The sequence below is a fragment of the Rhinoderma darwinii genome, chromosome 1 (assembly GCF_050947455.1).
Source record: "Rhinoderma darwinii isolate aRhiDar2 chromosome 1, aRhiDar2.hap1, whole genome shotgun sequence".
Classification (NCBI taxonomy): domain Eukaryota; kingdom Metazoa; phylum Chordata; class Amphibia; order Anura; family Rhinodermatidae; genus Rhinoderma; species Rhinoderma darwinii.
In genome coordinates this window covers 119,595,101-119,739,279 of record NC_134687.1, presented here as the reverse complement: position 1 = coordinate 119,739,279, position 144,179 = coordinate 119,595,101, and the positions used below count along the sequence as shown (strand labels likewise).

Sequence of the window (144,179 nt, the reverse complement as noted above, 5' to 3'; positions counted from 1 at the left end):
TGCAGACTGCCTAGAGAGCATCTGTATCACACAGAGTAAAGTGCAATGGCTAACGGCGAATGTGTTAAATTAAAAAAGCACTAGCCCCCCCGACATGTTTCGCTGCTATTGTTTCTGACAGAGGGGTACAATTTGTTTCATTGTTTTGGAGAGCCTTCTGTAAGAAGTTGGAGATTGATCTGTCCTTCTCCTCGGCCTTCCATCCTGAAACTAATGGCCAAACTGAGAGGACTAATCAGTTTCTAGAACAATATTTAAGGTGTTTTATATCTGACTGTCAAGATGATTGGGTCTCCTTTATTCCCCTCGCCGAATTTTCCCTTAATAACCGGGTCAGTAACTCATCGGGGGTCTCCCCCTTTTTCTGTAATTTTGGGTTTAATCCACGGTTCTCCTCCGTTTCACCTGGTGGTTCCAACAATCCCGAGGTAGATGTCGTTCATCGGGAACTGTGCACAGTCTGAGCCCAGGTTCAGAAGAACCTTGAGGCGTCCCAGATCATCCAAAAGACTCAGGCAGATAAGAGACGTTCTACTAACCCCTTGTTTGTGGTCGGGGATCTGGTGTGGCTGTCCTCAAAAAATTTGTGCCTTAAAGTCCCGTTCAAAAAATTAGCTCCCCGGTATATAGGGCCGTACAAGATCATTGAGGTCCTTAACCCTGTCTCCTTTGGGCTGGAGTTACCCCGTCCTTTCAGATACACAACGTGCTCCATGCCTCCCTCCTGAAAAGATGCTCCCCGTCCTTGGCTACCTCGAGGAAACCTCCGGTCCCTGTTCTCACTCCTGAAGGGGTAGAATTCGAGGTGGCCAAGATTGTGGACAGCAGGATGGTCCAGGACTCCCTCCAGTACCTGGTCCATTGGAGAGGTTACGGGCCTGAGGAGAGGACTTGGGTACCCGCCCGGCATGTTCACGCCGGGTTATTGCTCAGGAAGTTCCATCTTCGGTTCCCCAACAAGCCAGGTTCACCTAGGAAGGGTCCAGCGGCCCCTCATAAAAGGGGGGGGGGGTACTGTAATGGATTTGCCTGACACAGCTTCTTTGTCGACGCCCATGGTTAATCAGCCTGCATCTGTGCCTAGGTCTGTTAGAGTGACTCGATCTGCTACCACTCAGGCTGGGAGGCTGAGGAGTAGGAGAACCTATCACAGCCTGGCCAGACAGAGCTAGCTCCCGCCCTCTGTCTATTTATACCTTCATTTCCTGCTCCTCCTTTGCCTGTGATTCTGTCTGGTTTCCTGGCTCTGCTGCTCCTGCTTGTACTATTGTCCTCTGCTTCATATTGACCCTGGCTTTACTGACTACTCTCCTGCTCTGCGTTTGGTACCTCGTACACTCCTGGTTTGACTCGGCTCGTTCACTATTCGTTGCTCACGGTGTTGCCATGGGCAACTTCCCCATTTCCCTTAGCTTCTGTGTACCCATGTCTGTTGGTCTGTCGTGCACTTATTGAGCGTAGGGACCGTCGCCCAGTTGTACGACGCCGCCTAGGATGGGCTGTGCAAGTAGGCAGGGACTGAGTGGCGGGTAGATTAGGGCTCACCTGTCTGTCTCCCTACCCCGTCATTACAGACGCTCTTCATGCCTGTGTCTTTATTGCGGCCTTAAAGTCCATTTTGTGCGCCAATGTCCACAAAAGCTGGGAAACTCCAGCACCTAGGGTTGGTTGGGTAGACAATCCTAGGTGAGACGGAGCCAAATGTAAAAGCCTCTCCCAAGTTATCTATTCCTGTGACCATCGTCTCTGGAGAGACATCACAATCCTCCTCTGCCTATCTGGATTCTGGAGCAGCTGCAAATTTTATCCAGCAGGATCTTGTGGATTGTCTACATCTACCCACAGTTCTTCTGGAGAGACCCCTGGCTGTTGCCTCTGTGAATGGACTACCATTGCTCGACCCTATTGTGTCCGTCACTAAACCACTGACGTTACAAATCGGAGTTCTTCACTCGGGACAGATCACCTTCCTCGTCCTGCCTAAAGCTATCAATCCTGTTCTGCTGGGCCTGCCTTGGCTTTGTCTACATGCTCCGGTTCTCGACTATAATTCTGGGGAGGTCCTCCAATGGGGGCCCAGATGCCTTAGATGAAATCCATTTTAGAGTGGCCACATCCACAACGCCTTCGGTCCATACAAAGATTTCTGGGATTCGCAAACTTCTATCGGCAATTTAACCCAAACTTCTCATCTCTGACTGCTCCAATCTCGGCCCTCACCAAGAAGGGGTGAACGCCAAGGTTTGGTCTCCCGGAGGCAGTATCAGCATTTACTAAGCTCAAGAGCGCTTTCACCTCAGCATCTATTCTCTATCACCCTGAAGCTTCTTGGCAGTACTTTCTGGAAGTGGACGCATCTTCCGTTGGTGCTGGAGCACTACTATGTAAAAAAAAACTCTAAGGGCAAGATGGTGGCCTGTGGCTTCTTCTCGAAATTATTCTCTCCGGCAGAACGCAAATATTCCACCGAGGACCGGGTGTTGCTGGCCATCAAGTTATCATTAGAGGAATGGAGACACTTGCTGGAGGGCGTGGTTCACAATATTATCATTTATACGGACCATAAGAACCTTATGTACTTACAGTCAGCACTAGAATAAATCATCGCCAAGCCATGTCGTCATTGTTCTTCGCTAGATTTCAATTCTTGCTCCACTTCCGTCCTGCTGATAAGATTGTGAAGGCTGACGCCCTGTCTTATTTGAGACTAATGACTCAGGAAATTCCTTAATATATTATATTCATCTAGGATTTTTGTCACTAGCTCGTTGCAAATTACAGACATTCTTCCTGGAAAAACTTTTGTCCGCCATGCAGACAGGTAAAGAATTCTACACTGGGGACATAGCTCCAAACTGGCGGGGTACTCAGGTGTTCAAAAGACTCAGGACTTCATAGCCCATCAGTACTGGTGGCCCACGCTGCCTATGGATGTTGCGGACTATGTCTCTTCATGTACGAATTGTGGCTCAAACAAGTCTACCTGCTCCAAACCTACTGGTCTGCTCCTACCCCTGCCTGTCCCTGATGCTCCTTGGTAGCATATCACTATGGACTTTATTACAGACCTTCCCCCCTCAGCTGGATGTACTACGGTCTGGGTAGTAGTGGATCGTTTCCCTAAAATGGCACACTTTATTCCGTTGACGGGTCTTCCATTTGCTCCTTGTCTGGCAAATCTGTTCATTATACACATCTTCCATCTGCACAGACTTCCTCTGCATATTGTCGTGGATCAGGGTGTACAGTTTACGTCCAAGTTCTGGAGAGCCCTGTGCAACCTGCTAGATATTAAGCTGGACTTCTCTTCCGCCTATCACCTGCAATGGTCAAGTGGAGAGGACAAATCTAATTTTGGAGAATTATCTACGTCATTTAGTTTCCACCCAACATGACAATTGAGTACAATTTCTGCCTTGGGCGGAATTCTTATACAACACACAAGTGAACCCACTGTCTCGTCGCCTTTATACATTGTTTACAGCCAGCATCCTCGAGTTCCTCTCCCTGTGCCCGCCATAACTCAAGTACCAGCAACAAATTCCTCATTTGGGACTTTTATTCATATCTGTCAGCAACCTATGTCTGCGATCCGCCAGGCAGTGGACCGCATGAAAAATCTTGCCGATAAAAGAAGAAAAGTTCCTCCTCAGTTTTCTCCTGGAGTCAAGGTCTCGCTATCCTCAAGGAACATTCATTTGAAGGTGCCCCCATACCAAATTTGCTCCCAGGTTCTTCGGACCCCTTGAGATCCTACAACAGATAAACCCTGTCTCCTATAAGCTTCGTCTGCCCCCTACCCTCAGAATCCCCAACTCCTTTCATGTATCCCTCCTGAAACCTGTGGTCCTGAACCGCTAAAGTAAAACTCCTAGTCCTGTAGTTAAGCGGTTCACCTGATTTGATTGAGGTAAAGGAGATCCTGAACTGTAAGAGGGTAGGTTGAAGGACTTTCTATTTGGTGGACTAGGGTTTGGCCCTGAGAGGTTCTGGGAACCAGAAGAGAACCTTAATCTCAACCTTCGTTAAAAAAATCCTCTCTTGCTCTGGATCCAAGAAGAGGGGGCGTAAGGGGGGGTAATGTAATGGCCGGGGTCGAAGACCAACGCCTCTCCTTATCTATTGACGGCCGCAGATCTTCCTCCCCTGGCCGACGTGTCCTTCGCCGGATACGTCAGCGCATCCAGCCGCTCTGTCCTGCAATGTCCGTGAGGGGGCACGTGCGCGTTGGTTTCCGGCCTTAAAGGGCCAGCACACGCATATGTAGTTAATTATTTCCCAGATCACTCTGGACTATAAAAAGGGACCTGCCCTTTCACTCCTTGCCAGAGCGTTATTGTAGTCTTCCCATGTTCGTATTGCAAATGGTCCCTTAGTGTTATCCTGCTCCCAGTGTTCCCGTGCCCTGCTACCTGTATCCCATGCTGTGTTTTGCTCTTGAACCTGTGTAGTGTTGGAGTCGTGTTGTGCTGCCTGCTGGTATACACCACGTTTGGTGTTATCTACCATCCCTGGTATCATCCGCCACATCTGGCGCAACCTGCCACACATGCTGGTATACACCACGTTTGGTATCATCTGCCATCCCTGGTATCATCTGCCACGCCTGCTGGTATACACCACGTCTGGTGTCATCTGCCATCCGCCCCGTCTGACGCAACCTGCCATGCCTGCTGGTATACACCACGTCTGGTGTCATCAGCCACTCCTGGTACCATCTGCCATGTCTGGCGCCACCTGCCACATCTAGCCCCATCAATGCCAGAGCCTCTGCCACCGTCTGAACTATCTCAGGTACCCCTGTCCTATGAGCTTCTTGTATAGATTTTGCATAGACTGTGACTTGGCCAGCTGCCTCTCTGCTACGGCAGAGCGACCTCGTGGGTACACATACCCCTATATCGTGACAGCTGTAACATAGGGTGCTTGTTGCTGACCCTGGTGTGAGACACCCTGGATGCCATTGTTTAGGCACTTTGGCTGTAACTGTTATAGAGTCCCTCCTACGCTGGATTCAGGGATGCAGTTTTTGTGTCAGATTTTTAGCCAAACACAGTAGATACAAAAGAGACAATTATCAGTCTTTCCTTTATACTGCTCCCTCTTTTTTGGTCCACTCCTGGCTTTGGCTACAAAAACTACCACATGCATGCTGCGCTATTGTTTCCGGTAAAACCACGGACACCTCGATGGAAAACCGACAGAACCAATTCAATTCAATGGTGGTGTACAAGGTGCAACGGAACCTCTGAACCGAGCGCCTCTGACGGAGCAGAACAACAGGATAACAAACGCAGCCTAAAACTAGGAAAGAATTGGTAAAACCCCCTAACACTATTATTATAATAATTATTAATGATAACAAATCACTGTTTACTGTTATAGTTTGTTTTGCCCTTTTACACCCTTTTCATTTTTCAGTAGAAAGTAGAGTAAGCAGCAAAGTAAACTTGTATTTATGTTACAATTGTAGTGGAAATCACTTCTGTGTGGGTACTTGTGTGCCTGAGAGAATGCTGAATCCGCACACTATTGTATAAATTACTGTTTGCAGGATTATAACTGTAACCTGAGCAGCAGTTTAAGATATTTTTATATTAAGCCAACCTTGCATATTTTCTCCTTACGGTTTGCTTACATAGATAGAATATAGTGAGGCACATTTACATTAGAAGAAAAAAATAAAACCGATTTCATTATTCTCATATTAAGATATTTATTCACCTTCTGCATAAACAGCATATCCACTGAAATAACTTTAAAATGTAAACAATGACAAACAAAATTCATCATGATGTGACCACATGCAGAAAAGGAAGGGAGAGGGAATTCATGCTCTCTCATCCATGAATATCAACTTCGTAGTAACCAGTGAATTAGCATCAACACCAAAGCTGCCCATTGGCACATTTACTTGGCCGACATACAAAAATCCAGATCCTGAGGTTTAAAGAGGCTCTGTCACCAGATTATAAGTGTCCTATCTCCTACATAATGTGATCGGCGCTGTAATGTAGATAACAGCAGTGGTTTTTATTTTGAAAGACGATCATTTTTGAGCAAATTATGAGCTAGTTTAGATTTATGCTAATGAGTTTCTCAATGGACAACTGGGCGTGTTTTTACTTTTTACCAGCTGGGCGTTGTACAGAGGAGTGTATGACGCTGACCAATCAGTGACCAATCAGCGTCCTACACTTCTCATTGTTCCAGCCCAGCATGATCCACAGCACAGTGTGATTGTGCAGTGAAAGAAGCTGGGCTGGAACAATGAGAAGTGCAGGACACTGATTGGTCACTGATTGGTCAGCCTCATACACTTCTCTGTACAACACCCAGTTGGTAAAAAGTAAAAACACACCCAGTAGTCCATTGAGAAACTCATTAGCATAAATCTAAACTAGCTCATAACTTGCTAAAAAATGATCGTTTTTCTAAATAAAAACCACTGTTATTATCTACATTACAGTGCCAATCAGATTATGTAGGAGATAGGGCACTTATAATCTGGTGACAGAGCCTCTTTAAAGTGTCATTGTTATTAGTGGCCTGTTTCTGGAGGCCCCCATGGGTTAGCCTATGGCCGTGATAACCTAGCGCCTATTACTTGTATAGTAAAATGTCTTCATGTTCTCTGCTATTAGAAATCAGTGTGGGAAAAGAATCCTGAGTGCAGTTAGCTTTCACAGTCTGCGGTTTCTAGGATTGCAGTAAATAACCGGATGTTCAGATATATTTAGGGCTTACAGTGCAGTCCAATTGGAACATATGTCAGTATACTGTGAGTATACAGTATGTCACACATCACTTTATGGGTAAATATATAAAATATATGATAACTGTTCATTTGATCATGATAGGATATTGCTTTCTAGTAAATAAAGTGTATCTCCACTTTTAGGGTTATATGGACAGTAGCTGTGAAGCGTACACAGTCCTATGCTGACTGCAGAAAAACCGATATCAGGTATACTATATAGACACTAACTTGTAGGGATAACATTTTTTTTCTGTATTGATTATACTAAAGAAAAAATAGGGTGTTTTCCTGTAAATCTCAAATCTAGTGAATCACCTCAGCCATCTCTAGTCAATCATGTGCAACACTGCTCAAACAGATGCGTCGAGATGTTCGAGACATAACATATTACACTTGCCAGTAGGACTTTCTTTTCAACCATATGTCTTACACAATAATTGCAGGTTGTAAAACACTTCTCGTTGCTTGAAATGATTACTTAATATTTCTGCATGTAAGTTCATTACTGTTTCCACATCACAAATTACTTTAATCATATATTACCAAATTTTCTCCACGGCCACGGGACCAGATAATGACCTCACTGGAATAGTGATGCATTCACCACAGCGCCCCAGATTAATGTGCATATAGTACAAAGAAACTCAAATAAATCAAATAGCGTTTTGCTATAGGCAAGTGCCAAATGACTTTCAAAAGATAAATTCCCCTCTCCTCAGTGGCTAGAGGCTCAGATCACACAGAAGTACAGAAATACAGAGTAAACCCATGAGGTATTGCAGAAATACAGGAAGCCACAAAACAGTACTGGAAAATTATAATAATCTATTAATCATTGTACCTGATACTGATGATTTCAATGTAATTATTCTTTGGGAATACTAAGCCAAAATGATCAGACACTATCCCTAATATTCTGCCTTCAGAGATAACCTGATATATCTAGGGAAAGCTGTGGAGTCTGCAAGAGAAGGACCTGCCTTTCATAGTAAGGCCTCATGCACACGACCGTAGCCATGTGCACGGCCGTGATTTTCGGGTCGGCCGGGGGCGGAGTGTCACCCGCAAGCCTCCCGCAAATCGCGGGCCGTGCACATGGCCGCGGCCATTATTTGCTATGAGCCTGGACCGCAGAACACGGCCATAATAAGGCTTGCCCGTTCTTTCTGCGGTCCGGGCTCCTGGGCCATGCACGGACCGTGGAAACCATTGTCGTGTGCATGGCCCTATAGGAATGAATGGGGCCGCAATTCTCCTGTGGATTTTCGGGGGAATTGCGGCCGCAAACGCACGTTCGTGTGCATGGGGCCTAACTCTACAATCTTGCAAACAAGAAAAATCCCAAGTGGGTGCACGCCTCAATAGGACCAGGTCCACGGTCCTCAATACTGGGCAAAAATAGACAGGGAGGAAGCACATCTGTGTTGTGGCTTTAGTTTATAATGAAAGTCAAGGTGCAGTGTTGTATTCGTCGTACGATGGATACTACTGCCCTCCCACGTACTCCATTGACATGAAGTCTGTCGGGGTTCCATCCTGGTTTTTATCACCTTGAAGATAAGAAAAGTGCCGTTACTTCCGCCACATCTGACAGAATTGGAGATGGAGGCTTCCGAAGGGAGCCTCAGATGCAGATCTGAACAGAATCCATCAAAACACCACAACGGAACCCTTACTGACCATTCATTATGTAAATGCGTCATATATGGACAGTGAAATCAGAAGCTTCTCCAGGGCCAGAATCCCCGGCCAGAGCGTTGCCGACACTATGGGCGGGAACTCCGACATTGTATCTCCTGACATCACTGCCTATATATGGACAGTGGCGTCAGGAGCTTCCCTGGGCACAGTGCTTCAGGTAGGGCTCTGCCTGGGGAATTAGGATGATGTATCCCACTGTATGCCTATACAGTGGGATACATTGCAGCCTTCCATCGGAGGTTCACGGAAAGCAAAAACGTGATGTAAAGGAGGCCTTACCTGTTTTGCTGTGTAGCTGAACTCCAAACATTTCTTCCCAGTAAAAAGCCATGTCATCCTGGACAAACATAGTGTTCTTCAATGGAATTAGGGAGAGGAAGTCCAGCGGAATGTCTGGCCCCATTATTTCTACTTTATCTCACAGCCAGTATCTTCAGTTCTGAGAACGTTCAGGCACTTTTTCATGCACTAATTACATGAGAAATTATTTTTTAAGTTGTGGTCTTTTGTTTGAATGACTTAGTGTCTTAGATTTTAGTTTCGCATGTAGCCAGCCAATAAACCTTTCAGCAAGAATTGGCTTTTGAAGTTAATAAAATTGACAAACCAAGAGAGCATGTATTATTATCGCCTGACTATAGTACACATATCTAGTAATGATTTAACTGATTTTCATTGGCTTTTTATGGATTTTGTGGCTTTCTTATAATTGCTTTCTAGGAAATCCACAATTGAAAATGATGCACTGCACATACAGCTTGCAAACTGTTTCTTAAAGGCAACCTGTCATATTGAACCTGCTATTTTATCTGCAGGTAGCATGTCATAGAGCACTGGGAGCTGAGCAGATTGATATATAGTTTTATGGGATAAAGATTCAGTACAACTACTAAGTTATTGATTTAAATCCCTTCTCACTGTGGGCTTAGGAGTCTAGCAGGCGGTCTCACTCAGTGAGTGACAGCCTTCCATGTATGAAAGTGCATACAGAAATAACTACTGTTAATTATTAAAAAGGACCACTAACTTGAAACCTAAACCCAGAGTGAGCAGGGATTTAAATAAAATTATTTATACATGAAGCAAGATATATCATATCTAGAAAAAATGTGGAGTTATTTATATTAATATAAAAAAAATACTAAATATATCATGGAGAATCATGGGGAGGATAACAAGTAAAAAAAGAAATAAAGTAATGTTAAATAAAAACACACACACACACACACACACACACACACACACACACACATTACAATAAACATTAAAATAAGTCTCGATACATAAAATATACACATATTCGGTATTGTCGCGATCGTAACAACACATTTATAGAGTCATTCATGTTTACGCTGTTATAAAAAGAAATAAAAACGGTTTTCTTTCACTTATTAATGTGAGGCACAAGGTATTATGAATTATGAACCTCCATGTGCCTCACATTAATAGTAATTAACCCCATCATGTACCTCACACATTAACCCAATGTTGTCCAATATGAGGAACATGATGAGGTTAATTACTATTAATGTCAGGAATATGGAGGTTCAAAATTGATCACACCACATGCCTCACATCAGAAAATGGAAGAACTTTTATTTAAAATTATTATTGTTGGCAAAAGTATCGTTTTGGTATCGAAATCGCAATACTACACGAAGTATCGGTATCGAAGTTCAAATTCTGGTATCTTGACATCCCTACTATAGATAGTTCCACACACAGAGGCCCCAGTATAGTGCCAAATCCACTGCCCCCACTAGATAGTGCCACACACAGAGCCCCCAGTAAATAATGCCATACACAGAGCCCCCAGTAGATAGTGCCACACACATTGCCCTTTGTAGATAGTGCCACACAGTGCCCCCTGTAGGTGCCACACACAGTGCCCTCTTTAGATTAGGATTGTCACGATACCAGAATTTGGACTTCGATACCGATATCATGTGTAGTATTGCATTTCTCGATACCAAATAGATACTTTGCTTGGCTCGAAAGCCAATAATCATCCTTTTTTCCAACTCTGATAAATTTCCCATTTTACCCATGGCAACAATGAGTGATATATGTTCAGACATCCTATCGCACACCTTATATACCCACTAAGAAAGCACACGACACATCAATTCCTTCATGGGCTACGTGCTGCCAATGTCGAAAGTAAGAGGTGGTCACAATAATGTAACTCGACTGTATATATATATATATATATATATATATATATATATATATATACAGTGAAGGAAATACGTATTTGATCCCTTGCTGATTTTGTAAGTTTGCCCACTGTCAAAGTCATGAACAGTCTAGAATTTTTAGGCTAGGTTAATTTTACCGGTGAGAGATAGATTGTATAAAAAAAACAACTGAAAATCACATTGTCAAAATTATATATATTTATTTGCATTGTGCACAGAGAAATAAGTATTTGATCCCCTACCAACCATTAAGAGTTCAGCCTCCTCCAGACCAGTTACACGCTCCAAATCAACTTGGTGCCTGCATTAAAGACAGCTGTCTTAAATGGTCACCTGTATAAAAGACTCCTGTCCACAGACTCAATTAATCAGTCTGACTCTAACCTCTACAACATGGGCAAGACCAAAGAGCTTTCTAAGGATGTCAGGGACAAGATCATAGACCTGCACAAGGCTGGAATGGGCTACAAAACCATAAGTAAGAAGCTGGGTGAGAAGGAGACAACTGTTGGTGCAATAGTAAGAAAATGGAAGACATACAAAATGACTGTCAATCGACATCGATCTGGGGCTCCATGCAAAATCTCACCTCGTGGGGTATCCTTGATCCTGAGGAAGGTGAGAGCTCAGCCGAAAACTACACGGGGGGAACTTGTTAATGATCTCAAGGCAGCTGGGACCACAGTCACCAAGAAAACCATTGGTAACACATTACGCCGTAATGGATTAAAATCCTGCAGTGCCCGCAAGGTCCCCCTGCTCAAGAAGGCACATGTACAGGCCCATCTGAAGTTTGCAAATGAACATCTGGATGATTCTCAGAGTGATTGGGAGAAGGTGCTGTGGTCAGATGAGACTAAAATTGAGCTCTTTGGCATTAACTCAACTCGCCGTGTTTGGAGGAACAGAAATGCTGCCTACGACCCAAAGAACACTGTCCCCACTGTCAAGCATGGAGGTGGAAACATTATGTTTTGGGGGTGTTTCTCTGCTAAGGGCACAGGACTACTTCACCGCATCAATGGGAGAATGGATGGAGCCATGTACCGTCAAATCCTGAGTGACAACCTCCTTCCCTCCACCAGGACATTAAAAATGGCTCGTGGCTGGGTCTTCCAGCACGACAATGACCCGAAACATACAGCCAAGGCAACAAAGGAGTGGCTCAAAAAGAAGCACATTAAGGTCATGGAGTGGCCTAGCCAGTTTCCAGACCTTAATTCCATCAAAAACTTATGGAAGGAGCTGAAGATCCGAGTTGCCAAGCGACAGCCTCGAAATCTTAATGATTTACAGATGATCTGCAAAGAGGAGTGGGCCAAAATTCCATCTAACATGTGTGCAAACCTCATCATCAACTACAAAAAACATCTGACTGCTGTGCTTGCCAACAAGGGTTTTGCCACCAAGTATTAAGTCTTGTTTGGCAAAGGGATCAAATACTTATTTCTCTGTGCACAATGCAAATAAATATATATAATTTTGACTGTGATTTTCTTTTTTTTTTTTTTTTTTTTTTTTATATAATCTATCTCTCACTGGTAAAATTAACCTAGCCTAAAAATTCTAGACTGTTCATGTCTTTGACAGTGGGCAAACTTACAAAATCAGCAAGGGATCAAATACTTATTTCCTTCACTGTATATATATGTATCTTCCTCTCTCTCTCTCTCTCTCTGAAACTCTGCTGATTAAACATATGTCACAAATACAGAGTTGTTATAATACTTTTTAAAAATAATGTTTTTGGTTGTTTAGAGCATATAGCTAGAATGTTTTATTCACTGATGGCAAACTCAAGTAAAGTTGATAACATATACCTTTATACTCTGCTTAAAACCTTTGCAAAGCACAACCTTTATACGTTTTTTATTTTTCTTTCCTCTTTTCCATTTTCCTTTCACTTCTCTGTAATACAGATTTACAGCAGCATAAAAAAAGCTAAGAGCCATTGAGTCAAAGAGAAACAGAGAATGTAATCTGTCCTAATGTAGGGTTACCATTAATCAAGTAGAATACCTGAATTTATTGTTTGGCATTTTGGAAACTTGAAATCTTGCTTTCATAAATAAGGGTTAAGAAACTGGGGAGGGAACCTCCAGCTCACCTAACACACTCCAGTGTGTTTGTAGAGTAGCACTCGGATCCACGTGTCGGCACACGGTGAAGTAGCAGAGGAAGGAAGGATGGGATCCAGCGCTGGGTCAAGTTTTAAAATGGATTTTCTGTTCCAAGTTTAATAGCATCCGTTTAAAAGGAAGTCCAGTTGTATATGTCCTGGGTGTGTAAGAAAGTGGAGGTATAGTCCTCGGGACCTACGCGTTTCGGACGACTGCCGCGTCCTTAAACTTGGCTGTAGTGATTTTGAAAAGCGCGCGCTGTCAGATTTTGTACTGAGTCAGTGAGATCAGCTGATTACTCGTTGCGTGTCAATGTTGTGTTGATTTGGAACGCAAGCCGGAAGTGGATGTCGGGTCCCGTGTTGTGATCCCAACTATCTGGTAAGTATTAAGGTTGTTCAAAGGACTCGCTTGATCTAAATTTCAATGGTTTGTATGTTGCATGTGTCCATATTTGAAACATGTATTGAAATATATTTATATTTTAATTTGTTTTGACGTTTCAGATTTCTGTTGGGAATGTCAGACAACAACCGTGGCCGGCTTGGTTGGTTACTCGAGCCTGGTGTGACTCCCGAGAACCATCATGAACGTCCTAATCGAGGGTAAGACTTACCCTCGATTAGGACGTTCATGATGGTTCTCGGGAGTCACACCAGGCTCGAGTAACCAACCAAGCCGGCCACGGTTGTTGTCTGACATTCCCAACAGAAATCTGAAACGTCAAAACAAATTAAAATATAAATATATTTCAATACATGTTTCAAATATGGACACATGCAACATACAAACCATTGAAATTTAGATCAAGCGAGTCCTTTGAACAACCTTAATACTTACCAGATAGTTGGGATCACAACACGGGACCCGACATCCACTTCCGGCTTGCGTTCCAAATCAACACAACATTGACACGCAACGAGTAATCAGCTGATCTCACTGACTCAGTACAAAATCTGACAGCGCGCGCTTTTCAAAATCACTACAGCCAAGTTTAAGGACGCGGCAGTCGTCCGAAACGCGTAGGCCCCGAGGACTATACCTCCACTTTCTTACACACCCAGGACATATACAACTGGACTTCCTTTTAAACGGATGCTATTAAACTTGGAACAGAAAATCCATTTTAAAACTTGACCCAGCGCTGGATCCCATCCTTCCTTCCTCTGCTAAGGGTTAAGAACTAAGACAAAGTGCTTGCCTCCTCCGTGCTATTTAGAAGACAAAAGCCAAATGCATTAATCCTCTTTCCTGATCAGTATGGACTAGAACACATCACATGCGAACTATTGCACTCTGTCATCCAACATAAAATAGTAATAATTCAGTTTTTTTTGAAGCTGCAATGAGAAAAAAAATAAATGAAGGAAATAAACAGTAACTGTATTTTAAACACTGGTTAGGCTCTGTTCACATCTGCGTTGGGGTCCCGTTCTGACGTTCCGTCTGAGGTTTCCATCAGAACGGGACCCTGAGCAGACACAAACTGACACCGGCGGAAACCAGAGGTTTCCATTTCCATCACCATTGATTTCAATGGTGACGGAGCCGGTGCCCGTAGTTTTCGTTTGTCTCTTTTGTGCACTGGACCCGTCGTTTTGCCGGAAGCAATAGCGTAGTCGACTACGCTATTGCTTCCGGCAAAACGACGCGTCCAATGCACAACAGACACAAACGGAAACCACGGGCACCGGCTCTGTCACCATTGAAATCAATGGTGATGGAAACGGAAACCACTGCTTTCCGTCGGTGTCAGTTTGTGTCTGCTCAGGGTCCTGTTCTGATGGAAATCTCAGATGGAAATCTCAGATGGAACGGGACCCCAACGCAGATGTGAACGAAGCCTGTCCGTTTTCTTAATTTGCTACTCTTCACTTTCAAAAAACTTTATTGCTTTGCACTACCTAGCATCTCAAATGCCATATTTTCAATTCACTGGATTTTTTTATAGGTATATGGATGTTTTTTTTCTGCTCTTAATAGAGGTAAATTGTACAAAAAGTAAAAAAAAAAGTTTTCAATTTATAGTACTTTATATTTAAATTTGCAAATTCACACTACAATAAAGTGTTAGAATGGGTTTCCTATTTTGTTTCAGTCATTTTGATATTTCATATGTATAGTCTTAGGTAAAAAACAAAAAAAACAAATCATCGATATAGTCGATAACCTATTTTTGTATAAAATTTTTTATTACCTACTATGTTCTAAAATAGGTCATAGAAGACTTCTGGAGGACATTTACACTTCATTTTATATATATTTTTTATTTTCTAGATTTTCCAGTTACTGGAACATTCATAGGAGCCCTAGTTACAGAGTAAAACAGCCCTCTGTGGTGACTTCAGTCGCTGGCAGAGCTGTTCTGAGTCTGCAAAAACAGAGTCAGAGACAGACCAGCTCCTGTTAGATTGCAGGAGCTGTAGACCCGCATTATACATCTAGTAGGCCGCAGGTTTAAAGCCTATAACCATCCGCCTTTAATTTATGGCATGTAGTCCTAAAAAGATTAACATCATGTCATTTTAGGTCCAACATTCTGTGTTGATTAATTTCTAAATATATTTCTAGAGTGGTAGGAGCTCATTTTCTCCAAATGCCTTGCATAGACGCAGAGGTAAAAGATAAAGTTCTTGCTGCCTGAGTCACCATCAGCGGGATCTAGGGAACTTACTGGATACTGTTTTATACTGAGTTCAATATAAGTACACTATGCAGGTAGAACATAAGCTCTCCCTAGCGGTGGCTCCAGGTAGCCAGAATTTTATCATTTAACTCCATGAAGAATTAAATTTTATTGTTTAACACTACGAAGGGTATTTGGAACTCTGTATTAGGAAAGCAGAGCTTTAACAGCTATATATGTAATAAAAGATTATTCAGCAATGAATTTTGGATATATTTAGAGTGAAATAGATGGAGATTCATTTTACGGTTCATGTTAGAAACCCAGCAAAATGCACTATATGTGATGTTCAGCTTTTCCTTATATAGAAATTTCTGAACATATTGTAGTTCTCTCATATTATTGTGGATGAGACTTGTGTAGAGTTAAGAATCCCACATGTGTCCATCATTGAAGCACAAACAACAGCATGTACAGCTCGGAGGTCCAACAGTGAGGAAAACAAGAACATTTTTGAAACAGACGGCTAGAAAAACAGTAAACTTGCAGATATAAAGCATGAGCCTTCATATTCTTATTTTTATACCAGAATTATATAAAATTATTTCTATAGCTAATTGTTGCCAGATGATGTCTGCAATGTGTTGTTAAAATGTTTTGCAATTATGTTAATTGATTTCTGTAGGAGTTGAAATGCCAAGAGCATCTTAACTAATATTAATCTAGAACAACTATCAGCATATGTATAACTCAAAGGGAAATATTGAACCATATGTCAAATATATCTCATCTTTACAGCCACGCAGTGATAATCATTGTTAAAATCTGTTTTTGCTTGTAAATTATTAAGGCTTCTTTCACACTACCGTTACTATCAGTTTACCTCACTTCAGTCAGAAGAAGAGAGGATCGAAAGATTAAATGGAAAGAAACGGTTCCGTTAGAATTAGCATTGATTTCAATGGTAATTCTTTTGTTTTAGTTGCTTTCCATTTGTCTCCATTCGCTAGGTTTCTGTTTTTTTGAGGGAAGCAAAAGTGCAGTCTGCAGAATTCAAATAAATTTAGCAAAAAAAACTGTGGGTTCAAAATGCTAACTATACCCCTAGATAAATTCCTTGAGGGGTGTAATTTCCAAAATGGCGTCACTTTTGGGGGGTTTCCACTGTTTGGGCACCACAAGAGCTCTTCAAACCTGACATGGTGCCTAAAATATATTCTAAAAAAAGGAGGCCCCAAAATCCACTGGGTGCTCCTTTGCTTCTGAGGCATGTGTTTCAGTCCATTAGCACACTAGGGCCACATAAATATTGAGTTGCATTTCTCGGGTAAAACTTTCTGTGGTACAGAAAAAAAATTACAAATTAATTTTGGCAAAAAAAAATGAAATTTGTAAATTTCACCTCTACATTGCTTTAATTCCTGTGAAACGCCTGAAGGGTTAAAACACTTTCTGAATGATGTTTTGAATACCTTGAAGGGTGCAGTTTTCAAAATCGGGTGATTTATGGGGACTTTCTAATATATAAGGCCCTCAAAGCCACTTCAGAACTGAACTGGTCCCTGAAAAAATAGCCTTTTAAAATTTTCTTATAAATATGAGAAATAGCTGCTAAAGTTCTAAGCCTTGTAACGTCCTAGAAAAATAAAAGAATGTTCAAAAAACGATGCAAACATAAAGTAGACATATGGGATATATGAGCTAGTTACTGTTTTGTGTGGTATTACTATCCTTTTTATGAGTAAAATATAAGTTTATTTAGATAACTCTCTAAAAACAGGGGTACAATCACCACCGTGACAAAAGCCCCACCGTGTGAATTTAAAAACAAATTAAACAGTAACTACTGAGTCCTGATCCCATTGCGAACCCTCTATGACTCAGTATGTTTATAACAGATATCAAAACGGAATCAGCATATAACCATGGGCAAAACAGTAGTATAAACCTTGAAACACACTAGAGCCCGCGATAACCGCACCTGGAACTCCCAGTGTTAAAGGATACAACAATTCACACTGTCCCCAATGCTACAATTCCTCATTAACATGACCCTACGCGTTTCTTGTACTTATCATCAGGGGTCTGTACTTGGTCACTCTGGCCGGGATGCCAGCGATATTACTTCAACAGCAGGTATTCTGCTGTACACCACGGAAGCGTGCTCTCATTGATATCAGCGGCATGCCTCACTCCGGGACTCTGAGTCATAATAAACAGTAAACTCCTTCCCCCGTCCTCGGCAGCGGTCTGCAAATCAGCCAATCCCACTCACTCCCCCGGAATTCGTGACGCCTGTCCATGTGACCCCTGGCCATCAGCTGACAGCCAGGAATCAACATCGACCGCATCAGACCGAACGCGCAGGCGCAGTGGAGATCGCAGTCGCGTCACCCATGCTGCATAAGACCCTAGGTAAAGGAAGGAATCCAACGATATTTGATAAAATGGATAATTATTACGGATCAGCTCCTGCCCGCAACTAGACAGCCATAGACCACCAGATATTTTCACAATTTTTTCACAAATTGTAAAGCGTGGTAGACATATACTATTATTCAACCTGTGGGGATTGGGATTGGCTGATTTGCAGACCGCTGCCGAGGACGGGGGGAGGAGTTTACTGCTTATTATGACTCAGAGTCCCGGAGTGAGGCATGCCGCTGATATCAATGCGAGCATGCTTCCGTGGTGTACAGCAGAATACCTGCTGTTGAAGTAATATCGCTGGCATCCCGGCCAGAGTGACCAAGTACAGACCCCTGATGATAAGTACAAGAAACGCGTAGGGTCGTGTTAATGAGGAATTGTAGCATTGGGGACAGTGTGAATTGTTGTATCCTTTAACACTGGGAGTTCCAGGTGCGGTTATCGTGGGCTCTAGTGTGTTTCAAGGTTTATACTACTGTTTTGCCCATGGTTATATGCTGATTCCGTTTTGATATCTGTTATAAACATACTGAGTCATAGAGGGTTCGCAATGGTACCAGGACTCAGTAGTTACTGTTTAATTCGTTTTTAAATTCACACGGTGGGGCTTTTGTCACGGTGGTGATTGTACCCCTGTTTTTAGAGAGTTATCTAAATAAACTTATATTTTACTCATATATCACTTCAGTGAATCCATAAAAATTTCCTATATTGTGGGAGCACAATTTTGTTGTATCAGTTATACAGTGAATCATTACTATCCTTTTTACAAGCAGATTTAAATTTAGAAAAATGCTAATTTTTGCAAATTTTCTCCAAATCTTGGTGTTTTTTTTACAAATAAATATTGAATTTATCGACCAAATTTTTTCACTAACATAAAGTACAATATGTCATGAGAAAACAATCTCAGAATCACCTGGATAGGTAAAAGCATTCCCAAGTTATTACCACATAAAGTGACACATGTCAGATTTGAAAAATCGGCTTTGTCATGAAGGCCAAAAGAGGCTCAGTCCTGAAGGGGTTAATCAAAATATTATAAATAATGTAAAACAACTTTTATGGTTGAACTATGTCTCGTTTTGGTAAAACATTCCATTAGGCCTCATGCACATGTCTGTAAGGCAAAGTTTCCCAACCTTTTCAGGCTCGAGGCACCACAGAAAAAAAAAAATAATTCTCAGGGCACCCCTACCAAAAATTGCTTAAAGAACAACAAAAAATGGCTAAAAACAAGCACTACACTCTTAGGGTATGTTCACACAACGTTTTTTTGTAAGGCAGAAACTAAAAATCTGCCTCCAAATTCATTTAGGAATTTTGAGGCAGATTTTGAATTGACAGCGTTGTTCGACTTTTTTTTTTTTTTTACTGTGGTTTTTGCCCACATTTTTTTTAAGCTGTTGAAGCGAATGCAAAAACCGCAGACAAAAAAAGCACCAAACGAGCGCCGCAGGTTTTTTCTGCCTCCTTCAATGGGAGGTCAGAGGCGGAAACCACTCGAAGACCATCAGCCCCCCATTCACAGCAAAATGACCATCAGCCCCCAACTCACAGTAAAATGACCATCAGCCCCCAACTCACAGTAATGACCATCAGCCGCCCACTCACAGTAATGACCATCAGCCCCCCACTCACACTAATGACCATCAGCCCCCCACTCACAGTAAAATTACCATCAGCCCCCCACTCACAGTAAAATTACCATCAGCCCCCCACTCACAGTATAATGACCCCTCAGTAAAGAGACCATAAGCCCCCTCCAGTAAAGTGACCATCAGCCTAAGCCCCCCCAGTAAAGTCACCATCAGACTCCGTCCCCCCAGTAAAATGACCATCAGCCCCCTCCAGTAAAGCCACCATCAGCCTCAGTTCCCCCTCCCCCGATAAAATGACCATCTGCCCCTCTAGTAAAGTGACCATCACAGAGAGAAAGTGTGCTTACTCCTAGGGAAGGAATAAATAAGGAGGTATAAGAACAACAACTCCCAGCATGTCCAGGCTATTATTATGTGATATCAATGGACATTACAGGGAGGAGATATAAGAGAGAACTACAACTCCCAGCATGTCCAGGATGTTATGTGATATCAGAGAAAGTTTACAGGAGGAGGAGGTAAAAGAGGAGAGGACTACAACTCCCAGCATGTCCAGACTGTTATTATGGGATATCAGAGGACATTACAGGGAGGAGGTATAAGAGGAGAGAACTACAACTCCCAGCATGTCCAGACTGTTATTATGGGATATATGGGGACATTACAGAGAGGAGGTATAATAGGAGAGAACTACAACTCCCAGCATGCCCAGACTGTTATTATGTGATATCAGAGGACATTACAGAGAGGAGGTATAAGAGGAGAGAACTACAACTACCAGCATGGGATATCAGAGGACATTACATGAGGAGGTATAAGAGGAGAGAACTACAACTCCCAGCATGTCCAGACTGTTATTATGGGATATCAGAGGACATTACAGGGAGGAGGTATAAGAGGAGAGAACTACAACTCCCAGCATGTGCAGACTGTTATTATGTGATATCAGAGGACATTACAGGGAGGAGGTATAAGAGAGAACTACAACTCCCAGCATGTGCAGACTGTTATTATGTGATATCAGAGGACATTAGAGGGAGGAGGTATAAGAGGAGAGAACTACAACTCCCAGCATGTCCAGACTGTTATTATGGGATATCAGAGGACATTACAGGAGGAGGTATAAGAGGAGAGGACTACAACTACCAGCATGTCCAGGATGTTATTATGGGATATCAGGGGACATTACAGGGAGGAGGTATAAGAGGAGAGGACTACAGCTATCAGCATGTCCAGGACGTTATTATGGGATATCAGAGGACATTACAGAGAGGTGGTATAAGAGGAGAGAACTACAACTACCAGAATGTCCAGGACGTTATTATGGGATATCAGAGGACATTACAGAGAGGAGGTATAAGAGGAGAGAACTACAACTACCAGCATGTCCAGGACGCTATTATGGGATATCAGAGGACATTACAGGGAGGAGGTATAAGAGGAGAGAACTACAACTTCCAGCATGTCCAGGACGTTATTATGAGATATCAGAGGACATTAGAGAGGAGGTATAAGGGGAGCGGACTACAACTTCCAGCATTCCCCTGGCTCCATTTCTCACACAACTGCTAACAAAGTAAAGAAAAAAAAAAACACTTACCCTGCCCAGCGTTAATGGCTCCTCTCCCTCCGTCAGGCTTCTAGTGGGAAGCGGTGGGCGGTACTCGTAACAGACGTCTGCGCATCACATCTGCTACAACGTTGGGGGAGCAACTTGTAGCAAAAAAAATAATATCTTTTTATTTTTTTTACAGTGGATGAGCGGAGTGCTGCGGCACCCCTGAACGGCTCTCATGAACCCCGGTTGGGAACCACTGCAGTAAGGCCTCATGCACCCGACCGTAGCCATGTGCACGGCCATGTTTTTCGGCCGTAATAAGACTTGCCCGTTCTTTCTGCGGTCCGGGCTCCTAGGCCATGCACGGTCCGTGGAAACCACGGTTGTGTGCACGGCCCCATAGGAATGAATGGGGCCCCAATTCTCCCGTGGATTTTCGGGGGAATTGCGGCCCAAAAGCACGTTCGTGTGCATGGGGCCTAAGGGTTTTTACTGTCCGCAAATACGTATCTGCAAATACAGATGCACTTACGTAGATGTTCGCAATTGCGGAAGCGCACATAGACTTCTATGGGCGAGTCCATGCCGAAATTGCAGACAGGGATAGGACATGTTCTATATTTTATGGATCATTTCTACAGGCCGTAGAAATACACCTTCTGTACATCTGTAAATATACAGAAAGGTGTCCTTGGCCTATAGAAATGAATGGGTCTGCAATTTCAGCCGTAATTATCTGATCCAAAATTACGGATGAAAACTACGGTCGTGTGCATGGGGCCTAAATTAGCAAATCAGTTAATATCGGTTTAATTATGTAATATCATAAGAGTAATAACGGCCCATTATGAGTATATCAACAATGAATAACACAAATACGTCTATGTCACTGCTTGAGTAATATTTTGTAAAATGTAGGTGGAGTGATAATACCCTATGCAAAGTAAGACTGTTTTTATGGTTTCAGCAAAGAAAGGTAATTTACTGTGTAATGAAACATTATACAATGTTCCAATATATTTTCTAAATCAGTATGTTTTCAAGAGCTTTGCTTGCTGTCATTCAATAGGAATGTTCATTGTTTACTCCCAGATGAAAATCTGCCCTGTTGCTGAATCATTATTGCACAGAAAAGTGTATGTGTTTTAATGCGAATTACAGGGGTTTTGTATGAGGTTTATGATCACATTACTTCCACAGGTAAAACTATTTTAAAGCACTTGTTTCACCTGGCCTTGCTGTCAAAAATCGCCTAGCCAAGCCTCCAAGAACTGAGTTGCGAAACCGTGGCACTTTGCATTAAGTAACATGGCTTTTACCACATGGCACTCTACCGTTGCCATTCGGCACATGAGAATGTACACTTATTAAAATCTTTTTGATGCAATGTCAGCTCATTTGGCACACTTTCTAAATCAGCCAAATTGCGTATTGTCAGTAAATGCTGCATCTTTTATGCAAGGTTTCTGATTTTTATTATTGCATCCTTTTTACTTCTATCCAACCAGTTCTTCAGTTTACATGTTAAAATAACTTTCTGCTAAAAAAATAGCTATTTAAAGGCCGAGAAAAAATAAAAATTAATAAATGAAAAATGATATGTTGCGGAACATAATATAAGATTTTAGTTCTGTAGTCACATTTGTTTAGACATTCTAAATTTGTTGAAAGAACATTTTAAAAATTACATTTACATAATTGGCAGAATCTAAAAACATTGAGGCAGCTTGTTTTTAATCATCACCAGCACATGCCAGGATGCATAAAGATACAAATTAGATTTAAAAAAATAAAAAAAATAGCGAAGATAAGAAACTTTGTAATATATCTTATGACAGAAAAATGCCTCTTTCACCACGTATCACCTACCTCTTTTTCCCTCCCCTGCCTCATGCACTCATTCACTTTCAATTCACTGCTAAAATCCGTCTTGAGAGGCAGAGACGTGACATTTCAGCTTCACTGAGGGATCAGGTTACAGCTCTGCCCATAGAAGTCTATGGAGAAGGGAAAGGAAGAGGAAGCAGGTCTTCACGCCCACTAGAGCGGAGTACAGAGAAAACTGAATCTGAGTCTGCAGAGGGGAAAACTGCTAAAAAAGCAGGAACTAGGGATGTCACGATACCAGAATTTGGACTTCGATACCGATACTTCGTTTAGTATTGCGATTTCGATACCAATTTCGATACTTTTGGCAACAGTAATAAAAAAAAAAATTCTTCCGTTTTCTGATGTGAGGCGCGACGTGTGATGAATTTTGAACGCGCCTCACATTAATAGTAATTAATCCCATCATGTTTCTCAGTCATAATGGGTTAATGTGCGAGGTACATGATGGGGTTAATTACTATTAATGTGAGGAACATGGAGGTTAAATTCATCATCGCACCTCGAGCCTCACATTAATAAGTGATAGAAAGCAGTGTTTATTTCATTTTTTTTACAGCGTACACATCATAAATGATGCAAAAAAATTGTTGTGCGCGCCATTACTGAATGTGTATATTTTATGTATTGAGACTTATTTTAATGTTTATTGTAAAAAAGGTGAATCTGTATTTTTTTGTAATTTTAACAATACTTTGTTTTTACTTTATTTTTAAACTTTAATGTACTGACCTATATCAGATATGTGCCAGTACATTAGCCTGTGTATGTATAGCACACAGGCAGTTGTTAGGACATACTTGGGTTTGCCCTAACAACATGAAATATGGTAAGACAGCCCTGGGGTCCGTCAATAGACCCTGGGCTGTCTGCCCATATATGGTATGGCCCTCGATCGCGTCACAGGAATTCCCTGTGACGCGATCCAGGGGCATCCCCCCTGCTCATTTTCTCCTGAATGCTGCAGTCAGCTGTGATCGCAGAATTCAGGGGAATAACGGCGGAGATGAGAGGTTTCTCTGATCTCCGCCGTTATAGGGCGGGGCTGCGGCTGTGTAATACAGCCATTGCCCGCTCCTGACAGGAAGTGCGATCAGCATGAGGTGATGCGGCCGGCACTGCACTAATGAGCAGCAGTTCAGGCACTGAAGACAGAACATGGGGGTGTTTTGTAGTGGGCCCGCCATGTTCTGTCTCCAGTGCCGCCGCTCATTAGTGCAGCGCTGGCCGCATCGCATCATCCTGACCCCGCAAACTTATCATGACTCAGGAGCGGGGCTGTGGCTGAATTACACAGCCGCGCTCCCATACATTCATGTATTACTATACTGAGCTGTGCGGCTGCGCAGCTCAGTATCGAAATACAGGAAATAGCGGTATCGAACCGTTTAGGGATGCACAGTATCGACACAGTATCGAAGTTTCGATGCACCGTGCATCCCTAGCAGGAACAAGTCATATAATGGTCAAAAATAGTGTCATTAATCATGTACACGCACATGATTGCTGATTCAGAAAAGTCGTCTAAAACAACAGGTACGCTTAAAGAACTTAACATTTTTTGAACAGCTTTATTTCTTTTGATATTTTTCCTAGGAATAAAGAAACTATTATTAGTCTAATAGAACTGTTAGATGAAAATTTGGTAGCGAGTGCGCACGACAAAGTATATATAAATATGCAAAACATATATTTATTCTAAGATGAACAGCAGCTTATTACAGCAACTAGAGAAAACTATAAAAGACTTAACATTTCAATGCAGCAGAGGCACAGATTTTCCTAAGCCCCAATGTACGAGGGCTCCTCAACTTGTAGTAGCACGGTCCTCTTCTTGTGGCAGAAGTGTCCCTCTTATGCTCCAGGGCCCAAGTGTAACCCACTGATCTGACTGATTAAGCCTCATTAAGGACTGGTTCAGATCACGCTATAGTCATACAGTGGAATGTGTCGCCCGATCTCCCCGGGCATAGCGCTACTTGAATCGATGTGCTCGTGGAAGCCCCTGACATTACTGTCCATATATGGACAGTGATGTCCGGGGCTTTAAACTATAAAGTCGGCAACCCTCTGGGCAGGGATTGGGCTCCTAGAGGGAGACCCTGATGTCCATATGTGGACAGTGGTGTCAGGGGCTTTCAACTACAAAGTCCCCAGCCAGAGCATCGGATTCACTTTGGCCGGGGATTCCGTAACTGGAGGAGCCCCTGACATCACTGTCCATATATGGACAGTAAAGTCAGGGGCTTCTCAGGGCCTGAATCCCTGGGTCAAGCGCTACCTCAAGTGCTCTTCCTGGGGACATCAGCTCTGGGGAAGCTACCCAAGTTATACATTTAATGTTTAACGTGTACGTCGAAAGATTTCCTGCTGCACAAGCTAAATGTAGGGATAAAACGCAATGTGAACCAGGCCTAAGTATATTCTGGGAAACCCTAAACAGCAGGACATCATCCAAGCTATGTAAAATAAACATTACTAGAACAGATGCTTGTGAGACCAAAGATGAGAAAAATGTAATTATCAATTAATAAGACCAACATATAAACCCACATAGGGGGTCTAAAAAAATTTTCAAGAGTAAATAGCAACTTTACAAATGGTTCTGATTAGAAATATCCTACCGTTTTGTGTCTACAGCTCCTATGCAAACCTGTAGGTTTTAAAAAAAAAAAATCTTGGGATTTTAATTTATTTATTATAAACTTTATTAAACTTTTTTTTTAGTCCCACTAGGGGACTTCACTTTGCGATTGCTTTTATAATACACTGCAATACTTCTGTATTGAAGTGTACTACTAACTGACCTCTGGCATGGCCTAACAGGCATTTACTAAAGGCAGACCTGGGAGCCCTTTTTAGGCCCTTGGCTGCCTTAGAAACCATCAGCACCCCGCAATTGCATCAAGGGTGTGCCGGTGGGATGAGAGAGGGAGCCCCCCTCCCTCTAAAACCACTCAGATGCGGTGGTCGCTATTGTCCGTCGCGTCTGAGGGGGTTAAAAATGATTGGAGACCACTGCTATTGTTCTCCAATCGTTGCCCTGAAGCCCAAGCCCGATTTGGGTGCTACATCTTCTGAAGTGCCAAGAAAAGGCGGCGCTTCAGAACGGCCGCCGTAAAAACACTATACGACGGTCATTAAGGTGTTTAAATGATCTGACAAATGAAAATCTGATCTATTGTTTGTAACACTTCTTGTTTATAATTCAACTTTTTTTTTTCTTAGCGCTAGGCATCAATTATCACATCTGTTCCTTATGAATAGAGGGTATTAGTCCAGCTTTATGCAATAGTTATGGAGTCTGAATAGTGAATAAATGTACAAGATGCGATGGGGATTCAGCTCATTAACCTCATATATTTCATGTATAATTGTCTGCGTCTTTGCAGATATTGTATGGACATCATGCAGTCGACAAATTAGAATTTAGGTGTAATATCTCATAACCTGTTCTCTGGGTAATGTTGATGTTCACACTGATGTCCTCTGTTAATTAGCTACAGTATACTGAGAATTTTATATCAAGCTTGTAAGCTTATTGTATCCCACAGGTATCCCACAGGACTTGTATGGTGGAATTGTTTAATATAATGAATACAATTATCCAGTTGAAAACAGTATTTACCTGAATAGAGGCGCAATGCTGAAATATTAAGGGGCTTGTCCACTTTTTATTTTTTCTATTAATTTATAGAATAGGAAATCATACAGATTTCTAATGTACATGTATTTAAAATTCTGCTCACATATCTTTCTTATATCGGTGCAATTGTCTCTGTCTAAAAAAATAAATAATGGTATAGCCAATAGATATGTCCATAAAAAAGCACCCATAGGATAATTGAATGGACAGTCATGTGACCACTGGCATTCAGGTAACACTGTCCAGGTATATAACAGGTAAGTAATAGATTATTCAGGAGCAGAAGTTATAAAGTATTTTTACCTACAGCAACATCTCGTCATGTCTGTTAGTCTCTTCTTCTCACGGTCTCCTCTGTGTGTGTGTTTTAATTTTTTTTTAACCCTCCAGCCTCAGTCTCTCACACTGTGTGACGCAGCTTCATGCCGATAGGACAGTGTCAGAGGCTGTGAGGTAGCTCCACCTCAGGAGAATCGCTGCTGTTGACACCCACTTGGCTAGTATAGCCTCATTTGCATATTTAGAAAAAACTCATAACTCAAAGTTCATAACTTTTAAAATAATAAAATTTTGGGACACAATTTTCACTAGCATTATCAGTGTGACAGCGCCTATTATATTAGCTTGGAGATTGGGCATTACTAAACTAGTGACAGGTCCTCTTTAAGTACAATGTTATCATATTTAATCATGTAACTGGAGATTTTTCTTTAAAGTTTTTAATATTGAGAGTGTGTGAGAACATATTCTTCTTGTTACAGATGTTCTATAAAATAGGTTTCAAGCTGTAAATTTTTTTTTCTTTCTATTAACTATCTAAATGCCTTCCAAACCGATTACTTAGTATTTAGCAACACAGACAGCAAGCATCAAACTCCAATTCTTGTAGTAAAGGTTCTTATATATTAAAGAGCCCACGACACATACAGTAAAATATCTTTCTGAAATGTCAGATCCTGTTACAAAATCATTTCCATTATGCTGCATATGTTCCTTGAGTATTTTTTGTAATTTTTTTTTTTACTTTCCTAAAAATTATTCTCTTTCTTTTCCTTTAACATCGCTGGTTACCAGACATAATTTAACCCCAAGGTCCAGGCCATTTTTAGTTTTTTCATTTCTGTTTTTACCACCTCGCCTTCCAAGAGCCATAACTTTTGTGACGACATTGTCATGTGCAGACCAGGTGTTTTTTTCAGGACAAGCTGTAGTTTTTAATGGTACTATATAACATACTGAGGAACCGTAAAAAAAATCTTTGTGGGGTGGAATAGGAAAAACAGCGATTACTCCATTTTTTTTGTTTCGTTTTTATGGCGTTCATTGTGCAGTAAAAACAATAAAGTTAACTTCATTCTGTAAGTGAATATGATTACAGCGATACCAAATGTATATAGTTTTTTTATGTTTTACCACTTTTACAGACTATTTGTTTAAAAAAAAAATTTGTATCGCCATAACTTTTTTATTTTTCTGTCGATGGAATGGTGTGGTGGCTTATTTTTTTGGGGGGGCAAGCTGTAGTTTTATTAGTACCATTTAAGGACCAAAAGACTGGAATTCTGGTGTTAATTTTTTACGGTGTTCACCATGTGGGATAAATATGATTATGCTGTTATATTTCTGACTTTTTTACAGACGCAGCAATGACAATTATATTTATATATTTTTATTGTTTACATTATTTTACCAGAAAAAGTTGTCTAAAAAGGTGTCTAAGTGGTGAGATGGTCGGGATTGGAGTTGGAGAGATGTGTCAGCTGTAATACACAGCTGACACCTGCAGCGTATGGAGCGGGTATGAGTCCGCTCCGTACTCTGCCCCTTCTGCTATGACATACCGGTACATCATGATGCGGGAAGGGATTAAAGAGACATTAAACTAAATTAGAAAAGCCCTCTAGTATAAAAAAAGTTCTCCATTATCTTAGATTGTTGGATTTGAACATGAAAACCAGGTCAAAAAGTGGTTTTGGTTGTAGGGATTACATAAAATATAAGATCTGTCGATTTTTGATAACTGCTATAATTATAATCTTAGGACATTTTTATTTAATTATTTTTGTCTGACAAATAATCCAAAATCATTTATAACCTGAAGGTCTATTCAGTTGGTAACGAATTCAACAAATGTTATTGTAGTAAAAAATTTTTTTTTAAATAAATTAGAAATAGAAACAAATCTATAATTTAAAATCATACTGCAAATGGCATGTCCAGTTAATATTTATACACTACATGGCCAATAGTATGTGTGAACCCCTTTATATAAGTGAGTTCAGCTATTTCGGCCACACATTTCAGTGACACTGGAGAACTCTGTGTGTCAGTTGCCATAGGATGTCACTTTTCCAACACCAGTTTGTAAAATTTCAATAATTTGCTCAAATCATCTGGAGGGTTGTAAAGCACCCTATCATTTATGGCACCTATTCATCATAAACACCATATGTAAATGATCTCAGACCCTATTCTTGTAAGACAAGTGGTGAACAATGGCAGGTTTGAACTGGCAGAGGGTGGGCTGTGTCCTCCAACAGTCGTACACTCGGTTGGTAGGCCAGTGTTCATACATGACCTCCACTGTTTAAGTGAATGCATGAAGATCCCCACAAACAAGTTAAAAAACCATTGTAATAGATCTGTCTGCTAAAATAAATACAATAAAGATGGATATATTGTATGTTGTATTACTATCTGTCTTTATTGTATGTATTTTCATGCCAGATCAATTACAACATGCATTGTTTCTTTCTCTTGTTAGCGAGAGGGACAGATTTTGGCTGCTATTTGAAGACAGTAAAGCGCATCCTGGTCTTGTCTTTTTCTTAGTTCAAAAACCTTTAAAGTGGAAGTCATCACTTTAAAAGGGAAACCCCCTCCATATTAATACCCATGAATTTGCAATGTTCAACAAGAAAATATGAATGAGATGTTCACAGACTTTCAGTCATGTAGCTTATGTCAAAGCCATATATATATATATATATATATATATATATTTATATATAATTTTTACAACTCAAGTACATCTTTTCTCCAAAACATATTGTGTGGGAGAGTATTGTACATCCATTTCTCGAACATTAAAGGGGTTTTCCCATGAGAGATATTTATGACATATCCACAGGATATGTCATAATTGTCAGATAGATGCGGGTCCCACCTATCTCTAGAACGGGGCCCCCTAAACCCCATTCTACCGCTGTTGTGGCTGAAGCGTGTGATTTTTAAGACCATTAAGAAAACAACGTAGCTCGTTGAGCTCCGCTGTTTTCGTAAGTCCAATAGTAGTGAATGGCAGTTACGGAAGCAACGTAGAATGCGAGCTATGCTGTTTCCTTAACTACTAATCAGTTCTATGGGACCTACGGAAACAGCATAGCTCAGCGGGCTATGCTGTTTTTTTCTTCATGGTCGGAAATCACACGCTCCTGCCACAATACAAAGCAGTAGAACGGGGTTTAGGTGGCCCCGTTCTAGAGATAGGTGCGGGTCCCAGAGGTAGGATCCGCAACTATCTGACAATTATGACATATCCTGTGGATATGTCATAAATGTCTCCAAAGGGAAAACCCCTTTAAATTTCAGCTTTTTATGTAACAATACCTGATCAGTATTACCCTTATATGCAAATGCTGTGAGCAAATATAAAAAAATAAAACTCTGTTGAGAGATGATGAGAAATATTTATATCAGCTTGTAGAAATAGGATTGCAATCATCTCCCTGCTGGGATAGTTTTTCCTGGAGGACTCCATGGAGGAGAAGGTTCGTCATCTAAAATAACCTGGATCTTTTTATGCTTCTTTTCAATCATTTCATGTCTTTCTTTTCTCTCCTGTGAATGACAGGACAAACTATTGTTTAACAATAGAATATCTGCATTACTGAAAGGACAAAAATGTATTCCAAAATAACCACAATAAACTACCAATCTGGCTTAAAAGCGGTGGTTGAAAATGCAGCTTTTGGTCAGACTTATGGAGCTGTACTTGTCCCCAAAGTTTCATTCACCTGAACAGCACCATTTTGGAGATCCTCTGCTGTCCTCTCCCAGACCACATGATAATGAAGCAGTGCTATCACGAACAGCTTAGGTGCCAGCGCTACAACTGTCAACTGCATGACACAATGACAATATGATAACCGAGCAGAGATGTCATGAGCCACCCAAGGGTTTATACTGGAAACACTTTGACTGCCACTACCAGTGATAACAGTTGGGCCTCATTTATCAAAACTGTCAAACCAAAAAAATAAATGTCCGCGTTGCCCATAGCAACCAATCAGAGCTCAGCTTGCAGTATTTAATCTGGTCTGTCAAACTGCTCTTTTAAAAATATTGTTGTTTTTTTTAGTTCAATGTATAACTGTATTCAAAGAGCTCCTAAGCGCCCTCTAGTGGTGGCTGCAGGTGGCAGCATATTAACTTTTCAATCTATGTCTATTCAGTTTGTAGCTCTTTATCAGAAACGGTGCTCTAACCTCTATAACAATATATTAAGACATTAATCACCATAGTCTTTTGGACCTAAAAATGACATGTTAACAAAAAGTGGAGATTTACTTTAAACCATTAACCCATCATGAAGTTAGTGTACCTCACGATGGGTGAGGAGATGTATAGAGGGGGTCCACGGGCTGAGCCGCTCTGTACGCTATAGGTGTCAGCTGTATATCACAGCTGACACACTGCTCAACCGGCTAGGATCGGAGATAACTCCGATCATGGCCATTCAACCACTTAAATGCTGCGGCCATATTTGTAAAAGTAGTAAAACATAAAAAAAACCGATACATTTGGTGTCGCTGTAATCATATTGACCTGCAGAATAAAGTTAACATGTCATTTTTAGCGCCCAGTGAATGACGTAAAACTAAAAAAAAAAAAACAATGGAGGAATTGCTGTATTTTTTTTCATTCCACCTCACAAAATAATTTTGAAACATTTCGCAATACATTATATGTTTAGAAAATATAACTCGTCCCAAAATAAACGTTATAATTATTAGCATAAAAAAAGTTTAACTTAACGTTGAGAAAGTGATTGAAAGAGTATGTCTGTTTTACAACAAACATGTCAGATGCTGATATTACTGTAAGCCAAAAAGCTTTGGCTGTAATATTACAGATATGTCCCAAAGTTGCTTTTAGAACTGGTCAACAAACTAAGGCGTACAGACAATAGATTGTTGAGAAATAATCTGTAGGACGTTTACAGTGCACATGAATGCTGTGGGGAATTTGATATCTTGCTGGCAGTCGTTTTCTAACTTTGGATCACTTCTGCTTGATTCTGTTAATACGAGTATATTAGGGAGTAGCAGACAATTCAATTTCCTAACAGATTAGCTTGTGCACAAGAGAAACGGAGGAGCAACACTTACATCTACTGCCATGTATTTTCCGTCTCTCTCCAATGTATGCACATTCAGGAATTGAAATCTCATTTGTAGCTGTTTTTTTCCAGTAAATGAGGCATATACACAGTCGAGTCACACCAGCTAATATCCAGAGTTAGGCCCCATGCACACGACAGCAAAAAACCTCCGTTTTTGCGGACCGCAATTGCGGTCCGCAAAAACGGAGCCATTCACTTTCATTGAACACTGACACCTTTCCGTAGCACTACGGAAGGGTGTCAGTGCCGTGGAAATGTTCCGGGAATTATGGAACATGTCCGTTCTTTCGCATTTTGCGGGCCGTGCTCCCATACTTTGTATGGGAGCACGGCCCGAAAATGCGGCTGTCAGTCAGCGGCCGGCCGTGCCCGCAATCGCGAGCCGTGATTGCGGGCACGGTCGTGTGCATGGGGCCTTAGGGTATGTTCACACGCTGAGTCAAAAAAGTCTGAAAACTCTGAGCTGTTTTCAAGGGAAAACAGCTCCTGATTTTCAGACGTTTTTTAAGCCACTCGCGATTTTTCGCTGCGTTTTTCATGGCAGTTTATTGAGCTTTTTTCAATAGAATCTATGAAAAACGGCTCTAAAAAGTCCCAAGAAGTGACCTGCACTTCTTTTTCGCGGCCGTTTTTTTAACGCGGCCGTTTTTTAAAACGGGCGCGTAAAAAAACGGCCCTTGGGAACAGAACGCCTTTTTTCTCATTGAAATCAATAGGCAGATGTTTGGAGGCGTTCTGCTTCCGATTTTCCGGCCGTTTGTCGGGGCGTTTACGGCTCGAAAAACGGCTGAAAATAGGCCGTGTGAACATACCTGAAGTGTATGTTCACACGATTAACAAAAAATGTCCGAAAATACGGAGCTGTTTTCAGAGAAAACAGCCTCTTATTTTCAGGCGTTTTTGAAGCTTCTTTTAATTTGGAGCTTCTTTTCAGGCTTCTTTTGAGCCGTTTTTCATAGAGTTCAATTGAAAATCAGCTCCAAAAAACACCTCATTAATTAATTAAACTAATCTAGAAAATGAAAGCCTCATAAGTCTTGTAATAAAACAAAGTAAAAATAGTTGTGATATTCAAAGCGGTTGCAAAGATATTATCGTTTAAAGAAGTTCATATCAGATATGGAAAATTTGACCTGGACACAGGGGCATCAATGACCCTTGATCATGAAAGGGTTAATCAATAAGTTATTTGAACTACTATAACAATACTACATTACTAGAACAATACTACATTACTATAATAATACTGCTAGGTTTAAACTTAATGGAAATTTGTGAGTTTACTCCACGTGCTTATTTTGACAATCCAGTTTTCCATGCAATCTGGCTGCTCAGTTGGCAGACACATGAATGTCAAGATTGGGCAGCCCATTTTTAGATAGTGCCACCGTGCCCTCTGTAGATACTGCCGTCCCATAGATAATGCCACAGTGCTCTCTGTAGATAGAGCCACACCCTCGGGAGATAATTCCTCAGTGCTCTCTGTAGGTAATGCCACAGTGCCCTCTGTAGGTAATGCCAGTGCCCTCTGTAGGTAATGCCACACCCCTGCAGATAATTCCCCAGTGCCCGCTGTAGATACTGCCACACCCCTGCAGATAATTCCCCAGTGCCCTCTGTAGATAATGCCACAGTGCCCTTTGTAGATAGTGCCACACCCTTTTGTGGATAGTGTCACACCCATTTGTAGATAGTGCCACACACACACACACACACACACACACACACACACACACACACCCTTTGTAGATAGTGCTACACATATCCCCCTACAGATAGCTCCATTGGGGCTCCCTCTAGGAGTGGAATCCCCAGCCAAAGCATTGCTGCACTTTGGCCAGGGATTCCTCTCCTAGAGGAGCCCCTGACATCACTGTCCATATATGAACAGTTACATGAGAGGCCTCTTCTATCAGCTCAATCCCCGACCAGTGCATCGGCAATGCACTGGCCGGGCATTCAGGTCCAGGGGGAGCCACTGACGTCACTGTCCACATATGGACAGCGACGTCAGGGGCCAGTTCTATCAGTGGAATCCCCGGCCAGAGCGCTCTGGCTGGGGATTCCACTCCTAGAGGGAGCCCCAATGAAGCTATCTAAAGAGAGGGGAGTGTATTGCTGTCCACAGGGTGGGGTGTGTGGCGTGGCACTATCAACAGGGGGGGTGTGTGCGGCGCTCCTCCGGCCTGCTTCATGCACGCTCTTGTTGTCTGCTGCCCGCAGATGACAGCTTCAGGGGCCGCATGCGGCCCGCGTGTTTGAGATCTCTGGGGTAGAGCCTAACGGCTATCATGTCTTCTATACACAGCACACATAGAAGAGAAAAATCTTGTTCTTCTATCTCTATCTATCACATACTGTATATAGAAGCATGGACATTGTACGGCAGTAATCAGTAGTGTAGCTGTGAAGTGTAGCTGTGAATCCAGCACTGGGGTGAGATATAACACTTACTAGAAGCTGCAGCAGCAGCATCTTTGTGTGTCTCTGCCTATTTCTCACTTTATTTATACTATATTACAAAGTCTCTTATATTCGCTTGAACTATTAATTTATGCAAAGTTTGGTAAAACGTTAGTGACCATGTAAGGAATTTTACCTCCTAAATATATTTTAAATTGGAAAAGTCTAAAGTTGGTTCCTATTTCTTCCACTGAGATAAATTCCTCAGTCAGCCTTCTCCATTTCCTATACAACTTCTTTATGCCTTTCTTTGTTCTTTTCTCATGTATTTATTCAATCAATTATTACTGTCCTTAAAACATTTACCAAGTAGGCTTATGTGAGGAATATTGATGAAATTCAATTGGTCATAATTACGTTCTTGGATTATTATAAAGACAGACCAGTTACTTATTGATTTGTACATTTCCAAATACAGTGGAGTCAGCCTTAAATAGATCACATTTTGGACACTTGGCTGTGTATCTTACTAAATATAATTTGTAGAGGTACATAAAAAGGATATGTCGTTTGATGAATAGTTTTCCATCCGAACTCCCTCCAGTTTTGAAAAATAATTGTCCATCGACCTTTTCGGTAACCTTATTTTTTCTATCATTTATCTCTCCAGACAATTCTACTTTAAAGCGTTCCCACATTTTTTATAAAACATTTCAACACCAGTCTTTAATGATTCTTGGAGAAGATGTGGATATATAGTGGAGATTTTTCTCTTACTATGGCTCATTTCCATAATATTGTTACCATTAAATTGTCACAGCTCATTATTCTTTCATTTTTTTCTGGGTTAATTCTTTAAATAATTTTCTTATCCTCACATACTGCAGAAAGTATGAGGATGGAAGACCATATCAACTCTGTGCTTCAATAAAATATATGTTTTCCCCTGCTATCAGTTATGTCCTTCAATGTTTTAATACCCCTATCAAACCATTGTTTTTGAGTCTAAGTGTCTATGTTTAAACCCTGAGTAAATATTTTTGCCTAAATAAATTGATAGTTTATATAGCTTACTGACTATTTTCCATGTTATATTAATGTTTCTAAAGCTCACCATCACCTCTTGCCCATTCAGGTCTTTAGCCTTTTTCTCCTAGGGGTAAGCCTTCTAATAGTATAGGCCAGGCTAATGCTTGTTCTAATGACAAATCGGTAAGATTGGGTAATGTCGTTCTCCACTGCTTAATGTATAAGTTCATACATGAATGTTATAATATCTAATATGACGCAGGCCAATACCTTCTCTGTGTTTAGATTCATATAATATTTTATTTTAAAATATTATGCAATGTTAAATACTTTTTTGTTAAAAAAGACAAAAGTATAGTAGGTATGATATCTTTTTTTTTTTTTAATTCGTTTATTCAAAATATCACATATAAAGTATCACAGCAATTGGACAGTGTATAACAGTAACAAACATGATATGGCATATACAATGTACCTTTTAACAGTAATTATAGTCATATATATAACATATACATAGCAGCCAATTGCCGGTTACACAGTAAGGTGCAGAATTCCTTATACATTTATTCCATTTATATTAAAGTGAACAAGTAACCAAATATATAACCAAACAGAACAAATCACCTATGTCGCACTATAAGGTCATGGGTATTAGCATCATACCTCCTGCCCGTACGCTCGGAAATGGAATCACCCTACCATGGGATGAGGGTCAGCAGCAGAAACTACCCTTGTATCTAACCACTGGCCCCACACTCCCTGAAATTTGTCTGGGCAGCCCCTGTGGGAGTATACCAGCTGTTCGTAATTAATTACATTATCGACCAACAGTTTCCATGAGGCTATCGACGGAGCTGTGTCTGCCATCCAGTGCATGGCTACTGTTTTTCTTGCTAGAAATAAAGATTCTTTTATAAAAATACCAGTGTGATGTGTCCAGTGTTCTTCATCTATAAGTCCCAGTAGGGCTATTTTCGGGGAGAACAACAAAGGATTGGGTAGTAATGGAACAATAACATCATACACCTTTGTCCAAAATGTCAATATGAATGAACATTCCCACATAAGGTGCCAAAAATCTGCCTCTAGTTGACCACATCTATGACATGCTGAAGTGGGTAATCTGCCCATACGGTGTAGTCTGATTGGGGTAAGATAAGCTTGGTGTATAATGTATAGCTGAATAAGCTTATTGTTTATAGCCGGAGATACTGATAAGTGTGAGCTTAAGATGTTAGCCAGATCTTCCGATGAAAGGTCTGGCATTTGTGATTTCCACTTATTCAGGACCGGGAGCGGAGTAGAGCTAATTTTAGCCAAGATTAGATGGGTATATAAAGCTGTAATAAGACCCTTGGGGCCTTGGGATTTCAGTATGCCAATAAGAGGGTATGCTGATATAATTGAGGAATGAGGTGGAAACTGAGCCTGTATAGCATGGCGTAATTGCAGATATTTAAACCATTGTAAGTCTGGAGTCTGGTGCGTCTCTTTAACCTGTAGGAATGTGAGGATCAGGCCATTATCATATACATCCCCCAATCGGGTAATACCCAAATCCTGCCACATCTGTGCATTAGTCAATGACTGGATATGTGGTAACGTAGGGTTATGCCACAAAGGAAGTTCTGGAATCGTATCGTTGTATGTAAGTAATTTTTTGGACGCGCGCCAAATCGCCAGTGCCAGGTAATGTATAGGAAGTAGTTCATTAGAGGGAGTAAATTTAGGATATTCCAGGAAGCTAATTAGGTTATTCCCTGCCACCAGAGAGGCCAAGTAATAATCTGTGTCAGATAGGGGCGGGTCCCGCACCTAATCCCGGATATTGCGGAGCTGTCCCGCCAGGTAGTACAAGTAAAAATCTGTCAGGGCCATTCCCCCCTCGACTTTTGGTCGTTGCAATGTGGCCAGATTAAGTTTAGACCTAGAGGAGCCCCATATAAATTGTATTATTAAGGTATTAAGGGATTTAAAGAACGATATGGGGACTACAACAGGCATATGTTGCAAAATATAATTACATTGAGGTTGGACTACCATTTTGATCAAATTGATACGCCCAGCCACAGATAACGGTAGTTTTGACCACGCCTTAAACTTTTCTCCCACGCCTTAAACTTTTCTCCCACCTTCGTCAATAATGGGGTCAAGGACGTATCTCGAGTCTGTCCATGATCCTGAACTATAGTTACCCACAAATATTTAAATTTAGAGACGGTTTCCAGGCCATATTGCGACACTGACGGGTCTGGAGTCGGGTGTCTGGCTGTATATAAAATGGCCGATTTCTGCCAATTAACTTTTAGTCCTGAGTATTGTGAAAATGTATCTAATATCTTCGCTGCCACATGAAATGAGGAGTTTGGGTTATCTAAAAAAAGGACCATGTCATCTGCGTACAGGCCTACCACAGAGGTTCTACCTTTCCAATCTATACCAGTAAGATCCGGGGAGGCTCTAAGCCTAATCGCCAGTGCTTCTATGGCTATAGCAAACAAGGCGGGCGATAACGGACACCCCTGTCGGGTGCCTCTAAACAGTGAGAAAGGGAGAGAAGGAACATTATTAACCACCACGTTAGCTTGGGGGGATTTATATATTAACCTGATCCATTGACAGAATTGAGGACCAAAGCCAAAACGTTCCAGACAGGCCCACAAAAACGTCCATTCTACCGAGTCGAAAGCCTTCATGGTGTCCAGAGAGGCTATTGCCCACTGCATGTCATGTGCCCTACCTAGTTGTGTTATAGCCTGTACTTTCCTGATATTGATACTAGTAGATTTCCCTGGCATAAATCCAGTTTGATCTGCGTGTATGATGGAAAGGATAACACCATTCAGTCTCTTAGCCAGCAATTTTGTCAGTATTTTATAGTCTACATTGACCAACGATATAGGTCGATATGAACCACAATCAAGAGGTTCTTTACCAGGTTTCAAAAGAACTATTATGGTAGCGTCATAAAACGTGGGAGGGAGAGTGTTTAATTGGGATGCCTGGTTAAGAGTTTCTAGGAGAAATGGAGCTATGTTATCTATGTATCTGTGGTAAATTTCAATTGGGAGGCCATCCGGGCCTGGGGATTTATTAAGAGCCATATCACGGATAGCCTCCTGTATTTCTTCAAGTGTAAAGGGGGCCTCTAACATAGATTGCTGGTCTGCCGATAATGTTGGAAACGTAAGGTCATTTAAATATTCTAAGCTATCAGTCATTGAGTGTGAAGTTGAGGAACTGTATAACTCAGTGTAGTATTCCTTAAATCGTGATGTGATACGCCCCGCTTCTGTGATGACTGACCCATCAGAGTCCCAAATCCCCAATACTGAGTTAGTACCATTAGTTTGTTTTATAAGATGGGCAAGTAATTGACTAGATTGGTTCCCCATTTCAAAATAGTATTGTCTGGTGAAAAATAATTTGCGTTTAGACTTGAAATGAAGCTGCCTCTTGTATAACTGAGTCAGGCTTAACCAAGCTGTCCGGTGGGTATCAGTGGGGTCCGCGATATACTGTGTCTCTGCCGCTGAGACCTGTTCCTCCAACTCCCTCTCCACCCGTGCTGAGGTTTTCTTAACATATGATACAGATGATCTTAAACAGCCCCTAAGGTATGCTTTGAATGAATCCCAGCGCAACGTGTGTGATATTGATGAGTCATTAATTTGTAAAAATTGATCAATCTGATCTGGTATGCGATCAGACAATCCGATTAATTTTAACCAAAAGGGATGACATTTCCAGTTGGTCAACACACATCTACCTGGAAATGTTAATTGGAGTAATATTGGCCTATGATCAGATATACCCCTAAGATCATGTGTAATCTGGGAGACATAAACAGATACATTTGGGGACCCAAAACAGTAATCTATGCTGGACAGTGTGTGTCGTCCTGTCGAATGACAGGTGTATTCTACTTCTCCTGGGTGGTGGGTTCTCCAGAGGTCAATCCACCCCACACTATCCATCAGGCGATATAAGGGAGTAGGATTAGAGGTGGTCTGGGATGAGGAGGTTCCAAATCTATCTAGAGAGGGGTGCATAACCTGATTGAAATCCCGCATACACACTATAAAGGAGGTCGGGAATTGATGTGCAAAGGAAATAGCTGCCTGAATTACATACAGATTAGCCTGCGGAGGGTTATAAAGAAAAATAAGTACGTATCTATTTCCGCATATACAAAAACAAATCGTCCCTCTGGGTCTCTACGGGTTTGAATGGGGTTCCAACGTATGGATCTATGAATAAGAATAGACACTCCCCTAGAGTAAGAGGTATGATATGAATGGCAGCACCATTGAATCCAGGGTTTCCGTAGATATTCTGATTTATCAGAAGTGAGGTGGGTCTCCTGCAAACCAATAATATGGGGACTGGAGCGTCTCAGATGAGAGAACACAGATGCACGTTTATGGGGGGTGCCCAAACCACGCACATTCCATGATATACATTTTAACGTTTGAGCCATGACCAGCGAAAGGAACAGTAAGTGCATATACAGTAGGCATGAAACTGATCATAAGACTTATTGAGTTGACTTGCGACATAGGCTATTAACATGTTAATTAGAACATAATACCATATCAGGGTATCACTGAATAACAAAAACAAAATGACCTTAAGAAGATGTAACATGAGGGTTGAATTGAGATAAATGGGGAATGCCTGACCATGATTTATCAGGCATGTGACAAGCATGCTCGGTGAGAGCGACCAGGGACCTTAATATCAATGTGTTGAGTATCTACTCATTTGTTATATATCCGGTATAATATATGTTGTAGAACTAGGAGGGTGTGGGTATGCTACGGTAATGTCGAAAGAGGTAATGTCCCTCTATCTATGTGAAGACATTTCCCTTATACCTTCTCACCCCTAATATGACAGAGGAATCAATGCAAAATGGATAACTGAAATTACATTCCCGCTATATTCCCATATATGTAGTACATCACCCAGCGTCCAAATCAAGGTTGAGGAGGATGCATCTGGAGCCATTCAGTCGCCTCTCCCGGAGTATACAGAAAGACCACCTTCCCATCTGCCACAATTCGGAGGCGAGCTGGATAGGACATCGAGTAAGGAATGCCGCGGTCTCGAAATTTCTTCTTTACTTCAATAAAGGTGGCACGTTGTTTCTGCAATTCAGCGGAAAAATCAGGAAATATGGAGACGATTGAATTATTGTGTTTCAGCGGCCCTTTCAGTCGAGCAAGGCGAAGAACTGTATCCCGGTCTCTATAATTCAGCAATCGAGCCAAAAACGGTCGAGGACTTGCACCCGGAGGAGGAGGTTTAGCTGGGACTCTGTGTGCTCTTTCAACAATAAAGCATGACGAGAAGGAAGTGTCTCCCAGCATGGTTTTAAGCCATGTTTCGGTGAAGGTTTCAGGAGCCTGACCCTCGGCCTTTTCAGGGAGGCCAATAATGCGTCGATTATTACGCCGCATGCGATTTTCCAGATCATCCATCTCGGAGTGGTTAGCCTCCAGTTTACAAGAGGTGGAGGAGAGTGTGGATAGCAATGGACGGAGTTTATCTTCTGTCCGGGATACTCTGTCCTCTATTTCTCCAATGCGTCCCCGCAGGTTTTGCACATCTTGGCGCAATAAGGTGACGTCAATCTTTATTTCGTCGATTTTACCTGTTAATGAGGTCTTACAGGTGTTTATGGCCGCCAGCAATTGAGTAGAGACTTGGCGTAAAGTAGGCTCGGGATCCATCTCAGGTTCAGTGTTGTCCTTTTGGGAATCACCATCTTGTGTCTTGCCTTGTGTGGACCGTGTAGCACGAGGAGTAGAGATAGTGTCATCGCTGTCTGTATGAGCGTATTCTTTCAGCCTATCCATTGTGGGTTGAAGTTTAGATCTGTGCATGTCGTCTATATGAAGAAGTAGGCAACTGGCAAGTCACTATAATGAATTATCAAGGCGATCTTGAGTGTTGTAAGGTATAGAATAAAGCTCCAAAGTGCAGGGGAAGCATACAGTTGAGGATAAGTATGAGATGAGACAGACAGGGGAGGCTCAGTGTGTCGTCCTCTGTAATACAGGATGGTCCTGATAATAATGGCGGGAGCTTGGGTTTCTTGGTGCAATTTTCCCTGCACCACCACTGAGGGCCTCCACTAGGTGTATATGGCTGAGGAGGATAAATGCTGGGTCAGATCCCCGTGTTTCCCGGGAGTCAGGAGGCGTCTCTCACTCCCTTGTGTCTCACTGCCGTGTCTGTGTCTCACTGCCGTCCCCTCCTCTCACAGTGTCCCCTGCGTTATGCCTGTTCCAGACACCCGACGGTGTTCTCAGGTATGGTGTTGCTGTGCGATGTGTAGCGTGCTGCAGGAGTTTCCTGTGGCAGTCAGCTCTCAGGGAAAGCAGCTAGGCCGCAGTCACACGTGGTCTACACTGCACTCGGTGCTTACTTGGTGGTGGTAGGAGGTAGAAGCTGCTGAGTCGGTCCGGGTATAGTCAGGGTTATGCAGGTCCGGTTCCAGTCACTGCAATCACTCGAACATGCCGTCAGCACAGGATTTTAGTCAGGATGCGTAGCGTTCCCCTGGAGAGCAGCTCAGATGCGACCAGCCATGTTGCCCGCTAGCCACGCCCCCAGGTATGATATCTTTATTGGCTAACCATAAAAGTTCTATATGCAATCTTTCAGACCACAAAGGCCCCTTCTTCAGGCAGGTTTACAAATGAATGACTTATAATCTGGTGACAGAGCCTCTTTAAATGTTGTGCTTTTTTCTAAGTGCCCTATCTCCTACATAATCTGATCTGCGCTGTAATTTAAATAACAACTGTGGTTTTTATTTTGAAAAACTATAAATTTTGAGCAAGTTATGCACAATTTTAGATTTATGCTAATTCGTTTCTTAATAGACAACTGGGCGTGTTTTTACTTTTTTACCAACCGGGCGTTGTAAAGAGAAGTGTATGACGCTCACCAATCAGCGTCATACACTTCTCTCCATTCATTTTTAGCAGAACTCGAAACACAGCGTGATCTCGTGAGATCCCGCTGTGCTGTCACATACTACCACATTAACTTTACCGAAGTATATTGAGAGTGAATAGACATCGCTTTCAGCCATAATGCAATGTCTATTCACACTCCCGACACTTCGATAAAGTTTCTGTGAATTACGCTGTGCTATGTGAGTAAGTCCCACAGAAACTTTACCGAAGTGTCGGGAGTGTGAATAGACATTGCATTATGGCTGAAAGCGATGTATAGTTTTTCAAAATAAAAACCACTGCTGTTATCTACATTACAGTGCCGATCAGATTATGTAGGAGATGGGGCACTTATAATCTGGTGACAGAGCCTCTTTAAGATGTTACACAAAGAGAATTAGTACATGAGGTGATACATCATTAAGATAAGCCGGATCCATAAAACTGAGGTTATAGGGGTGATGATTTAGGAGATAAGGGATCTGGAGTCAGTCTGATGGGGGATGTGACCTGTGGCTCATAAATCCAGGTGATAGATTGAGGCCTTGTGTCAATGACTGAAATTTTATCATCAGCTTGAATTCCCAAATTTTTCTCTCTCTGCTGTTTTTAAAATGACCCATTTAGTATTAGGACCTTTAAATCTGCCCAACTGTGATCAGGTCCATAGAAGTGTTTTCCCACGGGTTTATCCAGCTGCTTTTTTATTGTCTGTCTGTGAAGATTCTTCCTGGATTGTAATTTTTATATGGTTTCTCCAATGAAGATTCTTTTATCTATACACCTTGTACACAGGATCATGTACACTACATTGGAGGATGTACAGGAGAAAGTGCCAGTGATTTTATAGTCCTGCTGCGTGTTTGGTATGTGGATGGTGTTTGATGACAAGATGTTGGTACAGGTCTTTTCTCTTTGATACAAAATTATTTAACATTACATATCGTTTCTGGCTAACACTACACTATTTTTTTTTACTGTACTTCATTTAAAAATATTAACATAACATCTGTGTTTAATCAAAAACCCACTTATTAAAGATGATAAGTTCTGCACATTATACATGCGAAACTTAGCATTTCTAATACGTGGGTTCTATCTGAGATGGTTAAAGGGAGTTCATTCCTCCCCACTTACTTATTATAGCATTATAGTTAGACCTGTATATTTTATGTGGGTCCCTATTTATTTTATCTTTTCGTAAGCTGTATGCATGCGTATGATTTTATTCCCTCTCTACCCAACATCAGTACTTCTGACTTTGATTTATTAACTTTAGAACTAGGTATTTCACTAGAGGATAAAATGGTCATAATATTATCTTTACTATCCTCAATATAAGGCCTCATGCACACTTCAGTTTTTTCCTTCAGGGTGCTATCCGTTTTTGTCACTGATAGCACCCTGAACCCATTCATTTCAATGGCCCCATGCACACTTCCGTTATTTAAACGGATCCGTTGTTCCGTTCCGTGCAAAGTAGAGCATGTCCTACTTTGCTCAGTGATTCAGTGACCGTGTGGCCCATAGAAGTCAATGGGTCAGTGAAAAAAACGGATGGCACACGGAAGGCTTTGTGCCGTCCGTTTTTGACGGATCCGTTGCCATAGCAATGGCTGGGTGAGCAAAAGTTCACAGACTCACAGACTACAGTAAACATTCATTCCTGAAGATAGGCCCAAAAAACCAAAGCAAGCCAAGCAGAGTAATCTCAAACTGTTCTCTATGCTCTGAAAGCTGCAGAAAACAGCACCAAAAACTTCTTGTAAACTTTCTATGGGTGTTTCCTGGGACATGTGACAAGTTCAAATGAAGTTCACATCCGTTTTTTAAACGGAAGCCAAACGGAAGCAAAACGTCCGTGTAAAACGGAAACACGGAACGGAAACGGAGTGCACACGGAAACAAAAACGGACACACGGATCCGTCAAAAACGGCAGAGAAAACGGTGATGGAAGTGTGCATGAGGCCAAGTTATCTGCAAAAAGTGATATTTTGACTCCCTGACTGCCTATTTTGATTCCATTCATTTTTGGATTATTCCTGAGTCAGTACCAGTGGTTCCATGGCCATATAAGGCTGAGTTCACACAGAGTTCTTTGCAGGCGGAAATTCTGCCTCAAAATTCAGTTTGGAAGTTTGAGGCAGATTTTCCTCTCCCTGCACGCCGATTTTCGCAGCGTTTTTCGCCTGCGGCCATTGAGCGCCGCGGTCATAAAACTCAGCGAAATACGCTTTCTCTGCCTCCCATTGATGTCAATGGGCGGTCAGAGGCGTAAACGCCCGAGGATAGGGCATGTCCCTTCTTTCTCCCGCGAGACGGTTTTACCACTCGCAGGAAAAAAACGCCTCCGCCTCCCATTGAAATCAATGGGAGGCATTTTTGGGTGGTTTTTGACGAGTTTTGCGGTGCGGTTTCCTCGTCAAAAAATTCAGTGTGAACCCAGCCTAAAACAGGAAGTGGGGAAGAGTTTTTTTCTTATGAGCCAGCTATGCTGATCAATTTTACACGTGCTGTTCCAGGATATTCCTGATGTTGTATACTGATTTTCTCCCCACCCTCTAATTCTTGGTTATAGAAACTCACATAAAACATTTTTGATTAAGAAAAATGATTTCAACAGAAATTACAGTCTTAACCACAAGACATAATATGGAGATAGCAGAAACAATTGGACAAAGTTAAAACAGAATGAATAGATATACAGGGTGTTATTTTTGCCTTTATGGGAGACATATAATGCTAGAATAGACTTTTTATGGGGTTTTCTGGGTTGTTTTTTTTTATATTGGTGGCCTCTCTTTAGGATAGGTCATCAACATCACATTGGTGGGGGACAGACTCCTGCACCCCCACTGATCAGCTAGCTCTCACTTCCACTTAAATGGGAACTGCAAGCCCAGGGACCACCGCCAGGGCCCCTTCAGTCAGCTGATCGGTGGGGGTCAGTCTCCCAACACCCCGACTGATTTGATATTGAGGACCTATCCTAAGGATAGGTTATCAATTTCAAAGTACCGGAAAACCCCTTAACCCCTTCCCGACATTTGTTGTAAGTATACGTCATGGAAATACAGTGCTTCCCGCAAAATGTCGTATACTTACAACAAATGCATGGCACCGGCTCAGAAGCTGAGTCGGTGCCATCATCCCCGGATGTCAGCTGTATCTTACAGCTGACATCCGGCTGTAATGGCGGGGACTGAAGTTAGCTTCGATCCCCGCTATTAACCCCTTAAATGCAGAGCTCAAAAGCAATGAAATCGCCGGGGTGCCGGTGGCTGCAATGGCAACCGGAGGCCTAATACTGGCCTCCCGGTCTGCCTAGCACCGAAAACTTTCAGCCCCTGTCTGGAGGCGGCGCCTGAAAGGCTTCTGTAGCCGCTGGCAAGATGGCGCCGGCTCAGGAGCTGACATCCACCTGTAATGGCAGGAGCTAGCTCCGATCCCTGCCATTAACCCCTTAGATGCAGCGATCGAAAGCGATCGCTGCATCTTAGTGGTGGTCAGCAGATCGGCAGCCCTGATTGTACAATCAGGGCTGCGTATTGCTACTAAGGCAACAGGAGACCCAACAATGGCCTCCTGCTTTGCCATTACGGAAGCCGATTAGGCCCCACCGGGATGCGAAGCCTAATTGGCTTGCTGTCAGTGAATGACTGACAGATCTAATACATTGCACTACATTGGTAGTGCAATGTATTAGAAAAAAAATCTGACAGTTGGACCTTCAAGTCCCCTAGTGGACTAAAAAAAAAGTGTAAAAAAAGTTGTAAAAAAAAGTTGTAAAAAATATAATCACAGTTTCAAGTAATAAAATAAAACACAATCACCCTTTTTCCCTTATCAAGTCCTTGATTATTGAAAAGAAATAAATAAACGCGGGGATACCATATACATATACGGTATCCCCGCGTCCGTAACCACCTGAGCTATAAAAATATTAAGTTATTTATTCCACGGGGTGAACGGCGGACAAAAAACGTAAAAAACAATGCCAGTATTTCTGTTTTTTGGTCACTTTGCCCTACAAAAATTGAAATAAAAAGTGATCAAAAAGTCGCAAGTATCCAAAAATGGTATCTATAAAAACTATAGCCCGTCCCGCAAAAAAACAAACCCTCATACAGCTCCGTCGACAAAAAAAATTAAAAAGTTATGGTTCTCACAACATGGCGATAGAAAAAATACATTCTTTTTACAAAAGTAATTTTATTGTGCAAAACGTTGTAAAACATAAAAAAGTTCTATAAATTAGGTATCGCCGGAATCGTACTGACCCGCAGAATAAAGTTAACATGTAATTAATAACGCATGGTGAACGCTGTATAAAAAAAAACTAAAAACCATGCCAGAATTGCAGTTTTTTGGTCACCTGGCCTCCCAAAAAATAGGATAAATAGTGATCAAAAGGTCGCATGTACCCCAAAATAGTACCAATAATAACTACAGCTCGTCCCACAAAAAAAACAGCCCTCCTACTACGTCTATGAAAAAAATAATAATTAAGGCTTCAATAAGCCAGGAAATAAAAATATGCAGCTGTGCAGCTCCAAGGGAAACATTTCTTCTGTTTCAAGAGACGATTTATCAAGGCCCTAAAATTAGGGAACCAGGAAGGGGAGGGCCCAAAAATATCTGCTGGAAGCGAGGGCGCCCGTATTATACCAGGCCAACACTTTCCCAGCAAAATTCCCCAGACTGCAAAGGTGCGGAGTGTGAACTAGAAGGGGGATAAGAAAGGACGCCATTTATCAGTGTGACACCGGCCTGTGCATAAATGATTGATTCACAGCGTACACATAGATGGATTATTTTATTTGTTTTTTACCCCATTATTATACCAGTTGCCTATGCCCCTGATGTACTCTGCCCAGCTTACATATGCCCCCACATTGTAAACGGTAACACCAGCAATACTCAAACAAAACTACTGCCAAGCAAATTCAGCCCCCCAAAAGCCAAATGGCGCTCCCTCCCCTCTGAACCCTACAGCGTGCCCAAACAGCAGTTTACTTTAACATACATGGCATCGCCATACCGGGGAGAACCCTTTTAACAATTTTTGGAGTGGGTGTCTCCAGTGGCACAAGCTAGGCACAACATATTTGCCACTGAAATGGCATATTTGGGGAAAAATTCATTTTTTTAATTTGCACCATCCGCAGCTCATTCATTTATGGAAAAAATGCTCACTACACCCCTTAATAAAAGCCTTGAGGGGGTGTAGTTTCCAAAATGGGGTCACTTCTCAGGGATTTATTTTATTATTTCACATCAGAGCCTCTGCAATTGTGAACCAATACTTTGTAAATCGCCAAATTAGGCCTCAATTTTACATGGTGCTCTTTCACTCCTGAGCCCTGTCAAATGTCCAGGCAAAAGATTAGAGTCACATTTAGGGTGTTTCTAAAACCGGGAAACACAGCATAATAATTAGAGAGCTGTTTTGTTATGGTGGCACAAGCTGGGCACCACATATTGGCATATCTATGGAAAAAAAATCCCATTTTCACTCTGCAACATCGAGTGCACACAAATTTCTACAAAACACCTGCGCGGTTAACATGCTCACTACACCCCTAGGTGAATGCATTGAGGGGTGTAGCTTCCAAAATGGGGTCACTTCTAGGGGGTTTCCACTGTTTTGGTCCCACGGGCGCCCAGAAACCAATCCAGCAAAATCTGCACTCCAAAACCTAAATGCCGCTCCTTCCCTTCTGGGCCTTGCCGTGTGCCCAAACAGCAGTTTATGACCACATATGGGGTATTGCCGTACTCGGGAGAAATTGCTTTACAAATGTTGGGGTTCTCTTTTTCCTTTATTTGTTGAGAAAATGATAAATTTTGAGCTAAAGCAACGTCTTATTGAAGAAAATGGATTGTTTTTATTTTCACTGCCCAATTCTAATAAATTCTATGAAAAACATGTGGGGTCAAAATACTCACTACACCCCTAGATGAATTCCTCAAGGGGTGTAGTTTCCTAAATGGAGTCACTTTTTGGGCGTTTTCATTGTTTTGGTCCCTCAGGGGTTTTGCAAATGCGACATCGCCTCCGCAAACCATTCCTCCTAAATTTGAGCTCCAAAAGCCAAATGGCGCTCTTTCCCTTCTAAGCCCTTCCGTGTGTCCAAACAGCCGTTTATGACCACGTGGGGTATTGTTTTACTCGGGAGAAATTGCTTTACAAATTTTGCTGTGCTTTTTCTCCTTTAGTCCTTGTGGAAATGAGAAAAAAAAAAAATCGCTAAACCTACATTTTCTTTGAAAAAATGTAGATTTGAATTTTCACTTCCAATAATTTCTGCAAAAAACCTGTGCAGTCAAAATGCTCACTATACCTCTAGATAATTTCCTTGAGGTGTGTACTTTCCAAAATGGGGTCACTTTTGGGGAATTTCCACTGTTTTAGCACTGCAAGAGCCCTTCAAACCTGACATAAAATATATTCTAATAAAAAGAAGGCCCCAAAATCCTCTAGGTGCTCCTTCGCGTCTGAGGCCGGTGCTTCAGTCTACAAGCACGCTAGGGCCACATGTGGGATATTTCCTAAAACTGCAGAACCTGGGCAATAAATATTGAGTTTATTTCTTTAAAAAAACAACTTTCTGTGTTACAAAAAAAATGGATTAAAAATGAATTTCTGCAACAAAAAAAAAATGACATTTGTAAATTTCACCTCTACTACTCCAGTGAAACATCTAAAGGGTTGAGAAACTTTCTAAATATTGTTTTGAATACTTTGAGGGGTGAAGTTTTTAAAATGGGGTGACTTATTGGGGGTTTCTAATATATAAGGCCCTCAAAGCCGCTTCACAACTAAACTGGCCCCTGTAAAAATAAAAAAGTAGAAATAGCCTTTTGACATTTTCTTGAAAATGTGAGAAATTGCTGCTAAAGTTCAAAGCCTTGTAACGTCCTAGAAAAATAAAAGGATGTTCAAAAAACGATGCTAATCTAAAGTAGACATATGGGGGATGTTAATTAGCAGCAATTTTGTGTGGTATTACTGCCTGTCTTACAAGCAGATACATTTAAATTTAGAAAAATGCTAATTTTTGCAATGTTTCGCTAAATTTGGGTGTTTTTCAAAATTACATATTGAACGTATCGTTCTAATTTTGCCAGTAACAATGTGGTCCAATGTGTCATGAGAAAAGAATCTCAGAATCGCTTGGATAGGTAAAAGCATTCCGAAGTTAGTACCACATAAATAGAAACATGTCAGATTTGAAAAATGAGGCATGGTCAGGAAGGTCAAAAGTGGCCAAAAGAGGGAAGGGGTAAAATAGAAAGGAAAGAGAATATGTTAAGATGAAATATGCAGAAAAGTTACAGGATAACAAAAATATAAACAAAACTAGACATGGACATTGTACATAACGTTGACAATAACTTACTAGCCATTGTTCATATATTTCCATAGCTCTTTTCTCCTGCTCCTCCCTTTCAGCTTGCTGGGCCTTCAGTTTCTGTTTGTCATGCACTCCTTGTTTTTTCTTTTCATTTAATTCATGTTCCTTCCGTTCATTCCTACATTTTGGTAAAACTAGTCATTTCATAGCATTGTAAATTGACAAAATAGAGGTTAGTTCCAGAAAAATGTAACAATATATCCAAAACCTCCCTAGAAAACAGTCCTCTACCATTACGGTTCTGTCAGTGCATTTCATCTCAATTCTTATAAAGTACTGTACAAACTTTCCATCAAGTCTGGAGTGAACAATGTTCTACAACAGTGAAAATTCTGAAAGAAAATCGGAGATCTTTCAAAGGCTATAATAAAGTGAAAAAGCTATGGCCTGAAACGCAAAAGCATTTTGTTGGTGTTGTTACTTCTCTAAGTTGTTCTGACAAAAATGACTGGATTTTATCTTTGTGTACTGGATAATGATTTTACTTCTAAAAGGATACCTTTTCTGTGAAAAAGGAGCTTGACTTTCCATTTGGACAATGTGTGATCACCAGCAGTTATTATGTGGACCACCCATAATACAGATTGAAAGTAGCGAAGATGGTGTCACTGCATATGCATAAAGGCAAGTCTTAAAGACAGGGTTAGAGGGAATGAAATAAAGCAGGAGTATGGAAGAGCTAGGGGCTTTAGGCTGGAATCACACATGCAGTTTTTCTGGCAGTGATTGATACAGTTTTTTTAGTCAAACACAGGAGTGGATAAAAAAAAGAGATGAGACATATTAGTATTTCCTGTATACTTTTCTTTTGAAATGTTTTGGATGCGTGTTTGGCTCAAAAATCGGCATTAAAAAAATGTGATTCCCGTCTTATACTATTGACAAAATTCTAATTTGTTTTGTTTGTATTATGTATAAAAACTTACCATTTTTCACATGCAGACATGCTGTTACTTTTCTTCTCCAGGATAGCTTTCTGCTCTTTTCTCTTCTTCTCCTTTTCAGTGTGCTTTTCTTTCAGGGTCTTCTCCTTTAAACAGTCTTCCTTAGCCTCTTTCCACTTGTCAAAAGCCTAAAAATAGATGACTGATTAACCTTTATATCTGTGTTGTTACATGTGTGCTGTTGTGATTTATACATGTAGAGACATGTACATCATGTCTATAATGTGCACCTTTACTTTTAGCATGTGTACACTTAAAGGGGCTCCCACAGAATATATATATATATATATATATATATATATATATATATATTGTGAGCCGGCATCCCACTTGGGCTGCTGTATTGGGCAGTCACGCACACGGAAATGGGGTAAACATAAGCAGCGGGTACTTTTTATTTGCACTAAATAAACAGGTCCTTCTGCACAGGGCTTGTCTCCACCGGGTAAAGCAACAAACGAAACAATATAATTTATGGAACAACAATGTGTAAAGTCCTCACCCTGTAGCAGCCACCACCTGACCGTGACAGGGTCCTTTGTTAGGTGTTTGTTTGTAGCAGAGTCTCCCTGGAGGAAAACCACTCTCCTTTCTCCTTACTCTCTGCCATACTTCACCCACATCACACTGTCAGCTTCCCTTTTAATTAGGGCCAGCTGAGACTCAGAACCTCTAGAACTAAAACCTGGAGTGAGGTATGGGAATGGCCATCCCATCCAGAATCTCTACAGCCATTCCTAAATCCCGGACCCTGAAATCCAGCTTACAAACTCCTGCTCACCAACTAACCTTGCTGAGCAACAAACTTCTCAGAGATTTACACCACTGAGATAAAAAATCTCAGTGGCACATACCTACCCTCTACCAGTCTTCCTACTGACTGTTTACATATCCCCCCCTCTACCCAAGGCCAGGGGACTGGGCACTTGTAGCCGATAAGCAATGGAGACTTGAAAGAGCAACGGCATTGACATGTAGTTTCCCCTGTCTGTGTTACACACTATAATTACAATTTTGCAATGCTAGAAACCAATGCTAGAAACCATCTAGTTACCCTTGCATTATTTCCTTTGTTGTGGCACATCCACCTCAAGGGGGCATGATCCGAAACTAGCTGGAATTTTCTGCCTAGTAGATAGTATCTCAGTGTCTCTAGTGCCCACTTTATGGCCAAACATTCCTTTTCCACTATTGAATAATTGAGTTTCCTACTTAGGTACACTATGGGATGCTCCTCCCCATTCACGTCTTGCGATAGGACTGCCCCTAAACTAACATTGGAGGCATCGGTTTGTACAACAAACAACTTTCGAAAAGTCTGGTGCTATCAACACCAGCTGACTGCAGAAGGCTTTCTTAGAGGCTATTGTGAGTAGAATATACTCAGTAGATAACAACATCAAAATATATAGAGGGTAACTCGGGAAGGCATATACAAGCTTGCAGTGTGGTGTTCATATCTAGGCTCAACATGACATATACTGGTTGGTATAGTTTTTTGGGATTAGGCTTCATTATGGCTACTCTTTGTTGATATCTTTACACTCACAAGTTTACCAGCGTGTGGTGTGCCTTCCCCTGTCTATACTTATCCTGGCTTAATTGATTTCTTGTGAAGGCTTGGGTGTAAGTAACACACTTGTGGTATTTGAATCCTTTCATTTGTATATGCCTTCCCGAGTTACCCTCTATATATTTTGATGTTGTTATCTACTGAGTATATTTTACTCACAATAGCCTCTATGTGCTCCACATCTATGCATTTTAAATTGTGTGTCTTATTTTAGGTCATGATGGCCAATATGTTTTTATGTGCATTTGAATAAAGTATTGTCATTATTACAAGGTACAAATGTGTACTTGTTGTATTTATTCCTGTTTGGATGTGTGATTTGTCCACACGTACAGTTATGGGTATTCAGAGGTTCTTATTTGTTTGATCTTCATGATCCTACATAACTCTTTCATGATTTTAGACATAAAATGGGTTCCCTGATCTGTCAGTATTTCCTTTGGCAGGCCAGTTCTCGAAAATATGTGAACCAACTCCTGAGCAATACATATAGAGGAGGTGTTTCGCAGGGGGATAGCCTCGGGGTATCTGGTGGCATAGTCCACAACCACCAGAATATACTGGTGGCCTCGGGCAGACTTAACCAACGGTCCCACTAGGTCCATCGCGATTCGTTCAAACGGGACCTCAATTATAGGTAGGGGAACTAACGGGCTCCTTAAGTGGGCTACATGAGTAGTTAACTGACAGGTTGGGCATGATTTACAATAGTTAGCAACCTCTTTATAACACCCTGGCCAGTAGAATCTTTGTAGGATCTTTTCCTGGGTCTTATCTGTACCTAAATGACCACCTAACACATGGGTGTGAGCCATGTACAGTACCATACGACTATACGGGGCAGATACCAGCAACTGTTCAACTAGGGTCTCCCTTATTTGCGTGACCCGATACAGTAGATTCCCATTAAGAGCAAAATGGGGAAAACATTTATCAGCATTACGACCCTGCGGAACACCATTAATGACTGTCACATTCTCGAAGGCATTTTTTAGGGAGGGGTCTCTCAGTTGAGCTGTTCCAAAGTTGTCCCGGGATACCTCGAGATCAGGGGGATTTACCTCAGGACCTGCAGGCTCACCCTCTTCTCTTGCTAAAACAGCCAGAGGAAAATTGTTGGCCCCCTTTTCGGTTACCGCTACCGCCTCAGTGGGCCCATTCTCATTTAAAGGAACAGGGTGCAAAGACAAAGTATCAACATTATTCCTGCCTACCCTAGCAGACCTGTGGTCCCACAGCTCCCAGAATAAGGGAAAGTCACGGCCAATGATAAAGGCATGAATCAAATTATTTACAACCACGACCTCATGGGCCTGAGTCCCACAGTCAGTCACTATCATGACGTTGGCCACCGGGTAGTCCTTGGTGTCCCCATGTACACATATCACCCCCACCCGCCTTTCAGGGTTAACCAGTACATGTGGTAGGGTGGCCCGCAAGAGTGTGACCAGAATCCCTGAGTCCAGGAGGGCTGTGACAACGGCCCCATTCACAAGGACTTGTCGCTCCTGTAGTCCCTCACCCTGTCGGGTACCAGCACTGGAGGCCAAATGGGCAAACAGGGAACATCGTCAAGTGGCACTGCAATCCATCGGCTCCGCGTTTTGGGGACAGTGGGCCGCAACAGAGAAAGTCAGGTCTACTCCGGATTGGAGACTGGAACTGTTGGTTGCCTGATGCCAGGGGTTTAAACTTTAGCTTCCCTCCTTGTGGCAACTCCACCATTCGGGTCCTGGGGACAGGATTCACTCCTATCGCAGCAGGGTGGACCTCGTAGCCTCGCTCAGGAGGTCGCGCTTTTGGTTCAGGGGCAAGAAAATCTTGAGTAGAGGTATACCTCTCAACAGCCGAAAGCATTTGATCTAGAGTCTGGGGGTCTCCCTGGGCAACCCAGCGATACAAATCACGTGCTAGACTACTCATGTAGCGGTCCATCACCACTCTCTCCACCATCTCCCTAGGATTTAGGACTTTGGGCTGAAGCCACTTGCGTGCCAGATGTAGGAGATCGAAAAGCTGCGATCGCGGCAGTTTAGTCCTCTTGTACCGCTAAGCATGAACCCGACAAGCCCGCACAGAATGGGTAACCCCCAACCGAGTCAGGATCTCTGCTTTTAATAGGTGATAGTCACTGGCTTGCTCCTGTGTCAGGTCGAAGTATGCCTTTTGTGGTTCTCCCACTAAGAATGGTGCCAGGACCTCTGCCCACTCTTTCAGAGGGAGTTTCTCTTGCTCCGCCAACCTTTCAAATATGGTTATATATGCCTCCACATCATCTGCAGCAGTCATTTTCTGCAGGGTGCTTTGCACCGTTTTGCACACATTTATCAGGGTGGTGGCTGTTTCCTGTGGTAACTGTGATTGAGCCACGACCGTCTCTCTTAGGGCGGAAACTTGCTCACCCAGCAGACGGTTTGTCTCCTGTTGAACTTGTATAGCCTCCGCATGAGCCCTCTGCTGCTGTGCGATCGCTTGCTGCTGTTGCAGGTTTTCTTGCACCATCTGTTTTACAAGCTCTTCCATAACAGTCTCTTTTTGCAATCCTGTTGCTGCTTTCACCCAGGACATACGGGAAGTCCAATCAGAATAAGGAACTGTGTGTTTGCCCTTAGCGCGATGCCCGAATTCTCCACCATATGTGAGCCGGCATCCCACTTGGGCTGCTGTATTGGGCAGTCACGCACACAGAAATGGGGTAAACATAAGCAGCGGGTACTTTTTATTTGCACTAAATAAACAGATCCTTCTGCTTGTCTCTACCTGGTAAAGCAACAAACGAAACAATATAACTTATGGAACAACAATGTGTAAAGTCCTCACCCTGTAGCAGCCACCACCTGACCGTGCCAGGGTCCTTTCTTAGGTGTTGGTTTGTAACAGTCTCCCTTCTCCTTACTCTCTGCCATACTTCACCCACATCACACTGTCAGCTTCCCTTTTAATCAGGGCCAGCTGAGACTCAGAACCTCTAGAACCAAAACCTGGAGTGAGGTATGGGAATGGCCATCCCACCCAGAATCTCCACAGCCATTCCTAATTCCCGGACCCCGAAATCCAGCTTGCAAACCCCTGCTCACCAACTAACTTTGCTGAGCAACAAACTTCTCAGAGATTTACACCACTGAGATAAGAAATCTCAGTGGCACATACCTACCCTCTACCAGTCTTCCTACTGACTGTTTACTATATATATATATATATAAAACCTCTCGTTCTTGAAGAATGAGGGCTTTGCAACCGGATAGTTCTAAAAAAACAGCCCTCCATGCATCGGCGCTAACATTGATACATGCCCACCCATTCTGTGCATAGTTTAAGGCAGCATACACTGCACAGAGAGGCTTTCCCCACAGCAGCTAGTCACATATTTGACACGGCTGCATCAGGGAAAGCCTTGGCTGCAGCAAATAGCTTCTCTGGACAATGTACAGGTACCCCGTCTGTTGCACAGACTGAGACGGGGCCATGTATGGGGATGAGCACTGCTGCAATGTCTACATGCAGCGGTTCTCCGTTCAGTGGGTGCCAGAGGAAGGGAGGACATTTATTTAGTTTTTTTTGGCCAGTGTCTATAATAACAATCCGAAAATACATATATGTTTGTTTTTTTTTAAGCTGGAGGAGCTTGTGTAAGATATTGTGATTGTAATTATCGCATTTTAGACAGTAAATGCTGATAATGTGTTCATATTCATATTCTAAACTATCTTTGTGATGTATTTTGTTTTTCTCAGGTAGTCTGTAAAATGTTTTGCCTGTCCGTGAAGTTCACCAGAAAATAAAAACGAGTTTGGTAAGCTCCACGACTGCCTTAAAATGTGTGAAGAAACCAACACAAACACAGGAAGAATATACACTCAATGAAAATGGCGCGATTGGTTGTATTTGAACACATGACAACATGGCAACAGTGCCAACCACAGAGCCACCGTGCTCAGCGGTTTAGAACTCATGCATATTGAAGTATTCAGTTTTTATCGGCATATTAATTCTCAATACAATCAACAGTTATGTACCTTCCTGCAGTCCTCCTTTCTACGAGAAATATCTTGAAATTCCTCCATCTTTTTCTTTTCTTCCATTTTTTGCTTTTTCTGACTGTCTTTTATGTCTTTCTTTTTCTCTGTTTTCCAGGCCATAAAAGCAGCCATTGATTCTTCGTTTTTCATAGTGCTTGCCTGCAGACATAAACATAAAATTAAAGCACACGTTATTATGTATCAGCTATATGTCAAGTATACATTTTTGCAATTTGTGTAGTGTAAAGTCATGGGAGTCATCAGATGGGGCCACTGACTATATCAAAATGCCACATACACTATATGGTCAAAAGTATTGGGACACACCTCTAAATCATTGAATTCATGGGTTTCATTCAATCCCATTGCCACAGGTGTATAAAATCCGGCACCTAACCATGCAGTCTGCCTTTACAGATATTTGTGAAAGAATGGGTCATTCTAAAGACCTAACTGAATTCCAGCGTGATACTGTAATTGGATGCCACTGTTGTAATAAGTCAGTTCATGAAATTTCTTCCCTCCTAGATATTTCACGATCAACTGTGAGTGGTATTAGCAACGCTCTGCTGACTCAATAACTGCAGAGTTCCAAACCTCCTCTGGCATTAACATCCGCACAAAAACTGTGTGCCGGGAGCTTTATGGCATGGGTTTCCATTGAATAGCTGCATGCAAGCCTTACATCACCAAGCACAATGAATGCCAAGCGTTTGATAGAGTAGTGTAAAGCACGCCGCCACTGGACTCTGGAGCAGTGGAAACGTGTTCTGTGGAGCGATGAATCACGCTTCTCTATATGGCAGTCTGATGGACAGTCTGGCTTTGGCGAATGCCTGACTGCATTGTGCCAGCTGTAAAGTTTGGTAGAGGAGGGTTAATGCTACCCGGTTTGCCTAGGCCCCTTAGTTCCAGTGAAGGTATATCTTAATCCTTTAGCATGCCAAGACATTTTGGACAATTATATGCGTCCAACTCTGTTTGGGGAAGGCACTTTTCTATTCCAACATGACTGTGCCCCAGTGCACAAAACAAGGTCCATAAAGACATGGTTGGGTGAGTTTGTTGTGGAAGAACTTGACTGGCCCGCACAGAACCCTGACCTTAACCCTAACTAACATCTTTGGGATGAACTAGAACAGAGATTGCGAGCCAGGCCCTCTAGCCCAACATCAGTGTCTGACCTCACATATGCTCTTCTGGGTGAATGGGCAAATATTCCCACAAACTCCAAAAGAGTGTAAGCTGGTTTGCTGCAAAGGGAGAAACCAAATCCATATTAATACCTATGAATTTGGAATGGGACGTCATAAAAGGTCCTGTAGGTGTACCAATACTTTTGTCCATATAGTGTATATTTAATGTCCAGTTTTCAGTAGAGTGGTACTACATTATAGTCTATAACAGATACTGACCTGAGTATGCCTGGCTGGTTTTATATATCCTTTTAACTACCTTAGGCTCTGTTGCACTGTATACATACACAGATCAATGTCACAAAGAGCAGTATATGTATAGTACACAGTTGAAAAAATGCAGAAAGGAGGCCATAGGGTGAGTGTGGACTCAAGTTGGGTAATATCACTATAAATGCAATAAAGCTTTCAAGGAAATCTGTCGCCAGGACAGAGCACTTTAAGTAAGAGCATTCTAAATGCGCTAAAGGAATGCACTTCTTTGGGGCGGCTGTTTTAAATGCATGCTCTATTACTGCAAGAAATGTAGACATTGTGTTGCAAGTAAAAGACATTGTGTTGCAAGGAAAAATATATACATTTTAAAGTCTCAAACATAGTTTATTAGAGTCATAATACACAGTCGAGTCACATTATTATAACCAACTCCTACTTTCTACGTCGGCAGCGCGTAGCCCATGAAGGAAGTGATGTGTCGTGGGCTGGCTTGGGGGGTATATAAGGTGTGCGATAGGCTGTCTGAAAACATATCACTCGTTGTTGCCATGGGCAATAGGGGCGATCTATCAGAGTTGCAAAGAGGGATGATTATTGGCTTTCGGGCAAAGAATGGCAGTATGTCCCAAACAGAGCAGTTTGTGAACTGTTCGCATGCTGCTGTGGTGAAAGTGTATCATGAGTGGAAACTGCGGAGCACCACGTGCCATTGATGCGAGAGGTGAATGTCAGCTACAAAGGTGCGCAGGCCGAATGACACGCTACAGTGGAGCAGCTCACTGTGAAAATCAACCAGGGGGCTACCAGACGTGTGCCTAAAACAACAGTTCAGCGAACCCTACTGTGTATTAATAATAATATTCTTTATTTATATAGCGCCAACATATTCCGCAGCACTTTACAATTTAGAGGGAACATGAAACAGACAATATCAGACATTACATTGTGACAAAGTTAATTTACAATTCAAACAAGAAAAGTGAGGACCCTGCTCGCAAGAGCTTACAATCTATGAGGAAATAAGGGAGACACAAAGTGTAACAGTGTTTGTTCAGTACAATGCTCCAGACATTTTTTATTCACATGGGGTGGTACAGATAAAGCTGCATGAGCCAGTCACCAGCCAGTATCCGTGTATGACTGACATGAAGAGAAGGAGTGTGAGGGAATCTTATTCTGATGACTAATCTAAAAGGGGGGGGGGCATGGAAAGGATTAGGGAATGTTATAGGCCTGTCTAAAAAAATGTGTTTTCAGGGCACATTTGAAACTGCGGATATTGGGAATTAATCTGATTGTCTGGGGTAGAACATTCCAGAGGACGGGTGCAGCACGAGAGAAATCTTGGAGACGGGAGTGGGAGGTTCGGATTATGGAGGATTTTAATCTACGGTCGTTGGCAGAACGTAGAGCCCGAGTAGGGTGGTAGACGGAGATGAGGGAGAAGATGTAAGGAGGTGCAGCACTGTCGAGAGCTTTGTGGGTGAGAGTAATACGTTTGAATTTTATTCTGAAGGGGATGGGCAACCAGTGCAGTGACTGGCACAGATTAGAGGCGTTGGTGTAGCGGTTGGTCATAAAGATGAGCCTGGCTGCTGCATTGAGGATAGATTGGAGAGGGGAGAGTTTAGTGAGGGGAAGACCGACTAGTAATGAGTTACAGCAGTCAAGACGAGAGTGAAGCAGAGAGAGACAATGAGAGTTTTGGCTGTTTCTTCAGTAAGATAAGGGAGGATTCTGGAGATGTTTTTGAGGTGCAAATGATAGGAGCGTGAAAGTGATTGTATGTGAGGAGTAAAGGAAAGATCTGAGTCAAAAATAACCCTGAGACAGCGGGCGTGCTGCTTAGGAGTTATGATAGTGCCACACACAGAGATGGAGACATCAGGTTTAGGGAGGTTAGTAGATGGTGGGAACACAAGGAGCTCATTTTCAGACAGCGGACAGACAATCACTGGCGTTTTGTATTAGAACAGAGGTGATGTCATCAGAAGAGGCATATAATTGGGTGTCATCAGCGTAAAGATGGTACTGGAAGCCAAATCTGCTGATAGTTTGTCCAATAGGGGCTGTGTAGAGAGAAAAGAGGAGTGGACCTAGGACTGATCCCTGAGGAACCCCGACAGCAAGTGGATAAGGAGAAGAAGTTGGGCTCTGAAGCAGACGGATGGTCACTGCTCCTATAATAACAAAGTTGCATCGGGAAAAAAAGGCTTAAATTTGCACGGCAGTATCGGAATTGGACCAGCGATAATTGGCAAAGGGTTGCCATCTCCGATGAGTCATGTTTTCTGCTTCATCTAATAAATGGACGTTGGCGTGTCAGGCGAGAAACATCAGAGAACAAACACCCTGCAACATTTGCTGGAAGAACACAAGCTGCTGGCGGCAGCATTATGGTCTGAGGAATTTTTTCTTGGCATTCTCTGGGCCCCCCCATCCATGTAGAAGGCACCCTGAACCGATTTGGGTGTGAATCCATCATTGCAGATCACATCCACCCATACATGCTGTTTATCTTCTCTGGGGCAGATGGAATCTTCCACCAAGACAATGCAACATGTCACACGGCTAGACATAATAATAGTTTTTATTTATATAGCGCCAACATATTCCGCAGCCCTTTACAGTTCAGGGGGTACATTGTACAGACAATATCAGACATTACATATTGACAAAACTAACTTACAATTCAAACAAGAGGAGTGATGGCCCTGCAAGAACTTACAATCTATGTGGAAATAAGGGAGACACAAAGTGTAAAAAATGTTTAAGTACAATGTTCCAGCCATCTTTTATACATATAGGGACAGACACATAAAGCTGCATGAGCCGGTCAACAGCCAGTGTGTGTATGACAGACATGAAGTGTATTAGTGTGCAAGGAGTGTGGGGGATACAGCTGAATGAAGGGGCCTCATGACTAATGTAAAGGGGGCCCAGGGAAAATCTTGTAGACGGGAGTGGGAGGTTCGGATTATGGCGGATGTTAATCTGAGATCGTTGGCAGAACGTAGAGCGCGAGTAGGGTGGTTGACAGAAATGAGGGGGGAGATGTAAGGTGGTACAGCACTGTGGAGAGCTTTGTGGGTGAGAGTAATACATTTGAATTTAATTCTGAAGAGTATGGGCAACCAGTGCAGTGACTGGCAGAGGGTAGAGGTGTTGGTTTAGCGGTTAGTCAGAAAGATGAGTCTGACAGTGGTTGGTAGAGCATGACCAAGACTTCCTAGTACTTTCCTGGCCCCCTAATTTGCCAGACTTTAACCCAATTGAGCATCTGTGGGACCATCTCCATCGTCTTGTTCACTCTATGGATCCTCCCCCACGCACCCTCCAGCAAATGTAGGATGCACTGCTGTCAGCATGGCTCCAGATACCTGAGATAACCTACCAGCACCTTATTGAGTCACTCCCAGCCCGTCTAGCTGCTGTCTGTGCTACACATGGCGGTTACTCTGGATATTAGCTGGTGGTCGCAATAATGTGACTCGACTGTATATGTCAAACTGTCCCAAGAATGCAAATCCTGTAGCATAGCCTATGTATATATCAGACTTTTATGACATAATTCCAGTAGAGTATCCTTCTGAAAATAATGTACTTGTTAAAACATAGAACCTGACTTTTGGGTACAGCATGTGAAAAATTATTTGTCCCCTTTCAGATATCTTCATTATTGCATAACTGTTACACTGAAATGCTTCTGATATATTAGAGTATATTCACACCTGCATGGCTTATTTCAGAGCTTCCATCATAGCTGTGAGCACAGTCTTACAGTACATGGAATACATAAAAATTTTTTTTTTAGCTAGGTGTAATGGCAGGAAGGAGGTGAAGGGAAAGTGAGCCCTAATCTACCCACCGCCCTGTCCCTGCCTACTTGCAACGACCCGCCCTAGGCGACGAGGTACAACTGGGCGGCGGTCCCTACGCTGTCTAAGTGCACAGGAAAACAAACAGGGAACACGCAAGGGAAGGGGCAGTAGCCACGGAACGCCACGAGGAAACGGAGCGGCGAACGAACAGTCAGGACCAGGACGAAGTGAGTACACCCGAGCGGGCACGGAGACAGAAGCAAGCCAGGGGCAAAGCAAAGCAGGTCAAGCAGAACTGCAGCAAGGCAGAAGCACGGCAGAAGCAGGCTGGAGCAAGCAGCAGTGGGGCCAGGAATCCAAAAGAATTACAAGCACTGAGGGAGAGAACAGGGCAGGTAATAAAGGACAGGGGGCGGAGCTAACTCCGACAGACCAGGCCGCGATAGGCTCTCCCACTCCTGAGCCTGCCACCCTGGTTGGTGGGAGATGGTGTCAGTCGAACAGGTCTGGCCTCAGGTGTGGATTGATTAATCCCAGGAGTATACCTAGATGAAGTACCTGGCAGATCCCTAACAGTACTCCCCCTTTTATGAGGGGCCACCGGACCCTTACTAAGGGGACCCGGTTTAGTGGGGAAGAGAAGGTGGAACCTCCTGATCAATACCCCGGCGTGAACATCACGGGCAGGTACCCAAGTCCTCTCCTCCGGCCCGTATCCTCTCCAATGGACCAGGTACTGGAGGGAGCCCTGGACCATCCTACTGTCCATAATCTTGGCCACCTCGAATTCCACCCCCTCAGGGGTGAGAACGGGAACAGGAGGTATCCTCGAGGGGGACCAGGACGGGGAGCAGCGTTTAAGGAGGGAGGCATGGAAGACGTCATGTATGCGAAAGGATGGGGGGAGCTCCAGACGGAAGGATACAGGGTTGAGGACTTCAATGATCTTATAAGGTCCAATAAATCGGGGAGCAAACTTCCTGGACGGGACCTTAAGGCGCAAGTTCCTGGACGACAACCAGACCAAATCCCCGACGACAAACCGGGGGTTAGCAGAACGTCTACTATCCGCCTGAATCTTTTGTGCGCTCTGGGACGCCTCTAGGTTCTTCTGAACCTGGGCCCAGACAGTGCACAGTTCCCGATGAACATCCTCTACCTCAGGATTATTGGAACAACCAGGGGAGACGGAGGAGAACCTTGGGTTAAACCCGAAATTACAGAAAAACGGGGAGACCCCTGACGAGTTACTGACCCGGTTATTCAGGGAAAATTCAGCAAGGGGAAGGAATGAGACCCAATCGAATTGACAGTCAGAGATGAAACACCTTAAATATTGTTCCAGGGATTGGTTGGTCCTTTCCGTTTGGCCATTAGTTTCAGTACACCCGAGCGGGCACGGAGACAGAAGCAAGCCAGGGGCAAAGCAAAGCAGGTTAAGCGGAACTGCAGCAAGGCAGAAGCACGGCAGAAGCAGGCTGGAGCAAGCAGCAGTGGGGCCAGGAATCCAAAAGAATTACAAGCACTGAGGGAGAGAACAGGGCAGGTAATAAAGGACAGGGGGCGGAGCTAACTCCGACAGACCAGACCGCGATAGGCTCTCCCACTCCTGAGCCTGCCACCCTGGTTGGTGGGAGATGGTGTCAGTCTAACAGGTCTGGCCTCAGGTGTGGATTGATTAATCCCAGGAGTATACCTAGATGAAGTACCTGGCAGATCCCTAACACTAGGGATTAAGTTTAAAAAGAGTATTGCACAGAATATTGGTTGTATGCAGGACAAGCTCTTCTCCAGTCGCACAACTGTATCCAAAATAAAATGGCTATTCACAAGAGAAAGACGTTATTACCATGAAGATTCCCACTGAAACACCAACTCTGTTTAATTTAGAAATCCAGGGCACCAGGCTGAAGTTAAAATGCCACCTATACTGATCCACCATGAAATAGAAGCAATAAAAGGCAACACTTTGGCCCCATAGAGCCTTGGTTTTACTTTATTTTATTTAGGTGTAAAAAGGCTTTAGGGGAAAAATATATTACCTGCATTGCTTTTTCTTTCTCAAGTTGCTCTTCAGCCTTTTTTATTTTATGCAGTTCACGAATAAATATTTTCTTCTTTTCCAGCCAGTTCTGCAGTGAAAATATTATTTAGAATACTAGAAATAAATGTTACTAAATGTGTTGTTACCTTGTAGTAGAACATGTTAAACAATATAAAATACACATAGCTTATTTATTATATAGCTTCATTTTTATTTGGAATAAGTTGCATCTAAGGCCCTGTTCACACAGTTTTTTGACACGTTTTTTGAAGCGGAAAGCGCATCGGAAAACGCGCCAAGAAACGGTCGAAAATGCCTCCCATTGATTTCAATGGGAGGCGGACATGTTTTTTACCGCGAGCAGAAAAACCACTTCGCGGTAAAAAGAAGCGTCATGCCCTATCTTCAGCCGTTTAAGCCTTTGACCGCCCATTGACATCAATGGGAGGCAGAGAAAGAGTATTTTGCGGCGTTTTTGCCTGCAGCACTCAATGGGCGCGAGCGAAAAACGCGGCAAATCGATTGCAGGCAGAGGAAAATCTGCTTCAAAATTCCAAACAGAATTTTGAGGCAGAATTTTCCTCCTGCAAAAAAGTCAGTGTGAACTCAGCCTAACCATTCCTCTTGTAAAATTATCTTACAAACAAAAAGAAGAAAGAAAAAACTGCAATATTTAAAGTACAGTAGTTTGCTGAAATGGCACCCTGTATAATTAGGGAAAATCTGCTGAGAATTCAAAACATTTATTTGGCTCATTTCATTTTAATTAAAATTCGACTTTCTATGTATATAATACAAAATATTCTGCTTTCCCTAGCATTTCATTTTATAATGTAGTTAAATGTTTTGGAGAAAAAGTAGAGCACAGAATTGTGCATGCATGAGAGCGATATTTATGGGCATTTCTATAGCGCTTAAGGTCAGGATCACACACACCGTTTTGATGCAGTTTTTTTTAGCCTAAACCATAAAGAAAAGAGTGATTCATCTCCTTTCTTTTGCATCCACTTCTGTGTTTGGCTCAAAAACCTGAGCCAAAAACTGCCACAAAAAATGCATTAAAACTGTGTGTGTGATCCTGCCCTTAGAACTCTTTCATTGTATACATTGCTGGTGGTTTAACCCTTTAATGACCAGCCTATTTTAAACCTTATTGACCAAGATATCTTTTCCGTTTTTCCATCGTCGCATTCAAAGATCTATAACTTTTTCATTTTTGCGTCGACATAGCTGTATAAGGTCTTGTTTTTTTTGGGACAAGTTCTATTTTTTTTTAATAGCACCATTTTGGGGTACATAGAATTTATTGATTAACTTTTATTAACTTTTTTGGGGGGTAATAGAAAAAAATCAAACAGGAATTTCGCCACTCTTTTTTTGCCTCCCTTAATTTACGCCGTTTACCGTGTGGTCTAAATACCATAATGACTTTATTCAGCGGGTCGTTACGATTGCGACGATAGCAAATTTCTATCATTTTCTTGTGTTTTACTACTTTTATACAGTAAAAACAGTTTTTCAAAATTATTTGTTTTTGTGTCTCCATATTTGAAGAGCCGTAACTTTTTTCTTTTGCCTCCGATGCAGCTGTATGACGGCTTTTCTTGAGAGACGACTTGTAGTTTTTATCAGTACCATTTTGGAGTACATACGACTTTTTGATCACTTTCGATCTTTTTTTTTAAGGCAGGATGAACAGAAAACAGCAATTCTGGCATTGTTGTTTGTTTTATATTTTACGGCGTTCGTTGAGCAGGTTTTATAACAAAACAGCTTTATAGTTGAGGTCGTTACGGACGCGGCGATACAAAATATGTGTAACTTTTTTTCCATAATAAAGCATTTTGTAAGGGGAAAAAAGTGGGTTTTTCATTTTTTTTTTCCTTTGGGGTTTTTATTTATTTAACTTTATTACTAATCCAACTAGGGGACTTCCCTATGCAATCATCCAATCGCTTTTATAATACACTGCAATACTTCTGTATTGCAGTCTATTATTGCCTGTCAATGTAAAACTGACAGGCATCTGCTAGGCCATGCCTCTAACTAGTTTTGACGGAATCAATAGCGCAGTCGACTGCGCTATTGGTTCCGTCAAGAACAACGGAACCCTGTCACAACGGTGACAGACAGAAACTATTAGCTAGGTTTCCGTCACCATTGATACAATGGTGAGGGAAACGGAAGCTTAGGTTTCCGTTTGCCTTTCCATTGAGGGGTTAACCCAACGGAAACCTCAGATGGAACCCCTCAACGGAAGGGCAACCGTGATGTGAACAGGCCCTAATTGGTTTATATCTGTAACCTTAAGAAAATCAATATTTGTACGTCTGATGTTCTGAATTATTCTCCGCAATTAAAATGGGATTCTTAACATTGTAAAATTCAACATTATCAATGATACAAAAATGGTTGTGATAATATCAGATATATGAGTTTCGCCTCTTATGTTTCTTAAGATGAAACACCATATATCATACAGAAAATATAATGAATATTTTCTTTTATGTTCAATTTTCATGAACAGCACTTTTTCATTTAAATATATTCTCCTGCCACACTGCCTTATCGGTGTGATATGCTTCATAAGCCCTACAGCCAGCAATTTATTCTACAGACATTGCTAGAGATTCCCATGCACAAAATAAAGGATTTAGTTAACGCACTTGAAATGTATGTATTAGACCAACCAGCGTCTTTAACATTAATAAAAGGGAATAAAATATGTATACTCTATTACAGCAATACACAAACACAGAAATAATAAAGAAGAGTTTTAATTCATTAAATAAAGAAATCTGCACAATATTGTCTTTTTTTTAATTTAAATAAAGCCTAAAATTAAAGGAGTTGTCCAGGTTGGAGGCTATTTTTTATACTGATGACCTATCCACATGACAAGTCATCAGTATATGATCGTTGGGGGTCTGACACCCGAACCCCGCACCGATTAGCTGTTCCGACTGCCTCCGGGCGCCAGAAGCTATGTGTAACTTCCGTGGTCGCTGACCACGAACTCCTTCCATCCAGTCGACGCCCTTCTCTCAAGAGGTGTCTGCACATATGGCCGTCTTGCTCCACAGTGACCACCAGGGCGCGCTCATGAGCTCAGTCCAGACTTGATAAGCCGGAGCAGAAGCATGTTGGTGATTGAGCTAATTGCTCCAGAGCACCCTTGGCTAGAAGAAGGTCCCAGCCCCATCCTCCCACGCCTGACCTTTGTTGTTGTATTCCAAGTCTGTCTTGCAAATGGTCCCCTAGTGTTTCCTGCTCCCAGTGTTTCCTGTTCCTATAACCTGTATCCTGATCTAGTGCCGTGCTTAGCTGTAGCCGTGCTGTGCACCACGCCTGTCCTGCTACTCCACGCCTGACGTCTATCTGCTGCCTAGTTCCTGCCAAGCCTGCCTTGCTACTGTCCGAGCTGCCACAGGTACTTTATATAAACTATAGACTCTGACCTGCGCCCTGTTGGCCAGCTGCCATACCGCCAAGGCGGTACGGCCCAGTGGGTCCACGAACCCTACGTGACCTATGCAGGTATCGGTGCCAGAGGCAGAAGGCTCCAACCACTGTATAGCGGACGTGCTGGGTTACTGCAGCTCTGCTCCTATTCACTTAATTAGGAGCAGAGCTGTAGTACTGCAGCACGGCCGCTATACAGAGGTTGGAGCCTATACAGCACATACAGAAGATTTAAGGCATGCTTATAATTAAGTCCCCACAAGTAATATTTCTTGAGGTGGTTTCACACGGCCTGATACTGGCCTGAAAACTAGCGCCAATCAACGATACATCACGTCGATTGGTGCGCTTTAGCTCCATTCGCAAGGAGCAATTGTCAGTAATGTATGGAGACAAAAGATCATCAATACGATAGTTAACCCCTATGCATTTGCATCTTGCCGGCAGGTTGTCCAGGGTTAACACTGGAAAATCTGCTGCCGACTAGTGACCATCTTTTTGGCAGCATATAAGCTCAGATCAGTCGATGAATGATCGTTCATCAGTTGATTGTTTCCCTGTTTACACAGGGCAATGATCGGGAACACTCATTTGCCCGATCATTTGCCCGTGTAAAATGGCATTTATTCACATTACATTTGAAGTTTACCCAATGTAAAAAAAACTTGGTGGAAAATATGCAGAAAAACCCAAAGTATGAACGTGGCTCTAGAAATTTGAAATTAGCCTTAGAGGTTTTCAATTAGATTCACAATCATAACAGTACCAGCCAGTGCCCTATTGCACCTGCCACACAATGCAACTACAGGTCCCTCAACAGGGAAATCCACAAAGTCTACATACAGTGCCAGAGACAAGGGTAGACCACAGTCATCTACAGAACGCCCATAATATTAGCCAAAGAACCCCTATATATTGCTGCCCACAAAGCCTCATTATATAGTCAGTCACAGAGTGCCATAAAGTGTCGGCTACAGAGCCTTCATATAGTGTCAAGCCACAGAGTCCCCCAAAATACCCAAGGTCTAAAGGTAATACAGCCCGTTATTGCTACAGTTAAATACTCTAGTACACAGACATTTTGAAGGGGTTATCTAGGATTTTAATTAATGGCCTATCCTTAGGATACTCTCGGCACTCTCAGCTGTTTGTACGGGCCACAGCATTTAAGCGAGCACAGCACCATCTTCATTATTTACCTCGGGTTTAAGGCTGTTCATACAGTACTTGCACATGCTATTACTTTTGTAGCAGCTGGGTAAGGTATTGCAGCACTGTCCCATTCAAGTGAGTGGGGCAGCGCTGCAATACCTTGCATAGCCACTACGAAAGTAATAGCATGTGCAAGTACAAACAGGAAATAAAACCATGTAAACAATGAAGAGGCTGCAGCGCTTGAACGGATAGGCCATCAATTTTGAAATCCTGGATAACCCCTTTAAGAGTACAACATGCTAAGTTATTTATATATATATATATATATATATATATATACATACATATATACAGTGAAGGAAATAAGTATTTGATCCCTTGCTAATTTTGTAAGTTTGCCCACTGTCAAAGACATGAACAGTCTAGAATTTTTAGGCTAGGTTAATTTTACCAGTGAGAGATAGATTATATAAAAAAAAAAAACAGAAAATCACATAGTCAAAATTATATATATTTATTTGCATTGTGCACAGAGAAATAAGTATTTGATCCCCTACCAACCATTAAGAGTTCAGCCTCCTCCAAACCAGTCAAACGCTCCAAATCAACTTGGTGCCTGCATTAAAGACAGCTGTCTTAAATGGTCACCTGTATAAAAGACTCCTGTCCACAGACTGAATTAATCAGTCGGACTCTAACCTCTACAACATGGGCAAGACCAAAGATCTTTCTAAGGATGTCAGGGACAAGATCATAGACCTGCACAAGGCTGGGAATGGGCTACAAAACCATAAGTAAGACGCTGGGTGAGAAGGAGACAACTGTTGGTGCAATAGTAAGAAAATGGAAGACCGAGTTGCCAAGCGGCAGCCTCGAAATCTTAATGATTTACAGATGATCTGCAAAGAGGAGTGGGCCAAAATTCCATCTAACATGTGTGCAAACCTCATCATCAACTACAAAAAACGTCTAACTGCTGTGCTTGCCAACAAGGGTTTTGCCACCAAGTATTAAGTCTTGTTTGCCAAAGGGATCAAATAATTATTTCTCTGTGCACAATGCAAATAAATATATATAATTTTGACAATGTGATTTTTTTTTTTTTATATATAATCTATCTCTCACTGGTAAAATTAACCTAGCCTAAAAATTCTAGACTGTTCATGTCTTTGACAGTGGGCAAACTTACAAAATCAGCAAGGGCTCAAATACTTATTTCCTTCACTGTATATATATATATATATATATATATATATATATACACACACACACTACCGTTCAAAAGTTTGGGGTCACCCAGACAATTTTGTGTTTTGGATTGGCTTCTTGCGTACCATACGGTCAAGCTGCTCCCACAACAGCTCTATGGGGTTGAGATCTGGTGACTGCGCTGGCCACTCCATTACAGATAGAATACCAGCTGCCTGCTTCTTCCCTAAATAGTTCTTGCATAATTTGGAGGTGTGCTTTGGGTCATTGTCCTGTTGTAGGATGAAATTGGCTCCAATCAAGCGCTGTCCACAGGATATGGCATGGCGTTGCAAAAAGGAGTGATAGCCTTCCTTATTCAAAATCCCTTTTGCCTTGTACAAATCTCCCACTTTACCAGCACCAAAGCAACCCCAGACCATCACATTACCTCCACCATGCTTGACAGATGGCGTCAGGCACTCTTCCAGCATCTTTTCAGTTGTTCTGCGTCTCACAAATGTTCTTCTGTGTGATCCAAACACCTCAAACTTCGATTCGTCTGTCCATAACACTTTTTTCCAATCTTCCTCTGTCCAATGTCTGTGTGCTTTTGCCCATATTAATCTTTTCCTTTTATTAGCCAGTCTCAGATATGGCTTTTTCTTTGCCACTCTGCCCTGAAGGCCAGCATCCCGGAGTCGCCTCTTCACTGTAGAAGTTGACACTGGCGTTTTGCGGTTACTATTTAATGAAGCTGCCAGTTGAGGACCTGTGAGGCGTCTATTTCTCAAACTAGAGACTCTAATGTACTTGTCCTGTTGCTCAGTTGTGCAGCGGGGTCCTCCCACTTCTCTTTCTACCCTGGTTAGAGCCTGTTTGTGCTGTCCTCTAAAGGGAGTAGTACACACCGTTGTAGGAAATCTTCAGTTTCTTGCCAATTTCTCACATGGAACAGCCTTCATTTCTAAGAACAAGAATAGACTGTCGAGTTTCACATGAAAGCTCTCTTTTTCTAGCCATTTTGAGAGTTTAATCGAACCCACAAATGTAATTCTCTAGATTCTCAACTAGCTCAAAGGAAGGTCAGTTTTATAGCTCCTCTAAACACCAAAACTGTTTACAGCGGTGCTAACATAATTGCACAAGGGTTTTCAAGTGTTTTCTAATCATCCATTAGCCTTCTAACACAGTTAGCAAACACAATGTACCATTAGAACACTGGAGTGATGGTTGCTGGAAATGGGCCTCTATACACCTATGTAGATATTGCATTAAAAACCAGACGTTTGCAGCTAGAATAGTCATTTAGCACATTAACAATGTATAGAGTGTATTTCTGATTAATTTAATGTTATCTTCATTGAAAAAAACTGTGCTTTTCTTTCAAAAATAAGGAAATTTCTAAGTGACCCTAAACTTTTGAACGGTAGTGTATATATACTTCCCTAACTAAAAGCTATAGGCTGCTGCCTGAACTACCCCCAAAAAATGTTGTGCTTTTAATTTTTTTATTTTATAGAATTATAACCAGGCATCAGCTTTATAAACCTATACTAATATGGGTATGTTCACACGGCCTATTTTCAGACGTAATTTGGGCGTTTTATGCCTCGAATTACGCCTGAAAAAATGGCTCCAATACGTCTGCAAACATCTGGCCATTGATTTCAATAGGTTTTACGATGTACTGTGCAGACGAGGTGTCATTTTACGCGCCGCTGTCAAAAGACGGCGCGTAAAAAGACGCACACGCACGTCAAAGAAGTGGATGTCACTTCTTGGTACGTAATTGGAGCCGTTTTTCATTGACTCCATTGAAAAAGAGCTCCAATTACGTCCATAATGGACGCCGCGGAAAAAGCGCGCACTTGAAAAACGTCTGAAATTCAGGAGCTGTTTTCGCCTGAAAACAGCTCCATAATTTCAGACGTATTTTGCGTTGCCGTGTGAACATACCCTATAGGCTATACATGTGAAAAGGGGGTAAACAAGAATCATTCAGACCATGTGGTTTAACACTTCAATCTGAAGATCCACTAGGCTTCCTTACGCACCATGGTGTTCCCTCACATGTTTTGACAAGGCTCTTCCATGTTCATGTTAACTATGTGGTCCAGAATTTGCCGTCTCAATTCTTTGATTGTTTTGCCCACAGTTTTTGGGACAAGGTCATGTTGCCTGATAGACCATGCCCATTGTCTTACAATTGATAAATTCTCGAATGGTATACACCATCCCTGTGGTCGCACTCTCGATAGACCTACCACCAATACATGCTGACAAGCCTTGCACGAACCGCATCTAAATGTACCACATATTCTGGTGCGGTTTAGCCATGTACCTGCCACATTAGAGGAAAGATGACTCTGAACCAATCGATCTTTCAGTTTGCGACCTCTGCGATATCGCTGGTTTGGGTGTCACCAGTTCCTACAGATCACGGTCCAGTTTCAAAATACCACAAAATGTATTGAGAACCTCTACCACCTGACTGGATCTGTGGTCAAAGGTGCCAATCATGCATATGTTAGGGCCCTTTTCACAGACCCCTATTGACAGCAACTAAGTTATATTAGCCGCCACTGCATGATGTCGAGCATCATCCAAAATATGGTGTGGGTAACCTTGTCTCCTAAAACGCCCCTCCAAATCATCCGCTTTCACATGAAAATCCGCTAGAGAGGAAAAATGTCTTCGTATATGAAGGCACTGTCCTTTTGGTATTCCTCTTTTTGAGGGAACAGAATGATGACTGACTGTTAGTAGACATTGTTTTTCTATGGGTAATCTGTTGCTACACGACAGATTACAAATTTCATCAAAAGAAATCCACAGATCCAATAAAGATATCCTGTTAGGTTCAATTTCTGCAGTAACTTAGGCCAAATTGATTATGGTTCAGGGCCACCCCGAATTCTGAAAGACTATCTCTTGTGCCAGTCCAAAGGATTAGGACGTCGTATATATATCTCAGCCATGTCATCCACAAAGATGGTACACTCTTCCCACCAGCCCAGGAGCAAATTGCAAATGAAGGGACTGCGGGACACCCCATCGCAGTGCTCCTGAGCAGGTGGTAGTAGCAGTCGTCAAAGAGGAAATAGTTCCTTTGCAGAACTATTTTTGATGGTTTTCTGACACTAACTAACCCTAATACTAAACTAACTAGCTGATAACTAAACTCATTTTTCTTTTTTTTAGACTTTTTATATTTTTTGTTTTTTTATAGTTTAAAAAAAAAAAAAGGAACCCCAGGGACCAAAAAATGTGGCCCTGAAAACTGGGAAGTGGTCAGTGATCTCCTATCACTAACCAAAAACATACGGGGTGACAAGGGGAACACAAGGAGGAGGAGAGGAGTGGAAAGTGAATGGAGAACGGAAAGAAAGAAACAAAAATGCTCTTAGCACAGCACTTGAATATACACAGCACTTATATTACACAGCAACTCTCCTAAAACTCGCTCCGAGCGACTCACTAACACCAACAGAGAAGTTCATGGCGGGTGCAGCAGGATCTGATGTCAACGGCAGGATCTGATGTCAGCAATAGCCGCTATTGGTCAGTAGTCACTGACTAACCAATAGCGGCAATCACCCAGGCGGGACCACAACGATTGATCCCGCCTTGGCGATCGCTGACATCAGATCCTGTTGCAGGCTATTGCAGATCATACATGTGGCAGGAAAAACGGCGCTTCATTAAATCCCCTATGTACTATTACTGAGTTGAGCGCGAATGATGCGCTTAGCTCGATGTAATCGTACTACACAGAGCAGGAAGGGTTTAAAGTCTACAATCTAGCAGCAGTCGAGTGGTACCACTGCAATGGTTTTCAACATTTGTTGCAGGGTTCCCCCACAGATTACACCCTGGGGGTCCCAACAGCAAAAATCCCTGTGATCTTATCGTGGACCTTTTTAACAAAAAAAGGGATTGCCCAAAGTGGAAATGTGGGGGTGGTTTATGTTAAAGGTAAAGCTTATTTACTCTTATATGAAATTTGTGCAATTTTCCAATATACAGTGAAAATCCTTTAGTCCGGCATCTTATAATACAAAACGTCTGACTTCCAGGCACTTTTACCCAGCACAGAACTGCTATATCAAGGGGATTTTAACAAAACCTCTCAAAATGTTTCTACCAATACAAGTGAATTTTATATATTTTCCACATCTATCAATATGCTTAATGCTATGCTAAAGAATTTTGACTGTAGTTAATTTTTTAAATCCTCAACATTATAAAGATCTCTGCTTGCTGTCAGTGAGTCGAAAGATTTTTATTCAGAGGCTGAATGCCTGTCCATTAACATACTTATTAAGAGGAAGGACACACTTAACGGCCACCTTTCGGCTGTGATGCGATCGAAAACCACGCTGACATGTCTGCGTGTTTTTTTGCAGGATAAAATGTTGTTCACCTGCAGAAACCACGTGAATATATACAAGCATTTGAGACTCAGATCGATCTGCAGTAAAACCACATGTTGGCGTGGTTTTCAGCCTCAAAGCGTCCTCTTTGTGTGTCCTTGACCTTTTGTAACGAGCCGTTCACCTGTGTCAGATAGACATGATCGGGACAGGTTTTCAGCCTATGGCTGTAAGCAACAGTGTTTTCATTCACTGGCAACAAGCAAATGGTGAAGAACTGAAAAATAAAGTATCTTAGAAAATCACAAAGCATTTAATTATACAATGAAAATCCTTGATTTACATAAAACTTAAAAAAAACTTTTTGATGGGTTTTCTCATTTTGACAACCCCTCTAAATCATATGGATATCATAAAGGGGCCCTCTTCTCAAAACCCACATTTATGTACACAGTTTTATGAGCTAGAGATGCTGACAAAGAGCGTCTCTCGCTTTGGCAGACTTAAACTAATGGCTGACAATGTGATACATGGACGTGGTTGGTATGTAATACTAAATTTGTAACAAATCATCGATGGGCCGGCATTATTTATAAAAATAAAAAAAAAGGTTGCCAAGATGAGACCCATTTAAGTAGTGAGCAACATAGAGGAAAAATACAATTTAAGTTATGTATCATCTGTGAGACATTTGAAGGGTTTTCTGGAACTTGATGTCAGTCATATTTCACTGTATACAATTTGACATCAAACCCTGTTTTTGGCTTAGTATAGTAATTTAGAATATAGGGATTTTATGATACATTAATACCCACATGTTATGTTGGTCTGCATTTCTGAAGTGATGATCTGATTATTATGTATTGCAGCACCACTTTTTTTGCTTCCTAGAATCAAATCTCTGGCTTTTGATGGGAATACTGAGTATTAAGCTTAGGGATAACCCTGAAATAGTGCTATGAAATGTTAGTACCTGTTGTGAATGGAGGATACATACAGAAAGACATGTAACGCACACGAGTAGATATCTATCCACATATTAAAGACATATTCAATTATTGTGTCAAGAACAGACAAAATCTATATATCACTTTCATCAATATTTTGCCTTTTATTCCAAGTACAAAAACATTAGGCCCAGTTTACACAGTCCTTTGACGCTGATTTTGAAGCTGGAACCGCATCAGATTCGGCACCAAAAAATGTCCGAAACCGTCTCCCGTTGATCTCAATGGGAGGCAGAGGTGTTTTTTTCCACGGCGGCTTTTAGCCGCTCACAGTGAAAGAAAGCAGCATGCTCTTTCTTGCCCCGGTTACTCCTCTGACCGCCCATTGTAATCAATGGGAGGCAGAGAAAACGTTGCTATCACTGCGTTTTTTGACCTCAGCGCTCAATGGCTGCAGGCGAATAAAGCTGCAAAAATTGTGGCAAGAAATTGCAGGCAGGTCAAAATCCTTCAGGAATTCTGAGCAAGATTTTTCTGCCTGCAAAAAGCTGTGTGAACAGGGCCTTAAATTTAGGTTAATGTTTGCTTCTCTATTGTAACAAAAAATAACAAGGCTGTAAATGGCTGGAGACACTTCTGTGCATTACTAGAGATTCATACATGTAGGACCTCTCTGGAAAGTGAGTGGTGATCTCAGTCTCATCACAGTCACTTAGGCTCTGTTCACATGTGATTCGAGGCTTTTGTTCCCAATGGAAGCCATGACAATGTGCCAGATTTGACGTAAAACAGATCGAACTGCAGACGCCGACCCCATTGACTTGAAATAGGGTCTGTCAGGTTTCCGTTGTTTTGACTGCGAGAATAAGACTGCACGCAGGACTATTCTTGCAGTCAAATTGACAGAAATTGCAAATAGAGGCTCAGAACGGACCTACCCATACATGATTATCAAAGTAATAATGGAATTGTTATTGGTTCTAGACATGCCAGCTAATTGACATGTATCAGTAAGGATTGGCACCTGGCGTTTATAGTTGGCACTTGACTTAGTTTAGGGATAAAAAAAAATAAAGCCACCAGTATGAAAAGTGCTGTGGATGTGATCACAGTGCGCCCCAAATGGGCATAAATTACTTAGCCTAAGTTGAAGGAGTCTATCCTGGTGACAGACCGCTTTTGGAGCGCAGATTTTGATTGGTAGTAGTTTTGTCTGGAGTTTTACTGGTATTTCGGTTTATAATGTGGGGGTACATGTAAGCTGTGCAGAGTAGATCAGGGCATAATCAGGTAATATAATAATGGGGTAGAAAAAACAATAAAATAATCCATAGATATGTGGTACGCTGTAAGCAATCCTTTCTGCACAGGCCAGTGTCACACTGATATTTGGCGTCCTTATTTACCACATTTTGGTGCACACTCTGCACCTTTGCAGTTTGGGGAATGCTGGGAAAGTGTTGTCCTGGTATAATACGGACACCGTCGCTTCCAGCAGATATGTTTGGGCCCTCCCCTTCCTGGTTCTTTAATTTTAGGGCCTTGATAAATGGCCTCTTGAAACAGAAGAAATGTTCCCCTCGGGCCGGCACAACTGCATATTTTTTCTTTCCTGACTTATTGGAGCCTTAACCTATTCTATTTTTTCATAGAAGTAGTGGTATGCGGGCTGTTTTTTTTGCGTGATGAGCTGTAGTTTATATTGCTAAAATTTTGGGGTACATGTGACTTTTTGATCACTTTTTATCCTATTTTTTGACCTATAAGTGACCACAAAACAGCAATTCTGGCATACGTTATTTAGTACATTTATTTACCATACGTTATAAATTACATGTTAACTTTATTCTGCAGGTCAGTACGATTTACAACTTTTGAAATTACTTTTGTGGAAATTTTTTTTTTTCTGTTGCCATGTTGTGAGAACCATAACGGTTTCATTTTTTCTTCGACAGAACCGTATGACTTTTTGATCACTTTTTATTCCAATTTTTGATAGGCACTCCACACCATTCTATCTCGCCCTTCAGTTTCTATGGAATTTCGTAGTTGACCTACCTCCTTCCAAAAAAATAAACATCATTGTGGTTGTTGTAGACAAGGCCCATTGTATTACAATTAGGCCTTACTCACACGAGTGTGTCCGTTTTGCGCACGCAAAAAACGCTGCGTTTTGCACGCGCAAATGCTCAGTGTGGCATCTGTATATGGTGCGTGGCTGCGTGATTTTTGCGCAGCCGGCATCATTATGACACTCTGTTTTTAGGTTCAGGGTATGTGCACACGGTAGCAGGCTTTTACGTCTGAAATGACAGACTGTTTTCAGGAGAAAACAGCTGCCTCGTTTCAGACGTAAATGCTCCTCCTCGCATTTTGCGAGGCTTCTCTGACAGCCGTAAATCTTGAGCTGTGCTTCATTGAGTTCAATGAAGAACGGCTCAAATTACGTCTGAAAGAAGTGTCCTGCACTTCTTTTGACGAGGCTGTATTTTTACGCGTCGTCGTTTGACAGCTGTCAAACGACGACGCGTAAATGACAGGTTGTCTGCACAGTACGTCGGCAAACCCATTCAAATGAATGGGTAGATGTTTGCCGACGTATTGTAGCCCTATTTTCAGACGTAAAATGAGGCATAATACGCCTCGCTTACGTCTTAAAATAGGTCGTGTGAACCCAGCCTCACAAACATAAAAGCCGAAGGTGCTTTTCTGGTTTCATTCATTCTTTTTACTACTGTTGCGCGAATCACGCGCGGCACCTGGAAGTGCTTCCGTGTACTGTGCGCGATTTGCACGCACCCATTGACTTCAATGGGTGCGTGCTGCGCGAAACACGGGCAAGTATAGGACATGTCGTGAGTTTTACGCAGTGCACATATGCTGTGTGAAAATCACTGACAGTCTGAACGGCCCCATTCACTTACATAGGTCCGTGCGACGCGCGTATAACACGTTCGTGTGAATAAGTCCTTAAACTAATACCCACCATGGAACAAACTGATGATCTAATGATCCGCTAAGTATTAAAATTACATGGAATTCTAGATAATGCGGTTTCTGATCAAGTGGTACAGTTCACTTCCAAATTCAGGTAAACGTTCTTGCTTGGATTGTTTTTTTTATCACGTCTCTGTTGCCGCTTATCTGTGTACCGAAATTGGATTTTTTTCCTGACTTCTTTCTCACACTACAAACTGTTGCCGCTTACCTGTGTACCGAACTTGGATAGATTCCTGATCACGTGTCTGCTTCACTCTACAACCTATTTCCATTTATCTGTGTACCGAACCTGGACTGTTACTTGACTACTCTTGCAATTATCACCGCCTTGCCAGATCATTTCAGTCACTGGACTTTGAATCTGCTACAGACCTTTGTAGACAGTCTTAACCCCTTCCCGACATTTGTCATGGAAAGCTAGTGCTTCCCGCAATATGTTGTATACTTACGACAAATGGATGGCACGGGTTCAGAAGCTGAGCCCATTCCTTTAGCCGCAAGTGTCAGCTTTATGTTACAGCTGACACCCTGCTGTAATGACGGGGACCTTAGTTAGCTCCGATGCCCCCCATTAACCACTTAAATGCAGCGGTCAAAAGCGACCACTACATTTAAGTGCCAATCAGCACCCCTGTGATGCGATCGCCGTGTGCCGGTGGCAGCAATGGCAACCAGAGGCATAACACTGGCCTCCTGGTCTACCGAGTAGGGAAGAATCCTAGGCCGGATGTAGGGCCTAAAACACTTCCGGTAGCGATGTGAATATGTCATGGGCTCAGAAGCCGAGCCTGTTTCATCAGCGGCGGGTGTCAGCTATATGTTACAGCTGACAGCATGCAGTAAAGGCAGGGACCGGAGCTTAGCTCAGATTCCCGCCAATAACCCCTTAGGTGCACCGATCAAAAGTGGTTTGAAAATTGGCACCCCTGTGACGAGATTGCAGGGATGCCGATGGCAGCTATGGCAACAGGAGGCCTAATGATTGCCTCCTGGTCTGTCAATTACGTAAGCCAATCAGGCCCCGCCAGGAGGTGAAGCCTAATCTGCTTGCTGTCAGTGAATGACTGACAGTTCTAATGCATTGCACTACATAGGTAGTTCATTGTATTAGAACAGCAATCAAACTTTTGGACCTTCAAGTCCCCTAGTGGGACTAAAAAAAAAGTGAAAAAAAAAAGTTTGAAGTAATAAAATAAAACAATCAAACTTTTTCCCTTATCAAGTCTTTTATTATTGAAAAAAAATAACAGCCTGAACTATAAAAATATTATGTTATTTATCCCGCACTGTGAATGGCGTAAAAAAAAATATTTCAGAATTGCTGTTATTTGGTCACCTTGCCTTCAGCTCTGTCGACTTAAAAATGTAAATGTTATGGTTCTCACGACATGGATACAGAAAAAATACATTCTTTTTACAAAAGTAATTTGATTGTGCAAAAAGTTGTAAAACATAAAAAAGTGCTATAAATTTGGTATCACCCGAATCGTGCTGATGAAGTTAACATGTCATTTAGGCTGGGTTCACACGACCATGTTACGTCCGTAATGGACGGAACGTATTTCGGCCGCAAGTCCCGGACCGAACACAGTGCAGGGAGCCGGGCTCCTAGCATCATAGTTATGTAAGATGCTAGGAGTCCCTGCCTCGCTGCAGGACAACTGTCCCATACTGTAATCATCTTTTCAGTACGGGACAGTAGTTCCACGGAGAGGCAGGGACTCCTAGCGTCGTACATAACTATGATGCTAGGAGCCCAGCTCCCTGCACTGTGTTCGGTCCGGGACTTGCGGCCGAAATACGTTCCGTCCATTACGGACATAACATGGTCGTGTGAACCCAGCCTTATAATGCATTGTAAACGCTGTATAAAAATAAACTGTGCCAGAATTGCTAATTTTTGGTCACCTTGCCTGCCAAAATATAGGCTAAAAAGTGATCAAAATGTCCCATGTACCCCAAAATGGTACCAATAAAAGCTATAGCTTGTCATGCAAAAAAACAGCCCTCATACCACTACATCTATGAAAAAAATAAAATAACTTAAGGCTCCAATAAGTCAGGAAAGAAAAAATATGCAGTTGTACAGGCCCGAGGGGAACATTTCTTCTGTTTCAAGAGGCGATTTATCAAGGCCCTAAAATTAGGAAACCAGGAAGGGGGAGGGCTCAAACATATCTGCTGGAAGCGAGGGTGCCCGTATTATACCAGGACAACACTTTCTCAGCAAAATTCCCCAAACTGCAAAGGTGCGGAGTGTGGACCAAAATGGGGATAATAAAGGACACCATTTATCAGTATGACACGGGCCTGTGCAGAAAGGATTGCTTCACAGCATAACAAACTTCTATGGATTATTTATTATTTTTTTATCCCATTATTATATCCTCTTATTATACCCTGATGTACTACGCACAGCTTATATATGTGCCGCATTATAAACTGAAATACCAGTAATACTCAAACAAAACTACCAAGCAAAATCCACGCTCCAAATTCAATTTCTGGAAAACACCTGTGGAGTTTGATGCTCACTACACCTCTAGGTGAATATATTGAGGGGTATAGTTTCCAAAATGAGGTCATTTCTGGGGGGGTTTCCACTTTTTTAGTCCCACATGGGCTTTACAAATACGACATGGTGGCCAGAAAGAAATTCCGCAAAATCTGCACTCCAAAAGCCAAATGGCGCCCTTCCCTTCTGAGCCCTGCCATGTGTCCAAACAGAAGTTTATGTCCACATATGGGGTATTGCCGTACTCTGGAGAAGTTGATTTACAAATGATGTTTTTTTTCTGTTGAGAAAATTAAAAATTTTGAGAAAATCTACGAAAAATTGAAAAAAAGAATTAATTTTTTTATTTTGATTACAAGATTCTAATAAAATCTACAAAACACCTATGGGGACAAAATGCTCACTACACCCCTAGATGAATTCCTCGAGGGGTGTAGTTTCAAAAAAAGGGGTCACTTTTGCGAAGTTTCCACTATACTGGTACCTTAGGGGCTTGGCAAACGCGACATGGTGCCGAGAAACCAATCCAGCAGAATCTGCGCTCCAAAAGTAAAATAGCGCTCCTTCCCCTCTAAGCCCTGCCATGTGCCCAAACAGCAGGTTATGACCACATATGGGGTATTTCCGTACTCTGGAGAAGCTGCTTTACAAATGTTGGGGGGGGGGGCCTTCTTTCCTTTACTCCTTGTGGATTATTTTTTTTTAGATAAAATAAAATCTTTACAATTTTTCATTTTCTCATCAAAATTCTAATAAAATCTATGAAACGCCTATGGGGTCAAAATGCTCACTACAACCCTAGATGAATTCCTTGTGGGGTGTAGTTTCCAAAATGGGGTATGTTTTAGGGTGTTTACTTTTTTTTAGCACCACAAGAGCTCTTTAAACCTAACATGGTGCCTAAAATATAATCTAATAAAAAGAAGGCCCCAAAATCCATTAAGTGCTCTTTTGTTTCTGAGGCCCTGGCATCAGTCCTGTAGCACACTAGGGCCACATGTGGCATATTTCTAAAAACTGCAGAATCTGGGCAATAAATATTGATCTGTGTTTCTCTGGTAAAACCTTTTTTGTTACAAGAAAAAAAAAAAAAGGATTAATGTAATTTCTGTCAAAAAAATTACATTTGTAAATTTTATCTCCACTTTGCTTTAATTCCTGTGAAATGCCTAAAGGGTTAAGAAACTTTCTAAATCTGTCTTAAATACTTTGAGGGGGTGCAGTTTTTAAAATGGGGTGATTTATGGGTTTTCTAATATATATCCCTCAAAGTCACTTCAGAACTGAACTGTCCCCTAAAAAATAGGCTTTTGAAATTTTCTTGAAAATGTGAGAAATTTCTGCTAAACTTATAACCCTGGTAATGTCCTAGAAAAATAAAGGATGTTCAAAAAACGATGCCAATCTAAAGTAGACATATGGGAAATGTTAATTAGTAATTATTTTGTGTGCTATTGCTATCTGTCTTACAAGCAGATACATTTACATTTAGAAAAATGCTTATTTTTGCAAATTTTCTCAAAATGTTGGTGTTTTTTATAAATAAATGCTGAATGTATCAACCAAATTTTACCACTTACATAAAGTACACTATGTCACGAGAAAAAAAAAAATCTCAGAATCGCTCGGATAGGTAAAAGCATTCCAAAGTTATTACCACATAAACTGACATGTCAGATTTGAAAAATTAGGCTCTGTCAGGAAGCTCAAAAGTGCCTGCGACGGGAAGGTGTTAAGATAGAACCAATCTTAATCTTGAAAAATATCCATAGGTAAATCACTGGTTGATATATACAGGTCACCCATGAACGAGGGATATATGTACACAGTTTACCTGCTTATTCACGGACTATATTTAAGTATACAAACAAAAAAGTAGAGCATGTCATACACTCTTTTAACCCCTTTGCGACATCTGACGTGTATATATACACGACGCACGTTGGGTGGGGGTGTATGGAGCGGGCTCACGCCCTGTACCTGCTCCATAGAACGAGCGTATTGGCTGTGTGTTACAGCCGACACTTCTGGGTCAATAGCCACCACGGCATATAAATGACTAAAAAAATGGGGGGCGACCCCCTGTATCATTCCAACGGCCCCCCAGTGGTGCGGTCGGGGGGTACCGTTTGTTGGCATGGGAGCCTGATGAAGGCCCTCAGATCCGCCCTCTTTATACTCCTGTGAAGGGACTGCAATACATTAGTATTGGTTCAAGTCCCCTAGGCGCTGGTTCAAGTCCCCTAGGGGGACAAGTAAAAAACAGTAAAATAAAGTTTTTTTTTATAAATTTTAAAAAAAAAATATGAAAAGTTAAAAAAAAACTTTTGACATTTTTCCTCAAGCACAATGGCAAAAAATGTCAAAATCAACATAACTGGTATCAACGCATCTGTAAAAGTCTGAACTATTACAATATACCATTATTTAGTCCATACGGTGGACGCCATAAAAAAAACAAACATTTAAACCGTCAGAATTGCTGTTTTGTGGACACTTCATCTCCCACAAAAATTTTAAAAAAAGGGAACAAAAAGCCTCATGTACAACGAAATCGAACCAATAGAAACTACAGCTCGCCCTGCAAAAAATAAGCACTCATACCGCTAAATCGACTGAAAAATAAAAAAGTTATGGGGCTCAGAATATGGTGAGAAAACGCACATTTTATTTTTAACAATCAGTTTTTTCCTTGTAAAAGTAGTAAAACATAAAGAAAATTATAGAAGTTTGGTATCGCCAAAGTTAACATGCCGATTTTACCGCATGGCGAATGCCGTAAAAACAAAACCACACAAAAGTTTGAGGAATCGCTTTTTTTTCCCTATTCCACCCCACAAATATTTTTTGCCCAGTTTCCCACTACATTATATGGTAAAATAAATGGTGCTGTGAAAATCTACATCTCGTCCCGCAAAAAACAAGCCCCCATATGTCAGTACTGATGGAAAAATAAAAAAATTACGGCTTTTGGAAAGTGGGGAGGTGAAAATCCGAAAAATGGCTGCGGTGGGAAGGGGTTAGTTAATTGAACTTATTTAGGTTTTCTTATTGAACAAATGGCTAAACAAAGCACCTGATATAACATGAAAGAACAGACTTGAGATGTTTCAGCCACAATAAAAACCAAAGAATATCCTGCTGAGGAAGATCTAAGAAAATGATTGAAATTGTACTTGTTGAAACCATGCAGAACAGTTATTGAGTGGCCTCATTGTAGCTTTTCTCTGATTATTCCAGTTATATAAATACATTATAAACATGGTTACCTGATAAACAGTAGCACGCAGTTTATCTGCAGATTCTACATCACCACCGTGTTCATTAATAGATGTGTCCAGTACTGTCAATGTCCCCAAATAGCGTGATTTAGCAGAGACTTGAGTGCTGGCTTTAGGAGCCTTCTTGGTTTGTGGTGCAGAAAAAGATCTGTAATGAGAATAACAAATTTAACAACTAAATCTTATTAACAACTAGGTGCTAATGCAAAAGCTCAAAACCACTGTGATGGCTTTGAATGAAAGAAAACAAAGCGTTTACTCCCCCAGAAAATTCTTATGGCACACTTTCAAATAATCTTTCCGCCAGTGACAGAGCTCTACATGATTCCAAAGTTTCACTTACCTGGCAAGCAGCATTCAGGGTCGGACTAGCCCATCGGAGTACCAGAGGATCTGCTGGTGGGACCGGTATCTGACACAATAATGGACCCCAAATGTCCAGCCGAAGACAACGCTATTTGAAGCTGATTAAAAGTAGATGTGAAATTGTGCTGTGTAGATGGAGGGTTGGCCCTATGTATAATTCGCTCTGGTGGACCCAATAAACCACAGTCTGACACAGCAGGATTCCCCACTGTCCTCCAGTAGACTGTAGCTTGGTGGCTCAGTGGTTGCGCTGAAGTTCTGGGTTCAAGGGCTACAGCTGCTGTATGCTAAATGCTCACCCCAAAAATATACAGATAGGGACACCATGACAATTCAGCTGCATGAGTAGCTTGGGAGTCAACATAGGATATAATTCAATTGTGAACTGCAGACAGTGCTACTGGGTTGCCTGTAACAGTGCTGTTGAGGGCATGTAGAGTTCTGCAGTGATGGTTTAAAGTTGGATTTTCTGTTCTTATCCAGATTCACAGTTGAAAGGTTTTGTCGAACTTGGACAATTTTGTCAACTCCATCTCATGTAACCTATCAGATCATCTAATAGCTCCAGGTGAGGTTTTACTGATCTGAGAAACCGACCTCTGGAGCTTGGTGCCCACTGAAAACAACGGATGCCCATTCATTTTAATAGGGGCCCTGTAACGATTTCTTTGGAAAAACAAGCATTTACCTTGAGGATCCTTCATGGATATTAGCTAACTGAAGGCGCTCCTCTGTGTCCTGTTCCGACTGGGCGTAAAAAAAGCGCATGTCACTTCTTGAGTCGTTTTACATTGACTCTATAGAAAAACAGCTCCAAAAATGGCCGAAAAAAAACGCCCCGAAAAACGAGAGTTGCTAAAAAAAAAACGTGTGAAAATCAGGAGCTGTTTTCCCTCCGTATTTTCAGATGTTTTTAATTTTGTCTGTGCACATACCCTTAAAGTGTAAAATACTGTGGCTTGCATAGAATAGAAGCCAAGAGAAGAATAACACAGCAAATTGTGATGTTCACGATTTATATGACCACTTACATAAAGCACATATATAATCGGTTCACTTAAATGCAGCTGATAAAAACCTTCAGCACACAAAACAGCAACTAATGAATATTTGATGGTGTGAGTGCTAGGAGACCGCGTTCATTTATATTTCATTGCATTCACATCTTATAGGAATTGAGGTTGGCATGTACATTTATTTTACATTTTGTTAAGTTATTGTAACCATTTCAGTACGTGAAAATCTACGACAGGAATGATTTTGTAAGAATCTTCAAGGAGAACTTTATCCCAAAGTAAAAATGAAGGAAACCCACATATGAATGTCTAAATCCAACATTATTGAGTCTGACTGGCGGAGTATAAAGGGCAAAAAACCGAATCCAATTGTCATGATGCAGCAGCAGCAGAAGATGGCATAACAGTTGGCATATGTAGCCAATCAGGTACCAGGTTTGTTTTGACAACACGGCGAGAAGTGAAAGACCATGTTCACACGGCTTATTTTCAGGCGTACTTCGGAGAATAAAATGCTTGTATTATGTTCTGAAATACGCCTGCAAACAGCTTCCCATTGATTCTGTGAAGTTCATACAAGGCGTATCTGTACACTGCTGAAATAAAAAAGCCTCGTAAAAATACACTTCTTGAAGTGGTTTACAGGCTGATTTCTACCATTTCCTATTCATTTAAAAAAAGCTTTGAAAATACGCCTCAAAATACGCTTTAGAAACGCTTGCAAAAATGAGGGTATGTTTACACGTTTATTTCAATTAGAAATATACTGTGTTGTTCATATTTGGCGTATTTTTGGACCTGATTTTCCATTGACACTAGAAAAAATGGCTCAAAATACAATACAAAATACGCTTGCAAAAACCAAAAACGCTTTGGAAATCAGCTCTAAAAATGCCTGGATTCAGAGGCTGTTTTCTCTTTAAAGAGACTCTGTCACCAGATTATAAGTGTCCTATCTACTACATAATCTGATCGGCGCTGTCATGTAGATAACAACAGTGGTTTTTATTTTGAAAAACTATCATTTTTGAGCAAGTTATGAGCAATTTTAGATTTATGCTAATTAGTTTCTTAATAGGCAACTGGGCGTGTTTTTACTTTTTACCAACTGGGCGTTGTACAGAGGAGTGTGTGATGCTGACCAATCAGTGACTAATCAGCGTCATACACTTCTCATTGTTCCAGCCCAGCATGATCCACAGCACAGTGTGATAGTGCAGTGAAAGAGGCCGGGCTGGAACAATTTACAGCCGTGTGAACATACCCTTACAGTGCCAAAATAATTAAGAATTGAATTGATATAGAAAAGTTCCATCTATGATGGAATAAGATGGGTGTTTATAGGAAGAGAGACTCTTTGGGTATATATTGTATTTCTTTAATAGCCTAACATCCACAGAAAGCAACTGTTTGGGTATAACCATGTACATGTAACCACAACTGTACATATTCTACACTTATCCCAAGATTTACCAATTGTGTATCTCGTCTTTGAATGAATAAGGATGTACAGTAAAAAATAGTGCAGTACCGTGTTAGCCAGAAACAATATGCAATGTCAAATACTTTTTTGTCAAAAATTACAAAAGTATAGTAGGTATGACTATGATTCATTTGTAAATCGCCTGACGAAGGGGCCTCTGTGCTCTGAAAACTGCATATAGAACTTTTATGGTTAGCCAATGAAGGTATCATACCTACTATACTTTTGTCTTTTTTGACACAAAAGCATGTAACATTGCATAATGAATAAGGATAACAGCCCATTCCACTTGCCAGTAAGGTAGCCCTGCTGTTTAGGGCACTGTCTTCTGGAATTTCTAACTCTAAGGGCATGGCCAGACGTGGCGGAATTGATCTGGAATTCCGCTGTGGACACTCCGCTGCGGAAATCCGCAGCAGACCCGTTTCTCCATTGCCTTCCACAGCTTTTTAGTAGGGTTCGTTTGCACGTTGCGGACAATTCCGCTGCGGAGCATAGGCTGCGGTGCGGAATTTGGTGTCCACAGCATACAATTGTTGTTGCGGACGTGTGGCGGACTGGTTGCGGACTCATTGCAGAATTTCTCCATTGACTTCAATGGAGATTCAAAATTCCGCAATGAAGTCCGCAGATGTAATGTACATGTTATGTGTGCTGCGGAGCGTATTGGTTTTACTAACATGACATTTCTTCATTCTGGCTGGACCTATGTATTTCTAGGTCTACAGCCAGACTGAGGAAGTCAATGGGGCTCCCATAATTACGGATGACTACGTGTGTGCACCCATAATTACGGGTGACTACGTGTGTGTGCACCCATAATTATGGGTGACTACGTGTGTGCACCCGTAATTACGGGAGCATTGCTAGGCGACGTCAGTAAATAGTCACTGTCCGGGGTGCTGAAAGAGTTAAGCGATCGGCAGTAACTGTTTCTGCACCCGGGACAGTGACTACCGATCACAATATACAGCAACCTGTAAAAAAAAATAGAAGTTCATACTTACCGAGAACTCCCTACTTCTGTCTCCAGTCCGGCTTCCCAGGATGACGTTTCAGTCTAAGTGACGGCTGCAGCCAATCACAGGCTGCAGCGGTCACATGGACTGCCGCGTCATCCAGGGAGGTCGGGCTGGATGCCGAAAGAGGGACGCGTCACCAAGACAACGGCGGGTAAGTATGAAATTCTTTTACTTTCACTAGGGAAAGTGCTGTCCCTTCTCTCTATCCTGCACTGATAGAGAGAAGGGAAGTACTTTCACCTCAATACGCAGCGGCTAGTCTGCATCAATTTAATGCCCATTTTGGGCAGATCCGCAACAGAATCTGCAACGCAGATTCTGTGCGGCATTGATGCGGACAGTTGCGGAAGAAATCCGCCACGTCTGGGCATGCCCTAAGGCCTTATTCACATGAGTGTATTTCCTGTCCGTGTTACGAGCTTTAAAACAACCGACATCACACGGAGCTATGCAATTTGAAATCCACTGCATGTCCTATACTTGTACGTTTTTTGCGCATCACTCACCCATTGAAGTCAATGGGTGCGTGAAAATCACGGACAGCACACGGACGCACATCTGTGTGCCATGTGTTTTTCACGCAACAGTTGCTAAAGAAATGATGAGAACAAACCACCAAAGTTTTTGCAGACGTAGAAAACGTGTGACATACGGATAACATACGCGCAAAAAAAAAAGCAGACATGCACCGTACACGGATGTCACATGGAACTGCAACGCAAGAAAAATGCTGCCTTTTTTACGCGCGCAAAACAGACACGTTCGTGTGAATAAGGTATAGGGCCCCATGCACACGAACGTGTTTTTGCGTCCGCAATTCATCCGCAAAAATGCGCATGAATTGCGGACCCATTCATTTGAATGGGCCCATGCACACGACCGTGGTTTCAAAGGTCCGTGCATTGGCTGGGAGCCCGGACTGCAAAAAAATAGGCCAAGTCATATTGAAATCAATGTATGCACAGTCCGTGAATTGCGGACACCCCGCGAATGACACTCTGCGGCTGTCCGCGTCATAATCATGGGATTTGCACACGGCTACGGTCGTATGCATGAGGCCTAAGGGTATGTTCACACACAGAGTTTTCAGCCATATTTCGGGGCAAAAACGCCACGAAATACGCCTGAAAAAATGGTAGCTAAATGCCTACAAACCTTTTCCCATTGAATTCAATGGGAAAAACAATGTTTCTTTCAGATGGGGCGTTTTTTTTTACGCGGCCGTTTTAAAAAATGGCGTGTAAAAAGACCCTGTAAAAAGAAGCCGTTTTTTTTAGCTGTTTTTCATTGTGTCAATGGAAAAACGGCTCCAAAAACATCGAGAAAAAAACGCGTCAAAAATCTTCTCTGAAAATAGCTCCGTAATTTTCAGCTGTTTTTGACTTTGATTGTGAACATAGCCTAAGGGCACGTTCAGACGTGGCAGAATTTTTCCGCTGCAAATGTTGGTGCAGATTTGGGGCAATTACGCAACAAATCTGCGCCAAAATTTGCATATTTGACAGGTCATTCAGACGTTGCAGAAAACACAGCCGACTTGCCACAGATTTCAGTTTTTGCATTGCAAAGGCTGAAATCCGCAGTAAAATTCCGCTTCTTCTACGTAACAGACAGTGCATGCTGCGGTGGGGAAATTCTGCACCGACTCCGATTCTGCAGCAATTCCGTTACGTGTGGACAAGCCCTAACAGCTAATGGGTAAAGGCTTTGGAGCGATATTGGCACACCGTGCATCTGTTGCACAATATTGAAATGAATATTATCATCGCTTTCCCACTGGGGACAGGGATGGAATAAAAATGTGAAAAACAACCGCAGTATAGTTTTTTTTTACGGCGGCCATTCAGGGAACTTGATATGTTGTTACTTGGTAAACACCAAGAAAGACAACCTTCAAAAAAACAATGTTGAAATTGCTGCTTTTTTTGCATTCTCCCCTGAATTTTTTTTTAAATTTTTTTTAATAAATCATATGTACCCCAAAAAGGTGCCATTTAAAAATAACATTCATCCTGCAAAACAAAAAAAAAAAACAAAAAAAAAAACAAGCCCCCATGGCTACATCAACTGGAAAATAAAAGTTATGACTTGAGATCTGATAATAAAAAATAAAAAAAATATTGCTTGGCCTCAAAACATGTGTGGTATTAAGGGGTTAAGAGGACTAAAGACAAACTCCTGCAATGTCAAGAATGCAGCAAAGCAAACCAAAGACTGACAGAAAATGACTCTGCAGGTCAAGTTGAATTTGTCAAGAAAATTATAAGATCAAACCACAAATATTCTTTCCAAATATTTACTGCAAAAAATAATAATAAATATTGAATCATGCTGTGATAGATCTATTATCTCCTGGAAAACCTCTGCTGCTGGCTCAGTGTGTATAGTATGCAGGGAGAGACGCAGATTAACCCTTTACAAGCAGCTGTGTCCCCCTCCTCAAGCAGATTAACCCTTTACAAGCAGCTGTGTCCCCCTCCTCAAGCAGATTAACCCTTTACAAGCACCTGTCTCCTCCTCTAGCTGGGCTGCATAATACACAGGGAAATCGTATTAAATGGTTGACAAATAACAATACTCTATATACAGTAAGGTTCAGGCTACTGGTTAAAGGTGAGAAAAATCGTTGCCCGATTTACATTTCGCTGATTTGTTAGCCATTAGGGTTTGGGTTTGTTCACACTGCTTATTTTCATCCGTTTTTCGGGCCGTAAACGGACGAAAAATCGGAAGCAGAACGCCTCCAAACATCTGCCCATTGATTTCAATGTGAAATACGGCGTTCTGTTCCGACGGGCCGTTTTTTTACACGGCCTTTTGGAAACCGGCTGCGTAAAAAAAAAAACAGCGAAAAAGAAGTGCATGTCACTTCTTGAGACGTCTTTGGAGCCGTTTTTTCATTGACTCTATAGAAAAACAGCTCCGGCCATGAAAATCGCGAGTGGCTTAAAAAACGTCTGAAAATCAGGAGACGTTTTCCCTTGAAAACAGCTCCGTATTTTCAGACGTTTTTGATTTTGTGTGTGCACATACCCTGAGTTTACACGTAGCATAAACACTGCAGAATTGTCATTTTGTGCTTACACTACATGTGAACTCAACCTAAGGCTACATGCACACCTTGCGAATTTTGCTGCGAAAAATACACAGCAAAACCACAGGAAACCGCAAGAAATTCGCAAGTAAATAACTGCGTTTTCATGCTGCAGGTTTTGCTGCATATTTCTTTAGAACTAGCGGGACAGAACTCGCAAGCTGAATCGCTAAATAAATTGACATGCTTGGAATCTCATAGACTTTGCTGGTACCGTATTACACTGCGGTTTAGCCGCACACGAATATGCGCGGAAAAACGGCACGTAATGCACAATGTGTGCATTCGGCCTTATGGTGCACTAGGGAATTTATACAGCAGGCTTAAATTCTCTTTTGGTGAAGTTATCAGTCTAGATTCTCCCATTGCATGCTATATACCAGCAAATATATAACAGCAAAACATGCTAATGGATTCACTAACCCGGAATCCTGACCGGATCTGAGCACAAGGCTCCACTTTGCCATTAAAATGCTGTATAGAATCTTCTCCTCCCCTCAAATGTTGGTACATCCCAGAGAAGAACTAAAATCTCGTGAGATTTGCCCCTCACTTTGATGAAATGAAAGTCAACCTGTGTCTAGTAATACTGAGGGAAATCCACTGTTCTGGTAATGATGTATTTGAGAAAAATTTGTATAATTTAATCTACTGTCACTTCTTGTGTTTTTCTCACAACCAATAGGTCCTTTTAACCCCTCTAAGATCTAGCCTATTTTTGCCTTCATTAACGCAGGATTTTTTTGTTTGTTTGTCGCGACTGCATTCATAGTGCCATAACATTTTTGTTTTTCCGTAACATAGTTGTATGAGAGCTTGTTTTTTTTGCGGGATAAGTCGTATTTTTCAATGGCACCATTTTAGGGTACATATATTCTTTCTTTGTAGAATGGAAAAGATAGCAATTCTGTACCGTTCACCGTGCGGGGTAAATAAAATGTTACCTTTATTCTTTGGGTCGGTACGATTATGGTGATACCAAATATACATGCTGTCATGAAAAAAAAAAAAGGTTTTTATGTCGCCGCTTTCCAAGATCCATAACTTTTTTTCTTTCTTCCCGTCAATGTAGCCGTTTTAGGGCTTGTTTCTTGTAAGATAAGTCATATTTTTTTAAAAGAACCATTTTGAATAGAATGAAAAAAAAGAAAGCATTGTGATTACATATTGAAAGAATAAAACTGTAAGGGTATGTGCACATGAGAACTGGCTTTTACGTCTGAAAAGACAGACTGTTTTCAGGAGAAAACAGCTCCGTCGTTTCAGACGTAAAAGCTCCTCCTCGCATTTTGCCAGGCGTCTTTGACGGCCGAACATTTGAGCTGTTCTTCATTGAATTCAATGAAAAACGGCTCAAATTACGTTTCAAAGAAGTGTCCTGCACTTCTTTGCCGAGGCAGTCATTTTACGCGTCGTCGTTTGACAGCTGTCAAACGACAACGCGTAAATGACAGGTCGTCGGCACAGTACGTCGGCAAACCCATTCAAAAGAATGGGCAGATGTTTGCCGACGTATTGGAGCCGTATTTTTTTAGGCGTAAATTGAGGCATAATACGCCTCGTTTACGCCTGAAAATAGGTCGTGTGAACCCAGCCTAAAGGATGATGACAAGTATGGATGATGGGTGTGGATGAGCACCATTACTTTTAGCAAACGTTTTGTCCTTCTTTAACCCCTTCCCGACGTATGACATATACTTAGAAAGAGGGGTGCGACCCCCTCTGACAACCCACCCCCCACCCCCACAATGCGAACGTGGGGTGCTGATGCTTTGCATGGCAGTTTAAGTGCCTAATTAAGATCCCCAGGTCTGCCATCTTTGTACTCCTATTAAGCTCTGCCTCTGGCGGGGCTTGATAGGTGCCTGTCAGAAACATGATATAATGCAATACATTAGTATTGCAGTATATAGTGCAAGCGATCGCTGGTTTAAGTCCCATAGGGGGACTAATAATAAAAGTAGAAATCAGTTAAATAAAGTTATTTTTAATGTACAAAAAATTTTTTTATTAAAAGTTCAATAAAAAAAACATTTTCCCCCTAAAGCATTGATCATTTTTTTTTTAAAGAATTGGTATCGCTGCATCCATAAAAGTCTGGACTATTACAGTATAACATTATTTAACACGCACGGTGAGTGCGGTAAACAAAAAAAGTAAAATCGCTGTTTTTTGGTCACCTCATCTCCCACAACAAAAATCTAATAAACAGTGATTAATACTTGCATGTACCCCAAAATGGTACCGTTAAGAACTACAGCTCGTCCCACAAAAAATAACCCCTCTCCGCTCAAATCGACAGAGAAATAAAAAAGTTATGGCTCTCAGATTTTAGCAACACAAAATAAAAAATTTTTTCTACATTTGTTCTTGTAAAAGTAGTAAAATATAAAAAAACTATAGAAATTTGGTGTCACCATAATTGTATTGACCCGCAGAATAAAGTTAACATGTTGTTTTAATTGGACGGTAAATGCCGTAAAAACAAAGCGCAAAAAAACCATAGAGGAATCCCTGTTTTTTTTTCATTTTCCACCACACAAAGAATTTTTTTCCATCTCCTAGTACATTAAATGGTACTCATAGGGCTATATTGATGGAAAAAGAAAAAAAATTAAGGCTTTTGGAAGGTGGGGAGGAAAAAATTAAAATGAAAATCCAAAAAATGGCTGCGGCGGGAAGGGCTTAAGTATGGGAGGGGAGTCAGAACAAAAGCAGTTAGATAACCTTAGGGTATGTTCACACTGGCTATTTTCAGCTGTTTTTTCGGGCCGTAAACGCCCCAAAAAATGGGTAAAAATGCAGTGGCTGAACGCCTCCAAACTTCTGCCCATTGATTTCAATGGGAAAAAGGGCATTCCTTTCCCACGGGGCGTTTTTTACACGGCCATTTTTAAAAACGTGGTTTTTGTTAAGCGTGTGAACATAGCCTTAAGATTTCAGTAAAGAGAAACAGATTAGGAAGAAAGTAGATTCATCACTTTGATATGCTGTGACCTACACATTCTAATTGCAATTTTTAGAAATGTAAATTACCTGTTTGACTGAGATCGACCTAGTTCCAATAATGCTTTTAAGTTCATTTGATGATCAAGCTGAACAAATAAAAACAAATTTAGCAGTTAGACTGTCATTAAATAACACATGGACTGAATAGCATTAAAATTGTATTTACATGACTAATAACTAATATCATATTTCTAAGGCCACTTTCTTTAGCTTTTTTAAATACTTTAGGGAAGATCTATTAATATTGGCCCACTCTCCACAGTGCAGCCTGCACCAGATTCAATACCAGGACGCATGCTAAGAGTATGGTTGTTGGGTAATGTGTCCCTAACAATCAGACTATAGTCAACCACTGAAGGGGTTCTTTCTAAAAAAAAAAAATGTAGGTGGAGAACCTGTTTCACAAGTCTTTTTGCAGAACATACACAATAGAATGACAAATGAATGTTGACTACATCTGTAATTGTTTAATATACTGTATAAATGGGCAAAATGCAAGGGCACAGCAGGTATGCCATGTATTTCTGTTTTTGTTCTTACTATTTGGGGTTCTTGTACTTTCTAAGCTAGAATTCAGCTATGTCAACAACAGTGCCATATTCACATTCAACAACTGTATAATATAAAGTATTTTTAAATGCCCCCTTATTACCCTCACAACAACATATTAAATACTACCCACATTACAGTGCCAGTCCAGTGACCCTAGCACAAAGCTAGCCACAAAGGCCGAAGAGTTAAAGAGGCTCTGTCACCAGATTATAAGTGCTCTATCTCCCACCTAATCTGCGCTGTAATGTAGATAACAGCAATGGTTTTTATTTTGAAAACCGATAATTTTTGAGCAAGTTATGAGCTAGTTTAGATTTATGCTAATGAGTTTCTTAATAGACAACTGGGCGTGTTTTTACTTTTGACCAACTGGGTGTTGTAAAGAAGTGTATGACGCTGACCAATCAGTGACCAATCAGTGTCAGGCACTTCTCATTCTTTCAGCCCAGCTTCTTTCACTGCACAATCACACTGGGCTGGAACAATGAGAAGTGTATGACACTGATTGGTCACTGATTGGTCACTGATTGGTCAGCATCATATACTTCTTTACAACACCCAGTTGGTCAAAAGTAAAAACACGCCCAGTTGTCTATTAAGAAACTAATTAGCATAAATCTAAAATTGTTCATAACTTGCTCAAAAATGATCAGTTTTCAAAATAAAAACCACTGCTGTTATCTACATTACAGTGCCGATCAGATTACGTAGGAGACAGGGCATTTATAATCTGGTGACAGAGCCTCTTTAAGCAGCTAGATTATCCCAGAACAGAGCCTATCTCCTCCCTGCACTGCTCTTCTCTAGCAGATGCTCAATGTGTAGGCATACAAGGATCAGCCATCACTATTAAAAGGGGGAGAATATATGAAAAATGTTACACAGACAGCATCTTTCTATGTATGTGTACAGGTGGAAACAGACAACAGTGCTGGCTAGAAATACATGGGTTTTTATTCCTTCACGAAGAAAGATACAAACAAAATACATTCAAAAAACCCTACAACTGGGCTCTACAAAATCCTGACTGGAAGCAACGACGTTATAAACCTCACCTGTCCACGCTTCCGTTTGATCATCTCTTTGTCATCATTTTTTTCACCACCAGACTGATCTTCATGACTCCTCACTACAAATGCATCTTTGGGTTCTTGCTGCAGAGACTTTTCTTTTACATTTGATATCATCATTTCAAAAAGTGATGGAGATTTTCTTCCATTGCCACTTGACTCTTTGTTTCCATTACCAACTAATTCTGCAATTTGTAGATCTAGATTGAGAAAATGTATTATACATGCTGCCATCGGTTACAATATATTTAGTTACTGTCTGGGGTGTTATTAGGGCTATTAGAAAACTAATGTTAAATGTCTTGTTATTTCCACATAGATACGTCTGGTGATCAGCATAGATTGAGCAATGTGCAGGGATAACAGATCCTCAATAACACAGATGGAGTAAGCTTAAGACAACATAATTGCTGACTAAAAGGCCTTTTGGAAGAGATGAAGGAATGCAAATTACTTCCGGAAGCAATAAAAGTTTAACCAGGAAAAAGCCACCAGTCTTAATTTTTCCTCTACATCATTCAAGTATATGGCAACCCCAACGGATATTATATTGTCACCTGACTAATGTCTATGAACAGCTTAATGAACGTGTTGACCCACATCGATTTAATGACGAACACATAAAAGTGACATAAAAAGTAGTATGTAGAACAGTATGTGCTTCTTTCTTTACTCATCAGAAATTTTAATTATCAACGGTGTTACTAACATCATAAACGTACTTTATGAATAACGAACAAAATGATGTAGCTGGGTACTAACTAGTCACAAAGGGGCGGATTTATTAAGACTGGCATTTCATATGCCAGTCTTAATAACCAATTAGCTGGAGTAAGATGCAAAACTTTTCTTAAGAGACAAAAGTCTCTTAATAAATGTGCCACATTTTTCGACTGGCCGTGCGCCCCCATCACATAAAGTAAAAAAAAACGACATAATCACCTCACTGCTCCTCTTCTCTTCTCCCTGTATGCGACATCGCACCCGGCATGGGCCTCTACCGTCCTACTTCCCACAGACTGAAATCTACGCCAGCTCAGAGATACATTACCAATACCTTGCACAGCCGCTACAAATGCAATGGCGCGTGCAAGTCCGAACGAGGAGAACCATGTAAACAAAGAAGAGGCTGCGGTGCTTGTACGAGCATCGAGGCCCTTCAAATAGCTGATCGGCGGGATTGCCTACAGTCGGACCCCCACGATCTAATATTGATGGCCTATCCTAATGATAGGCCATCAATTTTAAAAACACGCATACCTGTTTAAATAGGATCTTTTATTGTCACTAATTAATGTTCCACCGAGAGCGCAGGAAATATTAAAAAATATATAAATTGAATATTCTACTGTAGTGGCTGTCGGTATAACACCTCCACACTGTTTCAATGATCGTAGGTAGAGATATTTTGAAAGTAATTTTGGCCACATAAATATTTGCCCATGATGTGAGGTTTCTTTGTCTGGAAAAATTTCTAAGAAGCAAATTTGATATGGAAAATTGCTCGCATTCCGGTAAATATCATGCATTTGCATTGCTCCAAGTGTTCTTTTTGAGAGTATAAAAAAAGATGCTATGGTTGCAGCATCTACCACTAATGACTAAGAAAAAATGTCATTTAAGATACGTTTCAACAAATATAAGATTTCCAAGCATCAACTATAGAGATAATGATTATTATCGATTGTAAAAATGGTAATTACTAATGCTAAGGCCTCATGCACACTTCCGTTGCCCGTCGTACGGCCGCTAATGACGGATCCGTGAAACACGGACTGCACACGAAAGGCTTCAGTGTGCAGTTAGTTTTTTTTAACGCACCCAATGAATGAAATGGCAGAGACTGTTCTGTCAAAACCGGGCAGGAGTAGGACCTGTCCTATTTTTGTTGGAACGGCCACACGGTTCCGTTAAAACAACGGAAGTGTGCATGACCCCATAACAATGAATGTGTCAGTGTGCTATTCATTAAAAACATGGATAGAACACTGAAGAAAATAACTGAAGTGGGCATGAGGTCTAATTGTTACGTCTATGGCAAGCTTAATGCCTTTTCACACAGTGCAGATTTGCTGCAGATTTTAAGTGCACTTTTTAAGACGAAACCAGAATTGGATCTGGGAATAGCAGACCTATAAGTTCATCCTTTATGTATTTCCTCTGTTAGGTTTGGTACCTGGTTTTGGCTTAAAAAATATCTGCAAACTCTGCACTGTGTGAACAAGGCTTAAGGCCTTATTCACACGAACGTGTATTACGAACGTGTATTACGCACGGACCTATGCTAGTCTATGGGGCCGTTCAGACTGTCCGTGATTTTTACTCAGCATGTGTCCGCTGCTTAAAACTCACAACATGCCCTATACTAGGCCGTTTTTCGCGCATGACGCACCCATTGACGTCAGCGGGTGCGTGAAAATCGTGCACGGCACACGGAAACACTTCCGTGTGACGAGCCTGATTCGCGCAACAGTAGATAAAGAAATGAATGAAGAAATAAAAGCACTTCCTTAATTTCTTTTTCTAAACTTCAAAACCACATGTCATAAGGATGGCATATGTGTGAAAATCACGCAGCCACGCAGCACATACTGATGACACACGCAACGCGCAAAAAAACACCGCGTTTTTTGCGCGCGCAAAGCGCACACGTTTGTGTGAATAAGGCCTAAAGGGGTTGTCTGGTTTCGGCAAATTAATGTTATTTTTTTTTGTATAATTAAAAGTTATACCATCTTTCAATATACATTCTGTATGAAATCCTCACGGTTTTCAAGATCTCTGCTTGTTGTTATTCAGTAGGAAAATTCATTGTTTACTTCTAGTGGATAAAATTACTGGAAGTAATAGTAAGATGACTTTGAAAGCAGAACTTCAATCTAACCGAAATTCCTTGAAAGCCAGAAAAATTAAACTTCCCCAGGACCTTATAATTAAAAGAATAAATCTGTATTTCTCACTTGCTATTGAATGTTCTAGATATAAGTTTTGTCATACATACCTTTTAGTATCCCTGCTGCTTCTTCCTTAGACATTGTCCTGTTATTTTTGTCAGCTGCTATTGACAGAGACTTAGATCTAGAGGTTGGTGAAGGTGGGCTTGACAGCCAATGTCCCTGTTAGATGACAGATTGGAAATGATTATTTAACAATGTACATAAAACTGATATCACAGATAGCTGACATATAAAACCTGCTAAAATTCCCTTAGGCCGTATTACCACGTAGCGTTTTAAAAAAAAAAAAAAAAAAAAAAATCTTAGTTCCACAGCATATCAATTTATGCTACGTTTTTGGTGATTTTCCGTTGCGGGTTTTCCCCCTTTGAATTGAATGGTGATGCAAAACCTGCAAAGAAAGCTAAGTGCTAAGACTTTTGCAGCATATTCGCAGCGATAACGCCCCAAAAATCGCAACGAAGGAGAAAAGAAAAAAACATACTTACCCAGAACGTCCTCCTTTCTGCAGTCCGGCCCCTTGGGATGACGTTGCTTGCCATGTGCCAATAACAGGCTGCAGCGGTCACATCGGCTGCAAGCGCCATCCAGGGAGGCTGGACCGGACTGCAAAGCAGGGATGGGTCGCCATAACAACGACCAACGTAAGTATGAGTGGTTTTTACCACTGTTTTCCACAGCAGAAATTCTGTCCGAAAAAACGCACCACAATTTGGTGCGGTTTTCGGACGGAATGTACTGCGGGTTCCAGGTCGGATATGCTGCATGGTGCTATGGGACTTACGGAAACAGCATTAACTCAGCAAGCTCAACTGTTTCGGGAATTCCACCACCTCTGCACTGTTTATCTGCCTAGATGCAGAGGCCAGACGGGACAGGATCAGGGGAACTCTGTTAGAAAGAATAGTGCAGGTCCCAGAGGTGGGACACGCATCTATCAGGCATTTATGGCATATTCTGCAGATATGCCATAAATGTCTAAGATGGGAATACCCCCTTATTGACGCTGTATAACCTTTGATTCCGCCCTGTCCTATAGACCACACATCCAAATCCTCATCACCTTTCTCGATATTTCTCAAATCCGCTCTTTGCTCAACCTTGAGTCAACGGGCTTGTGCATGGCCTCATAATATCCCGCATAGACTACTGCAATATCGGACTCTGTGGCCTCCCCTTTAACACTCTTGCACTTCTCCAAACCATTCTCAAATCTGCTTCCCAGTAAATCCACCACTCCACTCGTTCCTCTAATGCCACCGCTCTATGAAAGTCCCTACACTGGCTACGTATTGGCCAGATAATTTATTTTTAAGATACTAACTATGACATACAAGTTCTCAACCTGGCCCCTTCATACATCTCTGCCCTAATCTCATGATACCTTTTCAAAAGTAATCTCTGGTCCACACTAGACCTCCTTCTCTGTTTTCCTCTTATCTGCTCATTTAATCATCTCCAAGACTTTTTCCTTGCATCGCCCATACTCTGGAACTTGTTTCCCCAACACATGAGATTCTTTCCCACCCTCCAAACTTTTAAAAGCAACCTTAAAGAGGCTCTGTCACCACATTATAAGTGCCCTATCTCCTATACAGTGAAGGAAATAAGTATTTGATCCCTTGCTGATTTTGTAAGTTTGCCCACTGTCAAAGACATGAACAGTCTAGAATTTTTAGGCTAGGTTAATTTTACCAGTGAGAGATAGAATAAAAAAAAAAAGAGAAAATCACATTTTCAAAATTATATATAATTATTTGCATTGTGCACAGAGAAATAAGTATTTGATCCCCTACCAACCATTAAGAGTTCAGCCTCCTCCAGACCAGTTACACGCTCCAAATCAACTTGGTGCCTGCATTAAAGACAGCTGTCTTACATGGTCACCTGTATAAAAAACTCCTGTCCACAGACTCAATTAATCAGTCTGACTCTAACCTCTACAACATGGGCAAGACCAAAGAGCTTTCTAAGTATGTCAGGGACAAGATCATAGACCTGCACAAGGCTGGAATGGGATACAAAACCATAAGTAAGACGCTGGGTGAGAAGGAGACAACTGTTGGTGCAATAGTAAGAAAATGGAAGACATACAAAATGACTGTCAATCGACATCGATCTGGGGCTCCATGCAAAATCTCACCTCGTGGGGTATCCTTGATCCCGAGGAAGGTGAGAGCTCAGCCGAAAACTACATGGGGGGAACTTGTTAATGATCTCAAGGCAGCTGGGACCACAGTCACCAAGAAAACCATTGGTAACACATTACGCCGTAATGGATTAAAATCCTGCAGTTCCCGCAAGGTCCCCCTGCTCAAGAAGGCACATGTACAGGCCCGTCTGAAGTTTGCAAATGAACATCTGGATGATTCTGAGAGTGATTGGGAGAAGGTGCTGTGGTCAGATGAGACTAAAATTGAGCTCTTTGGCATTAACTCTACTCGCCGTGTTTGGAGGAAGAGAAATGCTGCCTATGACCCAAAGAACACCGTCCCCACTGTCAAGCATGGAGGTGGAAACATTATGTTTTGGGGGTGTTTCTCTGCTAAGGGCACAGGACTACTTCACCGCATCAATGGGAGAATGGATGGAGCCATGTACCGTCAAATCCTGAGTGACAACCTCCTTCCCTCCACCAGGACATTAAAAATGGCTCGTGGCTGGGTCTTCCAGCACGACAATGACCCGAAACATACAGCCAAGGCAAAAAAAAGAGTGTCTCAAAAAGAAGCACATTAAGGTCATGGAGTGGCCTAGCCAGTCTCCAGACCTTAATCCCATCGAAAACTTATGGAGGGAGCTGAAGATCCGAGTTGCCAAGCGACAGCCTCGAAATCTTAATGATTTACAGATGATCTGCAAAGAGGAGTGGGCCAAAATTCCATCTAACATGTGTGCCAACCTCATCATGAACTACAAAAAACGTCTGACTGCTGTGCTTGCCAACAAGGGTTTTGCCACCAAGTATTAAGTCTTGTTTGCCAAAGGGATCAAATACTTATTTCTCTGTGTACAATGCAAATAAATATATATAATTTTGACAATGTGATTTTCTTTTTTTTTTTATATATAATCTATCTCTCACTGGTAAAATTAACCTAGCCTAAAAATTCTAGACTGTTCATGTCTTTGACAGTGGCCAAACTTACAAAATCAGCAAGGGATCAAATACTTATTTCCTTCACTGTATAAGATGGGCGCTATAATGTAGGTGACAGCAGTGCTTTTTATTTAAAAAAAAAAACGATCTATTTTCACCACGTTATTAGCGATTTTAGCTTTATGCTAATGAGTTTCTCAATGGACAACTGGGCGTGTTTTACTATTGACCAAGTGGGCGTTGTACAGAGGAGCGTATGACGCTGACCAATCAGTGACCAATCAGCATCATACACTTCTCTCCATTCATTTCCTCAGAACATAGGGATCCTTTTAGATCAGTATGTGCTGTCTTATACGAACACGTTAACGATACTGAAGTGGTTAGACAGTGAATAGACATTCCACGGGATGTCTATTCACAATCCCGGCACTTCATTAACGTTTCTGTGGTAGTTGCAGCAGAGCAAGCGTAATCTCGCGAGATTACGCTGTAGATGACAGGTTACGAGATTACGCTTGCTCTGCTGTAACTAATTCTGGATATACATATCGGTGAGCTGGAGGAATCCTCCTATATTAGCTTTATGTGTGCCACCCCATATGTATAAAATATGGATGGACTATTGTACTGAACAAACGCTTTTACATTTTGTGTCTCCCTTATTTCCTCATAGATTGTAAGCTCTTGTGAGCAGGGTCCTCACTCTTGTTTGAATTGTATATTAGTTTTGTCACTATGTAATGTCTGATATTGTCTGTACATGAACCCTCTAAATTCTAAAGTGCTGCGGAATATGTTGGCGCTATATCAATAAAGATTATTATTATTATTTAGAAACTAGCAAATACAATGATTGTAAGGCTTCGTTCACTTCTGCGTCAGGGCTCCGTTCTGGCGTTCCGTCAGAGCTTCCCGTCAGAAAGAAACCCTGAATGAAACAAACAGAAACCATAGGTTTCCGTTTGCATCACCATTCATTTCAATAGTGACGGAACCGGTGCAAATGGTTTCCGTTTGTCTCAGTTGTGCAAGGATTCGGTCGTTTTGACAGAATGAATACCGTAGTCGGCTAAGTTACTGATTCCGTCGAAACAAACGAAGCCTAAGGGATATATCGTCATAAAACTATAAAAATTGCTATGATTTACAGAAAATCTCTATAATTATTTTATTCTTAAGATATCTGGCGTGCATACAGCGCTCAGAGACATCTCAAGGGATTATGACACTTGACATTAATACTTCATGCCTCTACTGAAGTTCATCACAATATATTTTAATGAACATGTGAAATTTGCTTTTTAATGTTTATAATTAAGTTTAAATCCTAGTATTAATAGGATGACATCAAAGTAATATTTTGTACTAGTTTGAAGGACATGTGCAGAGGTGGCAGGTCAATCTGAGTCACTATAGTAAGAACTATGTATGGGATGGACTTTCTAAGTATTAGGGTATGTTCACACGGCTTATTTTCGGGCCGTAAACGTCCCGAAAAACGGCTGAAAAATCGGAAGCTGAACACCTCCAAACATCTGGCCATTGATTTCAATGGGAAAAACTGCGTTCCGTTGGGCCATTTTTTTCGAGCCCGTTTTGCAAAACGGCCGCAAAAAATAAGTACGTGTCACTTCTTCAGCCGTCTTTGGAGCCGTTTTTCCATAGACTCTATAGAAAAACAGCTCAAAAAACGGGCGTAAAAAACGCCGCGAAAAACGCGAGTGGCTTAAAAAACTTCTGAAAATCAGGACCTGTTTTCCCTTGAAAACAGCTCCGTATTTTCAGACCTTTTTAATTTTGTATGTGCACATAGCCTCATAGAAAACAATTACAGACATATTGTAAAGAGTTATAAACCCTGTCTGCAGAATTCTCTATGCCCACAAAGTTGGATACTATTTTTTAATCGGTAACTAAACTTTAAAAACCTTTGACATATCAGAAGTTTTGATTGTGGGGATCTGAGCATTGAGACCCCCACCGATCGCTAAAACTAAGTGGTAGCAGTGCTTGGAAAGCCGAGCCAGAAGTACACGAGCTAATAGGCTTTTTGTTGAACTCATACACCGCTCCGAGGAAAGTCGATCAGAACCGAAGCGGCATAGCGCTCAAAACTTCTGTCACTGTAAGGGTATGTGCACACACACTAATTACGTCCGTAATTGACGGACGTAATTCGGCCGCAAGTCCCGGGCCGAACACAGTGCAGGGAGCCGGGCTCCTAGCAGCATACTTATGTACGATGCTAGGAGTCCCTGCCTCGCTGCAGGACAACTGTCCCGTACTGAAAACATGATTACAGTACGGGACAGTTGTCCTGCAGCGAGGCAGGGACTCCTAGCATCGTACATAACTATGATGCTAGAAGCCCGGCTCCCTGCACTGTGTTCGGTCCGGGACTTGCGGCCGAATTACGTCCGTCAATTACGGACGTAATTAGTGTGTGTGCACATACCCTAACAAGTACATTTTTTTTTTCAAGTTTAGTTACCCTTTAAGTAGTCCCTTTTATACTACCATTCATATGTCAATTCAATCCTATCTTACTATATCTTCTATTGAGCCAAATATTGTATGTAAAGTAAGGGCAGAACAGCTAATGACGGGCTGGTATTGCCAATATTTACCCTACTTCATTCATTCAGGGCAACTTATGTTAAAATAAATAATGTGGTCTAGATGGGCATGAATAAGTCTGGGTCTATGCTGCTTTTGGAACCCTCTCCCAGCATTGTTTAAAAGACAACGTAAGATTGTTACTGTAAGTGAGTAGCGGCTGGAGGACTTGGCAGCAGATTCCACACTTCTAAAAGGTACAATTATGACATTTATCAAACATCTATCCCAGTACAAGCTGGCAGTGCCCCTTAATTTGCACACATATGGAATGTCACCTTAAATGCCCTTCCCTCTGTACGGTACTTGAGAATTATTTTAGAATGCAAAGTCTATATTGCATGGAAAAAGTTCATTCTTTAAATTCATTCATTCATGCAAGACTGCAATTGTCATCATGTACCTACAATCATAATCATCACATTAAGGGCAAAGACCATTTACTGTGGCTGCCGGCTTTCAAACATGATGTGCAAAACGCAAATAATCCTTATTAAAGCAATGAGTTCTACCATTTTCTTCGGAGGTATAGAGTTGTGAACATTGTAATTACCTCTGGGCTACATCTCTCAGAGAAAGACGGCGTCTGAGAAGCAGAAACGTTATCATTAAGTCTCATTAGAGAAGAAGGAGCAGAGAGCGAAGTCGGTTTGTCACTAGATTGTTTCTCTTCTGCTTTGTCTTCCAGGTGACCGCTTTTTCCAGACAAGTTCCTCTGCAGCGGAGTAGGCTTGAAGCTTTCGTCGGATAAGGAGAGATCCAAATTTTGAGCTAGACATGAATAACATAAATAAATTATAATCAGAAAACAATGAATTAACATTTTTTTTCAATTAATCTTGTTTTAATCGAAAAATAAATACTTTATAAAATCAAACCTCACGTTCTGCTAACCACATCTTACATTTTTGAGGATACTTTGCTGCCACCTGGGGACTGAAGCACGAGTCTCAGACTGCAGAATGTTTCAAATGCATGTTAAATGAGTTGCTGTTTAAACAGTAAATTCTACGTTTTACAGGACTTACTTACGAATATATAACGTCTGCTTCAATTTTGCAGATTTAAAGTTTTTTTCAGGTGTAAAAAAAAAACAATCTGGCTGCAGAATATGTGTTAAAAAAACAAAACAGACAATACTCACCTGCCTCTTCAGCGCCGATGCTCCCATGGTCCACCGGTGGGGCCTGTTTCCATGGCAGTAGTGATAACGTGCTTACTGGCATCAGTGATTGGCTACAGTGGTCACATGTTGGCACGGCTCATTATTGCCACGTAAACAATTACTGTCGGGGGCTCATGAGTGCATTAGTGATAGAATAACGGGGAATTTAACATGTGAGTATTGTCTGTTTTGTTATTTTAACACGTATTCTGTAGCCAGATTTATTTATTTTTTAACACCTGGACAACCCCTTTAAGAATGTACTAAACCAGTGACATCTGTACACAATATAGTGCCAGTGATGATCCTGAAGATGTTGATGATTGTACATGGAGACGAAATAACCTCAGTTTCAAAGGTGACAACCAATATTGCTGCACTTACTGTTGTCACTGTTCGCTCTAACATCTGATTTACAGTACTAATACAAGGCTAATGTTACATTTTGAATTCACTGAAGTAATTAATGAGTAAAATTTTTAATTTTTATTAGGTAACTCTCTAAAAACAGGGGTACAGTCACCACTGTGAAAAAAGCCCTACCGTGTTTGTTTAAAATCGTATTAAATTGTAAATAACAATCTCCAGTTCATTTGTGAACCCTCCTCTGATTGTACTTGTAAGATATAACTTGGATCAGCGTTTAACATTGGTGTGTCAGTGTATGGGAACCTTCAAAAACACTGGAGCCTGCTGTTACCGCTCCTAAATCCCCCAGTGCTGGGGTTACCCAACAATACCACTGTCACCTCCGCTATAATCCCTTCTCCACTGACCCTACGCGTTTCTGTATACTAATTCATCAGGGGTCTATATTTGTCAAAGTCTAGCCAAAGCGCCAGTGATGTAGAACTGTAACAGATATTCTGTTACACACACGGAAGCGTGCTCGCATGGATATCAGCGGCACGCTTCACTACGGACTCAGAGTTAATATAATTAATACTCCTCCCCCTGGGCAGTGGCAAAGCCTCTAAAACGGCCAATCACTGTCGTCCACGTCAGCAGCAACGTGCGGTCATGTGACTCCCGGCACGTCAGCTGACATTCCCGCAAGTCCAGCACCAAACATCGCGTCCGACGCGCAAGCGCAGAGAGAGGCCGAGGAGTGCATCTCATTAATGCCCAGAGCCCTCCCATCTAGGGGACGGAGCTAACGATACTTGCATGAGAATGAAGATTACTGTCCAACTCACAAACAGCAACCTGGCAGCCATACGTCTAATAGACACTCTGTTAACACATCAGTGTAGATGAACAGGCATGGTATTTTAGTACATGAGCGATATTCCGAATATAATAATACATGAATAAACAAACAGATATATCAAACATCTAAGAATAGGCTAAGATGATTTTGAACATGATGGAAGCAAAGATTATTTTTCTGCTTCTGATGGCACTCTCAGATAAAGCAGGTACAGTTCGTCTGCTCATTTAGACCCTCTGGCTGTGTACATGCCAGTCTGTAAATCCACTGTGCCTCCTTCCTAAGAATAAGATTGTCCCAATCTCCTCCACGTTTTGGAGGTCGCCTGAAATCTCAAGCATTCTGCTCTACCATGGTGTTTAGCATGTACATGCTTGGATATAGGGGTGTCTCTCATATTTGTCACATCTCCTACATGTTCCCTAATTCAACGCCGAAATTGTCGAATCGTTTTACCCACATAATTTAGTGGGCATGGACATCTGATGAGGTACACCACTCCTGCTGTTTTGCAATTCACAAAATCTCGTATATCATACTCGATTCCAGTGGTAACACATTTAAATTTTCTCCCATTCTGGATAAAATTACAAGCTCTGCAACTACCGCATTTATATGTGCCTGGAACCTTCCTATCCAGCCATGTTCCTTCGTGTGGTATAGGATCAAAGCAACTTTGCATTACCCTGTCCCTGATGTTTTTACCCCTACGAAACGTAACTGATGGCTGGTGAGTGATCTGATCCACCAGGTCCATATCTGCACTGAGGATACGCCAGTACCTTTTCAGTATTGTCATAATTTCTGATTGTTTGGAGTCAAAAGTGCCTAAAAGTCTAGTGATATTTTCCTCTTTCCTTTTCTTTGGAACTAACAGACCTGTCCTATCAGAGTCTCTTGCCACCTCATAAGCCTTTTGAATTACTCCTTTAGGAAAACCCCTATCCTTTTTTTTTAAATTCTTTATTTTGTTGACCCAAGAGGTCCATTTTGTAACATAAAGGGTACATAAAACAAGGCATTGCACATGTAGAGTACATACTCCGACAGCAAATGTACAAAAAGCATAAATACATTGTTATACATTAGTGTTATGATTGGAAAAGAGAAGATAATGAAAGGGGTTCTCAGATCTCCAAAGTGAGGCTGGAGCTGAGTTCCCAAGCTAGAGAGTGAAGAAAGAGAGTGAAAGCGGAGAGGAGAAGGAGGGTACCCTCCACGGCATCCCAAAGGCTGAGGTGCTATTCAGACTGACTAAAGGAATGTGGCTCTCGTATGATGTCTTTATAGGAGTCCGAATCCTGAAAAACTATCCACTGGGACCAAGTTTGACAAAACCTGGAGCTTGAGTCGTGAATAACGGATGTCAAGTCCTCCATATGCATGATGTCGTTAACCTGTGAAACCCAGAGGGATAGCGTGGGGGGAGATGGATCCTTCCAACGTAGTGGGATGCAATGACGTACTGCCATCACTAGAAAGTGGAGCAGCGAGCGCTTATATTTGTTCGCTGGGATGTCGCAGTGATGAAGAAGGAAGAGGGCCGCATCCAAAGTTATACTTGTATCTGTGACTTCAATTATCACCCGTTTTATGCCTTCCCAGAATGGGGTAAGGAGAGGACATGACCAGAAGGTGTGAAGGCCCACATCTCCAACACATAGGGGACGCTGTGGGGAAGATGGTATGTAGGCGGGCTGGGGTCCTATACCAGCGAGAGAGTAGTTTGAAGCTTGCCTCTTGGTATCTTGAGCAAATGGAAGTTTTTTGAGCCATAAGGAGTATACGCTGCCCTTGTGTGGGAGAGAAGGATATCTCCAGATCCTCTTCCCATTTTGAAATGTATGCAGGGGTGGGCATATCGGGGGGATCCATAAGGATTTTATAGATTACGGACAATGTATGTCTAGCCAAATCAGAGCCTGTACAGAGGATCTCTAGTGGGGTCTTGACCACTTGGTAGGACGTAGGAGCTGAGATAGAGGCTAAAAAGTGTCGTAGTTGCAGAGAACGCCAGTGTCCCAACGGAGGAAGATCACGAATCTGGGCCAGATCCGCAACAGAGAGCCATTCACCGTCTGTCAAGAACCGATCTGCACGATACCATCCCGAGGTCTGCCATGTACGGAAAATTGGGTCCGTCATGCTAATGGGAAAGGATGGATTACCCAGTATCGGAAACATTGAGGAAGGGAGTGGCAAGCAAGATGTCCTTACCGAAGGGAGAGAGCAGCATACTAGTGTTGGGCCTATAGTAGGGTGATGGTGGAGATGTCTGAGTTGGCTACGGTGTAGCCAAGGGAGAGCCGATAATGGAATAGAGTAGAAACTCTGCTCCAGAATCACCCAAGACTTAAATGTTGCATGTCTGCACCAATCAACTACCCGAGCAAGATGAGATGCAATGTAGTAGGTGCGGACGTCAGGGAGTGCAAGCCCTCCCGATGCCCTGGATCAACACAATAGTGTACGGGAGAGTCGCAGAGTCTTACCATTCCAAACAAACGCAATCTGAAGAGAATTGACCGCTTTAAAGAACTGTGTTGGGATGGCTATGGGAAGGGTCTGAAATAGATAAAGTAGCCTGGGAAGTGCATTCATTTTGAAGATGGTACAGTGACCCATCCATGTAAAGGTGCCTTTGGACCATCTGGCGCAGTCTGCCTTAAGTTCAGCAAGGAGTGGAGGAAAGTTCAGTTGAAAGAGATCTCTCAGATCTGCTGATAAGCGAATCCCGAGATATTTCAGAGCTGTCGGAGTCCATTTAAAACTGAAAGAGTGTTTCAGGGCCGCGGTAAGATGGGTTGGGAGAGAAACATTCAGGGCTTCGGACTTAGAAAAATTAATTTAAAAATTAGATAAACTTGAAAAGCGTTGGAATTCCCGCATGAGATTAGGAAGGGAGACGGTTGGATTGGTCAGAAAAAAAAGCAGATAGTCCGCATAAGCAGCCACATTGTTAGCTGAGGTATTCGTTTCTAGTCCCTTCACATCCGGGTTCGCACGTATATGGCGTAAAAAGGGCTCTAGTGTCAGTACAAAGATCAAGGGTGAGAGGGGGCAGCCCAGTCTGGTGCCATTGTGTATAGAAAATTCCTCTGAGAGAAGTCCATTCACTCGAACTCGGGCAGATGGGCATTATCCAGCCCATCATATGGGATCCAAGGCCAAGACGTGAAAGGGTTTCTTCCATAAAGGTCCAGTTGACTCTATCAAACGCTTTTTCCGCGTCCGTAGATAAAAGCATAAGGGGTACATTGGAGATTTTGGCCTTGTGGATAAGATTGATGGCTCTAGTTGTATTGTCACGTGCCTCTCCACCTGCCATGAACCCTGCCTGGTCTGTATGAACGACTCCTCCAATCAGTGGTGCAAGACGATCCGCCAAAATCTTGGCAAACAATTTGATATCTGTATAGAGGAGGAATATTGGTCTGTAGCTAGCACATTGCGTAGGGTCTTTCCCAGGCTTGGGGATCACCACAATATGAGCCCTAAGGGCATCGGGAGGGATGGGGGAGGAGGCAGAGTAGGAATTGAAGGAGGCTAGGAAATGCAGACCCAGAGCCGTCAGAAACTTTTTATAATATTGGATTGTAAATCCGTCTGGGCCAGGTGCCTTGCCTATTCGGGAATGTTTTAAAGCGTATGAGAGTTCTTGCGTAGTAAGTGGTTCTTCCAGGCTAGTGATATTCTCTTCCGATAGGACGGGTAGACCAGAATCTGCGATGTAAGTAGAGATATTAGACCTGAATTCACAGGACGCCACGGACGGATTAGTAGAGTCCGTAGCTGCGTAGAAATCCCGGAATGCAGAGGCAATATCCAACGGCAAATGAAGCCGTGATTGTAAAGGGGATACTATAGAGGGTATGTAATTCTGGGTTTGTTGAATACGCAAGGCTCTAGCCAGAGACCTACTACTTTTGTTGCCATAGTCATAATAGTGACGTTTACATTTAGAAAGCGTAGCCTTGGCTCGGGCCATCAGTAAGGTACGCAGTTCCTCTCTTTTGCGGAGGAGGGCAATCCTACATTCTGGGTCACGGGAACGTTTGTGTGAGATGTCAAGGATCTCAATCTCGGACAGCAAGCGGACCGTGGCCAACGTCCGTTCCCTTTTCAGGCGGGCTCCATGTTTGATAAATATACCCCTGATCACGCATTTATGAGCCTCCCAAATAATGCGAGGATTGGTGGTCTCAGTGACATTAGTTGCGAAATAGTCAGCCATATTGCGCTGAATATCTGCAGTAACAACTGAATCCGAAAGAAGCGTTGGGTTTAATTTCCACTGAGATTGTCGGTACAGAGGGGAATGTAGCGAGAGGGTCAAGGTGACTAGAGCGTGATCTGAAAAGGAAATCGAGTCAATGTCGGCAGAGCGTATAGAGTGTAGCGAGTGATGTTTGACGAAGAAAAGATCAATTCTGGAGTATTTGTCGTGTACTGCGGATTAAAAAGAAAAGTCCCTATCTGCTGGATGTAGGAGCCGCCACGTGTCCACTAATTGGTGTTCGTGAAATTATTTCATAATGCCGTGCAGCTGTGCCCTCGAGAATGCTGAAGAACCTACGGAAGTGTCTAGAGTGGGATCTAGCGCTACATTGAAGTCCCCTCCCAGAACAATGGTACCCTCCCCAAACTCCTACAGAGCGTTCAGAAACTCAACAAGGGCTGTGCCTTGACCGGAGTTGGGTAGATAAAATGAAGCAAAGGTGTATACTTGAGAATCAATAACTCCTTTGATCAAGAGCATCCGTCCCAATCCATCACTGCGAGACCCCTTGAATTCCCAAGGGAGAGATCTGGAGATCAAAATACTTGTCCCCCTGGATTTCGTGTCAGGAGAAAAACTATGGTATGCATTGGGGAACCATGCGTTAGAGAGTTTGAAAGGTTTTTGCTGGCATAGGTGCGTCTCTTGAAGGAACGCCACCTGTATATGTTTGCCTTTCAGCAAATTGAAAAGTATGGATCGCTTTCCAGGGCTGTGTAACCCCTTGACATTCAATGAGCCTATTATCAGGTCCGTTTCTGTGTGTTGCGTCATGTCTGCCCTAGGGTGCAATGGAGGGGAGAGGAAGGGGAAGGTGAAGGAAGGGACGAAAAGAGGACAGGTAAGGATAAGAAAGAAAGAGATTGAGACGGTATACAAGAAAGAGGCCCGAAGGCCGACTCCTAGAAGGTACGAAAACCTGTAAAGGAAGGTTGTTAGATTTGTGGGGACCTGGAAAACCACGGGGGGGGGGGGGGGGGGGAGGCCCGGACCGCAAACATAATCATCAAACAGTAGACCATTTCTTCCGTCGCCTACCTAGGGGGAGGCGACGGAGGTACAAACATTGACAGAACCGACGTGCATCTCTCATTTTCTAATAGCCCAAGGCAGGTTAATAGAAATCCTGTGCTAATAGCCATGACCTCTTATGAACAACCTATAGAGTTGCAGCACCCTTCTGGATAAGTATTAAAGGCTGCTACAACCACATATCAGACACAAAACCGTCCTCGTAGCTGTTAAGAGGATTTGAAAAATTGGCATGTAACAGGTATACCTGGCAGATGATGCATTTTTTTTTTTTTTTTTTTAAATACAGGAGAAACAGGCTAGAAAAATCATATGAGACTCCCCCTAAACCACATCGCAATCAGCTGTCTAGTATATCGAACCATCAAGAGGGAGGAAATGAGGGAGGTAACAGTAGGCTAAGTGCCTCATGAGCTGCAAGTGTTAACACGCCCTATAATCATCTTCGGACACTAACCAATTTTATGTCGGTCTATAATTGACACTTAAACTAATACGTTATAAACAGCCCGCATTTCCTGAGGGCTAGGTAGATACTTGTAGCAGCAACTATATTTATACAAGAAACCTGGGTATCTTATGAAAAAGCTGGGTAAAACATTTGGTTGCAAGAGAGCCTTGTTAGGTACATAGCAAAGCATTAAATGGACAAAATAACATTTGGTGACATTGAGTCCCTTTAACGACAATGCTGCAGGCGGCCTAGTAAAACAGTGACTAGTAAAAGGATATTAGCGTGAATGTCCTCTTTTAGGCCTCAAGTGGGACCCGGCGGTAGAGGTCGATTAACGGAAGAAGTGGTGCTCCCGGGATGGATCTGCTTCGGATGGGCTGGCTAGGTCTGTTGGGGCGACGACGTTGAGGTTGTTCAATTCTGTCCAGAGCTAACCAGTCCGGCACTGGGAAAGGCTCGATCTGAAGAAAACGAAATAGGCCATCAAGATCCGAGGACATAATACGTCACGAGGAGAAGACAGATCGAGCGGGCCTGGGCGCGAAACTCTGTGAATACGGTCCAGGAGGAAGGTCGCTTCTGGCGGTCGATTAGTGAGCTTGTTGAATATAATAGAAACTCTAGTCGCCAGCTCGTCTCGTGGGCCGAGGTCTGGAAGGCCCTTCAGACGCACATTGTTTCTGCGTCCTCTGTTCTCCTGGTCATCCAACTGAAGCGCCAAGGATTGTAAATGTGTTCTAGTGTCCGTGGCAGCTCTTTCCAAAGCAGATACTCTGGAGTCAATAGCACATACAGTATTTTCAGATGTAAGAGCCCTAGAGTCTATTCTGATCACGTCCTGATGCAGGTCAGCTATATCTTGCTGATGTGCCTGCTCAACCCTGGTCACCAGAGTGTCAAGGTCCTCCTGGGGAGGGCTTGTATCATCTCCCTCAGTAATTGTAGGTCAACATGTAAGCCAGATGGCCCAGCCTGTACCTCAGGGGCATATGTGTGTGGTATAATGGCGGGCAAATCTTCCACTGAGGACATGTTGAGGGGAGAGACAGAGCTTACCGCATCCTGGGTGCTGCAGCAGGGAGGCACGGTGTCGGCAGTCGTGACCGGATGAGCTGACTTCAACAGGGGAGCAGGAGGAGAGGGAGCCGAAGTGTCTGTGGCCGGATGTGTCGGCAATGCGTCCGCCATTGCTGCTCGCGGGTCCGCGGCCGTTTGTGAGGAGGAGAGGAAGCGCTCCATACTTTTACAGAAGCCAAAGGAGCGGGGTAAGGACCGAGAAGTTCCAGGGCAGGTTACGTTTTCCTGGCATCGCCTGCCGGGTTTACCCGGGATAAATGGCTGGTATTCAGCTGCTGGTGCGGAGCTCCCCCAGAACGCGTGCTCACGGCTCCATAGCTAAGCCACGCCCCTCAAACCCCTATCCTTAAAGGGAATGTGTTGCCAGAAAAACATGTTTTTTTTTTTTTTAATTAAACATTTAGTGTGTAGGTGATTAAACATTGTTCTAATTTTTTTTATTTTTTTCACGAGTCAGGAAATATTATAAATTAATTCTAATTTATAATATTTCCCATTGCTGGTCACTAGATGGAGCTATTCCCAAAATTGCAGCATTGCAAAATTGGGTAAAAAGCCCTCGCTCTAGTGAGCTCTCAGCATCCCCCCCCTCCTTTATCCTGGCTAGTGCCGGGATAAACGAGGGGTTTGAACGGTCTAACCTCCTACACTGTGTGTCGCCATTTTTTGAGCTAACACACAGTGTAGTAGGTTTACATACAGTAGTAAACGTACACAAACACGGACATACATTGAAATCTCTTACCTGCTCCTGCCGCCGCGGCTCCCTCCGGCCCGTCCGCTCCGTCTGCTGCCGCTGGTCCAAGTGCACAAGTCCGGAAGCCGCGACCGGAAGTAGTAATATTACTGTCCGGCCGCGACTTCCGGTCCACAGGAAAATGGCGCCGGACGGCGCCAATTTCAAATTGGACTGTGTGGGAGCGGCGCATGCGCAGTTCCCACACAGACGGCGTACACAGAAGTGGATGGGACGGGACCCGTTCGCAGTCCCTATGGGACTGTGGCTGCCGTATTCCATGTCTGTATGTGTCGTTAATCGACACATACAGAAATGGAACAAAAAATGGCAGCCCCGATAGGGAAGAAAAAGTGTAAAAATAAGAAAAAGTAAAACACAAACACACAAATAAATATAAACGTTTTTAATAAAGCACTAACATCTTTAACATATTAAAAAATAAATTGTGATGACACTGTTCCTTTAAAGAGGCTCTGTCACCAGATTATAAGTGCCCTATCTCCTACATAATCTGATCGGCGCTGAAATGTAGATAACAGCAGAGGTTTTTATTTTGAAAAACGATCATTTTTGAGCAAGTTATGAGCAATTTTAGATTTAGTTTCTTAAAGGGAATGTGTTGCCAGCAAAACATGTTTTTTTTTTTTTTTAGTTAAACAATTAGAGTGTAGGTGATTAACATTGTTCTAATTTTTTTTATTTTTTTCACGAGTCAGGAAATATTATAAATTGGATTCAATTTATAATATTTCCCAGCACTGGTCACTAGATGGAGCAATTCCCAAAATTGCAGCATTGCATGTGGTAAAGCAACCACATTGCTTTATGCTGCAAAATTGGGAAAAAATCCCTCGCTCTAGTGAGCTCTCAGAATCCCCCCCTCCTTTATCCTGGCTAGTGCCGGGAGAAACTAGGGGTTTGAACGGTCTAACCTCCTACACTGTGTGTCGCCATTTTTTGAGCTAACACACAGTGTAGAAGGTTTACATACACTAGTAAAACACACTGAAACACGAACATACATAGAAATCACTTACCTGCTCCAGTCGCCGCCGCTCCCTCCGCTCCGTCTGCTGCCGCTGCTCCATGTGCACAAGTCCGGAAGCCGCGACCGGAAGTAGTAATCTTACTGCCCGGCCGCGACTTCCGGTCCACAGGAAAATGGCGCCGGACGGCGCGCATTTCAAATCGGACTGTGTGGGAGCGGCGCATGCGCCGTTCCCACACACACGGCGTACACCATAGTGGATGGAACGGGCCCCGTTCGCAGTCCCTATGGGACTGGAGATGCCGTATTCCATGTCTGTATGTGTCGTTAATCGAAAAATACAGAAATGGAAAAAAAAATGGCAGCCCCCATAGGGAAGAAAAAGTGTAAAAATAGAAAAAAGTAACACACAAACACACAAATAAATATAAACGTTTTTAATAAAACCCTAACATAAAACTGATATAAAAAAAAAAAAATGTTGGTGACACGGTTCCTTTAATGCCCAAATGGGCGTGTTTTTACTTTTGACCAAGTGGGTGTTGTAAAGAAGTGTATGAGGCCGACCAATCAGTGACCAATCAGTGTCATACACTTCTCATTGTTCCAGCCCAGCATGATCCACAGCACAGTGAGATTGTGCCGTGAAAGAAGCTGGGCTGGAACAATGAGAAGTGTATGACGCTGATTGGTCACTGATTGGTCAGCCTCATACACTTCTTTACAACACCCACTTGGTCAAAAGTAAAATAAAAACACGCCCAGTTGGGCATTAAGAAACTAAATCTAAAATTGCTCATAACTTGCTCAAAAATTATCGTTTTTCAAAATAAAAACCACTGCTGTTATCTACATTCCAGCGCCGATCAGATTATGTAGGACATAGAGCACTTATAATGTGGTGACAGAGCCTCTTTAAGTCTAGAGGCAAGATCCTGTGACTGCAGCTCAAAATCGTCAAGGGAGCTACAATTGCGACGAATTCTCATGAACTGGCCTCTGGGGATACCTCGTTTAAGGGGATAAGGGTGACAACTGTCCCACTGCAAGAAACGATTGGTTGCCGTCTCTTTCCGGTGTACTTTGGTACAGATTGTACCTTCCTTTGTTTTAGTGATCTCAAGATCTATAAATGATAGCGCTTGATCACTGATTTCACTTGTGAATCTAAGCCCTAAATCATTCCTATTAAGAGCTGACACAAAGGCACGGAACTCTTCAGCAGTGGAATTCCAGAATAACAGCACGTCATCAGTATATCTTATCCAGAGACATATTGATGAGGTCCAATCAGAAAATTTTTCACTAAAAACCACTGTCTCTTCCCACCAACCAAGGTATAGATTCGCGTATGTGGGTGCAGTAGGACTCCCCATCGCCGTACCTCTTTGTTGGTGAAAAATGCGATCCTCAAAGACAAATACATTTTTTTCAAGCACAAAATGTAGCATTTTCAATATAAGTTGATTGTGAGCCATATATTGAGTACCTCGTGTTTTAAGGAAGTATTCAACCGCTTGGCAGCCAAGATCATGTGAAATAGAGGAATACAATGCCTCTACATCCAGGCTTGCCAGCAAAGTACCTCGTTCTAGCGTGACACCGTCAATTTGTTTCAGAACATCCATTGTGTCACGCACATACGATGACAAACTCAGAACAAAGGGACGCAACACTACGTCTATATATGTGCTCACATTTTGAGTTAGATTATTAATGCCTGATACAATTGGCCTACCACGTAGAGGTGGATACCCTTTGTGGATTTTTGGTAAACTGTAAAAACAAGCTAAAGTAGGAAATTGTGGATATAAAAAGTTGAACTCATTGGCACTAATGAGTGCTCCACTCTTTGCATCACGAAGGTTGTCTAAAAGTTCCTTCTTAAATTGACCTGTGGGATTCTCTTTTAGGATGGTGTAGCATTCGGGATTAAGCAGTATGTCCTCACACATCTTTTTGTAATCGTCCCTACTCATAACTACAATGTTCCCACCTTTATCGGATGCTTTCAGAACTATATTTTGTCTATTTTCCAAAGTAGTCAGGGCTTCACGTTCAGACCGGGACAGATTATTCTCCATACCACTAACATCCTGATCCAATAACTTGAACTCATCACCAACCAATTCCACAAATAAATCCACATTTGTGAAATCACCAACTGGTGCCAATTTCCTACTTTTAGTTTTTAGGTTAGTAAACGGTCCCTGCCCTGGAACTCTGCTTGATTAATCCAGAATGGGAGAAAATTTAAATGTGTTACCACTGGAATAGAGTATGATATACGAGATTTTGTGAATTGTAAAACAGCAGGAGTGGTGTACCTCATCACATGTCCATGCCCACTAAATTATGTGGGTAAAACGACTCGACAATTTTGGCGTCGAATTAGGGAACATGTAGGAGATGTGACAAATATGAGAGACACCCCTATATCCAAGCATGTACATGCTAAACACCATGGTAGGGCAGAATGCTTGAGATTTCAGGCGACCTCCAAAACGTGGAGGAGATTGGGACAATCTTATTCTTAGGAAGGAGGCACAGTGGATCTACAGACTGGCATGTACACAGCCAGAGGGTCTAAATGAGCAGACGAACTGTACCTGCTTTATCTGAGAGTGCCATCAGAAGCAGAAAAATAATCTTTGCTTCCATCATGTTCGAAATCATCTTAGCCTATTCTTAGATGTTTGATATATCTGTTTGTTTATTCATGTATTATTATATTCGGAATACCGCTCATGTACTAAAATACCATGCCTGTTCATCTACACTGATGTGTTAACAGAGTGTCTATTAGACGTATGGCTGCCAGGTTGCTGTTTGTGAGTTGGACAGTAATCTTCATTCCCATGCAAGTATCGTTAGCTCCGTCCCCTAGATGGGAGGGCTCTGGGCATTAATGAGATGCACTCCTCGGCCTCTCTCTGCGCTTGCGCGTCGGACGCTATGTTTGGTGCTGGACTTCCGGGAATGTCAGCTGACGTGCCGGGAGTCACATGACTGCACGTTGCTGCTGACGTGGACGACAGTGATTGGCCGTTTTCGAGGCTTTGCCACTGCCCAGGGGGAGGAGTATTAATTATATTAACTCTGAGTCCGTAGTGAAGCGTGCCGCTGATATCCATGCGAGCACGCTTCCGTGTGTGTAACAGAATATCTGTTACAGTTCTACATCACTGGCGCTTTGGCTAGACTTTGACAAATATAGACCCCTGAAGAATTAGTATACAGAAACGCGTAGGGTCAGTGGAGAAGGGATTATAGCGTAGGTGACAGTGGTATTGTTGGGTAACCCCAGCACTGGGGGATTTAGGAGCGGTAACAGCAGGCTCCAGTGTTTTTGAAGGTTCCCATACACTGACACACCAATGTTAAACGCTGATCCAAGTTATATCTTACAAGTACAATCAGAGGAGGGTTCACAAATGAACTGGAGATTGTTATTTACAATTTAATACGATTTTAAACAAACACGGTAGGGATTTTTTCACAGTGGTGACTGTACCCCTGTTTTTAGAGAGTTACCTAATAAAAATTAAAAATTTTACTCATTAATTACTTCAGTGAATTCTAACCTTTTGATATTTTGTGGGAGCACAATTTCAATATCACAGAAAACAGTGAATGCTTAATGTTACATTTTGAGTGAAAATACTCTTCAATAATCACATATTTTATAAGGTCGAAACAATCATCTAATCCTAAAACATTAAAAAATAAAGATAAAGGTACTGCACTATAGAGAAGGGTATGACACAACATCAAAGCACTGCAAACTAAATTTAGGCCTTCTTCACATAGTGTTTTGGCCTTTGGTCGGAGGTATACGTCAGGGTTCCAACGTAATCCTCTGAGGGAATGCTGCAACGTATCCCGCTGTAAGGGCTATAGTAGGGTAAGTCGTCAGGGGACTTTGGCCCTGGTGAAGCCCCTGATGTCACTGTCCATGTATAGACAGTGAATTTAGAAGCTTCCCCAGGGCTAGAGTAATTTTTTTTATACAAATGTGACTATAAACTTTACAATTATGAGCTAGAAACATCTGATGTCACAAGGACAATTGATCCAAACTGATTAGACAAACCCTGCATTAGGCCCCATTCACACTTCACGCTCCACTGCTGCTTTTGGCTTAAAAATGATCCAAACTGTAAAGTGTGAACTGGGCCAAAAATAATTTAGTCAGTTTTCAATACATTTCTTTGATTTGGTTGTATCCCACTTATTGCATTTCCCACTCATGAGGGTCCATAAGGTAAGATATTGGGAATTATTTGGCAAGGTCCTCACACTATAAGGGTCAGTTCACATGTTGCGTAAATCCGCAGCAAATACAGTAGGAGCAAAGTGGATGAGATAAAACAAATCTCATCCACACACTTCGTAAATACTGAGCGGAAAAAACGCTCAGAAATTGACCTGCAGTCCAGAGTTTTATTCCGCAGCAATAAATTGTATTTGCGTAAACGCTGCTTATTTGTTGTGGGTTTTCCCCATTGTATTCAATGGGGAGGTAAAACCCGCAACAAGTAGCAGTTGTTGTGTTTTTTTGTGGCGTGTTCTGCCGCAAACAAAATAAAATCTTATACTTACCCAGAAGTCTGTGTTCCTTCCTCCAGCGCGGCCTCCTGGGATAACGTTTCATCCCATGTGACCGCTGCAGCCAATCACAGGCTGTAGCGGCAGTCACATGGGATGAAACGTTATGCCAGGAGGCCGACCTGCTAGCAGGCCGGCTGAGTGCTGCAGTTTTCAGTTGGTGTGGTTTTCCGCTCGGAATTCCCTGCGGCGCACAGGGCGGATACGCTGCGTGCTTTTACGCAGCGTATCCGCCCTGTGTGAACTAGGGTTGCACAATGCATCGAAACTTCGATACTGTTTCGATACGTGCACCCTCAAACGATTCAATACCGTTATTTCATGTATTTCTATGCTAAGCTGTGCAGCCGCCCAACTTAGTATTGTAACACATGAATGTTGTTAGAGCAGGGCTGCGGCTGTGTAATACAGCCATTGCCCCGCTCCTGAGTCCTGACAAGTGCATGTGCGGTCAGCATGAGGTGATGCGACCAGCGCTGAACTAATGATTGCCGGAACTGAAGACAGAACATGGCGGGCACACTACAAAACATCCCCATGTTCTGTCTTCAGTGCCTGCACGGCCGCTCATTAGTGCAGCGTCGGCCGCATCACCTTTCTGACAGAGAAACCTCTCATCTCCGCCACTATTCCCCTGAATGCTGCGATCAAAGCTGACCGCAGCATTCAAGGAGTAAATGAGAAGGGGATGCCCTTTGGATCGCATCACAGGGAATCCCTGTAACGCGATCTAGGGACATACCATATATGGGCAGACAGCCCAGGGTCCATTGAAGAACCCCAGGGCTGTCTAACCATATTTCCTGTTATTAGGGCACACTTAGGTATGTCCTAACAACTGCCTGTGTACTATCAGTACACAGGCTAATGTACTGGCATATAGACATGCCAATACATCAAAGTTTAAAAATAAAAAGTAAACAAAAAATAAAGTAATGTTACATTTTAAAAAAATACACACATTTTTTACAATAAACATTCAAATAAGTCTCAATACATAAAATATACACATTTGGTATCGTCGCGACCGTAATAACAAAATAAATAGCATAATTTCTGATATTTACACTGTTATAAAATAAAAACTGCTTTCATTCTCTTATTATTGTGAGGCACGAGGTGTTATGAATTATGAACCTCCATGTGCCTCACATTAATAGTAATTAACCCCATCATGTACCTCACACATTAACCCAAAGTTGTCCATTATGACTGAGGAACATGATGGGGTTAATTACTATTAACATGAGGCACGTGGAGGTTCAAAATTCATCACAGCACGTGTCTCACATCAGAAAATGGAAGAACTTTTTTTTTTTTTTATTGTTGGCAAAGTATCGTTTTGATATTGAGTATCGCAATACTACACAAAGTATCGGTATCGAAGTCCGAATTCTGGTATTGTGACAACCCTAGTGTGAACTCAGCCTAAATGATAAAATTGCTGCAGCTGTTCCTTTGCCTTCCTGCGACACAGAGAAGACACTGTGATCATGGGAGATTTTTGTTCCCTGACTAGCAATGTAGTTGCTTTGCAGGGTCACAATAATCTATATTTTACTCCTGTAACCTAAAGAGACAGTATTTTATTCGTTTCAAGAACATTTTTTACCAATAACTATAGTTTTCCCTTCATGTCATAGGCAGAAAGCTAGACAGCTACATTAGTTCAGAGAGCATTGCTGCCATCTTGTGCTAAAGACCAGTACTGCATTACATTGCTTCTACAGCATTTCCTGAGAGTTGGGTCTCCATCATTCACATAATGTGTTTATTCTGGGTTGGTTTTTTTAACCACAGTGGACAGGTACTACAATTAAGTGTATGGGATTTAAATAAAAACTTGAACACAGTCCTATAAAACATTGGAGAGTCAGACACAAGTTTTCAGAACAATCAGAGTACTTTCGATTCACAACAAATTTATTCGCACCGAATCTAATCGGGTGGCCTATGTGAACCAAATCGGACCCGAAACAAATTTTAGGAAATTCTCTCATCTCTTTCATCTAACTTTTAGTGGAGAAGTGTTATTGTAGGGCACTGAATTTCTTCTTACAGAAGGCCTGTAACTTTAACCTCTGAAAATAATTATACATGTTATAACAATATTGTAGGTGTAGTCCCAGAAACAAAACTTATCAGCTATCCACAGGATAGGTGATAAAATTCTCTGATCGCTGGGGGGGCCCGACTGCTGGGACCCCCATCGATCGCGAGAAACGGGAGTCCCGAAACCCCTGGTGCTCCACACTGCTCGACTGTATTGAGGAGGACATTAAAAGGAGCAGTGGTCGGGCATGCGCGCTGCCACTCCATTCAGAGTCTAGGTGACTGACGGAAGCAGCCAAGTACAGCGCTCGACCGCCGATATATTCATGCCTCCTCACTGTGGGAGGTGCAGAAAGGAGGAACGGGGATTCAGGACCTCTGTTCTTACAATCGGTGGGGGTTCCAGCGGTGGGGCCCCAAGCGTTTAGGCAATTATCACCTATCCACAGTTTTAATATAGACTTTCTGGTTGGTCATCCTTGCATCTCCTTCACACAGTGCTTTTGCGCTTTAAAAACATGTGTAAAAGAAACTTGCTGTTTTTTTCGTTTGTGTCACTTTGTACAAGCATTTTTCCAGGCGTTTTTTTACGTTTTATTTAGAAGCTGGTGGAGAAAGACACCTGAAAAAATGCCATACCTAGAGCATGATACATTTTGATAAAAACGCCATTGATCCCAAAAACTTCACTATAACGACAAAGGCCAAAATGCTGTGTATGTAGACATTTTGATATTTCACTATAGACTTTCTGGTCTTATTGTTGTAGCCCAAAAAAACACAGCGAAAAATGCCACAAATAATGCTGCTTAAAGAGGCTTTGTCACGACATAATAAGTGCCCTATCCTCTACATGATGTGATCGGCGCTATAACGTAGAAAACAGCTGTGTTTTTTATTTAGAAAAACGATCATTTTTGACGCAGTTATGACCTATATTAGCTTTATGCTAATGAGTTTCTCAATGGACAACTGGGCGTGTTTTACTTTTTGACCAAGTGGGCGTTGTACAGAGGAGTGTATGACGCTGACCAATCAGCGTCATACACTTCTCTCCATTCATTTACACAGCAGATAGCGTTCTTATTACATCACTATGTGCAGCCACTTAAAAACACTATAACGTTACTCAAGTGTCCTGACAGTGAATATACATTACCTCCAGCCAGGACGTGATGTCTATTCACAATCCTGACACTTCTGTAGCGTCTGTGTGAGATTTACAGCAAGGAAAGCGTAATCTCACGAGATTACGATGTAACCTGTCATTTAAAACGAGATTACGCTTGCCTTGCTGTAAATCTCACACAGACGCTACAGAAGTGTCAGGATTGTGAATAGACATCACGTCCTGGCTGGAGGTAATGTATATTCATTGTCCGGACACTTGAGTAACGTTAGTGTGTGCGTATGTGGCTGCACATAGTGATGTAATAAGAACGCTATGTGCTGTATAAATGAATGGAGAGAAGTGTATGACGCTGATTGGTCACTGATTGGTCAGCGTCATAGACTCCTCTGTACAACGCCCACTTGGTCATATAGTAAAACACGCCCAGTTGTCCATTGAGAAAGTCATTAGTATAAAGCTAATATAGGTCATAACTCAGTCAAAAATGATCGTTTTTCTAAATAAAAAACACTGCTGTAATCTACATTACAGTGCCGATCACATCATGTACAAGATAGGCCACTTATAATGTGGTGACAGAGCCTCTTTAATAAGCTGTGTTTGAAACCGGACTAAATGTGGCTTATTATTTTCTATTTAAATGTGGATCTGACAGTAAAGAAAAACATTTGATGACGTTTTTGGTCTAAACATTCATTTAACGGACTGTGTAAATATATTTTAGAAGTCTCTTACATGAAGGCGAGCTTTTAATCCTGGATTCTCTTGGCTTTGGAATAGGTTTGACATCTGTTTCCCGATGTATTTTTACTTCATCAAACACTCCAGATTTCGACAACCCATCTTTATAGTCTCCTTGGCTGATATTTTCTGTGCTCTTACTTTGGTCAGAATACTTGCTGAAGCTCTTCTCTGTTTGTTCGCTTTTTTTAAGGTAGGACGTTTTTCCATATAGATCCTCCTCGTTGTCAGAAAAGTGGAAATTCTGAAGATCTTTTTGCAATTTTGACTTAATTGTTTTTGTCTTTCCAAAGGACTCATCTAAACTATCTGAAATGAAGCATAAGCAAAAGGTCAGTCTTTAAACTTCAGTAATAAGCGCAAAGCATAAAAGGGTGGTAAAAGAAAAACTCGAGTATGAGGCGAGCTGTGTCCATCATCTGTTGTGAACAGTGGAGCCTGTGTTATCTGCCTCCAGCTTTATAATAGAGGTGTTACCTGTCTTTGTAATCCTAACTGTATGTTCACACGCATACGGAGCTGTTTTCAAGGGAAAACAGCTCCTGATTTTCAGATGTTTTTTAAGCCACTCGCGATTTTCGCTGCGTTTTTTACGGACGTTTTTGGAGCTGTTTTCAATAGAGTCAATGCAAAAAACGGCTCCAAAAAACGTCCCAAGAAGTGTCCTGCAAATCTTTTTCGCGGCCGTTTTCCGTCGGAACAGAACACTGTTTTTCCCATTGCAATCAATGGGCAGATGTTTGGAGGCGTTCTGCTTCCGATTTTTTGTCCGTTTTTTCAGGCGTTTACGGCCCGAAAAACGGCCGAAAATAGGCCGTGTGAACATACCCTAACTGTGATGATGATGTGACTACTGGAACGCGATCTCTACAGAACAGGAAGCGTCAGTATATTGTGAGGCTCAGTGGAAAATGTGATAACTACAAGATTTTAGGCATTTTTTTTTTTTGCACAGATAGTAACATGGAAAATAAAAAACAAAAACACTACCAAGATTTTTATTAAAATATTTTTCAACGGGTGATCTAGTTAGGAAACCGATTTCATATACCCGATTAGGGAAATTGTAATTAATAATTGAAGGTCTCCTAGCCAGGATCCTCATTTCTTCGCCAGAGTGGAGAGCAGTTACAAAGAGCGTCTTTCACTCTAGAGAACCTGTCCTGTATTACACTGATAATCCATTCATTTAAATGGACACTGTGTAATGCTTAATTCCACCTGTGGTGGTGCTGCAGGGAATTTAAATACTTACTGCTGGGTTTCTCTGAATATCGCAGCTGATCGATAGGAGTCCCAGCAGGGGGACACTTTGCGATTTGCTGATTGTCAAGGGACCCTCCTAACACGTAAGGCCCCTTTAACATAAAAACTTGATTTAAACAATAGGTCATTTTCTGACTGTAAATCCCCTTTAAAAATCAATGTAGAATATAATCATGAAACATACCATCACTTTCAAACTCTTCAGAGTAATCTGAATATTCCTCTTCTTCCACTGCTTGCTGTCGTGACACTCGAGCACTAACTGCCTTCTTTAGCTCATCCTACAACAGAAAATGACACACCCAGTAACTGAGGAAACAGCAAATCTATTGCAATCAGTAAACTACCCTATAGGTTGCCAATGTATTCTACAATAATATACATCTTGGAGCATATTGAAGCATAAATCATGAGCAGAATACATTAGGGTAATTCCTATCAGATGTTCATCAACTCATTTTTTTTTTATGACATCTATTTCTATAAGGGCTGATTCAGACGAACGTTGCGTTTTTGCGCGCGCAAAAAACGCGGCGTTTTGCGCGCGCAAAAACCACTTGACAGCTGCGTGTGTCATCCGTGTATGATGCGCGGCTGCGTGATTTTCGCGCAGCCGCCATCATAGAGATGAGTCTAGTCGACATCAGTCACTGTCCAGGGTGCTGAAAGAGTTAACTGATCGGCAGTAACTCTTTCAGCACCCTCGACAGTGAATGCCGATCACAATATCGAGAAACCTGTTAAAAAAAAAGAAAAAGTTCGTACTTACCGAGAACTTCCCTCCCGGCCGTTGCCTTGGTGACGCGTCCTTGGTGACGCGCCTCTCTTGACATCGGGCCCCACCTCCCTGGATGACGCGGCAGTCCATGTGACCGCTGCAGCCTGTGCTTGGCCTGTGATTGGCTGGAGCTGTTACTTGGACTGAATTGTCATCCCGGGAGGTCAGACTGGAGGAAGAAGGAGGAAGAAGCCAGGAGTTATCGGTAAGTCAGAACTTCTTTTTTTTTACACGTTCATGTATATTCGGATCGGAAGTCACTGTCCAGGGTGCTGAAACAGTTTAACTCTTTCAGCACCCTGGACAGTGACTATCTCCTGACGTCGCGTACCGGAAATTTTTTTGCCGGGTTCGGCCAAAACGAGTTCGGCCGAACCCGGTGAAGTTCGGTTCGGTTGTCCGGGTTCGCTCATCTCAAAGACACTCCGTTTGGATGTTTGGAAACAGAAAAGAACGTGGTGCTTTTCTGTTTACATTCATCCTTTTGACAGCTGGTGCGCGAAACAGTCGGTTCGCACGGAAGTGCTTCCGTGCGACCTGCGTGGTTTTCACGCACCCATTGACTTCAATGGGTGCGTGATGCGCGAAATACGCGGAGATATTGAGCATGTCGCGCTTTTTGCGCAGCGGACAAACGCTGCGCAAAAAGCACGGACTGTCTGTACTGCCCCATAGACTTGTATTGGTCTGTGCGTGGTGCGTGAAAACCACGCGGCCCGCACGGACCCAATACACGTTCGTGTGAATCCCCCCTAAAGGCGATGTAATATGTCTGCCATTAAAGTTCCCGCAAGACCTGTTACTGCTTTTCTAAAGTCCTGAAGGGCAAATAGATATACAGCAGTATGGGATTGAAGGATGAATCAATATATAACTAGATTTGCCTCCAAAGGGTTGCCAGTTGACAACTTCTTTTTTTTACTATTACAGGATATAAAAGTAAGTTAGGAGGGGTGTCTGACCTCTGGGTCCCCCACTATTGCGAAGAGCCAGGGATCTCAAATCAATGTTCTCAACCGGAGAGGACGAGTATGCGTCTGTTGGAAACAACAGTCCTCATTCACATGAATGGGAGTGGCAGATATAGACCAGTGAGCGAACTCGGCTGTTTCCGAAGGTCCCATTTATCTCCTTGGAGAGGGAGAGCACATGCTTGATATAAACCCATTCATGGGTTGAAACGTTGCAAGTGTTTTTATGATTGGTGAATAAATCAAATACACTTCATTGGATTATCTTAAGTTGCTGCAGTTCCTTTCTTCGATTACTCTTTAGGGCCTGTTCACATCAGCGTTGCTTTCCGTTGTGGGGCTCCGTGAGAGGTTTCCGTTGTGGAACCCCTCAATGGAAAGGCAAAAGGAAACCTTAGCTTCCGTTTGCATCACCATTGATATCTATGGTGACGGAAACATTGCTAATGGTTTCCGTTTGTCACCATTCCAGCAGGTTTCCGTTTTTTTCTACGGAATCAATAGCGCAGTTGTCCTATAGAACATCGGAGAGTCAGACACAAGTTTTCAGAACAATCAGAGTACTTTCGATTCACAACAAATTTATTCGCACTGAATCTAATCGGGTGGCCTATGTGAACCAAATTGGACCCGAAACAAATTTTAGGAAATTCTCTCATCTCTTTCATCTAACTTTTAGTGGAGAAGTGTTATTGTAGGGCACTGAATTTCTTCTTACAGGAGGCCTGTAGCTTTAACCTCTGAAAATAATTATACATGTTATAACAATATTGTAGGTGTAGTCCCAGAAACAAACATTATCAGCTATCCACAGGATAGGCGATAAAATTCTCTGATCGCCGGGGGCCTGACTGCTGGGACCCCCACCGATGGCGAGAAATGGGAGTCCCGAAACCCCTGGTGCTCCACACTGCTCGACTGTATTGAGGAGGACATTAAAATGAGCAGCGGTCGGGCATGTGCGCTGCCACTCCATTCAGAGTCTAGGTGACTGACGGAAGCAGCCAAGTACAGCGCTCGGCTGTTTCTGTCAGTCCTATAGACATTGAAAGGAGCGGCAGGCGCATGCTCGAATGCCGATACATGCCTCCTCACTGTGGGAGGTGCAGAAAGGAGGAACGGGGATTCAGGACCTCTGTTCTTGCAATCGGTGGGGGTCCCAGCGGTGGGGTCCCAGCGGTGGGGCCCCAAGCGTTTAGGCAATTGCGCTATTGATTCAGGCGAAAAAACAGAAACCTGCCGGAATGGTGACAAACGGAAAACATTAGCAATGTTTCCGTCACCATTGATATCAATGGTGATGCAAACGGAAGCTGTGGTTTCCCTTTGACTTTCCGTTGAGGGGTTCACCCGACGGAAACCTCCGATGTAACCCCTCAACGGAAAGCCAACGCTGATGTGAACAGGCCCTTATATCTATGTTGGTCCTGGTTGAGAGACTCTCTTCTACTAACTCAGAATGCCCTTGAAGTGTATTTGAAATCGTTTTTTCCTCAAACATAAAAACCCTTGTTTGTAATGCCCATGAGCGCTGCTGTGGCCCTATCTATTCCATAACTTCCGTTTTGTCCTGTTGCATTCCCTTTTCTTAAAGGGAGGCACAGTATGCTTTTGAAAAAAAGCTCAGAAAAAAAATTGCAGTTAGAACTTGCTTCCCGATGCACCATTGACAAACATTTTCTAATAAAACATTATGACAATTCAGCCTAACAAAAGAAACCAGTGTTCAGCATCCGAGTGAAATGACGGTGCACGGGTAAGCCAACAAAAAGACTTCTCTATTGTGTATCCACAAGACGTGCTGAATACTGTGTCATACTCATCACTAGTACAAATCATTCCTATCGGGAAAGCTACAATTCACCAAACAATGGGAAAAAACAAATACTATACCTGAAAGGTGGTTCTTTTTGTTGTCTTAGGGCTCTTTGTGTAAGCCAGGAAAGTGGTGAGGTTTTCCTCTTCGTCATCCATATTTCAAAGCGGACAAAAGATTTCTTACTGTTGAGCGGCCTTAAGTCTGTGTGTTATCCTTTCCTGTTATTAAACCTGCAAACAACACAAACAGCAGGAAATGATGTTATAACTTACAAAGCGACAGAACCAGAAATTACATATAAACGTAATAAATCACGGGCTAAAATATGTCAAGCATTCATAAATACAAGTCCGGGTATTGTGTGCTGCTGAGTATGCCAATGTCCTACAAGGGCATATCCGGGCAGTCATGAGAATTAGTTACTGGTACACACTAAGCTGGTATATGGTCCCCCGACCCCTGTTCAGAAGAAAGGTGCGGGTCTCAGAGATGGGACCCAAGTCCATCAGACATTTATGGCATATTCTATGGATACGTCATAAATGTTTGTGATGGCTTTAAAGGTATTTATCACTTTATTTATCATTTTATTTATGCCAATGTATTTTTTATTATTTTTTTTTTCTTGGATAACCCCATGTAAACCTTTTATTTAAACTAAACTTTATTTGATTTTTTTTTTTTAATTCCATTAGGGGACTTCACGATGCAAACTATTGATCACTTCTATAATGCTATGGTAATAAGCTGACCGGAAATCTATTCGGCTCATGCACACGATGTGTATTATGCGCGGTTTTGCTGCACGGATTTGCGTGCGGCAAATCCGCAGCGTAATACAGTACCAGCATAGTCAATGAGATTCTAGGAAATCTCATGTACACACGTTTCCGCTTGCGAATTGTATCTGCCTAGTGCTTTGGAAAATCGCACCAAAATCTGCAGCACGAAAACACGCCGAAAAACGCACCAAAGCGTGAAAAACGCACGATTAGGTACGGTTTTTAGCTGCGAATTTCCTGCGTATTCCTGCGGTTTTGGTGCGTATATTCCTCAGCAAAATACGCAATGTGTGCATGTAGCCTTAGGCCGTGCTTATAGGCATTTAGCCATTGACGCATTGTTTCCTATTCGCAAAAAAATGTTGGGTTTGATGTTAGCTGTAAGTCAATAGTGAATTATTAACGCTCTACAAGCATTTTTTATGGCGTTTTTTTTCATTTTGTGTTTCGTGTTTTTGGGTGACTTATAATAGATTGGTCAGGGAAACTCACAGGATCATTATAAGACACTGGAATCCGATCTGTTACATAAGGCTCTGTTCACATCTGCGTTGGGGCCCCGTTCTGACGTTCCGTCTGAGGTTTCCGTCAGAACGGGACCCTGAGCAAACACAAACCGACACCAATGATTTCAATGGCGACGGAGCCGGTGCCCGTTTGTGTCTGTTGTGCACCGGACCCGTTGTTTTGCTGGAAGCAATAGCATAGTCAACTACGCTATTGCTTCCGGCAAAACGATGGGTCCGGTGCACAAAAGAGACAAACGGAAACCACGGGGACCGGATCCGTCAAAATTGAAATCAATGGAGATGGAAATGGAAAGCTCTGGTTTCCGTCGGTGTCAGTTTGTGTCTGTTCAGGGTCCCGTTCCCAAACGCAGATGTGAACAAAGCCTAAGTCGCGGCTCCCGTATAAACGAAGCCCAATGTCAATGTGTACAAATAATTTTTTTGTACCCACATCTTATTACAGTGTAGAGGTAATGTTGTAGGGCTTATCATCTAGATATATTATCCTTACACTACAATTAAATTCTAAATAAATAATACAACTATGAATGATCACAACTGTGCTGTAGAGTTGCTGTTTAGGGTATGTTCACACGAGGGCGTCCGTAACGGCTGAAATTACTGGGATGTTTCAGCCTGAAAACATCCCCGTAATTTCAGCAGTAACGGCATGTGCAGGCGCTTGAACGCCGCGTCAATTACGGACGTAATTGGCGCTGCTATTCATTAGAGTCAATGAATAACGGCTCCAATTACGCGCCGTCATTTGACAGCGGCGCGTAAATTACGCCTCGTGTGAACAGACAAACGTCTGCCCATTGCTTTCAATGGACAGATATTTGTCAGCGCTATTTTCGGACGTAATTCGGGGCAAAAACGCCCGAATTACGTCCGTAAATAGGCCGTGTGAACATACCCTAAGGCTGGGTTCACACGACCACATTAACGTCCGTAATGGACGGACGTATTTCGGCCGGAAGTCCCGGACCGAACTCAGTGCAGGGAGCCGGGCTCCTAGCATCATAGTTATGTACGATGCTAGGAGTCCCTGCCTCTCCATGGAACTACTGTCCCGTACTGAAAACATGATTACAGTACGTGACAGTTGTCCTGCAGCGAGGCAGGGACTCCTAGCATCGTACATAAGTATAATGCTAGGAGCCCGGCTCCCTGCACTGTGTTCGGTCCGGGACTTGCGGCCGAAATACGTCCGTCAATTACGGACGTAATTAGTGTGTGTGCACATACCCTTAGGGTATGTTCACACGGCGGGGGTCCGTAACGGCTGAAATTACGGGGATGTTTCAGCCTGAAAACATCCCCGTAATTTCAGCCGTACCGGCATGTGCAGGCGCTTGAACGCCGCGTCAATTACGGCCGTAATTAGCGCTGCTATTCATTGGAGTCAATGAATAGCGGCTCCAATTACGGCCAAAGAAGTGACAGGTCACTTCTTTGACGCGGGCGTCTATTTACGCGCCGTCTTTTGACAGCGGCGCGTAAATATACGCCTCGTGTGAACAGACAAACGTCTGCCCATTGCTTTCAATGGGCAGATGTTTGTCAGCGCTATTGAGGCGCTATTTTCGGGCGTAATTCGGGGCAAAAACGCCCGATTTACGTCCGTAAATAGGCCGTGTGAACATACCCTAATATCTATCCTGAGGGCCGGCTCACCCTCCCATAATAGCACTGGGGTTATCACCTGTTACCGATGATCCCTGTGCCTCAACTCTGCTGCGTTATCTCCCCGTCATTAATAACGTCTGATGGATATCATTTTCCGGTACCTGATTACGGCCGGTACTTTCTCAGGGCAAGGCTGGAGAAGCCGTTTGGTTACTAGGTAACGACGCAATGTAACGGAACGTGCACGTGTCCCTACGTAGGGGGCGGAGCTTATCGTCATTACGCTGTAGCTGTAGAGCTTGTTTTTGCGGCGACCTCTCGTGCTGGAAGTCTGCGGCGTGTTACCCTGTGTGACTCGTTTAGTATAGAGAGCGTGTGTATACGGCGGCAGCAGGTCTCCTCTGCACACACGGTCCCTCCGTTATGTAGAATCTGAACGTCGTGCTTTTCTAGAGTTTAGATAAGCTGCTGTATGGTTATGGAAGCTAGATAGTGATAGTAATGGCTGCGCGACTTCAACATTTCCACACATGAAAAAAAAAACTGGGAAACAGGAGGGCACGACAATGAATTTTTACCAGAATGTCGGATAGTTCCATGAAACATATTTATGAATAGTGTTAGGTCTATACTTGTAGGACACCAGTCTAACCTAATAACTGTGGAAAATGCACATGAAACTGCACATTGTGGCGTAATAAATTTGGTGTAACTTGCTAGGCAGCTTAGATACTTTGCCACCGCCTCATGTTTGGCATACATATACAGTATGTGCCAAAGGAGGGTGCTCAAATACTCTGGAGAACTAAAGTTACAAAATCTGCAACAACTTCTATAAGGCCCAGCAACTAAGGGGGTCATCTCTACTCAGGTGTGAGGTGTAATTAGTGACGGGTGTGACTAGAAAAGGCCCTGCAAACTTTTGAATGGGCACCCCCTCGAACATGAACATTTGCCAGCTCCATGTAAAAGGACACCTTCCTGCAGAGTTGCCTTTACAAAAAAAAAGAAAAAAACTAGGGTGCTTGATGTGCCCTTAGGGTATGTTCACACGCTAGACTAAAAACGTCTGAAAATAGGCAAAACCAGCTCCTGATTTTCAGACGTTTTTGTAGCAACTCGTGTTTTTTGCGGCGTATTTTACGGCCGTTTTTGGAGCTGTTTTTCAATGGAGTCAATGAAAAACGCCTCCAAAAACGTCCCAAGAAGTGTCCTGCACTTCTTTTGACGAGCCGTCATTTTACACGCCGTATTTTGACAGCGACGCATAAAATTAAGGGTATGTTCACACACTAATTACGGATGTAATTCGGGCGATTTTGCCCCGAATTACGCCCGAAAAATGCGGCTTGAAAGCGTTGACAAACATCTGCCCATTGAAAGCAATGGGCTGACGTTTGTCTGTTCACACGAGGCGTATATTTACCCGCCGCTGTCAAATGACGGCGCGTAAATAGACGCCCGCGTCAAAGAAGTGACCTGTCACTTCTTGGGGTGTAATTGGAGCCGTTATTCATTGACTCCAATGAAAAGCAGCGCCAATTATGTCCGTAATGGACGCGGCGTTCAAGCGCCTGCACATGCCGTTACAGCTGAAATTACGGGGATGTTTTCTCCTGAAAAGCCTAATCGGCTTGCTGTCAGTGAATAACTGACATATCTAATACATTGCACTACTATTTCTGCAAAAAAATATGAAATTTGTAAATTTCACCTATAATTTGCTTTAAATCCTGTGGAATGTTTAAAGGGTTAAGACATTTTCTAAATGCTGTTTTGAATACTTTGAGGGGTGAAGTTTTTAAAATGGGGTTGCTTTTTGGGGGTTTCTAATATAGTGAAGGAAATAAGTATTTGATCCCTTGCTGATTTTGTAAGTTTGCCCACTGTCAAAGACATGAACAGTCTAGAATTTTTAGGCTAGGTTAATTTTACCAGTGAGAGATAGATTATATAAAAAAAAAAAAAAGAAAATCACATAGTCAAAATTATATATATTTATTTGCATTGTGCACAGAGAAATAAGTATTTGATCCCCTACCAACCATTAAGAGTTCAGCCTCCTCCAGACCAGTTACACGCTCCAAATCAACTTGGTGCCTGCATTAAAGACAGCTGTCTTACATGGTCACCTGTATAAAAGACTCCTGTCCACAGACTCAATCAGTCTGACTCTAACCTCTACAACATGGGCAAGACCAAAGAGCTTTCTAAGGATGTCAGGGACAAGATCATAGACCTGCACAAGGCTGGAATGGGCTACAAAACCATAAGTAAGACGCTGGGTGAGAAGGAGACAACTGTTGGTGCAATAGTAAGAAAATGGAAGACATACAAAATGACTGTCAATCAACATCGATCTGGGGCTCCATGCAAAATCTCATCTCTTGGGATATCCTTGATCCTGAGGAAGGTGAGAGCTCAGCTGAAAACTACACGGGGGGAACTTGTTAATGATCTCAAGGCAGCTGGGACCACAGTCACCAAGAAAACCATTGGTAACACATTACGCCGTAATGGATTAAAATCCTGCAGTGCCCGCAAGGTCCCCCTGCTCAAGAAGGCACATGTACAAGCCCATCTGAAGTTTGCAAATGAACATCTGGATGATTCTGAGAGTGATTGGGAGAAGGTGCTGTGGTCAGATGAGACTAAAATTGAGCTCTTTGGCATTAACTCAACTTGCCGTGTTTGGAGGAAGAGAAATGCTGCCTATGACCCAAAGAACACCGTCCCCACTGTCAAGCATGGAGGTGGAAACATGTTTTGGGGGTGTTTCTCTGCTAAGGGCACAGGACTACTTCACCACATCAATGGGAGAATGGATGGAGTCATGTACCGTCAAGTCCTGAGTGACAACCTCCTTCCCTCCACCAGGACATTAAAAATGGCTCGTGGCTGGGTCTTCCAGCACGACAATGACCCGAAACATACAGCCAAGGCAACAAAGGATTGGCTCAAAAAGAAGCACATTAAGGTCATGGAATGGCCTAGCCAGTCTCCAGACCTTAATCCCATCGAAAACTTATGGAGGGAGCTGAAGATCTGAGTTGCCAAACGACAGCCTCGAAATCTTAATGATTTACAGATGATCTGCAAAGAGGAGTGGGCCAAAATTCCATCTAACGTGTGCAAACCTCATCATCAACTACAAAAAACGTCTGACTGCTGTGCTTGCCAACAAGGGTTTTGCCACCAAGTATTACGTCTTGTTTGCCAAAGGGATCAAATACTTATTTCTCTGTGCACAATGCAAATAAATATATATAATTTTGACAATGTGATTTTCAGTTTTTTTAAAAATATAATCTATCTCTCACTGGTAAAATTAACCTAGCCTAAAAATTCTAGACTGTTCATGTCTTTGACAGTGGGCAAACTTACAAAATCAGCAAGGGATCAAATACTTATATCCTTCACTGTATATAAGGCCCTCAAAGCCACTTCACAAGTGAACTGGCCCCTGTAAAAATAGCCTTTTGAAATTTTCTTGAAAATGTGAGAAATTGCTGCTAAAGTTCAAAGCCTTGTAACGTCCTAGAAAAATAAACGGATGTTCAAAAAACGATGCCAACATAAAGTAGACATGGGGATGTTAATTAGGAACAATTTTGTCTGTTATAACTGCCTGTCTTACAATCAGATACATTTAAATTGAGAAAAATGCAAATTTTTGCAATTTTTCGCAAAATTTTGGTGTTAAATACTGAACATATCGAGCAAATTTTGCCAGTAACTTAAAGTCCAATGTGTCACGAGAAAACAATCTCAGAATTGTTTGGATAGGTGAAAGCATTCCGATGTTATTACCACATAAAGTGAAACATGTCAGATTTGAAAAATGAGGCTCTGTCAGGAAGGTCAAAAGTAGCCAAAGAGGGAAAGGGGTTAAGCTTATATAAAATGGTTAATAGCAACAACAAAAAAGTTGCAATGAATTAGCTATAATGTATATTCAATCATTGGTATTTAGTAATTGTGTCATGATGGAAATATTTACAGAATAATATTAAAGTTGCAGGTTTCATTCATGCCCGTGGGATTGATACTATTAAGTGTATATATCCAATAGACATCCCTTTGGAGTAGTTTGGTCTTAATGTGTTCATTATCATTACCTGTGATTTCCTCAAGAATGCACCACTTTAAATCATAGACCTTATGCTTCATTTCAAAGAAGTATTTGGCTACTGTTGTGTCAGCATGTTTTCTTTTTAAAATAGTAGTTGGTGTTGCTGTTTGTTCTTTAATTTTTGCCCGAAGGTTTTAATTTCGGATCGGTGTCAGATCGATGTAAGCTTTGCCGCAAGGAAGCTTCAGCATATAAATTGCATTTTTGCAATTGCAGTTGTAGTATCTTTTATGATAAATTTGATGGCCTTTTGTAGGATGATTAATATAGTTATCTTTAACAATAGAGTTACAATTCGGCAGGACATGCAATGATATGTACCATTTTTAGGCGTATTTAAGGCGGCTTCTTTATGAATCTGTTTTTTCTTTATATCAGCTCGAATAAGCTGATTAGATAAAGATTTCCATCTACGATAAACAAATCTATGTTTATTATGAAACAGGACACCATATTTGTGGTCATATCTCATCATGTCCCAGTATTTGTTTATCGTGGGTTTTAATGAGGATAGCGTGGCTCCGATTCTGTCAAAATTTTCGAAGAGATGTTATTAGTTAATTCTTGGCCTTTTGTTTGTTGGTCTTGAGTTTTGTCTTTGTGTGTCTTCGTTCCGTGCTGGGTTTTGTAGTCCCTTCGTTGGACTAATCTATTTTGTCCTGAGTCTTGTTGGTTTTGGTGTTCTCTAAAAAAGACGTGCTAGCCGATTTAGGCTTTCTTAAAGTGGAGCATAAGGTCATTTGTGCTTCTTTCGATTCCCCCTGTTTATTTCGTTATCAGTGGACGAATAATCCCCACTGGTGTTGGATTTATAAGGGTATGTTCACACGATTAACACAATACGTCCGTAAATTACGGAGCTGTTTTTCACGCGTAAATGAGTGGGTTTCCAAGGCGTTTTAGAGACGTTTTTCAGGCGTTTTTGGTGGCGTTAACAGGCGTTTCAAGAACCAGCCCACTAGGGGCTGTACTTCTGGCCCAGGCGTACAAAAACCCAGGGCAAAACCTGCAATTTCCCTTTTTTCCAAACCACTGGTTACTGAGGGAATTCAGCATTCCAAATGAGTTCTGAGAGTACAGCAGGCCCATCCCAGCAGGAACAGCAGGGACAACATGTGGTGCAAAGGCGCATCAAAGATCGCCGATGCCACATGGCCGCCCTGATGCAAATCGTCTACAATGTCATTAGACGGAAAAGAATTGTGAGGTATGTTTCTACATTTATGGATTATGTTGTCAATGTTGTTTGTATTTTTTTGTGATGAACCTTATAATGGACATTTGGTCACATTTGATGTTTCACAGGAGCATGAAAGGCAACTGAGGTATTGGGTGCACCCCATTAATATTCTCCAGAATGAAAGGGGGACACATTGGCCACCTTTATCAGGAATTAAGACGGTGAGAGATTTTGTGTGGTTGCGTGAAGCTAATGTACCTTGATGATATTTCTTCTCGTTTTAATGTGTGTTTTAGCAGATATTGTGGGAATTTCTCCGGCACTGTGTATTGCATCAGCCTACAAATGTTGCATCACACAGTGTGTTTTAGTTTCTCCTGTCAAATGTGTAAGAAATGACCCTTAATTTGTTGCCTTACAACTGTGTTGATTCTAACCTTTGTTTTTCTGTGTGTAACCTAAATTTCCGCAATGCAACGTTAATTTCAGAATACATATTCAAGTTTGAAATTGGGGTTACATCGTGTTCATTTTGGAACCATTCATGTATGTATGTTGCACATGCTATGTTATTCCATTTGGCTTTGAATGCCCCTTTTTTAGACAAGATTTGTTCTGTAACTTTAGACCTTTTGGGTCTGTATATTTGTTATAATGTGTATGTCTCTACAGGTACCCCCCGAAATGTTATGAGTTACCGGCATTTGACACTCTGGAGGAGATTCTGTCGCTCCATCTCAGGAGGCAGGATACCGTTATGCGGACGGCCATTAGTCCTGTGGAGAAGCTGCTGATCACGTTGCGGTGTGTTAGGATTTTTTTAAACACTTTCTTAAAACATTTTACAGTATGGTGGATGTAAATCTAATGCTAAGTCATGTATGGTTTTCCAATATGAATGTCCAAGTTATGCTGGTTTTCCATTATGATTACTTGTTACTAATTGCTTATTTCTTTTCTTTACAGATTTCTTGCAACAGGGGAGAGTTATTCATCCCTGCATCTGCAATTCCGGGTTGGGAAATCAACTATTTCTGGAATTGTCATATGCACATGCCAGGTGATCTGGCAGTATTTGCAGCCCATCGCGATGCCCAGTCCGACTCGGGAGATTTGGTTGCAGGTGGCAGCAGGCTTTCAATCTGTGGCCAATTTCCCAAATCGCATAGGCGCCATCGACGGTAAGCACGTACGTGTGCAGCAGCCACCGCGGTCAGGATCATATTACTTCAACTACAAGAAGTATTTTTCTGTCGTCTTGATGGCGGTGGCTGATGCCTTGTACAAGTTTTTTGCTATTGACGTCGGCGCATATGGAAGCACTGGTGACTCCCGGGCGCTACTGACTTCGGATTTAGGGAAACAAATCCTGCTAGATTCGGTAACTACCTCCACCCCAACCTCATCCGGGTACCACACATCCAGTCCCCTTCGTGATGGTATCGGACTAGGCTTTTCCACTGATGGCCAACCTGCTGCGCCCATACCCACGGAGGAGACTAGATGCCCGGAGGAGGGTCTTCAATGAGAGGCTGAGCCGAGCACAACGCTTCGTGGAGTGCACCTTTGGGATCATGGTTAGTAATTGGAGGGTCTTCACCTGTCCCCTTCAGTTGGATGCCTAAACAGTTGATGGGGTCATTAAAGCTGCCTGTGTTCTCCACAAATATGTTAGGGATCATGAGCGAGCTGATGTGGAGGTGGAGACACAGACAGCTTTCCGTGACCCCCACATCAACTGGGGCTTAGGAAGACCATCCAACCGTGGAGTACAGGTGAGAGATGCCTTCACAGACTACTTCATAAGTCCCGAAGGTGCCGTGCCCCGGCAGGATTCCAGCCACAGTGTTCAGCAGCTGATCCCGGACTAGGCCCAAGTGTTTTTTGTTTGTTTGCAGTATTACATTTTGGCTACAATGAAAAAGGTTGATCCTTCCCCCTTTGTATCCACTATGTGTTGTATGTATTTGCCATGTCTTCTGTTGGTGTGAAACCGAATACATTTGTTATTTTTACTTTGTACATTTCGACACAAATCAAGAAAATATATGCAGACCCCAAAATGTATGTGTTGTGTCAATTGTTCCTTGGACGTTACTTTGTTGTGTTTCTTCTTGGGTCCCTTTTTTTATTGGGTCCCATTCTTTTCCTTCATTTCAGGTTTGCATATACATATAGGAAAGTCTCCTGTACCGTTTGTATTTCTTATGATGTCACTACGACTTATCCAATATTTCTGTATGATATGCAGTTTTGTTCTACATTGTTTCAGATTATGTTGGTCCTTCATTTTACAGGTACTCATACTATATGCTCTGTCGAGCTATTTCTATTCTTTTGATTATGGCTGAGGTGACTTTAAACTTTTGTACGTTTAATGTAAGGGGATGTAACTCTCCACCTAAACGGAGTCGTATCTTCTCTCTATTGTCTAGAACGAAGTCTGAAATTGTACTGTTACAAGAAACTCATTTTCGTTCTGGCCATATTCCGAATTTACAATATGGTCTTTACAATAAATGGTATCATGCCCCCAGTCCCTCTTCAGCATCTAGGGGTGTAAGCATTGGTTTTCATTTACATTCTTCATTCATGTGTGAAGACCTGATAGCTGACTCAGAAGGGAGATACTTGCTATTGAAAGGTAGATTTGGCACACAATTAGTTACAATATTTAACCTCTATGCTCCTGTGAGCACCACGCACTGGATTGTTGAGGTTTTAGAGAAAGTCGCTGCTTTCGCGGAAGGGATGCTATTTTGGGGAGGTGACTTGAATTTAGTTTTGAACCCATTGTTGGATTCTACTTCAAAGAGATCAGCGGTTTCCTTCAGAGCTCAGAGACGTATCTTGTCTTCATTGGCACAAATTGGGTTAGTTGATGTGTGGAGGACTCTATATCCCGACACTAAGGACTTCACCTTCTTCTCTACGGCTTGTTCTTATCAGAGGCTGGATTATATATTTACTCGTGACTCTTGTCTTTCACAAATTCTGAGTTCCTCGATCGGCAACATAACGATTTCCGATCATGCGCCTGTTTATCTTGAGGTTAAACTTATTGGTCAAGTGGCCAGAGAGTGGAATTGGAGATTAAATGAGACTCTACTGGACAACCACAAGACACTGGTAGCTCTGGAGGGGAAGGTGAAGTCCTATTTTGATGCTAATATGTCTGGAGACACTACTCAGGCTTCTTGATGGGAGGCCCATAAGGCCTATATGAGAGGAGAATTTATAACCCTTGGAGCATTCAGGAAAAAAACAGCAGGCCAAGCGAATATGCGAACTTTTGTCTCAGATAGCAAAAATTGAAAAGTTACATAAGAGGTCACTTGCTATTTTGGAACAGGATACACTGTCTAATCTCCGTAATTCTCTTAAGGTTGCTTGAAATATTAAGTCTGCCGAGGCTTACCTTCGTATGCAACATAAATATTACTCTCATGGGGATAAAGGGGGGAAGGTTATGTCCGCGTTAGTTAAAAAAGCCAGAGAGAAAACCCAAATCAAACACATAATGACAGAGCAGGGCTCTTTGTCTAATGACCCATGTATTATAGCTGCTACTTTCTCTTCATTCTATAGTTCACTGTATAATTTACAAAACACTGCTACAACACCTAATAGTACACTATTGCGCCCACCTCTTTTGTGGAGGGAAATCGCCAGGCCATATCTAGTTTCTTAGACAAGTTATCCCTTCCTTTTTTCTAAAGATGATGAGACATCGCTTCTGGCTCCAGTCACTTCAGATGAGATTAAGGTCTTAAAGAGGCTCTGTCACCAGATTTTGCAACCCCTATCTGCTATTGCAGCAGATAGGCGCTGCAATGTAGATTACAGTAACGTTTTTATTTTAAAAAAACGAGCATTTTTCTCCAAGTTATGACCATTTTTGTAGTTATGCAAATGAGGCTTGCAAAAGTCCAACTGGGTGTGTTTAAAAGTAAAAGTCCAAGTGGGCGTGTATTATGTGCGTACATCGGGGCGTTTTTAATACTTTTACTAGCTGGGCGTTCTGATGAGAAGTATCATCCACTTCTCTTCAGAACGCCCAGCTTCTGGCAGTGCAGACACAGCGTGTTCTCGAGAGATCACGCTGTGACGTCACTCACAGGTCCTGCATCGTGTCAGACGAGCGTGGACACCGGCACCAGAGGCTTCAGTTGATTCTGCAGCAGCATCGGCGTTAGCAGGTAAGTCGATGTAGCTACTTACCTGCAAACGCTGATGCTGCTGCAGAATCAACTGTAGCCTCTGGTGCCGGTGTCCTCGCTCATCTGACATGATGCAGGACCTGTGAGTGACGTCACAGCGTGATCTCTCGAGAACACGGCTGTGTCTGCACTGCCAGAAGCTGGGCGTTCTGAAGAGAAGTGGATGATACTTCTCATCAGAGCGCCCAGCTAGTAAAAGTATTAAAAACGCCCCGATGTACGCACATAATACACGCCCACTTGGACTTTTACTTTTAAACACACCCACTTGGACTTTTGCAAGCCTCATTTGCATAACTACAAAAATGGTCATAACTTGGCCAAAAATGCTTGTTTTTTTAAAATAAAAACGTTACTGTAATCTACATTGCAGCGCCTATCTGCTGCAATAGCAGATAGGGCTTGCAAAATCTGGTGACAGAGCCTCTTTAAGGACTATTCCGAATGGGAAATGTCCTGGACCGGATGGCTTTCCGATTTACTATTACAAATTTTCTTTGGATGTATTAGAAGCTCCCTTGGTGGAATATTTTAATTCGTTAAATGCAGGTTGTCCTCCACACTCACAGGCCCTTGAGACACATATAGCTATTCTCCATAAAGAGGGTAAGGATCCTCTTCAATGTGGGAATTATCGTCCCATTTTACTCCTAAATACAGATGTTAAATTATGGGCAAAGCTATTGGCGAATAGAATGGCCCTGGTTCTGCCCAAGTTGATCGCACAGGAGCAGTCTGGTTTTGTGCGAGGCAGGGAGCGTAGAGACAACTCTTATAGGGTTTTACATGCCATAAACCACGCAAAAAAATGTAATAGGCCTCTTGTGTTGCTGGGTACGGACGCGGAAAAGGCCTTTGATAGGGTGAACTGGCAGTATATGTACCTCACATTGATTCAATTTGGATTTCCATTAGCGATGGTGGTGGCGGTCTTTACCCTCTATGCCTCGCCCTCTTCTAGGGTTAGAGCTAATGGATTATTGTCCTCACCTTTTGCAATAACTAATGGTACGAGGCAGGGTTGTCCGCTGTCCCCTACCCTATTTATTTGAACTCTGGAAACATTGATACAAGCTATCAGACAAGACCCTAATATTAGGGGACTGCAGGTGGAGAACAGGGAACATAAGGTAGCTGCTTTCGCAGATGACATGCTATTGCTTATCTCCAATCCTAAGTCTGCATTCCCTGCTTTACTGAAATTATTAGAGGAGTTTGGGACTTTATCAAATTTTAAAATCAATCACTCCAAATGTGAGGCTCTAAATGTTACTCTGTCTCCGCCTGTAGTCTCTAGTCTCTCTCGAGACTTCCCATTTAGGTGGGCGCCAGAGTTCATCACTTATTTGGGGGTTAAAATATCCAGTAAGTTGCAGGACATCTACCGCCTTAATTTTCCCCCCTTGTTGAAGTCCGTGATCTAAGGGTTCCGATGATCTCGTGGATGGGGCGGAAGAATTTAATAAAATAATTTATAGTACCTACGTTTCTGTATCTTATGCAGGCTGCCCCTGTTTTCATTCCTGCTTCCTTTTTCTTATGGAGCCAGTCTCGGCCTAGAATTTCTTATAGACAATTGACTCTACCTAAAGCAAGAGGCGGCTTTGGTCTGCCGGACATACTACTCTATTATCAAGCCAAACAACTTCGGTCACATCTGGAATTATTGTCTGGTTCTTATACGACTTTGGCTAAACAAATTGCTTTGGGGGGTTTCAAGACTCAGGTCCTGACGACTTTATGGGGAGGGGTGGGTGGGATGACGAGGGTTGATAGTGAAAATCCATTGATAAAGGGCCTATTGTTCTCTCGTAAACTTCGCTCTACCCATGTGTTCAATGTTTAGTTTCCCTCGCCTTTGATGCCGCCAACTTTGACTCTTTTCACTCTTTCCCAGCATTTTGACGATTAAATTTGTGGACCTCATTGAAAACTATCCCTATAGGGGACTTGTATAAAGGGGGCATGGTACCAACACTTGATGTTCTTCATGACTTGGGTGTAGGGCAACACTGGTCCAGAGCACAGTACGCTCATTTTAAAGCTACTAGTTCAGAATTCCTGAGACAATATCATATTGCTGGATCACTCTCTTGTTTCGAGGCCCTGATTTGTTCTACACCCTTGCCCAAAAAACTGATTTCCATCCTATATAACAAGATACTTACCTTTGACGCACAGGAAAAGCCTCTATTTCTTTGTGCTTGGGAACGAGACTTAAATGTTTTGTTCTCCTCACAAGACACTTCCGCTATACTTAAAAGATTTCATGGCCTGTCCAGATGTGTTAGAACTCAGGAGAATGCATATAAGCTGCTTACGAGGTGGTATAGGTCCCCGGACGTAGTAGCAAAAATGTATGATACTGCATCAGATGTGTGTTGGAGATGTGGGGGTTCACCAGATACTTTGTTTCATATATGGTGGGAGTGCTCTATAATTAAACCATATTGGTCATCCATTGAATCGACGGTCAACACTATTTGCAATAAGTCCATCACACTTACTCCCTCTCTAGTGTTGGTCAATCTACCATCATCAGACTGTAGCCTCACTAGATTTGACTTGCCTTCGCTGCTTATCATGATGGCTAAGCTCCTCATCCCGATTAAGTGGTTAGATAAGATACGTCCTGATGTCTTATTGTGGCTCACTCGAGTTAAGCAAATGTTTAGGCTGGAAGAATTGTCTAGCTGGGAATCTAGAACACATGACCAATTTATGAAAATATGGGCCCCGTGGTGCACTTGGGCATCGACTCATCTAACGTGAGCCCGTACTTCCCTTTTGCTATTGTAATGTATGTACTTTGATTTCTCTAATTCCAAGTGAGTTATTTACACCTTGATCATGGCCTCTGAAGGGTCACTAACTGCTAATAACGAGTACCTTTTTTCTTTTTCCTTTTCTTTGTTTGAATTTAAATTTTTTATTTTTCATGTTTCGTGTTTTTTGGTTTCTAATGGGTCATTGAATTTACATGTTGTTGCATGACGGAAATGTGTTATGACTGTACTATGCGACTTATGTTGTATTATATATTGCATACAGCTCTTGTGTTTTCGAGCTTCCAACTGGCTTTACATGTATTTCTTTGATATTGTTTTTTACAAACTTTCAAAAATAAAGATTTTAAATAAATAAATGATGCAAAAAAAGAAATGGAATTTCTGCAAAAATTTGTAAATTTCACTCCTACTTTGCTTTAATTCCTGTGAAACGCCTAAAGGGTTAAAAAACTTTCTTAATGCTGTTTTGAATACTTTGAGGAGTGCCGTTTTTAAAGTGGGGTGATTTGTGGGGGTTTCTAATATATAAGGCCCTCAAAGCCACTTCACAACTGAACTGTTCCCTAAAAAAATGGGCTTTTGAAATTTTCTTTAAAATGTAAGAAATTGCTGCTAAACTTATAAGCCTTGTAACGTCCTTGAAAAATAAAAGGATGTTCAAAAAATGATGCCAATCTAAAGTAGACCTATTGGAAATGTTAGCTAGTAACTATTTTGTGTGGTATAACTATCTGTATTACAAGCAGATACATTTGAATTTAGAAAATGCTCATTTTTTGCAAATTTTCTCGAAATGTTGGTGTTTTTCACACAAAAATATTGAATATATCGACCAAATTTTTTCACTAACAT

The 144,179-nt window shown here is 42.1% G+C and overlaps 1 protein-coding gene across 2 annotated transcripts; it reads right to left on the bottom strand.

Moving 5' to 3' along the window:
- Nucleotides 1–30,196: 30,196 nt before the first annotated feature.
- Nucleotides 30,197–131,260, bottom strand: MAP9 (microtubule associated protein 9). Of its 2 annotated transcripts, none has more exons than XM_075860319.1 (14): nt 131,168–131,260; nt 128,161–128,316; nt 124,703–124,799; nt 123,247–123,561; nt 104,329–104,546; nt 98,101–98,215; nt 95,085–95,299; nt 93,505–93,563; nt 83,476–83,635; nt 63,562–63,651; nt 56,284–56,445; nt 50,677–50,822; nt 49,736–49,868; nt 30,197–30,367 (listed from the first exon to the last, which is right to left on the bottom strand). In XM_075860319.1, exons 2-14 carry the CDS (start codon nt 128,239–128,241, stop codon nt 30,248–30,250), a joined length of 1,911 nt encoding a protein of 636 aa, XP_075716434.1. In that variant the 5' UTR covers nt 128,242–128,316; nt 131,168–131,260; the 3' UTR covers nt 30,197–30,247. The 2 variants fall into 2 exon arrangements, with proteins under 2 accessions (XP_075716434.1, XP_075716433.1); XM_075860318.1 differs by having other exon boundaries at nt 131,083–131,226.
- Nucleotides 131,261–144,179: the final 12,919 nt, after the last annotated feature.

Coding starts and splice junctions, on each gene's coding strand:
- MAP9 (XM_075860319.1), bottom strand. CDS start 128,241: ATGGATGACGAAGAGGAAAACCTCACCACTTTCCTGGCTTACACAAAG. Junction 124,800..128,160: donor CAAAAAGAACCACCTTTCAG/GTATAGTATTTG, acceptor TTTCTGTTGTAG/GATGAGCTAAAGAAGGCAGT. Junction 123,562..124,702: donor TGAAGAGTTTGAAAGTGATG/GTATGTTTCATG, acceptor GCTTCATTTCAG/ATAGTTTAGATGAGTCCTTT.